Source organism: Vulpes vulpes, chromosome 1 (assembly GCF_048418805.1).
Source record: "Vulpes vulpes isolate BD-2025 chromosome 1, VulVul3, whole genome shotgun sequence".
Classification (NCBI taxonomy): domain Eukaryota; kingdom Metazoa; phylum Chordata; class Mammalia; order Carnivora; family Canidae; genus Vulpes; species Vulpes vulpes.
Genome location: NC_132780.1, coordinates 3172245 through 3316423, shown reverse-complemented (window position 1 = coordinate 3316423; position 144179 = coordinate 3172245). Strand labels below are relative to the sequence as shown.

At 44.2% G+C, this 144179-nt stretch overlaps 2 protein-coding genes and 1 long non-coding RNA gene across 11 annotated transcripts in view; 1 reads left to right on the top strand and 2 right to left on the bottom strand.

Annotated features, from left to right (window-relative positions):
- Window positions 1-52784: 52784 nt before the first annotated feature.
- Window positions 52785-121821, bottom strand: DPY19L3 (dpy-19 like C-mannosyltransferase 3). 3 transcript variants are annotated; one of them, XM_072749808.1, is made up of 19 exons: window positions 121655-121821; window positions 119986-120130; window positions 117039-117172; window positions 97363-97453; window positions 94302-94423; window positions 93430-93575; window positions 91306-91429; window positions 90628-90762; window positions 80107-80238; window positions 78620-78721; window positions 76322-76395; window positions 75991-76149; window positions 72986-73108; window positions 72486-72597; window positions 71631-71687; window positions 67658-67740; window positions 59411-59543; window positions 58171-58329; window positions 52785-56584 (listed from the first exon to the last, which is right to left on the bottom strand). In XM_072749808.1, exons 2-19 carry the CDS (start codon window positions 120089-120091, stop codon window positions 56423-56425), a joined length of 2154 nt encoding a protein of 717 aa, XP_072605909.1. In that variant the 5' UTR covers window positions 120092-120130; window positions 121655-121821; the 3' UTR covers window positions 52785-56422. The 3 variants fall into 3 exon arrangements, with proteins under 3 accessions (XP_072605909.1, XP_025865971.1, XP_072605915.1); XM_026010186.2 differs by lacking the exon at window positions 121655-121821 and adding an exon at window positions 120651-121455; XM_072749814.1 differs by lacking the exon at window positions 67658-67740.
- A 9383-nt stretch (window positions 121822-131204) lies between these two features.
- ZNF507 (zinc finger protein 507) overlaps window positions 131205-144179 on the bottom strand; it is a 43553-nt gene continuing 30578 nt past the window's right edge. For 4 of the 7 annotated variants that reach the window (XM_072750129.1, XM_072750146.1, XM_072750135.1 and 1 more), the window contains 4 exons: window positions 139695-139829; window positions 139283-139590; window positions 135551-135644; window positions 131205-134205 (listed from right to left, as the gene is read on the bottom strand). In XM_072750129.1, coding sequence (XP_072606230.1) covers window positions 134049-134205; window positions 135551-135644; window positions 139283-139590; window positions 139695-139829 — 694 coding nt within the window. In that variant the 3' untranslated portion in view covers window positions 131205-134048. Of the gene's footprint in view, window positions 134206-135550; window positions 135645-135696; window positions 139591-139694; window positions 139830-144179 lie in introns of those variants that run through there. The other 3 variants (XM_072750152.1, XM_072750159.1, XM_072750162.1) reach the window with 2 other exon arrangements.
- LOC140597965 (uncharacterized) lies at window positions 132423-134799 on the top strand. The gene is made up of 3 exons (XR_012000057.1): window positions 132423-132648; window positions 133925-134067; window positions 134467-134799. It is a non-coding gene; the product is annotated as an uncharacterized lncRNA (long non-coding RNA).

The following is a 144179-nucleotide window of genomic DNA, read 5'->3' as shown; positions in this document are numbered from 1 at the left end:
GATTCCTTTTCTTTCTCTGTCAACATGCCCATTCATTCACTCCTTCAAGAAACATTTTATTGAAAAGCCACCAAAGTGCTCGCTATAGTGCTGGGCGTTCTGGAAACAAAGGCAGATACAATGCAGTGCCTGCTCCAAGGAGCCCAGAGTCCCCCAGGCCCTCCACCCCAGGGCTGGCTGTGCTCACCTGGCCCCCAGGATCCCACCTTTGCCTCTAGGGCCTCCTCGGACGCTCCTGGCTGTTGACTGGTTTGTGTCCTCCAAAACTGCATAGGCTGAAGTCCCAACTTCCAGGAACTCAGAATGTGACTGTATTTGGAACTAGGGCCTTCAAAGAGATAACTAAGGTGAAATGGGGTCATTCCATGGACCCTAACCCAACATAAAAGGTGTCCTTGTAAGAAGAGATCAGGACACAGATACACACGGAGGAAATGCTGTGTGAGGACGCAGGGAGAGGATGGCCATCTACAAACCAAAGAGAGAGCAAACCAATCCCATGGACACCTTGATCTTAGACTTGTAGACTTCAGAACTGAGAGAAGCAAATTCCTGTTGTCGAAGCCACCCAGTCTATGGTGCTTTGTCCCCAGCTCCTCCCTCCATCTGGTAGGAGCTTCTGCTGCAGGGCAACCCCATTGTGCTCTTACCCACAACTTCTCCAGCCTCCTTCCTGCTCAGTCTGCTTTGTCCGGGTGTAGACAGACACATTAGTGGTGTCTAGGGGGGGAAGGAGGGGGTTGCAGGGGGTGGGGATAGGGTCAGGGCACCCTTTCCTCAGCAGCAGCCGTGATAGTTCTCTCTAGGGCATCCTGTTTGTTACTCCTTGGGGCAGAGGGCTTCACTCCATTGCACCTAAGGCTCCAGGAACTTTCTATTCTTACTTTCCTTGTGCTCAGGTCGTCTAAAGCTCTCAGGGTTTCCTGCCTTTTGCTGCCTCTTGACACTCTAAGCGTCTCTTCAGTTCACCTGCTCTGCTCTGAGTGTTTTCTGCCGCTCACCAGCTCGGCTCCTGGCCCACAAGAGCTACTCCAAAAACCCAGCAGGCTGGAGGATGTGTGGACAAAGGCTCTTCAAACAAACAAACCAAAGAAACCCTGATTTGTCTCCTTTGGCACTTTTTACGGTGTAAACGCACCCATCCAGGCCAAGTTCAGGCTTACCAATGTGAAGTCACTGCCCTGGGAGTTGAATTGGGAAGATGTCCACTAAGCACACCTATAATTTTATTATATTCCCACCAAGATCAAAGAGTCGTAAGTAACATCCAGAGGAAATAACTCCATAAAACGTAGTAAAATAACCAGGGGTGACGTCCAGGCTAGTTCTTCCCTTTGCATCTTGATGCAGTTTATTTGATTGTACTCTCATGTAATTTGATTTTTTAAAAATATTTTATTTATTTATTCCTGAGAAACTCAGAGAGACAGAGAGAGAGAGAGGCAGAGGGAGAAGCAGGCTCCATGCAGGGAGCCCGACGTGGGACTCGATCCCGGGTCTCCAGGATCACACCCTGGGCCAAAGGCAGCACTAAACCGCTGAGCCCCCCGGGCTGCCCTGTAATTTGATTTTTAACGATGTCTGTGTTTAACAACCAGCTCCCCAATTCCCCGAAAATCTAACAGTTGTGTCTTACAAGCCGGCAGGGGCTGGCTCCAGCCTACAGCTAGGGTAGCAGCCCCCTGGGCGGACTGGAGCGGGGTGTGGATGCGGCAGGAGGGCCTGGCGTGGTGAGCCAGTGACCCTGGTCTGTAAGACTGTGGGCTGCGAATAAACACACGGACCATCTGGAAGCCTCCCGTGGGAATGAGTAAGCAGACAGTGCCAGGGCCATGAGACAGTTGCTGTTTCTAATAAGCCCTGTGGCCACAGCCTCGTTCCTAGACGGCCCCAAGCCCTGTCGCCACGCCTTGGTGCTGTTCTCCCCGCGTGGCTCGGGGTGGACCCTCCAGATGCGCACCTCCGTCCAGGTAGCCAGGTGACAGCCCGGGCTTTCTCTGGGGCCTGAAGCCACTTTCCTGGCCCAGGGGACACACAGCATAATGCCCAGGACTGGTTCTGAACAACGAGGAGCAGCACACACTCTTTGCCCGGGGGGCCCACCTGTCTCTTGCGTGATGCTGTGTTGCAGGGCAACCTGCGGGCTGGGTTGTCCCCCAGAAGCCCCCCAACATCTGTTTCCTCCTGGGGTAGGGCTGAAATGCTTTACCCAGGAGCAACCTATCCCTTATTTCTTTTTTTAAAAAAATTAATTAATTTATTTATTCATGATAGAGAGAGGCAGAGACACAGGCAGAGGGAGAAGCAGGCTCCATGCAGGACGTGGGACTCGATCCCGGGACCCCGGGGTCACAACCTGGGCCGAAGGCAGATGCTCCACCGCTGAGCCACCCAGGGATCCCCCTATCCCTTATTTCTTACACAACAGTAGGTTTACTACGATCGGCTGTGGTTGTAAAATCACCGAATTCACAATTCTTTAAGATGCATTAAATCATCATTAATTAAACATGTGAAGACTCTCTTTGCCACAGGATCATTCACAGGGAAAATCCAACAGCCAGCTTGCAATTGAAATATATCCGACAAACAGCCCCGCCCAGTACGTGCCGATAGCAATAAAGCCACAATTTCAAGACACACACTTCTTCTGCTGGGTCTGGAGGAGAAATAGGATGGAAACAACAGGCTGGGATTACCCACGTCAATTAAAGAAACACAAAGCGATAAATGCTCATCTTTCCAGGAAGGCGTCATAAGCCCGTAGCCTGTACTCCGTAAATGCCTGCTGATTGATTCACTGATACTAAACATCGAGCCTCTCAGCTTGGGCTGCTGGAGACTAGACCAGGGGTAGGACTTTTTTTTTAAATATGATTTTTAAAAATATTTTATTTATTTATTCAGCAGAGACAGAGAGAGAGGCAGAGACACAGGCAGAGGAAGAAGCAGGCTCCATGCAGGGAGCCCGACGTGGGACTCGATCTCGGGTCTCCAGGATCAGGCCCTTGGCCGAAGGCAGGCGCCGAACCGCTGCGCCATCCAGGGATCCCCAGGGGTAGGATTTTTAATTCACAAAGAAAGTAGGCAAAGCCATTTGTCTTCTTCCTCAAGGAGCATTTATCTTGAGCTTGGGTGTACGATGTAGACCCTGGGTGTGCTCATGTGCGTGTGTCTGTGACATACGGGTCACACACACACACACACACGTGCACGCAGAACAGAGGGTTACGGGGGGCGAAACAGGTGCACGAAACAAGGAAAGCTTCAGTGGGCTGCCTGGCTCTACACAAGCAGCCTGGGAGTGTCTCGCTTCGTGAAGACGGAGCGTCTGGGTCTGTGCCCTTCTCCTTAGTTACCTTAACTTTCGGACTTGGCTCTCCTGTCTGTGCTCCGGGGTGACCTGGCTCACATTCCTTGTTCGCCCCCTGAAGCCAAGGGCTGCTCTGCGGGGGGGATGCAGAAGCACGTAGATAAAAGAGGCTTTGGAAAGCACAAAACACACATTTCCTTTAGCTGATAATTCCTGCAAAAGCCATTCATCTCAGGTATTATTATTATTTTTTGAGAGAGAGAGAGAGAGAGCACATGCGGGGAGGGAGGGCAGAGGGAGAGGGAGAGAGAATCTTAAGTAGGCTCCGCGCTCCCACACTGGGCTCCATCCCACCCCCCTGAGCCCGTGACCTGAGCTGAAATCAAGAGTTTGACTTTTAACGGAACCATCCGGGCGCCTCTCGGTATTATTTTTATGTTTATTTTTTATTTTTTTAAATTTTAAAAAAATTTTTATTTATTTATGATAGTCACACACACACAGAGAGGGGCAGAGACACAGGCAGAGGGAGAAGCAGGCTCCATGCACCAGGAGCCCAATGTGGGACTCGATCCCGGGTCTCCAGGATCTCGCCCTGGGCCGAAGGCAGGCGCCAAACCGCTGCGCCACCCAGGGATCCCTCGGTATTATTTTTAGTAGATGAGTGAGTTCCTGGATATTTCCAGAGGTTGAGGAAAGAGTGCACCGGCCTGGGACCGGCGCCCCCCACGGAGTCCCAGCCATGTATAGGCCTTGGAACCAGCAAGTGGTCAGAGGAGCAGTTTCGAAATTTGTTTTTTCTGAGCGTCAAAGAACAAACTGTGCGAAGCCCCCCAAGATGTTTTCTAGAGGACCAGCTACTGTGGAATTCGTTGAGATTCATTAGTTTACTAATTGCCCTCAATCTTATGTTGCTTTTTAAAAAACCACCCAGATGTCCCCAAATGAGTTATTTATGATCCACCTTTTAATTGGCATAATAAGCCTCCAGGCACGCCTGGGTGGCTCAGTGGTTGAGCATGTGCCTTTGGCTCAGGTGGTGACCCCAGGGTCCCGGGATCGAGTCCCACGTCAGGCTCCCTGCAGGGAGTCTGCTTCTCCCTCTGCCTGTGTCTCTGCCTCTCTTTGTGTCTCTCATGAATAGATAAAGAAAATCTTAAAAAAAAAACAAGCCTCCGAAGTTGTGTGGTTTGGAAATAGACACGAACTTGTTTCTGTTTTTACATATTTCATATTTTTTATTTAAAAAATCAAGGAATGTCGGCCTGGAAGGGATCTACTTATCCATCATGCCCAGGTGCTCAAGAACCTGGCCTGACCCTGCAATGGTGACATCAGGTCGTGGGTTGCCTGCCTGCCCCACTCTCCGGGGCCCAGAGGGAAGAGGCGGGTTGCAAGGCTGAAGGGGCTGGGGTGCGAGGGGTCACCACCGTCTGTGCCACAGCCTGCCTCTGCCTGCAGGCCCCGTCTTGCCTTCCCTTCGTACCTCCTACTCACCGAGGGCACAGAAGCAAGTGCTGGATGGGGGACAAAAGGTCTCAGATCCTTGGCTCTCCTGCTCTCTGACCACTGGACAGAAGAGCCCAGCACACGCCAGGCCAGAGACCCCACTGGGGATCAGCATTTCCCTTAGTGGTAAAGACCCTTCCAGCAGTCGGAGGGCCGGCATTGGGCAAGGGCTGTGCCTGGCGGTTCCTTGGACTCTGCCCAGTGCATATAGGCCTGTGGTCTAGGACCCTGGTGAGCCCTGGACGAGGGAAGGAGCCACAACTGTTGGCAGGTGTTGGAGGGTGTGGGGCCCCAGCTGAGGAGCTGGCACTGGGAGCAAGGGGACGCCCCCAGCTTTGCACGGTGATGTAAAGTGCCGGTGTCCCTTACCTGGAAAACGTGCTCAGCTCTTGTCTTTACCAGCCATTTACGGATTAATTTTGCATCAGAGGCATCGGCACAGTGGGGAGAAACCACGGTGGTTTTTACGCAGCCCCCAGCCATCTCCCGAGTCAGAAGAACATCGGCCCCGCTAGTTAACCCAGGCCCCAAAACGCACCGGGGTTAATGCGAGCTCTCTGGATGGTCCCCCACAATGTGAGTGGCTACGCTCCCTCCGCCCGCACCCACGGAGGCGGGGTCAGACGACTTCCCCAGGACCCCTCCTCGCAGCGGGGACCCCAGCTCACCAAGCAGAGGGGCCAGGCTCTCTGCGGGCGCCGCCTGATTCTGTCCTGCATGCAGCATCCAGGGTTCTTTGCAGGAATGGGCAGGAGGGCGAGAGGCCTTCATGCACAGAATCACCCGACGGTCTCTCTTTAACGCAGGGGCTAACCTTCTGGCCAAGCCCTTCTTTCTGGGTTGCCCTCGAGGTCACGGCTCCCGCCAGCCTTTCTCCTCCCTGGGCTTCTCCTGCTGTGGTGGGCAACAGAAGCTGGGCGGCAGAGTGGGGCCTGGGATGGCCCACTCAGGCCCCCGGGGCGCCTCCCACAGCCCTGCCCCAAGCACAGGGGTCTGGCATCTTCCTATCGTTGAGGGGCCCCAAGCATATGGGGTGCGAGCTCCTCTATAAGGAGACCCAGACAGGGAGGAGGCGGGAGGCCCGGCAGTATTATTTGGCCACTTCATAGCTGCGTAAACATACTTTTCAGAAGGAAAAAGAAAAGAAAAAGACAAAAGCATTTCCCCCCAGTAAATCCATAGTTTGGAGATAACAGGTGTCTCTCTAGAAATCACGTTAGCAGACATGGAGTGATGGCATCCGTCAAGTAGGCCCTGTGTCCCAGCCCCCAGAGGGGTAAAGGCAGGGACAAGTTGAAGAGGGCCTCTTGGTTTCCTGGAAATCCAACTAAGTGTTTTCCGGGGAATAGGATCAATGGAGACAATGTGAAAATTCATAGACCTAAACATCACTAAAATGGGGCAGGGAGGCTACCAGAGGAGGCTGGAAGGGGGAGCCTTATCGCTTAACATCAATTGCAGGAAGAATTGTCAACTAGAGACCCCAAAGAAGAATCCTCAATGGGAAAGATGATCAATTATAGGCCCCATCAGGGAAAGACGTACTTTGCATCTCCTACAAGCAAAGGATTACCTGGCAACTCAGCCAATGAGAAACCGTCATCGCCTTGGCTGGACCCAGGCTTTTCTCCAATGATCTTTTGTTCAAAACAACCACTCCCACCTTCCTCCTCCTTCCTTCTCCATAAACTAAGGTTCCTCCACTTTGTGTGCTGGACTCGCTTATGGTTTTACTATAGCTTGTTTGTCCCGGACTGAAACTCTGTTATTCCTGAATAAACCCATATTTTGTGGGTAAAAGAACTGTTCTTCTTAATTTTTATTCATTTTTTCTGACTATTTCACTTTTAAAGTTAACGACTTGATAGGTTGTGAGCTAAGAACTCTACCCCCAAACTCTGGGGGTTCCCAGGGCCTAGGCCTGAGGCGGCCTTAAGTTCTCCTGGCCACAGGGGCTCTTCTGGGGCCAAGGAGGAAAGGTTCTGGACCGGGGAGGGTTGGGCCTGGCACAGTCTTCTTGCTCTGAGGTGAAGCCAGGTGCCAGGAAGTGTCCAGAAAAGTTCTGGGATTCGCTGATTGGACGAACTTGGGTTATTGGCCAAAACAGCAGATGTTCACTATAATATATATGACTATATATATATATATAATATATATATATTCACTATAATTGCTTTATTTATGCTTAGTTGAAAACTCCATCCTTTATAATAAAAACAAAGTTCCCATTTGTTTAGCTATTGATGTAAAACAGATCACCCTGAAATTTATGGCTTAAAGTGTTGATGGTTTATTATGGCTTAGATTTTTTTTTAGGTTGGTTAGGCGGTACCTTTGCTGATTTCACCTGAGATCATCAGTGGGTTGTATTCAGCTGGGGAGCCAGGCATGCTGGGAGGTCGGCAGGTGTCCGGCATCCCTGCTGGCCACGTGGTTCTCCGCCAGTGGCCTCCTCCAGTGGCTCGGCTTCCTTAAGTGGCAGTGTTGAAGCTACATTCCAAGAGAGTAAATATTGAAACTGCTGTGCTCACGAGTCACACAACACACCACGTCCCTCCCACACATTGTTATCCCTAGTAAGTCGGAGGGTGGCCCAGGCTCAAGGCTGAGCAAACAGCTCTACCTCTTCATAGCTCCATAAAGGAAGGGGGTATACAATGCTGTGGCTTTGTTTTTAGTCCAGACAGCTATTTTCTCCAAGCATAGCCAAGTTCCCAAATTTTAACATATATTGCTCTTCCCGTCGTCTATTTATAGCTGGTGACTTTTGTTTATTTCCAGTTTGACCAGGAAATCAACTTTCAGTTTACAAGTTGGTTTAACCAATCATTTTGCTATTTTTTTTTTCATAGTGGTAAGAGTGTGTACCCTGTTACTTTGGGAATTAATTTAGGGTTTTTTTTTTTTTTTGTAGCTTAGTATATGATCTTATAGAAATCATTTGTATAAAAAATGCACCATGGACATTTGGAAAGATTGTGACTTCTTGTTGCTGAAAAGAAGTGGAAATTGATAGATTTATCACTTTATATTTTTGAAAGATCCCATATACACTCTATCCTAGATCTACTTGTCTAGGGTAGCCTGGTGCTTTCCTACAGGAATCTCGTCGCAGGAGGATGTGAGAGGCATTATGTTGAGTAGGTGAGGAGCCGAAATGAATCAAGAAATGGTTTTCATCCCAACCACAGTTGACCTGGGGTGGGGACGGAGGGAGAGCTCTGGAGTAGAGGGGAAGTGCGTGTGTTTCAGACTGTCAACAATGATCACAACCAGTGTAACAGGAGGGCTCCTTTCCAAAGAAGGTCACTAGCAGTACTGAAGACAATAGGATGCGCTTATTTGTTGGTGGATGGATCTGTATAATTGACTTGGGGAGACAGAGGTATCGTAGCAAAGCGTAAGGGACAACAGAGGAAATGGCAAAAAGTTATGAAGCAAGGAGAGTGACAGGTCAGACAGGTCAGACAAAGATCTGTGGGAAGGGAGTCAGAGGGGAGCCTCCAGCCTGGAGTGGGCTCTGAGCTTACAGAGCTGCCTTGAACCCTGAGCAAGGTTTCCTCTGGCCTGAGGCGGGTGGGGGGGAGGGGGTTGTGTCTTAGTTCTTCAAGCCCATTAGCAGTTAAGTCAGAGTCACTGTTAGGCTTCCTAGTGAACTAGAAGTTTCCCATTTTTTGGTGGAGCCATTTTGCTTTGAGTTTTTAGCGGTTGGTGATGTATGTCTTATGAGCTTTTTTTGTGTGTGTATTTTTTTAATTGGAGTTCGATTTGCCAACTTATAGTATAACACCCAGTGTTCATCCCGTCAAGTGCCCCCCTCAGTGCCCATCACCCAGTCACCCCCCGCCCCCCGCCTCCCCTTACACTACCCCTTGGGTTAGTTTCCCAGAGTTAGGAGTCTCTCATGTTTTGTCACCCTCTCTGATTTTTCCCACTCATTTTCTCTCCTGTTCCCTATAATCCCTTTCACTATTTTTTTGTAGAACAACAAAGCCTGATCTTGCATAAAGGTGTTGGGGGTGGCCAGAGTTTAGTTTTCTCAGGGGAAGGACCCTATGGCTTGTCCTTGGGCCTGTGGAACCATGTGCTGATTCCTGTGGTGTCCTCAGACTCTTCAGGAGTGAAGAACTTTTTATTAAAACACTGGAGTGCTGCTCCACTCCAGTGGCAAACAGTAATTCATTGTTTTTGTCTTGTGAAAATATTTGCTAGTTGATGGTTCAGTTTGACCTGTTTACTTGCCAAAGAGATGCAAATCTTAGGTCACTTAAGAATTCAAGAACTAATTCCCTGTGGGATGTCTTTCTATGGTCAAGGTAATGACCAGTTCAATAAAAGGCCAAGCATAATCATGATGTGGAATAAAATGCATTATGCAGGGTGGTCCAAACCCTGAGAAGGTCTTGAACTACTGTGCACATCTTGATTGCTAATTGGAAAAAGGTGTTTCAGCCCAGAAACCGCTGAAATATGTGAACCGAGAGACATTGGTTATGGAAATTAAAATCAAAGGCGTCAAGCTTTGCATTTCTGATTACATATTTAAACCACACGATTACAGTGTCTAAAAATCAATTTTTACTATAGTCATAAGTAGTAATTAGACCTAGACTTTTAAAATTCAAATCATATTTGTATTAGATGAAATTTCTCCACTTTTTTACCCCCAAGCAAAAGAAGAATTGAATGGGAAGCTACCGCCAGTGGCTGCTTATTTTACAGGTAGTCCTTAAAATAGTTCAGTTGCAACCCATTCATCTCGAGGGAGACGGACGCACTGGGGAAAAAAGTGAAGAAGTTGTCTCCCTTCAAATATTATACCATTTATGCTCGTGGCTGTTGGTTTTTAGAGCTTTTGAAATCTTGTCAAGGATTTGATGCCATAGAAAGAGGAAAAGAAAATGGGGGTGGGGTAGAGAAGAGAGCAAGAGGTAAAACAGCAAAGACCAGTTCCTCACCAGAGTGAGTAAGAAAGAAGGGCCTGGAAGCAATGAAAACCCCAGCACCCAGACTGTGGTCCCTAAATACCATTCCCTACCTGAAGGAAACAAGGCTGCTTGGAAAATATTGGATTCCAGGTCTGGAGCAGAAAATGTACAAATAAAAGCTGGAACGTCTTGTTCCCAAATGCAAGGACATGCTCCCAGGTTGATGGGAACTTGGCAGAAGGACAGAGGAACTAGCTTGGAGACATCCCCACTGGGCACATCTGGGACCATTTGAGCATAAAGAATGGGTTATAACATGTTGCATAATAATGTTGCTCCTCATGTCCCACCCCCATAAAAATGACAATAAATAAAAATATAGAAGAAATGGTTAAACTAGAAAATCACTTTTTTGCACCAAGTTTTGTTATAATTGATTCAGATGAAACTCCTTGGTGGATGCTAAACCACTGAGTGGTAGGTTGTTGGAACAGGATAGTCAGATAGTCTGAAAGTATCACCTCAAAAGACTTACCAGTTAAAGGAAGAAAGAGGATCAAGACAATGGAGGAATCTGGCGGTTGTCACCATAAGAAATGGTGAGACTTCACCGATAATGGGACCAGCTGACACCATGGGTCTTCCAATGAAGGGCACAGCTTCATCTGTAAGTATCCTTGCCCCGTAATGTTCATCCTGAGTCTAGTCATAAGGAATCACCTGGAAAATCCACATTTAGAGATTTTTGTGTGCAACAAGAGGCTTGGATTCTTTAAAAAATAGTGTTGGCTGCCTGCCTGGCTCAGTCAGAAAAGCATGCAGTTCTTGATGTTGGGGTCATGAGTTCAAGCACCATGGTGGGTGGAGAGATTACTTAAATAAATAAAGCTTAAAAAAAAAAAGTCAGGAGACACCTGGATGGCTCAGCATGTGACTCTTGATCTCAGCTCAGGTCTTGATCTCAAGACTGAGTTCAAGCCTTGCATTGGATTCCATGCTTGGCCTGGAACCGACTTAAAAATAAATAAAATAAAATAAATAAAACCACAACCAAACAAAACAAAAGTGTCAGTGTCAAGATGCAGGGAACCGTTCTGGATTAAAGAGAGTGAAGAGATATAACAACTAAACGCACTGTGTGATCATTGACTGGATCTTGGATTAAAAAAAAAAAAGGTATAAAGGGCACAAGTAGGACAATCTGGGAAATTTAAACATGGCCTATTTGTTAGTTGATAAATAATAAGGTTAAATTTCTTAATTGTAACAGCTTGCCTTTTTGTAGGGAATGTCTCTGCTAAGATTTTCAGACTGAACTAATCAGGAGTAAAGTGGTACGACGTCTGCAATTCATCTCGGATACATGAGCCTCCCCGAAAATGTGTGGGTGCATGTGTGCACGTGTGTATAAATACGGGGAGAGTGATAAGCATTAACAGGTGAATCTAGGTGGAAGGATGTGAGGCTGTTCATCATACTATTATTCCGACTTTTCTGCAGTTTTGAAGATGGTTAAAATGAAAGGTTGAGGGGGAAAAGCTGGTCAAATCAGGGTGACTCCATGTGAGAAGAGTTTTTTAATTCATTCTTTAAAAGGAATGAATTTAGGTGCAGTTACATTTTTAAACTAATGTCAATATGATTGCAATGAATTCTTGTTTTTCTTAAGTTACCTAATTAATTTTTAGGCAGGTTACATATTTGCATAGAAATATGTTCACCTGATTTACAAAAAGGTCTGCAGAGGAATTTCCTTCCATCCTGAGTCCCAACTGCTCTGTTTCTGCCTCAAATCCACCCCCCGCCGCCCTTAGTTTCTGATGTCCCCTTTTGGAGGTCGTGCGTACATAAATATAAAATATATATTTTGCTTTTCTTCCTTTGCGGCACAAGACAGCTGCTCATTCTACATGTGGTTCTGCATCTGGCCCTTCGCTTAACAAGATCTTCAATATCTTTCCACAAAGAGCTTTGTCATCTGCATCTTGTGCTAGAGCTGCCCAGTGTTCTGCTGCGTGCACTTATTTAACTTATCTAACCTTGAACGAACTTATTTAACCTTTGGCACACTTTATTTATTTTTTTTTTATTTTTTATTTATTTATGATAGTCACAGAGAGAGAGAGAGAGAGAGAGAGGCAGAGACACAGGCAGAGGGAGAAGCAGGCTCCATGCACCGGGAGCCCGACGTGGGATTCGATCCCGGGTCTTCAGTATCGCGCCCTGAGCCAAAGGCAGGCGCCAAACCGCTGCGCCACCCAGGATCCCTTTGGCACACTTTAGATCGCTCCTTGGCCTTTGCTCTTGCGAGCAGGACTACAGTGAACGCCCTTGAACGGGCACCTTCTCACACACATGTGCTGGTTTGAGTATCCGTAGGATGAAATAACCAGGTGGGATGGGTGAGTCGTCAAGGATCAAGGATATGCCTTTGTAATTTGGGGGCCTATTGCTCATGGAGACATGGCGCCCCTTCACGTCCATGTCCCTGCCAGGTGCAGGAACGCGCCTTCCCCAGAGCCCGGCCAACAGGTTGTGCTATCCACCCTATGGGGTGTCGCCAGTTGGATGGAGGAAACATGTATCACGGGGGAATGTTCGTTTGCCTTTGCTGTAATGAGTGAGGTTGAGCATCGTGTCATGTGTCGAAGAACCATCTGTAGTAGCTTTTCTGTGAGCTGTTTGTTCACATCTTTTGCCTCTTTATTATCTGATTCAATTTTGTGGGAACAAGGAGTTTACTAGAGCAATTAGAGCTTACACAGCTGTGGGAGGTTAAAGGCCCGGAACAGAGGTGTTGAAAGTCTGTACCGGTGACAGGAAGACACACTGGGCCAGCGGGGGGTCAGAGCCTGTGGGAAGGTGCCCCGAGCTGGGTGTGTGAAAGAGGAGGGCTGAGAGGGCCGTGCAGGTGGGGCCACTCTTGGCTGATGGTGCCTGAATCAGCCAGTGTCTCACCAACAACGCACCTTCCGAGAGTAATGGCGTCCGCTTCATTTCCATCCTTTCGAACGTCACACAGGTTCCTCCGTTGGCCGGTTTTAACCCAGGGCCGTGTAGGAGACTGGTTTCCCAGCCTTAGACCAGAATGGTGGTGTCAGTGTTGAGAATCCCCAGCGTGCCCCACCCCTTTGTCATCTTGGCAGCCATACCCTCTTCCTTGCCCTATGCTCAGACTCAGAGAGGAGCAGAATCACACTTTGACCCAACAGGAGGCAACTATCCCTCATTTACGCACCTTTAGGTGATGTTCGTCCCTCTTGTGACTGGGTCACCCACCTTTGGCGCCCTGGGATACAGGGGTCTCTACTCTTGCAGTCAGTTCTAGCTGCGCCCATGGGATACCACAGGTGGGGGTGCTTAAACAACACACATTCATTCCCACAATCAAGGCAGCGATGGATCGGATTCCTGCTGAGGCCCCTCCTCCTGGTGGCTGCCTTCATGCTGTGTCCTCAGGTGGTAGCAAGAAAGGGGCAGGAGAGCAGGAGGTGGAGGGAGGGGAAGGGGAAGGGAGGGCAGGGAGGAGGCCTGGAGAGCTTGGCGTCTCTTCTTACAAAATCCTGTTCTTGAGGCCTAACTAGCTCCCAAGGCCCCAGCTCCGAATGCAGTCACACTGGGGATGGAGTCTCAAGGTGGGAATGTTGGTGGGATCCCCTCTGGGAAGCTCGAGGGCTGGCTTTCTCTCAGGGGCCTACAGTTCGTGGACAGGTCGGTCCAGAGGCGATTTACCCACCAGAAGTCATTCTAACCATAGACAACGTTGCCTAGTAGCGTAGTTCCGGGCCATCTTCTCAGGCCTCCCCAGTGAATCCATTACAACGAACCACCCCCAAACACAGCAGCTTAGGACAACAGTCTTTTATTTGTTCAGGATTCTGTGGGTCAGCAACTTGGGCCGCCCTCACCCGGGTGGTTCTTCCGCAGGTCACCCAAGTGGCTGTACTTACCTGGTGTCCTACTGAGGCTGGATGCCTAAGATGACCTCACTTACGTAGCTGGTAGGTGTTTATTGCATTCTTACAGTTTTTCAATGAATTCTCTTGAATTTTCCAATTATATCATCCGCAGATTGTGATAGTATATATCTTCCTTTCTAACTTTTATACTTCGAGTTTCTTTTTTTTAAGATTTTATTTATTAGGGCAGCCCTGGTGGCGCAGTGGTTTAGTGCCGCCTGAAGCCCGGGGTGTGATCCTGGGGACCCCGGATTGAGTCCCACGTTGGGCTCCCCGCATGGAGCCTGCTTCTCCCTCTACCTGTGTCTCTGCCTCTTTCTCTCAATCTGTGTGTCTCTCATGAATAAATAAATAGAATCTTAAAAAAAAAAAAAAAGATTTTATTTATTAGAGAGTGCACAAGGAGGGTATGGGGTGTGAAGGAGAGGGAGAGGCAGATTCCCTGCTGAGCAGGGAGCCTGACTATAGGGCTCAGTCCAGGACCCCGAGATCATGACCTGAGCTGAAGGCAAATGCTTAACCCATTGAGCCACCAGGTGCCCCACTTTTAATTTCTTTTTTTTTTTTAAGATTTTATTTATTTATTCATGAGAGACACAGAGAGAGAAGGAGAGAGGCAGAGACACAGGTAGAGGGAGAAGCAGGCTCCATGCAGAAAGCCCGATGTGGGACTCGATCCTGGGACTCCAGGATCGCGCCCTGGGCCAAAGGCAGATGCTCAACCACTGAGCCACCCAGAGATCCCCCCACTTTAAATTTCTATTAACTAGGGATCCCTGGGTGGCGCAGCGGTTTGGCACCTGCCTTTGGCCCAGGGCACGATCCTGGAGACCCGGGATCAAATCCCACATCGGGCTCCCGGTGCATGGAGCCTGCTTCTCCCTCTGCCTGTGTCTCTGCCTCTCTCTCTCTCTCTCTCTCTCTCTGTGACTATAATAAATAAATAAAAAAAATTAAAAAAAAGAATCTATAAAAAAAAAATAAATTTCTATTAACTAATTGCATTGGCTAGGACTGGCAAGACGATGTTATGGAATATGGGTCATGGGGCATCCTTGGGTCCTTTGGAACTAGTGGGACTGCCCCTAGTGTATCCCCACTAGGTTGATGCTAGCTTTTGGGTTGAGGTTTTAAAAAATCACTTTGAGGGGCACGCGGCTGGCTCAGTTGGTAGAAGCTGTGACTCTTGATCTCGGGGTTGTAAGTTCAAGCCCCAGTTGGGAGTGGAGATTAAAATTAAATAATTAAATTAAATTAAATTAAATAAACTCCAAAAAAATCACATCAGACGTAAACGGGTATCTCTTTATTTCCGTGCCTTTAAGATTGGCATTCCTTGAATGTGTCTTTTAGCATTTATGAAACGATCATGATTTCTCCTTAGATTCAATGATAGGAAAACAAATCACATAGTCAGAAATCTACTCCCAGAATTCAAATCAATTTCCCATTTGATACTGGCCAAAGAGTTTCTTCCAGAGAGCTAAGTCCGGGATGTCCGGGATCAGGGTAATAATAAGAGAAATAGATGAACTTGACTGACATTTTGGAAATGGAAGCAATGATGGATGCAATGTGGCAATGTGGGATGTGAAGGATGAAGAGGAATTAAGGATGACTTCTGAGTTAGATCTTGAGAAATGGCTCTGAGGTCACCAATAATTCTTTTTTTAAAAAGATTTAATTATATTGAGAGAGAGAAAGTATAAGCAGAAGTAGGGGCAGAGGTAGAGGGAGAGGAGAGGAGAGAATCTCAAGTAGACTCTCCACTGAACCCCACACAGGGCTCGATGCCACAACCCTGAGATCATGACCTGAAATCAAGAGGGAGACGCTCGACTGACCAAGCCACCCAGGCGCCCCCCCAATAACTCCTGATGGCTAGATGCAGTGGGACTTTCCCACCTTAGCTAACACCTGAGGTCTGACTCTACCGACCACTCTCTCCACTTCCTGTTCTGCGACCGTAGGGCCCCGCCGTCACTGTTTCTTCCCAGTCTCTTGGTGGGCTCTCCGCCCCCTGCCTAGGACGCTGAGGCTAAAGCCCCCAGCCCGGCTCTGTTCTTTGCTGCCTTCTGTCCCTGCACAGTCTCCAGTAATCTCATCTCTGGCCAGGGGTCCCCCGTGATGTGCCACCTGTGATGCGGACGGCTCCCACACCTGTGTCTCTAGCCCTGTCTTGCTCCCCAGCTCCCAGCTGCAGACCCACGTCCCCGTGGGACTCCTCGCTACATAGATCACCTAGATCGTCTGCAGGCATCTCAAATCCTTCAAGCCTAAAACCACACTCCTTATCTGCTCTAATTCTTGCACCAATTCGGATGTGTTTTTGTCCACAGCATCGAGGAATTCTTGGACACCGACTGAGCATCCTAAAATTCAACTCCATTCTGACACTGTCTATTTGGACATGCATCAGACCCCACAGGTTAAGGGCTCGATCCCACAAGTCGGCCCCCTGCTCCCTTCAGACGCCAAGAGTTTGGGTTGTCACCTGTGCTTCTGACTGGCTGTGGATCGGAGGTCCCAAGACCCCCTCCTTGGGTGTGATTAGCTTGCTAGAGCGGCTCACGGCTCACAGAACGCAGAGAAGCATTTCACTTACTGGATTACCAGTGATTATAAAAGGATAGAATTAGAAATAGCCAGATGGGGGAGATGCATAGGGCCAGGTGCGGGGATGGGGTGTGGAGCTTCCCCACGCCCCCTCCAGGTGCACCATTCTCCCCAGAGCTCCGCTTGTGCGCCAACCCAGAAGCTTCCTGAACCCCATCCTTTTAGGGTTTTAACGGAGGCTTCACTACATAGGCAAGACTGATGAAGTCATTGGCCATCGACTACAACACCCAGCCCCACGGCCTCCCCTCGTCAGAGGTCAGGGGGTGGGTCGGGGAGTTCCAACCCTCCAGTCGCAGGTTGGTTCCCTTGGCAACCAGCTTCCAGCCTTTGGCGCTTCCCCAAACCACCTCATTAGCATAACAAAAGACCATTTTTCTCTTCTCCGGAAATTCCGAGGGTTTTAGGAGCTCTGTGGCTGGAATGGGAAGACCGAATACATACATTTATATATTCCTCCTTACAAATCAGTGTCACATCTCCCTTCTCCTGAGCGCGATGGGGTCGGGGTCGGTGTATCACAGGTCTCTTTCCCTCCTTCCTTTTTCCTGATCAGGAACTGGGACCTGAAAACTCTTGACATCTCAGGTCTGTTCCTTCCAGGCTCTTAGTCCCGGTCACCTGGGTTGGGACTGACCTGACAATCTCCTAAATGCTCTCTCCACCCCCTTCCTGCGTTCCTAACCTCTCTGTTAGCCTCGGGTGTCTTTAAAAAAAATCTGTTGAGGGAGATTTTGTGTTAAAAGAGACTCAGAAAGAATTTTTGCTGGAAGAACAATGAGAGAACAGAAGCTCTGTCCTCCTGGATCTTTATTCTGGGCAGGGAAGTGTGGGGTGCCCGGGTTCCTCAGCCCCGTGACTGGGACGTTGTAGAACTTCACATGTTTTAAGAAGAATTTCCTCGGCCAAGGGCATCACAGATCCGCCTGCAGAACACTCGCCCGACGGGCAAGGCCTCTGTGTCTCTGGGGTTGTGGGGAGGACGCCCTCCACCCGCCCAGGCCGACCTTGCAGCTCCACCAACTGCCATCCTAGTACCTTCGCTTGACTTTCAAGGTTCACCTTTAGAAAAAAAATCTTTACGATTTTATTTATTTATTGGAGAAAGAGGGAGAGAGAGCACCGAGGAGGGAGGAACAGAGGGAGGGGGAGAAGCAGCCTCCCCACTGAGCAGGGGGCCTCATGCCACAGGGCCTCAATCCCAGGGCCCCGGGGTTGTGACCCGAGCCCAAGGCAGACACTCAACCGAATGAGCCACCCAGGCGCCCCTTAGAAATTTTTTATGAGAAAATGTGATCCTGAAATAGTTTTGACTAATCACAGATACGGAGAGCCAGTCTGTTGCTGCTGGCATTTTGAGCGACAGAGGGACAGGCAAGGTCCTGGAGGGCCTTGGCGGTGGGGCGGGGAGGGCGTGGGGCTGCCCACCCACAGGGCTGTGGGGTGGCCTGGCAGGTGTAGGAGGGCTGGGCAGGTGAGGGTGCCGGAGGGACCCAGTTCAGAGGACCCAGCCTGGGCTTCAGGGTGGGCGCCCTGGGAGGGGAGGGAGCAGGGCCAGGGGAGCTGGGGAGGCCCAGGGAGGAGCAGGCCCCCCCCCCAGCTGCCAGGAGGGGGGTGACCTCAGTTTATGGGAGTGTCTGAAGAGAAGGGGTGAGGGACAGCGGGACAGACAGACACGGGCTGTGCCATCAAATGTGGCAAAAGCAGCAAGATTCAAGAACGCCCCCTGGGCGGATCATTTAGTGGCAGTGGAATCATTCTAGGGGGAAAAGAAAAAGCAAAGGAGGGGGTGGGGCTCGGGGCGGGGGGTGCTGGGGGCTCAGAGGTTTAGCGCCTCCTTCGGCCCAGGGCGTTGGGCTCCCCGCATGGAGCCTGCTTCTCCCTCTGCCTGTGTCTCTGCCTCTCTCTCTCTGTTCTTTCATGAATAAATAAATAAAATCTTAAAAAAAGAAAAGGAAAAAAACAGCATATACTATATATTGATAATATACGATACTATATTTATAGCTTTATGTAATATATCCACATGTCACACTGTATATACACTATTATTATATAATATATACTTTATTTTTTTTCTAAGATTTTATTTATTTGAGAGAAAGAGAGAGAGCATGCGCTGCGGGGGGAGGAACAGAGGGAGAAGCAGGCTCCCCGATGAGCAGGGAGCCTCATGTGGGGCTCGATCCCATGACTCCGGCGTCATGACCTGAGCCCAAGGCAGACGCTGAACCGCTAGGCCCCCGGGCACCCCGAGGCTTTACTGCTTTAGAATGATTCAATGCATAATTTTTTCTTAAATTTCATAAATTTTTCTTTTCCTATTTCTGAAGTCCCAGAAAATCACTAAGGTTTGTGGAAGACCCCATGGGCCAGGCGCCCACGGCCACATCTTTCTCTGCACCAGGGAGCCCCCAGTTCGGACACTGGACGTGGCATCACGGGAGAACGTTAGAGGCCTTCACGTCTAAGGGGCCAGGTTCGCACGGCTCTGTCCCGAGGGCACGAACACCTGAGCACAGGTGCCGCGGAACCTGGGGCGGCGGGGCCCCCACGGGCGGATGGGTTAGCTCCGGGGACAGCGAGCGCCCAGGACCCCAGCAGTCCCACACGCCCGGGGCAGCACAGTGGTGGCCCCGGGGGACCCTGCGGGCCCAAGGGTCCCCATACCATGCCCCGGACTGTGCTCCAGGTCCTGGGACAAAGGGCACATGGGACACCGAGATTTGGGAGGCTCTCAGGGCTGCACGGGGGCTGGAACGCTACATGCCTCCCAGCACACCTGCCCCCCCAGCACACCTGCCCCCCAGCACACCTGCCTCTCCACAGTACACCTACCTCCCCCCAGCACACCTTCCCCCAGCACACCTGCCTCCCCAGTACATCTGCCTCCCCCCAGCACACCTGCCCCCAGCACACCTGCCCCCCAGCACACCTGCCTCCCCCCAGCACACCTGCCTCTCCACAGTATACCTGCCTCCTCCCAGCACACCTGCCTCTCCACAGTACACCTGCCTCCCCAGTACATCTGCCTCCCCCCAGCACACCTTCCCCCAGCACACCTGCCTCCCCAGCACACCTGCCCCCCAGCACATCTGCCCCTCAGCACACCTGCCTCCCTAGCACACCTGCCTCCCCCAGCACACCTGCCTCCCCCAGCACACCTGCCTCCCCCAGTACACCTGCCTCCCCCAGCACACCTGCCTCCCCCAGCACACTTGCCTCCCCCCCAGCACACTTGCCTCTCCAGCACACCTGCCCTCCAGCATACCTGCCTGCCCTAGCACACATATCTCCACCAGCATATCTGCCTCCCCCCAGTACACCTGCCTCCCTAGCACACCTGCCTCCCCCAGCACACCTGCAGCACACCTGCCTCAACCCCAGCACACCTGCCTCCCCAGCACACCTGCCTCCCTGCTCCTCCCCGGGAGCTGACCTGTAGCTTCCATTTGAGTCTAAGGGGTGCAGCTTTCTAACAGGGCGTCAATAAAGCTTCAGGATCATTTAGTGCCTCGTTGAGTCTCTAAATTCAGCTGAAGCAGTTTATATGGAATCGGGCCATGTCTGCGATGCCTTTTTTTTTTTTTCCATTTATGTCTAAGAAGTCACACTCTTGACTTTTTCTTAATTCTTAAATTCCTTCGCTATGATTGCGGCCGCCTGGTGCATATGGATGACCTTGGGTAGTTTGCTGTGGCCACCGTGCAAGTCAACAAATAAATGCAGTAGAAAAATAATATGGAAAATCCCAAAAGGCGAACCACGGGGGTGAGAAATGAGTTTAAACAAGAACTCCAGAAATTCCTTTAAGGAAAATGCACTGAGACGAGCGCCAGTATATTTGGAATATTGATGCTCCTTCCTGCCAGAGAACCCTTGGCTTTTTGCTAGAAATGACGTCGGGTTTTATTATGGCTTTTGTTCCGCCGACCTCTTCTTTCACCTCTGGGAAGAAGTTACTGCCTTTCTTCAGTATCTGTGCTTTGGTTCCCAGCCTTCCTGGCAGACAGTTATTAAGTGCCTACTGTATGCACCGTTCCAGCTGACAGCCTGGTTCCTGCTCCAGTTCTTGCCGCCCCCCTTCATTCTTCTTCCCCTCCTCCCCCAGAGGGGCATCCTGGCTCTGCGGGCAGGCCAGCCACACAATAGGGCTGTACCCCAGGAAGGGGGGGTGTGGGGTCAGCAGGGGGGACTTGGGCTATTTCTGGAGCATCCTTGGAGCTTTGGTCTCTCTGTTCCACCCAAGAGCCAGGGTACTGCCAGTGAGGCCCACACTTGAAATCTTCAGTTCAGAAATTTATGTTCAAATCCCTTAGAAGGGGAGAATCTGACCCAGTTGGGGCTTATCTTGAAACTGCGCATCATATTTTTATTATTTTTTTAGCTTTTTTTTGGTATATTTTTTATTGGAGTTCGATTTGCCAACATATAGTATAACACCCAGTGCTCCATATTTTATTAAATATAGAATATTTTAATATATATCAAACATATAATAGATCATATATGTAATATATCATATACAATAATATAATGTATTTAATATTCTAATATGATAAAAAAATCAAATTAAATATAGAATGGTGGCGCCTGGGTGGCTCAGTTGGTTAAGTGTCAGAGTCTTGATTTTGGCTCAGGTCGTGATCTCCGGGTGGAGAGATGGACCCACACTTGGGGCTCCAGCTCAGCGGGGAGTCTGCTCCTCTCCCTCTCCCCCTCCCCCAGGGTGTGCTCTCTCTCAAATAAATAAATGAATCTTCAAAAAAAAAAAAAGTTAAGATGTGTCTGATGCTTAGCGTACCCATCCCGATCCTGGGTCTGTCTCTAACGTGGGAAATCTGACACGGACACACGAGGGGACAAGGTGGCACGAGCCCACATGTCAATAACCGTCAGCCTAGAGCCACTTTGGTCTCATCTGTGCCCTCTTCTCACTGGCTGTTTGGGAGCAACCCCAGACATCATGCAATTTGGTCTGTAGGTATTTCTGTATGTATTTCTAAAGAAGAAGGCCTCGCAGGAAAATTCAGAGCCGCTATGCCATTAATTCCCTTCTGCAGTTTCTTCAGATCAAACACCTAGTTAGCACATGTTCAGACGAGTCAAGGGCCTTTGTCGGTTCGTCTGTTGTCTGGGGTTCCGGATAAGGTCCACACGTGGGAGCTCACATTTGGGTACTTCTTTTTTTTTTTTTTTTTTAAGATTTTATTTATTTATTCATGAAAGATACACACACACAGAGAGAGAGAGAGAGGCAGAGACACAGGCAGAGGGAGAAGCAGGCTCCATGCAAGGAGCCTGATGTGGGACTCGATCCCAGGACTCCAGGATTGCATCCTGGGCTGCAGGCGGTGCTAAACCACTGAGCCACCCGGGCTGCCCACATTTGGCTACTTCCGATTTGCACAGTGCCCACCACTGGTTCCGAGTGTTTTCATGAGAATCCCATGTAATCCTTACTCCTGTGACTTTTGTGATGTTAGTGTCCACACGGTACAGAGGAGGACAGCGGGTGCGTAGCTGGTCCAGGCAGGATCCAAACCGCAGAAGCTGTGTGCTGAGCTTGGCAGCCTTGCCCTCAAGGCCACGGTTCCCGTGAGGACCCCTCACCTATAGCCCGGTTCTTGCAGGTTCCAGAAAGACCATTCCCTCCCCTGATGTCTTCAGGCCCCGGCCCCCAGGAGGCTGGGGGGGGGGGGGGGACGGGAACAGCTGGCTGGTGTTGCTGGTCCCCCATGCTCACACCACCCCCAGCTGCTCCTCATCACCCAGCCCCACCCCTCTAAAGAGTTCCTTAAACTGCTCGCCTTAGACCCCGGGAGCACCCAGCAGGGACCAAGTGGATGCCCTCACTTCTGGGAAGTGCCAGGGCTCCAAAGCAGCTTGCTTCTGGTAGGTTCTACGCACCTCTTACTCAGAAACGGAGTGAAGACCTAAGAAGACAGTAGTTGAGGGGATGCCCAGGTGGCTCAGTAGTTGAGCATCTGCCTTCAGCTCAGGTCGTGACCCCAGGTCCTGGGGTCCAGCCCCACATGGGGCTCCCTGCTCAGTGGGGAGCCTGCTTCTCCCTCTCCCTCTGCCCCACCCCCTGCTTGTGCTCTCTCTGTCAAAAAAGATAAATCTTAAAAAAAAAAAAAAAAAAGACAACAGTTGAGAAGCCATTGAAGATGAGGATGGAGAGAGTTTACATTGGCGTATTTTAACTTAGTATTGAATATCCCCATATTAAAAAAAAAAAAACCAAACTTGTTCTAATGTTGTGAGAATTATCACACTATCCATTTTGCTATTTTATCTGTTAACCACTTCATGTCCGTGTGCTAAAACTGTTGATCCAAGCAACTTCTCTTTTTCAAAAGGGGCCATGTAACCTTAAGTTCCTGTTGTACCACTTTTGAAGTGTTTGGAAAACCAGTGGGGCTCCCGGTGGCACACCCCGGGGGTTGCCAGCTTCAGCCTCCCCATTGGGTTTTAATTGTCATCGCAGAGAAGAATGGTTCCTCTCCAGAGTTTAGACAGCTGGTCCGTGGTGAGGACATTGTCTCTGAAAGAGTTACCATGACAACCTCCCTCTTCAAGGTAAGCATTTGAGTTTTATCAAAACAAAGGACTTGGCTTTGTATGAAATCGGTCCCCATGGCAGTGCTCATCACCGTGTGCATGCTGTATCAGCCGCCTCCGCTCCTGGGGTATTTTTACCCCGAGATCTGGGGGCTTGGCTCATGACTGGGTGGCCGCCTCCTCGCATGTTGGACTCAGACCAGAGGCCTGGTCTCTTCCATGAAACAAACTCCGTCCTCCCTACCCAAAGCAAGCTCTCTGTTGGCTGGAGATGGCTCATCATGTACTTGCCACTTCCTCTTGGAATGTGGGCTCTAAGATTTTGGAAAGAGAATGTAGTGCGCTGGAGCAGACACTTCTTCTTTGTCTCCCTCCAGCCTCCTTCCCTTCTCCCCCTTCTTCTCAGAAAAGTATTTCACTTCTTTTGGTGGACCGGGGCCATTGGCTTACTCAGCAGATGTTCCCAGCACGGGTGGTTAGCCATTTGGGGAGAAGTCACTTCTCTGCTTTTGTGCTATTCACGAAACTCTGGATGGATTAAAAATCTAAACATAGGGGCACCTGGGTGGCTCAGTTGGTTAAGGGTCTGACTCTTGCTTTCAGCTCAGGTCATGATCAGAGCCGTGAGACTGATCTGCAAGACAGGCTCTGCACTCAGCATGGAGTCTGCTTAAGGTTCTCTTCCTCTCTCTGCTACGCCGTCCCCACCCCATACGTGCATGTGTGTGCGTGTGCCCACATACACACACTCTCTAAAAAAAAAAAAAGAAAAATCTAAATGTAAAGGAACTAAAGTATCCAAAAAGATATAGAAGCATGTTTTCATAATCTGAGAGATGGAAAGAAAAGAAATTTAGAAGCAATAGAAGAAAAGAGGGGGAGGCACCTGGGTGGCTCACTCAGTTGAGCATCTGGACTCTTGATTTCTGCTCAGCTCATGATCTCGGGGTCCCAGGATGGAGCCCCACGTCTGGCTCCCCGCTCAGCAGGGAGTGTGTTTGTTTCTCTCCCTTTGCTCCTACCCCTGTTCTCTTTCTCTCTTAAATAAATAAATCTTAAAAAAAAAAAAAGAGGGGAATTCCAAATTTTAAAACTTATGTATACAACCACGTCATAAAGTCTAACAACAAATAACAAAATTGAAATCATACTTATGGTATCTGGCAAAGTGTTAATATCTACAGTGTGTGAAGGGCTCCTGAACATTAAGGCAAATAAAAGGTAAAAAGTACTCACGTCTATGAGTCCAACGTGAATAAACTAGCAAAACTACGACCGTCACCTCTTGGGTCAGCCTAAATGTAAAAATCTAGAGAATTCACAGTCCTTCGGGGATGGTAAATGTGGCCGTTGGTGTCCATTTAAAATGCCCATGACTGTCAACTCCCAAATTCCCTTTCTCTTTCTAATGATACAGGAATATTCTTACAGACTGAAGATGTGTGCAAGAATGTGTGAGTGTGGAAGCATGTGTGGGTGTGAGACAGAGAGAGGAATGTGAACCTAACGTCGCTGGTAAATTTACTCAGGCTCTGTCCTTCACCAGGAGCAGGGACGTGGTCGGTCCCATTCACCCCTCTGTCACCACGGCAGGTGCTCAACTAGTCGAGTGAATGACTCTCAAGCAGATGCAATGTAAAAAACGAGGATTATGTTCTTAATCTGTCATGTGGATTTGGGTCAATGTATGAATGGTACAGAGGGTCTGAGTCATGATGTTGTTCGTGCCGCTCCCACAGATGTAGTAAATTCCCGAAGTTGCAATACATAAAGCAAAAGTGGAAGAAACTCAAGGATAAATGATCATAAGGAGAATCAAAGTGAGGCCCTGGAACACCCCGTTCTCAATCTTTGAGATTGAGGTCGAATAGGAAAGACGGAAGAGTCAGAGCTCCGCAGTAGGCGGACTTAGCCACGGAACTTCGCGCCCTGTGCACAGATTCTTGCTCTGAGGCTCCCCAGTTCCGCACGGTGGGACCAGCGCAGGGCACATTTTCTCACAACCATGTAATAAAACTAGCAATCCATTGCAGAGAGATTCTTTTAAAAGTTCAGGGCCTGGAAGTTAAACAAATAAGGCTTCTGCCAAGGGTTAACCTCTGTCAACAGCCAGTTCTGGGCTCCTTAGAAGTTAAGAATGCGGAAAGCACGGAGCCCCCCAAACCCAGGAGACGGACAGCCAACCCTCTGCTCAGAGTAACAGGAGTGTTTTCATTATTAGGCAAGAAAGGATGAAAATAAATGAACCAACCGTTCAATAAAAAGCTGGAAAAACAAGAAAAGAAAGCCAAGAAGAACAACAAAGGGAATCACTGGGGACAAAATGCAAGGACACCAGAGTAGAGAAGAGAACTGGGGCAGAGTTTTCAGTCCAGGGAATGGTTCTCTGGGAAAGATAAAGAGGACTCGAATTTGGGCAGGGCCAAACAAGAAAAAGGAAGAGAAGACACGGGTGATTGGGGAAGGGGAGGATGAATGGCATGTCACCACAGTCTCTGTCCCTGTCCCTGTTCTGTCCACAGGCCGGGCTCGGGGGCGTCAGCAGGGAGAGAGAGCTTGGGGAGCCCCCGCTGCTCCCTGGGGAGCTCCACTCCTGTATTTTGTGATGCACCTGCAGAGACAGCCCCGTCTTTTCCTCCAGCCGAGGGGCAGAGGCTGGAGCGGAACTGGAGAGGCCACCGTCTCTCTCCTGCAGGTGGATTTAAGACTCTGGGACTCTGGTCAGCCTGTGCTCTTCCTGGGGACCAAGGACATGCAACCCCGAGAGCCGTGGATGGCCATTTTCTGTAAGGGCTTGGAGGGAGCCGTGCTGCCTCCAGGAGAATGCAGCAGGTGTGGGGACCATGGGGGGAGACAGACAGACACGACTGTGGTCCAGAGAGACCCCAGACAGTGGCTGCTCCTGGAGGCAGAGCGGTTCCTCCCACCCTTGGGTTCTCCGATACCCATTTTCACCTTAGGTTAGGATGTAATTCACGAAAGATCAAATAACGCAACGACAATAAAAAGAACAGTGTCCAAGATTTTCTTGGACTCTTCAATTAATGTGGAGACCAGGAAGATGCTAAATGTAGTTCGAAGTGGATATGAAGAACCTGCTATTTTAGGCATTTTTCATCAAGGAATCGGGGTAGGATTGCTGGTTTAGACAGTTAGCTGGTTGGTTTCCTCCTGGGCCATAACCATACCACCTGGGATGATTTTTTTTTTCCACCACCGGTCAGTAATTATTTGCATATCTAACTGAGAAAAATCTCTAAGTTCACATCTGCTCATGCAGAGCCGTAAAATGCCCGGTCAAGTTCAAATAGAAAGGCAGTCAGAGGTGTCAGCGCCGCTCCGCACCGCAAGAGCACCCAGCAAACCCCTTTCATCTCTTTCCAACCTTTGGGTAGCTTTTATGGTGCTTACAAATAGATCCCCCCTTTAATCTTATCTGAGAAGGGTTTTGCTGCTCAGAGCCTCCAGGTCTGGTGGGATAGAAGGGGACCCAGCAGCCAGGACAGCCAGGAACGCAGGACGTTGTGACCCAGGACCGGCCCCGGGGCCCCGGGCTGCCCTAGGAGCTCCGTAAGAGGGCATTCAGGCATCAGTGCCTTCTAGTCCATTATCAATTAACCAATGAAGCGATCAAGCAACTGGTGTATTTTAGAGTCGATGACAGCCGGGTGGGAAGTCCAGTTGACCCCTAAACAACACAGTGGTTAGGGGCTTGGACCCTCATGCAATTGAATATCCATGTATAACTAACTTGTGACTCCCCCAAAACGTAGCTGCTAATCGCCTACTGTTGACGGGAAGCCTCAGCGATGACAAATAGTCAACACACACTGTGTATATGTGTTATGTACTGTATTCTGGCAATAGAGTAAACTGCAGAAAAGCAAATGTTACTAGGAAAATCATAAGGAAGAGAAAATACATTTACAGCACTGTATTTGTTGAAAAAAGTCCGAGTCCGAGCGGACCCACGCAGTTCAAATCCGCATCATTCGTTGTTCGAGGGTGGTCAAGTGTGTACAGTGCGGAAGTGCTCTACGACCACTCTGCAAGACTTCATCAGTGTGAACAGACGCACTGAAATCAGTCCTGTCTCTATCACCATGTTAGTTTGTCTCTATGATCATAGACGTCATTGTAACTTAGGGGGAGCATAGGGATAGTATGTGAACTAGTAGCGATAATTAGTAGGGAAAAAAAATGAGAAAAAGGTGTGTTTGCGTTTTCAGAGATTTTTCTTGATAGTCACACCCGGTGTGGTGGTTTCTTTTTTTGTTTGTTTGTTTGTTTTTTTAGTGTGGTGGTTTCTTAAAGCACAGACACTCTCCCGGGACCCTGGGCATTTGGGGAACGATGTCAGTTATTCTTTTAAAAAGATATTATTTATGTATTCACAAAAGACACAGAGAGAAAGAGAGAGGCAGAGACACAGGCAGAGGGAGAAGCAGGGTCCCTGCAGGGAGCCCGACCTGGGACTCGATCCCGGGTCTCCAGGATCACACCCCGGGCCAAAGGTGGCGCCAAACCGCTGGGCCACCGGGGCTGCCCCAATGTCAGTTATTAAGGCTGCATAACAAGCCCCAAACGCAAAGCTTAAAAACAGCGGTGACATATTCATTCTCATAGTTCCAGGGGTTGGCTGGCTTCAGCTGGGGGATCCTTCTGTTGGTCTCACCTGCGGGTTCTCATGTGACTGCAGTTCTCTGGCAGCTGGAGGGTCCCAGGCAGCCTCCTCCGGCATCTGAGGCCTCTGTGTTGGCTGTCAGCTGGGTCCCAGGTCACTTGGGAGTCAGTGCAGTGTTGCTCACATGGCAGCAAGAGCCTCCCAAGAGTCAGAAGAGGAAGCTTCGAGGCGTCTCCCCACCAAACCTCAGATGTACTGCATTCCATTAGCCAAATTTGCAAAGCCAGCCTACATCTCTGTGGGGGGAAAGTAGGCCCCACCCATTGATGGGAGGAGCCACCAAGTCATATTGAAATCAGGCAAGCCCAATTCCCTGGATGGGGGCGGGGGTGGGGGGGGTCGTGCTCCCCTGTCTCATCCACCATAAAACCACAAGGTAGTTGCTGCTCATAAGGTTCAAAATGGAACAGGGATTAGGCGCTTATGCTACCTACTTAATCCCCATAGGGCCACACGTATGGGAGGATTTTAATAAACATTTACTGTACTGAACCAGATCGAGTGAATTTAGACCCAAAGTGAGTGTTTCTTTTTGTTTTATAACCTTCAGGACCTTACCTTGCGCTGACTCAATGGACCACAAGCCCTGGAAAAGGTATTTAAAGGAGTGGGTAAAGCCCTTTTCAGAATTTTTCATTCTACTTAATTTTAACAAATAGTATATATCTCAGCTAATGAATATTTCAGTCTTTCACATATGAACCAAAAATGTAATTATGGATTTGATTTTCCCAACGTTTGCTGCCTGCAGTAGTCAGTGATCACAAATCGCATTAAATGAAAGGTGAACTCCATTATAGTATCTGCAAAATGGAGCTTAATAAGTTTTGTAATTATGGGGCAAATCTATGCAAATTGCAATTTTTATTAGGCAATTTTCCATCTTCATCTAGGCTCTAATAGTCTATTAGACTGGTGGCAGTTCAGTGCTTTTATTAAGGAAGTTCTTTAACTTCCCTTCTGTTTGGTTCCTTATAATGAAGAAATTGCATTTTGGGGTAAAATGGTCACAGGCCTGATTTACTTATCTTTTTCCATCTTATTATAAATAGGAAACTGAATTCTATGTTAATTATTTAGCTAAAACTCATAAGCCAATTTCTGTCCATCTTATATACAAAGAACTTAAGAGAATTTTATGCCCCCCCCCCAAAAATCCAACAATCAAGGTCTTTTCCATTTATTGTTCCATGTTGGGATGTTAGCCGAAAAAAAAAAGAGTTAATTTTAAAACCTTACCTAAAATCAGTCTTTCATCCTAAAAGAGTTGTTTCACCCATTTGATGGTTATGAAGCTATAAATCCTTTTATAAAGTGGGAATTCAAACTTGACACATAAAATTAACCATCATGTTACCCTTTTCTGTACTACTCTATGTTGTGCTAGGGTTTTATGATACATCAGATCCAGTAATTCTATGTTTAGCAAATTATCAGCTTTTACTGTCATGTTTGAACAAATTTTGTCATATGTTTAAAAAATCATTGTCATATGTTTTTACATCGCGATTTGATAAGAAGCAAATGGCCCTGTGTCACTAAGTGATAGGAAAAAAACCTAAAAAAAAAAAAAAAAAGGAAAAAAACCTCGTGGAAGGTTTTTCAGGTATTTCTATTTGCAGAATGGGAGATGCTGAGGAAGGACAGGGTTGCTCCGTACTCAGTTCAAGATTTATAGGGTGAACCTGGACTAGAGGTTCATGGTTCAAATAAATAAACCAAATGGGGTTTGTTCCAGGTGTGCAAGGCTGGCTCAATGTTTGAATAGAGAGCATGGCAGGCGGTGGGCACGGTGGGTCACCCTAGTGCAGCAGGGCCCCCCTGACCGGGCACAGGTGTGTGTGTGCTCTGGGTTTGACTTGAACAAGGAGGTTTTATGCCGGGGCCCGTGTCTCTGTCGCACTTTAGGACTCCAGCCTAACTTGTTCAACAGACGACTTTGCAAGCTCCACATCTCGGCCTTGCAGAAGGTGCAAGCCACCTCCCCCTTGGTGGAGCGGGGGCTCCCGACAGAACGGTGATGCGGGATCCTTGGGATCCTTGGGATGGGTGAACCAAGAGATTATTTTATGAGATAATAATAATAAGAAGAAATTATTATATTCTTATTATATTTCTTATTATTATATAAGAAATATTATTATAAATAAATTATTATGATGATGATTATTAAATTCAGTATCTGTGTTGTTCCCTCTCACAAGCTACGAGCTTTTACTTCCTCCTTCATCTCCTGTCAAGGTCAGAGGGAACGTTCATTTGTTAATTGAGACTTAACTATGTATTAGTCTCTTTCTCCAGTAGTGTGTTCTCTAATTTTCAGGCGGGCTAAAATCTCACCAGCGAATTCGACCAAACGTTTAAAAAGAGATAATACCAATTTTCAACAGTCTCTTCCAGAATCTAGAAGCAGTGGGGAACACTTTGTAATTCGTTCCAGGAGGCCAACGTTAACTTAACGTCAAAGCCACTTGAGACTTGACCACACAGGAGAACTATAGGCTAATATCTCTCATGCTTATAGACACAGAAACCCATAACAAAATATTGGCAGATCAAATTCAGTGATAAATTTCTGTTAAAAAATCATACACCACAACCAAGTGGGGTTTGTTCCAGGTGTGCAAGGCTGGCTCAACGTTTGAAAGTCGATGTTATTTACCATATCGACAGTAAAGGGGGAAAAAATCATGCGATCAGATCCACTGGTGCAGAAAAAGCATTTGACAAAAATCTAACACCCATTCATGATCAAAATTCTCAGCAAACTAGGAATAGAGGGAGAACTTCCACGACTCGATGAAAGACACCTACAAAAGCACCTGCAGATAATATGACACCTGTGACGCTGGAGAGACCGGAACAAGGCAAGACGCCTTGCTCATCACTCCTCTTAAACAGCATATGGGAGGTCCTAGCTAGTGCAGTAAGACCAAACCCAAAAAACCAAAACAAAACAGAAAAAAAAAAAAATCCAACCCATATATAGATTGGAAAGGAAGATATAGGATCATCTTTATCCACAGATGATATGATTGTCTATGTAGAAAATCCTACAGAATTTACACAAAAACAAAAAACGAAACAAAGCAACGTAGACTCGCCATGCGATCCAGCAGTCGTGCTCCTAGGTGTTTACCCGACTGACTTGAAAACGTGTGTTCACACGCAGCCTTGCGTACTAGTATTTAGAGCAGTTGTAATCACGATCACCTAAATCTGGAAGCAAACCAAATGGAATACTTTCTTTTAAAAAATGTTTATTATTATTATTATTATTTTAATTTTTAAGGAGGCTCCCCGTGTGGGGCCCGAGCACGGGCCTGGGACTCACCACCCCGAGATCAGGGCCGGAGCCGAGCTCACGAGTGGGGTCCCAAGGCCCGCGCCTGGAGCCACACCAACTGCGGCTGAGTCTCCAAGGCTCGTCCAACCCAGGAGCCGGTCCCCGAGGTGCAGGCGCTAGGGGCCCAGCTACCCGACGTTCTGGAAAAGCAGGAGCTGGACCACTGTGAGGAGATGGGTGGTTGCCAGGGGTTTGAGCGGGACGTGGGGAGGTGAAGCACAGGAGATAGTTTCAGGTGTCGCAGTACCGCGTGCGGCAGGGCGGTGGGAAGGGGGACAGGCGACGCCCTGCAGGGACCAGAGCTGCCAGTGGTGTCTGCGCCCCGGAACCGTGAGAAGCCCAGGCTTACAGCGAGCTGCCGCTCAGAGCGCCCTGCTCCCCTTGGCGGCCCCGGGACGGGGGAGCGGCCTATGTGCCAGCTCCCACCTCCCTCTGTCTCCCCCCGTTTGGGTCACAGGCACATGGGAGACAGGGGCCCTTCCGTGGCTCCTCTACGAGCCAACCTGTGCCCCTCTAGAACAGGGTGATGCTGGTCGCCCGTAAGAAGTCCCCCGACTGGGCGCCCGGGGGGCTCACGGTTGGGCGTCTGCCTTGGGTCGTGGTCCTGGGGTCCCAGGATCGAGTCCCACATGGGGCTCCCGGCGTGGAGCCTGCTTCTTCCTCTACCCGGGTCTCTGTGTCTCTCTGTGTGTGTCTCATGAACAAATAAATAAAATAAAATAAAATACAAAAGAAGTCCAACTAGTCGGAGAGCATCGGACTGGGAGAAAGCCCAAGTCGGGCGTGTGGAGAGGCCACGCGGAGAGAGGGGGCCCCCAGCCCCCCGCTATTGCAGGCGTCCTGGCCCGCGACCTCGGCCTCCTGCCTGCAGCCGGAGGCCCCACGACCACGCAGCTGGGCTCCGTGGGCCCCAGACGGGATCGCGTGTCCCTGGGGTGTTCTTTGCAGTCAAGCCTGGGGCGACTGGCCCTGTGCCGGGGACTCCCGCCCCCCCAGAGGTGCTCCGCGCCCCCCAGGAGAGAAACGCCTGAAGGAGCAGAGGCCCGTCAGTCGGGGATCTGCGGGCAGCGTCCCCAGGCCAAGGCCGTCCCTGCACTGTCCCCGCTCCGGCCGCGCCCACTGTCTCCGAAGGAGCGGCAGCTGGGTCATTGTCCGCGGCCACCTCCCTTCCTTAGCGAAGGAGGAAGACGGTGCTCAGGTTCAAAGAATAAAAATGGAGAAAGGAAAGGGCGCTTGGGGTGTCGTCGGGCAAGACGTCCTGCTGTTCCCAGGTGGCGCAGAGAGAGCCACCTGCTGGGGACCAGGGAGGGGCCGGCCCTGGGCTAAGACACGATGGGGTTGGAGAAACAATTAGAGGGGGGCGCCCAGGAGGCTCCCCAGTTGAGCATCTTCCTTCAGCCCAGGGCGTGACCCCGGGTCCCGGGATCGAGACCCCAGGTCCCGGGATGGAGACCCGCATGGGGTTCCCCGCAGGGAGCCTGCTTCTCCCTCTGCCTGCATCTCGTGTCTCTCTCTCTCTCTCTGTGTGTGTGTCTCATGAATAAATAAATACAATCTGAAGAAAAGAAACTATTGGATAAAACTTCCCCAAACCCTCAAAGAAATTGAACGAGACACAGGTACCCCTGAAGCGCACCTGAGTTCAACCAAGAGAGGGGGGAAGTGTAAGAGCGTCACATGCAGCAAGAGGAAGAAAGTGGAGGCTGGAGGATGGGGGGGGTCCTGCACCTGCAACCCCCTGAGAGGCACGACGCAGTCAAATGCGTGAGGGGGCCACGGAGACATGGGCCAAACCTTCGGGAGCGAGGGGCTCTGGTGGGGGAAGCAGGTGGCCCCGGGGGGGGCTGATTTGATGACTCGACAGGCTGTGGGGTCCCCTGAACAGAACCAGACAGATGTCACCAGGCTGAACTTCCAGGCGGAGGGGAAGGGGGAGCTCTTGTCCACTATGAGGATTCTCTTGGTTCGTGAGACACGTAGGGGTGAAGCCCTTGGCCTGTACACACTCTGTCGGCAGCGGGCAGCAAGAGGTCAAGCTCAGGAGGGGACAGTCAGGTTGGCTTCAGCCTCTCCTCCAAGGTGCCAGGGCGGCGGGGGGGAGCCTTGAGCTTGGAACCCACAAGGCCTTCTTGACTTGATGGAATACGTATTAGGAGAAGAATCAAAATGAAGAACTCATGAATATGAGGGACGGAGCTTGGAGTCAGTCTCGGATAGAAATAGCCAAAATTATTAGGTTAAAACGACTGGCAGCCGTGGCCATAAGCCAGCATCTACTTATTAAAATGTTATTATTTTTACATTATGCAGCTTATTCAAGAAATCGAAGGGATCACAAAATTCCCAGCTGGTGCCAGCAGAAGTAATGGAAGGGGAGAGAATGGGAAAGAATCTTGGCTCCTTCACTTTTTCTATAAGGGGAATGTCTTCGTCTGTCAGGCTGCTGTAGCAAAGTACCACAGACGGGCAAGTTTATAAACAACAGACACTTTTTTTTTTTGGTCACAGTTCTGCAGCCTGGAAATGTGAGGTGAGGGAGCCAGCATGGTCGGGTGAAGGCTGTCTTCTCCCTGTCTCCCCACATGGTGGAAGGGGCTGGGGAGCTCTCCAGGGGTCTTTTTGAAAAGAATCCTAATCCTGGGGCACCTGAGTGGCTCAAGGCATGATCCTGGGGTCCGGGAATCGAGTCCTGAATTGGGCTCCCCGCAGAGAGCCTGCTTCTCCCTCTGCCTGGGCTTCTGCCTCCCTCTGTGTGTCTCTCATGAATCAATAAATGAAATCTTTTTTTTTTTTAATAAATGAAATCTTAAAAAAAATAAATGATATCTTATTATTTTAATATTTAAAATAATTATATTTTAATAAATGAAATCTTAAAAAAAAATAAAGAACCCTAATCCTACTCATCAGGGTTCCACCCTCCTGACCTAATCACCTCTGCAAAGTTCTCATCCACTAATACAGTGACATTCGGGGGCCAGGATTGCAACAGGTGAATCTGGGAAGATACGCGCAGGAAATCAAGAGGTGATAAGCTGAAAATTATGTTTTGACTTTTTCATACCAAGTCCTCATTTTAGATGATCACAAACTTTAAGAGATCCCATCCATGTGGGCATAAATAATATAACAAAACCACTCCTCTGTCTTCATGTGCGTTTCTGCACTTGGCCTGATGGGTTCTGAGAAGGGTCTGTTGCGCCCCTGCTGCTTGCTCCTCCCTGTCTCCTGTGCTGGCACACAGCCCAGTGCCATGTTACTTGGTGCATGGTGGTTCCCTTCACTGTGGACTAAATAACCTTTATTATTATAACATGATCCTCTGAATCACTGAATGCTTTTTGACTGTGAATTATATATTTGACGATCGCTTTTGCCACACTCATGCTTTTTTGGTTTGCACTGGCCCTGTATATTTTTATGAACCCTTTTGTTTTCAGCTCTGTGCTGCTCTTTTGTTTCGAGGGTGCATAGAGCTGGATGTAGTTGTTAGACCCAGTTTTGGATCTGTTTCACCCGCTAGACTGTCTTATTCCATTTTCATTTACCATAAGGATCAGCAAGACCAGATGGACAAATGACGTAGAGCAGAAAGTTCTGAACCAATGAGTGGGTTGACTTTTCTCATCTGAAAATGGGATTTGTAACAGTGACTTTGTCATTGGGTTGTAGTGGCGATCAAATCAATCAATACGTATGTAGGTCGCGCTTAGAGGGATTCCTGGCAGAGAAGTGATGCCATGTGAATGGCAATGCAGCAAATACAACGGAGAAGGGGAAATGGGGTTAGTACCCGAGTGCCCTCTGTTTGTCCCTGGCTGGAGGGTTGTGGTTGTGGTTTGTCCGTGACTGTTTTATCTTTATATACAGGGAGCAATGCAGTAACTCTGGAGGTCGGACAGAGAGCCTGGTGTATGTTTAGTGCCTAATTCCCTGGATGGAGAGACAGTGCCTCCTTGGACCCCTTTGAGAAATTCCCGTGTGTCGGGAATTCCCGTGCATCAGTTCTGAACTTGAAGCCTGATGATGCCATGATTGGATGGAGCTTTTGGATTCTTCCCGTTGGGGGCAGTCGTGGAGGTATATATTGCTTGTTGGCTCCTGGTGGTGGCTGGATGGGGCCATGTGACTCTTCTGGCCAAGGAGTTGTGAGCAGAAGAAACATGTGGTGCTTCTAGGCCAGAGCCTGGGTCATGACTGGTGCAAGACCCCCCCAAAGCCATCTCTCCTTCAGCCAAAGCCACCAGGCACATCCATACAGGGTCCGTTCCATCGGCTGGTTTGGGGGGAGGACAGCATGATGGAAAGCCCTGGTCGCCTGCTGGATGTGTAGCAAGTATGGGAACTAACCATTAGTGGCTTTCAGTCCTTGAGATTGTAGGGTTGTTTGTTCCTGCAGCAGAGTCGACCCTATCCTGCAGACATAGAAATAGTGAAGGGAACATTTCCCTTGTATAAAACTACTTTGCTCTCTCCCTATTCTGGGGCCAAAACCCTTGCGGGAGTGGAATCGGCACGGTGCTGAACCCACCGTGGGTACCAGCCGGTGGTCTACGATGGATTGGTGGACGCCATGTTATTTACGCTAGAGATTTGCTTCCATTGGACCTGCAAGGGCTCCGCTCAGCTGTTGTTAGAACACACACTGGAACGGATGGCTTTGTGGTGACAGGAATCTAAAACGTTGGTAAGTTAGAGGCGCTTCATTTCAAAGCCATTTGGACCGCTCCCATTCAGGTCTCAGAGCGGAGCGTACAAGACGAGGCGGGGAATGGGGGGATGCAGACGTGGTGACTTTGAAATGCTGCTGGCATCACCCGAGGGGACCCCAGGCATCTCAGTATTCTCTGCATGGGGAGTGTCGAAGGGGGCAGGTGCTCTTCAGCACGTCAGTGTCCAGCGATGGGCTCTCTTACAGACTAGAGAAGGAGCCGAGGACAGTCATGGTGTAGTCACCTGTTGGGTGTAGAGCAGGCCAAGTTCAAAGTCATCAGTTTTCATCATGAGTCCCCTTAGTCGCTCTACAAAACGTTTCTTAGCCTGCTGTGGGCCACCTTCCGAAAGTCTTCATGCTGTGAATTGATGCTCTTACCTCATGTTGGTTTTTTTTTTTTTTTATGTTGGTTTTTAATAAAGACTATGCTCCTCAGAGCAGTGAAAGGTGGGAGAAGCCAGAGGGGCGGCAGTGATCAGATTCACATCGAGAAACGCCTCCGCGGTGTGGACAGGAGCTGCTGGAGGACTCTGGAGGACAGGGGTGGTAGCTTGCATCACTAGGTTGTGGCCAAGAGGGAGAGGCGGACAGACACCGGAGATGCAGAGGAAGGAGGGGTATGGATGCGTCGGATCCTGGGAACGAGGGGAGTCATGAGGTTTCTGGCTCGACCCACGGGGTGGAAGGAGGTGCCATTCGCGGGGCCGGATGTGGTGGTTGCAGGCGACCTGTGAATGTGACCTAATTTTGTCTTCGCGGGTGCAATTAAGTTGGGATTTTGAGATGAGGTCCTCCTGGATTTTTCCAAGCCCTTCTAGGAGAAAGGCAGAGGGTGTAAGGAGAAGTGCGGAAAGCCGCGTGACCATGGAAGCTCTGCAGCGACGAGCCAAGGACACCTGGAGTCAGGTGCAGCGGGAAGAGGATGGTGCCCCAGATCTAGCCTGCGGAGGGGGGCGTGATGTCAGACTTCTGCTCTCTGGAGCTGTGAGGGAATAAGCCACGTTCGTGGCCATTTGTGAGTCTCTGCCTCTCTCTGTCTCTCATGAATGAATAAATAAAATCTTAAAAAAAAAAAATAAAGGGATGAGTAGTAGAAACACACCTGCACAGGAGCTAGCGGAGGGGGGGCCAGGGGAGCAAGCAGAACCAGGGCAGCATCGTCTCACAACGTCGGGGAACAGGGTGTTTCTGGAAGGATGGAGCAGTACCAGTGTTTCAAGTAAGGAGAATACGAGGATCAAACGTGTCCACTAGAGCTCAGGAAGTCATTGGTGACCGAGCAAAAGCTCTGCTCGTCAAGTCATCCTGCCATCTCCAAGTGGAGTGGAAGTGACAACAGGAGGGAGGACCTTTGGACCAGTACGTAAAGGAGTGAACTAGGAATGTGTTGGAGACAGGGGATACGTGAGGGTTTAGATTGGTTTGTGTTTTTTAAAGAAGGATCAAAATGGGAACCAAACCACAGGTGGAAGAAGGGCAGCCCTGGCTGCAGGAGGACAGAGGAGGTGGGTGCAGGTGAGTGAACAGAAGAGGACGCTCTTAGGTCGCGGCTTCTATTTTCTGAGATTGGACGTGGAGTGGAGGAGGCAGCCTCTAGGACGGTCCCCCGTGACCCCATGGACCCCAACGGCTTGGCTGAAACCTGATGTGATCTTGAGCCAGGGGCATCCAGCTAATCCAGGTCTGGATTCCTTGAACAGAAGCTATGAGATGATGCTTTTTTATGCGTTAGCCACGGAGTTTGGGGGTAATTTGTTACACAGCAAGAAATAACTAATACATAGTTTTATTTCCCGAGAGTGTAGGATGGGGAGGGGGATTGAGGTTTAAAGAGAGCAGATTTGGGGGCACCTGTGGGGCTCAGTGGTTGAGGGAGTGACCCCGGGGTCCTGGGATCGAGTCCCACATTGGGCTCCCTGCACGGAGCCTGCTTCTCCCTCTGCCTGTGTCTCTGCCTCTCTCTGTGTCTCTCATGAATAAATAAAATCTTTTTTTTTTTTTTTTTAAAGAGGGGAGAGGGATCCCTGGGTGGCGCAGCGGTTTGGCGCCTGTCTTTGGCCCAGGGCGCGATCCTGGAGACCCGGGATCGAATCCCACATCAGGCTCCCGGCGCATGGAGCCTGCTTCTCCCTCTGCCTGTGTCTCTGCCTCTCTCTCTTTCTCTCTGTATGACTATCATAAATAAATAAAATAAAAAATAAAAAAATAAAACTTTAAAAAAAAAAAAATAAAGAGGGGAGATTTTGAGAGGCACCTGGCTGGCTCAGTTAGTAGAGCTGGTGACTCTTGATCTCAGGGTTGTGGGTTTGAGCCCCACGTTGGGGGTCGAGTTCACTTTATATTTTTAAAAGAGAGGGGACATTTGAAATGGTCATGGTGCAAAGCAAGACAGAGTAACACGATAGGATTTCCGGGCTATAACGAGAGCCCATCTGAGCTTAGCAACCATGGCTTTAGGGTAGAACCAGCTTGCCGTATGTCAGCTATAATGGGTTATTATTAAGTTTTTTTGAATGGAAACTTTTCTCATGGTTTGGTGAGTCACAGGACATATGCCCCCCCCCCCCCCCATCCTTCCATGACATCTTCAGGGATGTTTATTCATCCAACACGTTTGCCGAGGACCTATTAGGTGCCAGGCTCTCTTTATTCGTTAACAAGTTTTATTGAGTGTCTAACTGGTGCCAGGCATTCTAGACACCATTCTAGCGTGGGGCATGGCAAACAGGTAAGTCAGCGACATGGTCATGCGTACCAAAAATAAAAGCAAAGGATGGGGCACCTGGGTGTCAGCGGTTGAGCATCTGCCTTCAGCTCAGGGCGTGATCCCAGGGTCCTGGGATCGAGTCCCACATTGGGCTCCCTGCAGGGAGCTTGCTTTTCCCTCTGCCTGTGTCTCTGCCTCTCCCTCTGTGTTTCTCATGAATAAATACATAAAATCTTAAAAAGAAGAAAAGGTTAACAAGGGAACGGAGTGAAGGGGTGCTCCCGTGTATGGGGGGGCCAGCGCAGCCTACAGTGGGACAAGTGGAGGAAGCCCGTAGAACAGTGAACAGGCTAAAGTCCTTGCCCTGCTGCAACTTACCTTCTGGAGGAGGAAGCAGAAAATGGAGCAAGAAAATGGACTTGCAGGTGCTGACCCATGGCAGGAGGCTGCCGTAGGGTGAGTGGCGCAGGCCTCTCCCAGAATGCAGGGCCGGGGCAGCGTTGAGTGCAAGGAGGGAGGGGGGTCGTGCAGGTGAGGGCAAAGAGAATCACAGGTTGAGGGCCTGGCTCGTGGAAATGCTCTCAGATGGGACCGTGCTTGGAATGTTCCAGAAGTGGCCGGTGCTCTGCAAAGTCAGATTTGCTTTGTGCTGATGGCACAAAGTGCTTCGAAGTGGTCTCGGGGGCAGGTGAGGGGGCGGGGTTGGGTGGGGGGTGTCTTTTAGTAGATGGCTCGGCCACATCGGGGGCAAACATTGTATAGCACGGCGTAAAAAGAATAATCACACAAGCCAAACTCCCTTTTAAAGAAGTGTCAAAATTGCGTTAATAACAGCAATAAATATTTATTAGGTGCTTTAGTCCGTGCCTGGCACAGTTCTAAGGGCTTTAAATTATTAACTAATTTAATCCTTTCAAAAACCTTATGGGATGAGACTATTGATTTAATCTATTTACAGTTCAGGAAACTGAGACACAGATAGCGTGCCCAAGGTCACGCTGCTGGCAGGAGACGCCGCCGCGTGGAATCTTTCACTGCTGCGTGCTGCCTTCCTCCAAATCTCTTGGAATAATATTAGAAAATATTAGCAAATAATGTGCATTATGACTTAAGTTTAATGGAGTGCATTATATATGTGAAGGGAAAATTAATTTCAAATATCATAACATAACAAGTACCGTTGGATTCTTGGCAGTCAGAAAGCAGCTCAGATTTTACAGACGACTCACTGCTTGTTTTGGGTTAGATTTCTTAAAATATCACACGTTGCGTTTGCATATTAACCTAAAATATTAGGTTATTAATAGGCTAAGGATTTACGTTGAAACCTCAGCTGCTAATATGCCAAGTCCTTTAAAATATTACCAATCTGGAAAGACTCAAACCGAGCCTGGGTGGTAGTAATTCTTTGTGTTTTATGGTTTTTGCCGTTACATATCAGGTTCAAATATTCTGCATCTTATTCTCTTTGTTAGTTTGGAGCTCAGTCTGTTCGTGACTGATTTTCATTTAATTAACCTTTAAAAAAACAGACTTTACGTTTTAGAGCAGTTTCAGGCTCACAGTGAAATTGCACAGAAAGTCGAGAGTTCCCATATGCCCCCCTCGGCCCCCGGCCCCCGCCCTAGCCTCCTCCTCTGTCAACGTCGCCCCGGCACAGACGGACATGTGTTACGACTGGTGAGTCTGCACTGACACGTCGTCATCACCCCAAGTCCATCGTCTGTGTTAGGGTGCGGTCCTGGTGACAAACGTGTAACGACAAGCATCCACCACTCCAGTAGCACACCGAAGTCTCACTGCCCTACAAATTCTCTGCCTTGTGCCTATTTCCCCTTCCTCTCCACCTACTTTCTGGCAAACGCTGACCCTTGTACTGTGTCCACAGCTTCACCTTTTCCAGAATATCATATAGTTGGATTGATATAGGACGTGGCCTTTCCACGCTGGCTTCTTTCCCTTAGTCCTATGCATTAAGGTTCCTCCATGTCGTCTTCTTCTTCTTCTTCTTTTTTTTTAAGATTTTGTTTATTTATCCATGAAAAGACACAGAGAGAGGCAGAGACACAGGCAGAAGGAGAAGCGGGCTCCCTGTGGGGAGCCTGAAGCTAGACTCGATCCCAGGACCCCAGAATCACACCCTGAGCCAATCACTGAGCCACCCATGCATTCCTCCTCCACGTCTTCCTAAGGCTTGATAGCACACTTCTTTTTAGCGCTGAATAATATTCCATTATCTGGATGAACCATGTTTTATTTTGGTTGCTCCCAGGTTTGGGCAATCATGAATAAAGCTGCTGTAGACACCCACAGGCAGGGTTTTGCATGGACATAAATTGTTGGCACATTTGCGCAACACCCCCCCTCCCGGGGTGAGCACATTCGCTGGGTCATATGGACTATGAGGCAGGGAGAGTGGCCTACTTACGAGTGACACCCCTGCTGTGGGAGCAGGACACTGGTCTTCCCACTCTGCTTTCCCTGGGATGGGACCTCTGTCCTATAGGCGGGGCCTGACGTGTTTTGTGTGCCACCCCAAAGAGAGCACCCTCACCACCCCCCAAGGCCACACCTGCCTGGAACTCAGCCTCTACAACATGTCACTGGGGCTGGAGGCTGAGACAGGCTGTGAGCTGCCCCTCCTGGAAGGACATGGTGGCAGCTGCAAGGAGCAGGGTGGGACAGGGCCACGTGTCTGTGGGAGCACCTGCCCGGGGTGGCTTCAATCACGCTGAATTGAAAGGGGAGGAGCGGGGGGCAGGCTGTGGCTCAAATGCCAAGCTGTAATAGATTTTCTCCAATAAATGTTTCCTTGTATTCTGTATGCCCTTAAGATAATTTTCCTTAAGATAAAGATCAGAGTTCACATGGTTGGTTTTTAAAAATAATTTTCCCAGTGATGCTTGTTTCACTAAGGTGCAGGTCTGTAGAATTCTTCATGCTGTTGCTGTGGGAGCAGAACTCTCTGGAGAGGTTTTTAATAAAAAATTTCAATTTTATTAAGATACTAATTGTTGGGGCATGTAGGGGGCTCAATAAGTTAAGCATCGGCCTTCGGCTCAGGTCATGATCTCAAGGTCTTGGGATTGAGCCCTGCATCAGGCTCCCTGCTCAGTGGAGAGTCTGCTTCTCCCTCTCCCTCTGCTCCTGATGTGTGTGTGTGACTCAATCTTGCTCTCTCAAATAAACAAAATCTTTTAAAAAAAAACTACTAAGTCTTTTAAAAAAGTTTTTATTTATTTATTCATGAGAGACACACAGAGAGAGGCAGAGACCCAAGGCAGAGGGAAAAGCAGGCTCCCTTTGGGGAGCCCGATGTGGGACTCAATCCCAAGACCCCTAAGGTCACACCCTGACCCAGGCGTCCCAAAACTAATCCTTAAAGTATGGTAAATAACCATCTCTGCATCCTTCCATCTATCAATTATCTATCTATTGAGAGGGGGAGAGAGATCGCTTTAAGGTTTACAATACGAATCTTTATTCCTGCAAATCATACTATACCACTTCAGGGGAATTAATAAGAACCTTACAACGGGAGGAGACATGGGTGGAGAAAGAGCAGTAAACAGAATATGTTCTGACAACGTAGAAAGATGACAAGTAAACATGACAGGAGGAAGAAAGGAAAAAGTCAAATAGGATCGCCGATTGTTGGCTGGATGACAAGTGAGAATCAACATCGATCTTTAAAACTGAGGCATCAGATAGCAAAAGTTCAATGAGTTTTTCTCATTTATGTCTAATAAAGAGCATCAAAGGTACACATATGAGGGAGACCAGTGGAACCAAACATGGGTTTTCCTAAATACAAAAAAATAATTTTAGAGAGAGGTTGGCACATCACATAACAAAATGCAGTAAATATGATACATCAATTATAACACAATAATAGGAGAGACAAAATATGTCAATCAATAAATGTTAATGAACTTAGCTTGAGTAAACAGGCATTAAAAAAAGGATGAGTAAAATCTCTCTGAGAAGATGGGGAATGATTTCTGGGCTATACTGGTAAGCAAAAAGGGTAAAGTGTGAAAGAATATATATTCATTTTGTGTAAGGAAAAATGAAAAATAAGAAAACATACATGCATCTGCTTATTTTTGCAAAAGAAACAAAGAAAGGGTAAACCAGAAACTAATAAAATGGATGACATGCAAGGGGTGGTAGAGTGGGATGGAAGGGATATTGGAGGCACCGACACTTTTGTGAGTACACCGTCTTGATTGTTTTGACTTTTGCAATAATATTAATGTTCTAAATATTATTATTATTTTTAAAGATTTTATTTATTGATTTATTTAAGACAGACACACAGAGAGAGGCAGAGACACAGGCAGAAGGAGAAGCAGGTTCCATGCAGGGAACCCGACATGAGACTCGATCCCGGGTCTCCAGGATCATGCGTGGGCCGAAGGTGGCACTAAACCGCTGGGCCATCAGGGCTGCCCTGTTCTAAATATTAAATAATTAGAATAACAACCACAATGACGTGGTGGGAGAAGAATTAATTCAAGTGGCATTTAAACACAGTACTTTGGCTATATACCCTCACACCAAAAAGTAAATAAATAAATAACAAAAGAAATGCTAACAAATATTGAACTCTTTTGAGTAGGTTTGATTCTCATAGTGATTTATAAGTATAATAATTCTGAAACTATTTGTGTTATTTTGTCTTAAAAGGTTTTTTTTTTTTAAAGATTTTATTTATTTATTCATGAGAAACACACACACACACACAGAGAGAGAGAGAGGCAGGCAGAGAGAGAAACAGGCTCCATGCAGGGAGTCTGATGTGGGACTTGATCCCGGGTCTCCAGGATCACGCCCTGAACATTGAAAGGCAGATGCTAAACTGCTTAGCCACCCAGGGAACCCCAAAGGATTTTTTAAAAATAATCTCTACACCCAATGTGGGGCTCGACCTCACGACCCCAAGATCAAGAGTTGTAGGCTGTCCCGACCCAGTTGGCCAGGTGCCTCTATTTTGTGTGATTTGAATTGATAGTGTTGGGAGATAGAGTTCTCAATATGGAAATAGGGAGGTATAAATACGGATTTTTTTAGAGAAGGCAAAGAAGCGCCTTGCAGAGTTGCATTGGAATTGGCTGTATCAGCACAAACTTATGTGTGTGCATATGCATTCATGTACATGCCTGTAAGTAGCCGTGTAGACACATATATGTATATGGATTTTCTTGTGCTTGCACACGTGTGCATGTGTGTGTGTGAATTTCCCCACGTAGTCCCCCCAAAAAGCCTAGAAGCTCATGACACTAGCAATGGGCACATCTGGCATTCAGATTTTGGTTTCTAACTAGCATTTCCTGCTAAAATGACCAGGGCTCCTTGGAGAAATGGTTGATTACAGGGCTAGGGCAGGGAATATACAAAATAAGCACGGAGGGTCTTATTGTACCAGAGAGAGAGGAAAGGCTAGGAGAAATGACAGGGCTTGTAAAAAAAGACACAAGAGGCAGCTTGAAGGACTCCCCTTGTTCAAATCTGAAAGAACGTGAACATTGAAATAAAACGATCAGCGATGGGTGGTAGATCTAGTAGGGGGGAGCAGGGATTGACAAAGAACAGGGTTTTTGATCTCAAAATATCTCTCCACACACCAGTTACTACTGATCCTTTTGTAATTAATAGATACACAGTAAGTAATTGGGCAGTACCTTAATTAAGTGATCAAAATCCGTATCACTGAAAAGGGAAAGATGGACCTCAGACACCTCCAGACGTGAGAGATAACCTGAGAAGGACATAACATCACCACGTAGCAGCAAAGTATCTACCCCAATGTATCTGATTACATTAAAATCCAAACGGACTAAACACTACTATTAAAAGGGAAAAAAAATAGAATGGAGAGCCCCTTGAACTCTACGTTTATAAGAGACACATCACAAATATATGAATACAGAAAAGTTCCAAGAAGAGGGATAGAAATATATATATTTCCATAGAGACTCATAGAGACCACTGGTATGGCTCTGCTGATACGGGACAAAGTAGGCTAAGGCAATAAGCACTACGTAGACATTAAGTGGGGGCATTTCACATGGGAAAGTGATTCATCCACCATTAAGTTACAGCAATTCTAGATCTTAATGTATCCAATAGCCTGGCTTCAAGACGTATAAAGCAAATTAATGGGACTAAACCGAGAACTATACGAATCCACAATCACAATGGGAGATTCTAACCTTTGTGTCAACAGCTGATAAGAAGTAATAAAGAAATAGGTAATTATCCTTATCGAAAATCTTAACAACAAAATTAAATTTGGCTTCATTGGTAAATAGTGGAGCGGTGCTCCCGATAATGACGTAGTAGATATCCTACCGAAGTGGATTTATACCCTGTTACCAGCAGCTGTTTTTATTTCTTTTCTGTTAACTTGAATGCCAGGGCAATTTTGGAGTAGTTTTCAAAGTCAGACATTTCCTCTTGGAATCAGTTGGATTTCAAGAGGATCAGTTTCTGCAGTCGGTAGCAGGAGGGGAAAGTCAGCTCGCCAGGCGTCACGGTCCATGGGCCCACTCTGCTTCTCTCTCTGCGAGAAGTCGACTGGCAGTAGCTCGCTGAATCGCATTTTATCAGAGGAACCTGCTCTCAACTGCAGACTCCAGTGCAACCAGCCTTTGCTCCATCCACACTCACTCTGTCCGCTGGGAACTTGAAGATGAAAAAGAAGTAGCCCCTCCCCTCGGGAAGTTCAGAGTACAGTGAGGAGAGTGGAGATGTATGTGATTACCTAGAATTTGGGGTGACAAGTGCCATGTGAACTGTGTGGAAAGGGGGTTGTGAGAATAAAGAATATTTTTAAAAAAATGTCTGCCTCAAGAAAACTAGACTCATGAGAACCCTCTGCCTTCAGTAGAGTGTGTTCATCAGGGATCATTTGGTTTTAGAGACTGGACCCTCACGCTAGCTCGTCAGAGAAGTAATTTATTGGAAAGGGAACGGGGGTGCTTCGTGGAACCCAAGGCTCGGTGAGTGAGGCCGGCCTCCAGAGAGGCTGGGAATCTGCAACCTTGGAGTTACCACTCCTGCCTCCCCGGGGAAGAACACCCGGTGTCTTCTGGCGACTTCTCCCATTCACAGAAGCGGACCCAAACTTCGGCATGCACATAGCGGCTCCGGTCCTGCAACTCTGCAATTCACGTTGCCCCTGGAGACTGATCATGGCCCCCCAAGCTTTATTCCAAATACCAAGAGAAGAATTGGATCGGCCACTCTGGGGGAGACAGCTGTGGGCAGGAGTCACGAGTGTGCCTCCCACCTGGTGGGCAGCGGCTACGGGGGCAAAGTCTCCGAGAAGCGGATGTGGGCCCTGCAGGTAACCCACCTGCTACCAGTGGGTAGAGACCCTGGGTGTTACAGTCGTGACGCTGGGGCAAAAGATGTTACTTATTCTCACAGCTTCTACGGGAAGAGTTGGTGGAGATAAACCTGTGGGCCAGTAAAGGTTCAAAGGTCACATACATGACATCTCTGTCCCTCGTAGCTGCGATGACCAGCGCTCATGTGGATTCGACGAAGGACGGGATTGCCAGTAGGATGATACATGCAAAGTACCAAGGGTGGTGTCCGATCTGTCACAGGAACTTGAAAATGGGGGACCTGCAACCCCAGCATCGATCCCACCTTCTCTCTTCCCAACAATACTCCGGTTTTCCTAGCTGCGCGCCTGGCGTGGGGCTGCTTCTCACGTTCCACGCCGGAGGGAGAAACAGCCTAAATGGTGAGCCCAACCCGCCCCGTGGTCTTAGTGACTGGTTGTAAGACAGGCCCACGAACGAGCATCTACACACCTGGAGAGCGGTCGGCTGCTGTTCTAGAAATAGGAACGGGTCTGTGAGAACGGAGGTGGCGAGTGACTAGGATTGAAGTAGAACAGTGACGTGGGCAGAGCTGCACCCGCCCTTCCTGGACGCACCACTGGTCACGCGGCTCAGGTTCACCACGGCCGCCCCCTACCACTTCATCCTGTTCCTGGCAAAGGCCTGCTCCTCCCCAGGGGGTTAGCTCAGGATAAGCGATGTTGTGGCGCAACAGCAAACAGCCCTGCATCTCAGTGACTTAAAACAACAGTTAATTACGTTTTTAAAATTTATTTATTCATGAGAGACACACACAGAGAGAGGTAGAGACACAGGCAGAGGGAGAAGCAGGCTCCTTGCAGGGAGCCCGATGCAGGACTCGATCCCAGGACTCCGGGGTCATGACCTGGGCCGAAGGCAGGCACTCAACCGCTGAGTCACCTGGGCGTCCCTCAGCACATCATTTTAATTCTCTTAAAACATCTGGCATTTTCCCACGTGTTTCCTTTCTGTTGCCTGTATCCTCTGCTCAATGGAAGTTCCAGGAGACTAGGGACCTGGTCAGCCTCATACACTGATGAGTTCTGGTGTCTCTGCACCTCAAGAGATGTCGAGTGCACGCCTTCAGTCAGTGGGACAGTAGAGTAAGCCTTACCCAGAGGCCTAAAAAAGGTGGTGAAGTGTGCTAACGGATCCTTTTATGAGTTCAACCACTTTGAATTCGGTGTTCCGTAGCTCCCAACGTGAACATTCCCAACTGGCACATCTTTGCTTTCTCTTACAGCAGGTTTTAGGACTCTGTCATAATGTTTTTATTCAATGTAATGACAGAAATTTTTAAAATCTGTGCTGACATCCAGGACCTGTCCTATCCCTGGGTCACCCCCTGGCTGCAGAGGACATGCTCCGGAAGTTCTCAGGAATCTCTGAGCCAAATGATGACACAGGGAAGGCTGTGTTCATGATGCTTTTAATCCACCAGGCTCTTACAGATACATTCTTTTTTTTTTTTCCTTTTTTTTAATATTTACTTATTGGATGGGGGAGGGGCAGAGGGCAAAGCAGAGAGAGAATCTCAAGCTGATTCCGATGCAGGGCTTGATCTCACCACCGAGATCGTGGCCTGAGCCAAAACCAAGAGTTGGATGCCTAACGGAATGAGTCACCCAGGTGCCCCCAGGTACTCAGATTCTGAAGCATATTGTATTAAGGAAACAAAAATGCTGCCTGCAAAGGCGGAGTAAAATAATTGGGCAGGAGGGCCCCTAAAAATGGCTTGATGCACTTGTACTACACCATTAATTATTAATAATCCCAAACTACTTCTCTAGCCAGAGAGAATCTAGTGTGAGATCAGGTCTTGTAAAAAAAATTAATTAATGGCAGTGAGTGGTAAATGAACACAACTTATGTACATAATCTTTTTTTTTTTGTACATAATCTTAATAGCAGTAAGTGAGATAATTATTTACAGATGTCACTTCCAGGGGAAGAAAATCCACCTTTTCTCACAGGAGGAAATGCTAAGTTTCATTAAATGTATGAGCCCTAATTTGCACACTGCTGCTCTAAGTACGTGCTAGTTCCAAAATCACGTTGTTTTCTTTTTTTTTTTTTTCCTTTTTCCTCTCTTAAGCAGAGCCATACACAGTTTGACAGTTCTTTCTTTGTATGTGCATCTTGGCAGGGCTTTGACATTTATCATCAAGATAATGTCAACGATAATTGTCTTCCAAAAAGATGCACCAGCAGCCCTAGTCTTTGTCCACGGCTCTGTTTTCCCTCTCCCACAGAGACGTGCACAGAGACACAGACACACCTCTCTTGTGATGGAAATATGTACCTGAAAGATTACTAAGAAGTTGGTTTCCTTACAAACTGCTCTTGTTAAGCTCTTCCTAAACCTGTAAAGTGTTATATTTATTTTTTAAAGATCTTTTCTACAAGAACAGTTTACATAAAATTACTAAGGGCTCTTTAGTATCTGACTCATAATATAACTGGTCTTCAGACTTTTCTCCTCGACATTCTAATTTTGATGGTAATGATGAGGATGATGATATTATCCTGTGGCTTCCACCTACTGTCTTTATCATTCGCAAAGTGTTGGGCCTAGTGTTTTAAATGTTGCCTCACTTAATCCATTCAATGACCCTATAGGTAGATTATTATTGCACTTCCATTAAAAAAAATGAATAAAAATAAAAAACAAAAAACTGAAGCTAAGAGCTTGCCCAAAGTCATATAGTCCATCATCTTTCCTTCCCTTGTGGGACTTCAGTTATGCTTCCAGGATAAAGTGACATGTTCTAACAAACATCTCATGCTTTTTCCTTTTTCGTGTCCCACCTCTCCAACCCCCCACAGGTTTTAGTCTGGCTATTTTCTTCTAACTTATTGTCCAGTTGACCAATTCTCTCTTCGGCTGTGTCGAATTTGCTATTTAACCCATTACTGAGTACTCGATTCACTACACTTTTCAGTTCTAGTATTTCCATTTTGTTCTTTTTCATAGAGTTTTTTTTTTCTTTTTTTCTTTTTAAATTTTTTTTTTTAACTTTTATTTATTTATTTATTTATGATAGTCACACAGAGAGAGAGAGAGGCAGAGACACAGGCAGGGGAGAAGCAGGCACCATGCACCGGGAGCCCGACGTGGGATTCGATCCCGGGTCTCCAGGATCGCGCCCTGGGCCAAAGGCAGGCGCCAAACCTCTGCGCCACCCAGGGATCCCTAGAGTTTTCAGTTCACCCAAATTCTCCACTTTGTCATTTAATTTCTTAAATATAATAAGCATAGTTATTTAAGTCTATGCTTTAAACTCCAGTATCTGATTAGGCCGTGGATGTTTCTATTTCAATTGTTTCAGTCTTGCTTTTTATTATTCTGATTATTTTTTACTGAATGCTATACATTACATATTTGGAAATGTGGAGATAATTTGAGGCCATGGATTAAGTTATCGTCCTTCATAACAGATTTACATTTGTTATTGACAGGCAGTTAAGGTAACAGCTTCCACTCCTAGGATAAAGTATAGCCTTTCTGGTGTCTCGGTTCAGCGGCCAGGGAGGTTCATCATAATCTCTCCATGCTTGTTGGACCACAATTCCAATGTGTCCTCAGCACCGCATAACCTCTAAAATCTGTTTGGCTGCCATTTACCAGATGTTGTTTGGCAAGCTACACACATGTGCAGGTTAGGAATTAGCCAGGGACCCATAGGAAACCTCTCAGGTTTCTTTTTCTGCAACACCTTCCTCTCTGGTGCCCTGACCCTCCAACTCCTACAAAATCCCAGCTACGTTAGCAATGAACTCTGTTTCTTTCAGTAAGACTGCCACTGCTTGAGCTCCATCTCCCTGTGCCATGGTTTAGAAGACTCCAAGGAAGAAAGCCTGGGTGAGATTGGAAGTCCCCTTGTGTGCTTCCCTTCTCTTAGTTTATGGTCCCAGGTTAGGTGCTGCCAGATAGTTGGTTTTGGTCAGATTCTGGTTCTCTTTGTAACCTACCTGTGGTAGGCACATTCCTGCATTGGCCCCTAATATTGCCACCCCCTGGTGAACATGCTCTGTATAATCAATCCTCTCCCCTGAGTAGGAGCAGGCCCTGTGCATGTGATGGACATCACTCCCATTATTATGTTACACCGTATGGCAAAGGCAAAGGGACTTCGCTGATGATGTAATTCAGGTCCTAGTTGAGCTAATAAAAATGGAGAAATGGAGAATACTTGCTCAAGTGAAAGGCCTTAAAAAAGGAACTGGAGCTTCCTGGAGAGATGCTCTCCTGCTACCTTTGCAGAGGCCAAGAGCCATGTTGTAAAGTGTGAGTGAGGAGGAGTGGCCTCATGTATTTTTGCTTAGATTTACCAGGTGTTTATTTCATTAGTCTCTCAAAAAGAATTAGTGTTAAACATCAGCTCTTTTAGGGATTTGTCCTATTTCCCTAGTTGATGGACTCCAGTCTTAAATTTTAATCTTACTAGTTTCCTGATTTGTTGATTGTAATTTCTCCTTTCTCATGATGAAAAATTCCAAACCAGCTTAAACTATAGCAACTCAGTCTTGTTTCACCCATATGCCCTCACAAAACCATTTGGATGTAAACCATCATTATAATTCCATCTGCAAGTCTTTGAGTACAGGCATACCTCGTTTAATTGCGCTTGCTGTATTGTGCTTTGCAGATATCACCTTTAAAAACACAAAACTGAAGGTTTGTAGCAACCCTGCAATGAGCAATTCTATTGGCACCATTTTTCTAACAGTATTTGTGCACTTTGTGTTTCTATGTCACATTTTGATAATCTTGCAATATTTATAATCTTTCATGGGATGCCTGGGTGGCTCAGCGGTTGAACATCTGTCTTTGGCTCAGGGTGTGATCCTGGAGTCCTGGGATCCAATCCCACATCAGGCTCCCTGCACGGAGCCTGCTTTTCCTTCTGCTTATGGCCTCTGCCTCTCTCTCTCTGTCTCTCATGAATAAATGAGTAAAGTCTTTAATAAAAATAAATAATAAAACCTTTCATTATTGTATTTCTTTAAAATTTTATTTATTTGGGCAGTCCTGGTGGCTCAGTGGTTTAGTGGTTTTCAGCCCAGGACGTGATTCTGTAGACACGGGATCTAGTCCCAAATTGGGCTCCCTGCTTCTCCCTCTGCCTGTGTCTCTACCTCTCTGTGTCTCTCATGAATAAATAAATAAAAATAAAATAAAATTTCATTTATTTGAGAGAGAGACAAAGAGAGAATGGGGGGGGAGGGGAGGAGAAGCAGGGAGTTTCTGAGCAGGGAGCCAGCTGCCAGGCTGGATCCTAGGACCCTGGGATCATGACCTGAGCTGAAGGCAGATGCCTAACTGACTGAGCCACCCAGGTGCCCCTCTTTTATATTTATGATGATCTGTGATCAGTGACAAAGACTTGCTGAAAGCTCAGATGTACATTGCTTTTTAAAGACATAATGCTGTTACACACTTATAGACTAGTTTGACGTAAACTTGACATTTATATGTGTTAGGAAACCAAATGTATTTAACTTGCTTTATTGCAATGTTCACTTTATTGCAGTGGTCTGGAGCCCAACCCACAGTATCTCCAAGATATGGCTGTATAAATCCTAAAAGAGAAGGACTTTAAAAAGTAACAATGGCTATACCAACACCTAAAAATCTGTACTAATGGGCCGCCTGGGTGGCTCAGTGGTTTAGTGCCGCCTTCAGCCCGGGGCATGATCCTGGAGACCCAGGATTGAGTCCCACGTCAGGCTCCCTGCATGGAGCCTGCTTCTCCCTCTGCCTATGTCTCTGCCCCTCTCTCTGTGCATCTCATGAATAAATAAATAAAATCTTAAAAAAAAAAAAACTGTACTAATTCTTCAATATCATCATTTAAAGGGTTTTACTAGAGTACAATGGAGGGACAAGGACAGAGCCAAGGTCAAGATGCCATCCACGCAGGAACTCCCTGCTGTAAGGGTGTGGCTTTCAAACACCCAGAAATACATTGTATAAGGCACCTCAGTTCAATAACGCCCACCTGTGGAACAAACAACTACTTCCCAAAATACTTACATTTCCATCTGGGCTGTCCCCTTCTCTTCTTTCTCTTTTTCTCTCAATCTTCTAATGCTGATTGTAACCCACTAAGATTGATTTCACATTTCACTATGATTCTATTATCTGCATTTTGAAATCCCACAAAGCAAACTTTAAAAAAATACATATTTTATTTATTTATTCGAGAGAGAGAGAGAGAGAGAGCACAAGGGGGAGCAGCTGAGGGACAGGGAGAAGTAAGCTCCTGGCTGAGCCAGGAGACAGATGAGGGGTTTGATCCCAGGGACAAGGGCCATAGACAGATGCTTAAGCAACTGAGCCACAGAGGTGCCCCCTCAAGCTTCTAACTATTATTAGCTGAAAAGGTTTGGGATGAGTTACAGATACCACTTTTGAAAGAAGGGGCAGAAACAGCTTTTCATCTACTGGGTGCCTGGTGTCAGATGCCAACCCGTTCCACGTTCAGTGCACTGCTGTCTGGAATCTCTCACTCATCTGTAACGCTTCCTGTGCTGAAGACCATTCTGGCAGAGGGTAATCAACAGCTTAAGAGCTTTCTAAGAGTCAGCACAAAATATCTGAGCCCCCACTGCCAGTTTCTTCTATCTGGAAGTGAACTAGTCTATTTCTGCTCAGAATTTCAGTATCTGCTTTGAATAACGTTAATGGTCAAGCACATTTATCCATGAATTCTTACCCAAATATGGACTACCACCCATCTTCCTGAATCACTGAAGACTAATAATTTAATTGACAAGTAGAAACAATTCCGAAGGTGCAAACAGCTTTTACCTCTTTGAGGATAAATTCTGCTGACATCAGCCTTCTCTTTAGAAATACAAACTATAACCCTGAGGTTCAAGTGAAACAAGTAAGCAGCTATCAAATTCCATGAAAAAACAAACTCCTTCGACATTAAGCAAGTCCAGCTGAGACCTTGGAACATCCATCTCTAGGGACCAGAATTTATGTAGCACGTATTTAATAACTTCAGTAGCTGGTTCCTTGGTTTCTGACCTTCAAAGAAAGGAAAAACACTCATCTTGTGTACTTTAAAAGAGCTTTATTTAGTATATAATCTCCGTACAATTCAGTACAACAAATTATAAAAGCTCTTCGTAAGATTTTACCCATAGGATGTTAAATACAGAAAATCAATTGCCAATTGCCACAAGAAAGCAAGCCACTCTCATCTTAAAAGCTTTTTCCATCAACAGATAAGCACTCTCTTCTAGGCCAAAAAGGTTGTCATATATAAAGCATTTGGGAGCATATTAACCAAGATACATGATCTGGGAACATTTTGTATCTTCCTATTTAATTCCAAGGTTTCAACTGAATTTTAAAAATGGGAGTATTTCTATGTTAACTCAGGTAAGTTTTGGCCAAAGATAAGCTAAAATTGGTACATCTTAGACAAAGTTCACATGGAATGAGAGTAAACATTTTTAGTTAACTGTGAAGTAAAGATGCAGACCAGATGAAATATCTACATAAGTCCTAGCCCTCCGGCAGCACCGACCCAACACACGCACACACGCACATGTGCACACACACGCGCACCCCTAGCTGACCTCACAAAGAAAGAAAATCGTCTGTAAGTGGACAACAGATGGCCTACTTAACACCTAATTATGCTCCTGGCTAATATATCTGAAACGAATCCCTATTTCTTCGGACTGTAATAAAAGTGACTGGAACCTTTCAACTATACTAGAATCTCTAATAGCCACTGTGATCAGTATCAGTCATTTAATGAAGCCATTTAATGAAGTAAGTAGATCTAAGGAGGGAATCGTAACTTTAAATGTGTAATAGTCCATTCACTTGCTAATCTTCTGCTGTGAAGCCAGGGTCTTTCCTTTGCAATAAGGGTTCAATGATTCCAGTTCTATTCTTGCATAAATTGTACCAGGAATGTGGTTTGGGTATGTTCTAATACCTCTGGTCAGTAGAGATGTTTTTAAAGGTGCAACAGGTACTTAAATCTATAAAGCAATCTGAGCTCTGAAATTTTCTTGAATTTCATGTTCCCAATATTTTATAATTTTCCCAACCACAGGTAATTTACTCAAAAGCAGTTTTTATTAGCGACTCAACCTTATCAAGCCTTACCAAAGCAGTCAAATTAATTTTCACAGAAATAACCCTTTTTACCCCATTTCCTATGCTTGTGTTGAAGTGTGTACTTACTATAAGAAGGGGGAACTCGCACAGGGCAGTTTGGTACGAGTACAGAACTCACAGGAGGGAGCTCGGGAATGAGAGGACACTGGGGAGCAGCCTGGTTCGTCAGCTCACAAGACGGGTGGAGACAGTCAGGGAATCTGGGGAGTCACGTAAGTAGAGGATCATTAAGAGCACTTATTGCACTGAGAGGTTCTTCTAGCTAGCTAGCTCTGAAGCAACATCAAGGGGTTATCCTCCCCGTAAAAAAACAGCCACGTTTGAGGCCACGACCAAACATTAACACAGCTGCTGAGATCTGTGCGGTGGGAGCGACGGCCCCCGGTGCCATGCTCTGGCCTGGTACAGAGCCAGGCGTCAGCCACTCTTCCCCTTTCCTCCTGCGGACTCCAACAAGAAGATCATACAAGAGAATACTGATGAACACTAAGAACGTTTAATGGGATTTGTTGACAGACTTGTTCATCAGCAAAGAAAAATGTCTATTACACATGGTCACAGTGTCTTGGAAAGAGTGTATGTATGGACTCTGTCTTGCAAGATTTTTTTTTTTTTTTGGCACTTTATATTTTTCGCTGAAGACTAAACACTAAATATCTTGGCAACAATGGCACCTACACTAGGAGAAAAAGATTCCTGCGTGCCATCAAGATGGTGATAAGCATACACATTTAAGGACGTGTTTCTTATGCTGAGACTCCACGTACACAAACGCTTAGATTAGTGCATATAGAAATATTTAAAATAAAACTGGAATATATCTGGAAGGTGATCGAGGACTTTAAAAACAAACTACGTAGTCTAACATGTACCTTACGTGTGCTTCGTTTCAATGAAAAGTAAGGCACTCGCCGAAGGATGTGCTGACCCATGCTGTCAGCCACACCAGGCATGCATCATTCCTGGCTTAAAGTTCTCCTACTGATTAAAGTGTTTTGTTACTGTGTTACCCTAAACTGCAGTGGTCTCCAACCTTCTTACAGAATACACGAGAGACATAATTCAGGAGTTTCAGCTGCATCATTTAGTAACCCAGCCAATTTTTTTTTTATTTAAATAAGTTTGGATAAAAAAGCCGAGTATCCTGGAGTCCAACATGACAGTCTAAAATTTCTTTTTTTGAACACTGTTTAATAAGTAGTAACTGAATGTGAAATAACTTGAACGTGTGATCTGTCTAGCTTGATGCCTAGGGTACTTCAGTACAAGTGCAAGGAGAGACCTTTCCATCATTTCCAATTGGCAAGAACAGGGGAGAAAGTTAATTTCATTAGCCACCTTGATTTAGTTAAATGTGCAATATGCTTTTATCAGCAACTTTTACATGTCCCCCTCATTAGAAATTAATTAGAAAAGCAATTATCAAAAAATGTTTGAACAGGTATACATAATCCTCTTTGTTGTTTACAAATAAGCATGACTTAGAGGCACTTAGTTACCTTTTAGTAAGAAAAAGAATAACATTACCCGGGCCCTCACAGTTAAGATTGGAGACCACAAATCAAATTTGGTATGAAAATGCTCTCTGCCAAAAATATTGTATTCGTGAATTAGTTAAGATAGAACATTTTAAAAATATTCAGACTTTGCAAGGTTCTAGGCTGTAAAAAATACAAAGGCTAAAAACAAAAAGTTTAGAAAATTTTGCAAACCCAGTAAATTTAAATGAGTAAGAAATGAAGAAAAATTTTCTTACTTGCAGGATAGGCTAAATAGTATCAATAGGTTTTAAAATAACACTAAACAGTAACAAATTCTGCTCGGCTACATAACATTTCCGCTCCTTTCACGACTTACAATAAGGAATTTGTCACACTTTTCTGCATCCCACATTAAAACATGCACCTGCATGCATGCGCGCTCGCCCACACACACACACACACACACACACACACACACTGAAGTGCTAAACTTTACATTTCAGACAGGGCACAACGAAAAGTTTTAGATATATATACAAAGACCTAACATGATTTTTTTTAAAAAAAATATTAAAAGCATGACGATTGGAAAACATTATAAAATGTTTAGGTGAAACAGGACGATAAAGAGCTTTTAAAAAGCTCCCCGTTGGTCTTCACTAGTGAAACGATACCGAAGAATTTAACTATGCGTCCCCTTAATTCGACTCAACCATAGCTGTCTGAAGTCAGTTGAAAGTATTTCAAATCCCGAACAGCCTCTGGATTTCCTGAATGACGTGTGGCTGTTCAGGCTACCTGTGGCACACTTACGTTTCTCCCCAACAACAATATCTGAGACCACTCCTAGAAAGGTGAGAACCTTTAGGCTAAAGAACATTAATGAAACGAGATAAAAAAGAGAAGCTTGTGTTAAGATACTTCTGAGGACGGTAACGCTTGTGTAAACATCTCTACAACTTCCTCCTATCACAGCTTTGTGGTACAGGCTACCTAAAGACATATGAAATGTTACTGTTGAGTTGCATTAGGATGGAATTTCAATATCAAAAATAGAGGTTGCACAGAGAGCTTGGTTACTTGTTTCTAGATAGCTTGTAAACATGGAACGTCTTGTTCTGGAACACTCTAGTGAAGTATGCTGTGTAGGGTGGCAGGTTTCTCTTTATCTCTTCGCAGAAGCGAGGGTGGCCTGCAAGTTTCAAGTCGGGATCGTTCTCTCCTGGGCCATCCATCATCTAAAGCCAAAACAAAACCAAACACGGTTTGGGAAACAAAATCGTATTGACAGGAGATGAGAGAAGTAGGAACAGGTGTTGGGTTTCTTTGAGAGTCATGTGTTACGGCTACGTAAGTTGTATTATTTCAATGTCGGCGGCTACTTCAAGATTATCTGGTCTACCTCTTCCCCGTCGCAAGTTTAAACCAAGGCGGAGAAGGGGAGCTGACGGTCGCACAATGACCACCTTTAACTGCAAGGCGAGAAGTAGAACTTGGATCTCCTTGTTCTTCGGGACGTACTACACTGTCACTCTCACAAAAATGAGATGCAGAGTGCTCGCTTTGGCAGCACGTATACTTAAAAAAAAAAAAAAGTGAAATGCAGAGAAGAATTACTATGACCAGAGGAAATCCTCCAACTCATCAGATGGTCTAGTTAGAGAAAGTTACACACAAATCAAAATTTAAATGCAAGTCTTGGGTCTGTTATCTCCTCTGAATTCAAGATAGTTATAGACAGTTACTTTCCTTGGGCAAAAATTTGAATCTCATGTTCTGTTTCCCCCGGATTTACTGAGGCGTAACTGACTAAACTGCATACAGTTAAGGGCTACAACCCGATAACCTGATACACACATACATGGTGGTGATTACCACAATCAAGCTAATTAATACTTCCACGTCGGTCAAAGGGACAAACCTGCAGTAATAAGGTGAATTAGGTCTGAGGCTCTGACCGCACAGCATGGTGACCACAGTTCATGGTCCTACCCACATGCCTGACATATGCTAAGAGAGGGACGCCCGGGGGGCTCAGCGGTTGAGCGACTGCCTTCAGCTCAGGGCGTGATCCCGGGGGCCGGGGATCGAGTCCCGTTTTGGGCTCCTTGCAGGGAGCTTGCGTCTCCCTCTGCCTGTGTCTCTGCCCTCTCTGTGTGTCTCTCATAAATAAATAAAATCTTAAAAAAAAATATGCTAAGAGAGTAGATCCTAAGCGTTCTGAGTCTCTAATTCTGTATGGTCAAGTTTTCTTTTTTGAGAATTTATTATTTCCAAATGGCTTATCATTTCTCCCCCCTCATTTTCAGCACACACGGCCTCTTGGTGCAACTCCTCTGCTGTGCTCTCATCTGAGGCCTGGCGGGGTTCCGAGGCCAAGTTCCTCCGGAGGGAGGGGGGGTACAGCCTGCTGCTCGGGGACACAGGCTCGGCCACAGGAAGCCGTGTCTGAGGGCAGTGCCAGGAGCAGCGTGGGTGCGGCCCTGCCGTCCCAGCCACACTCATGTGCCGGCCCAGACGATGCTCCGGAGCTCAGGTCTTTGGAGGCTGAGCTCTTGTTTTTAACGGCAAAGCCTTTAGAGATGAATTTTATGCAAAGCCCCAGGACGCAGATCAGCTGAAGGCAGAGCTGCTCTGCGGGACGTGAAGTTAGGGCCCGACACCCCCTTACCCGCCCCACCTGCAGGCCCCAGCCATGACCCAAGCGCAGGGCCGCGAGTCCCACAGGATGCAGCAAGGCGGGGGACGTGGCTGGGGACATCCTTCTAGGAGGTACAGACACCCGGGTGGCCCCCCGCACGAAGCGAGGGGACGACGTGCTTACGTGCCCATTGGCGACGTCCAGCAGGTCCCGCAGCCGGCAGCCCCGCTGGTGCCTGCGCTCGTAGCAGATGCTGTCCTCCAGGATGACGTAGTCGGCGCCGAAGGACCTCAGCAGGGCGTGCACGTCCTCCGGGGACCTCTTGGCGTATATCTGATACACCTGCAACGGGAGAGCGACGTGGCAGGGGCGGCAGTGGCCCTCGCTGCCGGGAGTGAGCAGCGCGGGGGGACGGGGGTCCCAAGAGGCGGCTGTCATCACGGAGCCCGGGCGGGGGGGGGGGGCGCAGCCACCCGCAGACACGGACTCAGGTGTCCCCGGGGTCCTGCGGCACGAGAGGCCAAGTGCAGGTGGCGCAGGTAGGACAGCGCTGCGCCTTTAGAGAGACAGTGGGGGGACGGGGCGCCTTAGGCATCCCGGGGGAGCGTGCGGCGCCCTCACCGCGAGGAGCCCAGCCTGTGGCCTGGCGGTCGCGCAGGAAGAACGCCGCGGGCCTCAGTGCTAGGTGCCCGCTGCGTGGTCCGGGGAGCCCACCCCGCTCTCTCGACCCTCCCGCTCGCTGCCAGCGTGGCATGCCGGGCGAGCACCCATGAGGTGAGCACCCCCCCTTCTGGGACTCGGCACTGGGAGGACGTTCCGCGTGTGCACGTGTGCAGGGGGCTGGGGGGGTGACAGGGAGGGGCGTCCGCCGCTTTCCTGCACGCGGATGTCCACGGACGCGCCAGCCTGCAGGTGTGTGTGTGGGGGGCAGAGGGGGGCCTCAGCCCTGCGGCTGGAGGCCGTGGGCCATCCTCACGCCCGAGGCGGCCCCAGGACTTGAGGGCACCAGTACCTTGAGGGCGTCGGTTTTGTGAGTCCCCAGACGCGGGCTCCCAAGGCCCAGCCCCACGGGCCCAGTCCCACGGCCCCCTCGCGCCCTAACTCTGGGGCTGAGCCAGGCACCCTCGCTGCCTCCTCGGCTGACTTGGGGCCAGGATGCGCCCCTCGTCCTCTGCCTTCCCTCCCCGACGGGTTTGTTCTCAAACGCCCCCTGTCTACACTGCAGGCTGGGGCTCTCGTTACCCTTCTGAGCCGGAGGAGGTCTCCGGGCGCCTGTAGGGGCCGTGGGCAGGGCAAGGCCTTGACTCAGGAGATGCCAGGGGCTTCAGGCCCGCCTCGGCCACCGAGCTACCCGGGGCAGGGACCCCCGCGGCCCACCCACGCCACCCCACGGCCCGGCCAGGAGGCCAGGGCCCGCCCTCACCGCTTTGGTCCGCTCCCTCAGGCTGTTGTCCTCGTAGTGGGGGTGGTTGGTTAAGGTCCTGCCCGTGCACAGCTTGACCCCGGCCAGCAGCTGCATGCTCCCAGCGAACACGGCCTTCCTTGGCGTGTTGGAGCTGAAAGGTCACGAGAGCCTGGTTAACCCCACGGCTGCGATTTCCTCACAGAAGACAAACAAGACAACCTCATGCTGCCGGACTCAGCCGGCTGCGTCAGGAAGGCCTGAGACCTGGGGGGAGACGCAGCACCTGGCTGCCTGACACTTGCACCCAAACTGTTTTATGAAACTTCCCCTGGTTTTGGCAGCGGGCGGGAAGCTTCTCCTTGACGCTTTGCTGGGCTTCCTTACGCTGGACGGCCTTCGGGCCTGGGCATCTCCCGGCCCTCGGGCCTTCCAGGCCGAGTCCCCCGGTCCCCTCCTGGTCTCGCCCCAGACGGGCAGACCCCGACCGCACAGACCTCCGCAGACGGTCATCGCCTTCTGTACGAGACTTAACTAAGAGGCTGCCTACAGTCAGACGGATGACAAAGCCAGACACTGCCGCGATCACGGGTTCCTCCCAACTCGGTTTTGTTCCAAACAAGAAAATGGACCACAGATACGTGATAAATTACTTTCCAGAGAAAGAGAATTAGTAACAACAAAAGGACACAGAAGATTCTGGAAAGCAGGGAATGTACTACTCCGTTTGGGGATGTCCACCATTTGTGATGTGGCAACGCAAGGATCTCCTACGTTCCTTGCCTTAGTCCTGAGGATGAAAGTCCAAGGGCTGTGGGGGAACACGGGGCACTCCTGCTGTTAAATCATGACCCTCTGGCTCCCGAGGGCCACCGAGCTGCGATTCTCTGCCTCCGCGTGGGGCGAGAGGGACAAGGATGGTGGGTCAAGGAAGGACTCCCTGATGACAGTGAAGGCATTTTTCCTTCCCGCCCCCCGGAAAGAAAGAATCTTAGTAGTGGATTTTAATTCCCTTCCATTTTTTTGGGACATGGGAGTCTCTTGCAAATCAACGAGGTGCCGGTTTACTGTGAACACGAGCGCCCTTCTACGACTCTCCGCTGGAGCCCACGGGGGGCACCGCAGCCCACACGGGCCCTTCCCGGGCTAAGGAAGAGGAGCCCCGGCCTGCCAGGGGGAGTTAAAAGACGGAGACAGTTTTGAGAAGGAGTCTAAGTGCAATCATTAAAACTCAGCATACTCTGTAGAAAGAACCAGAGCAGGCTGCTCTCAGCGAACCTGGGGATCAGGGCAGAAACCCCAGCGCTAGGTTTCTGGGAGAGGCTGCCATCGATCCCCATGTGGCACGAGCAGGTGCACGTGCGTCAGCGCAAGGCTCAGACCGCGGTGCGAGTGCCACCCAACGGAGGCCTCGGGATGCCTGGAAGACGTCCCACGGTCCAAGCTGCAATGCTTACAAATAATTTCCTTGAAGAACTCGGGGTTTTCTAACCATGACCCCCTCGTTCACTTGGATTTCAAGGAGCTGTCTCACACGACGGAACGTGGGTCCAAGCGCAGTGGGCACCCGGGGAGGACACACAGCCTGCACCCCTCCCTACCCTGCACCCCAGAGCGCGGCGCGTGGACTGCCACGGAAGAGCGTTTTCCGAGAGTGGCTGCGCTCGATGGATGGTCAGTGTTCTGACAGGCAGGCCCAGGGGCCCGAGAACAAGCAGATGTTTGCTCTGTCCCCTCGAAGTGGCAACTTACAGGGAACTCTTGACATCGGCCCCATGTGGTCAGGGGACAGGAGGGCTTCAGGGACCACACGTGGAGGCGGAGTGGGCGCTCCTCAGCAGGAGACTTAGCTTGATGCAACTGACCCTTATTAAGCAGCTCATCGGGCCACCCCCATCCCCGCGTGCTGGAATTGCCAGACGGTGAGCACCGACAAACACTGATTACCGAGAATGGCAAGGTTTCCCCAAGCCCTCCTTCGTTCCTTTCGTACACTCCGGACTGGCTTAAGCCATTCCACTGCAATAAATAATGCAGTTAATGCCACGTATTAGATGGATGCCAAAAAGTGGCTCTTTGGGACCACTGAACCGAACAGACTGAGGACGCAGGAAGAAATGAAGTCTGGTCTCCCCATCTGGCAGAGCAGGGGTAGAGCAAGAGCGAGCGGTGGGGGGGCAACCCCGGCCTCTCCAGTCCTACTGCCCAGAGGGTGCCCAACTGGCCTTTCTACCCAAATGACAAAGCCCGTGGCTGAGCTGAGAAGATCCATGCAAATCTTCAGACTCAGCATCACTATTCTGAATTCCAACGGGGGGCAGCAGCGGGGAGACGCAGAGCTGTTTCTAGTGTCTATTTTGTAACTGTGGCACATACCGATGACTGGCCTGTTCTCTATTCGTGGCTCACGACCAAGGTTTCGTCTCCCTTCCTGGGCTATGATCCCACCACTTGGAGGAACTTCACAGTTCACAGAGGTCTGAGATGTCAAAAGGCCTGAACTGCTTGCCGGAGAGCTACAGGCTCATTCTCTGTCCAGACAGTGCTGAGGGCCTACTAGGTGCCAGGCCGCAGCATGCTAGCTAGTCAGCCACCAGAGCCAGCCTCGGCTCCCTCTACAGGCAGACCCTTCTGAACAAATGAGTCGGTGCGGCGCGTGTTTGCCAGTGCTTTCTGTGGGCCTTCAGCTATGCTGGGAAACAAAACACACAGACAAGGTCCCATCGTGGCCAATCTTGCCTCTCTCCTCCGGGGGTCCGAGCGCACTGGAGTGTCCCCTTGCCCACAGTGGGTGCAGCGCCCTGGAGGGCAGGGGGGTAGGTCACATGACTGCTTAGAGGCGCTGAGGGAAAAATGAAATAAACTGCACTCATCTGTCACGTGTTTTAGTGTGTGGCCCCCCATTAGTAAAGAGTCAAAGTTTAATGTCATCTGTTTCAACTGTTGGTGTAACAATCTTCTGGATTGTTAACAGTCTTTCACCAAGATCCTTGGTTTTACTTTATTTTTTTTAAAGATTTTATTTATTTATTCAGGAGAGACAGAGAGAGAGAGAGAGAGAGAGAGAGAGAGGCAGAGACACAGGCAGAGGGAGATGCAGTCCCCATGTAGGGAGCCCGACGTGGGACTCGATCCCGGGACTCCAGGATCAGGCCCTGGGCCGAAGGCAGGCGCTAAACCACTGAGCCACCCAGGGATCCCCCTTTAGTTTTACTTTAAAGTAGCAAAATACAAGTATCCTAATGCCTATAAAATGGACTAGAAATAATACTTCTTTGAAAACTACTGACTTCCAAGCATGGCAGAGATGAGGTTTATTCGCTTTCTCCTACGGACTCGGTTTGATATGCCAGCCCCATGGTCAATCTGGGGTACTTCACTGCTACTTTAAATACTTCAGTTTACTCATAAAGCAAAGGCAAAGGAAAACAAGCAAAGGGAAACAAAAAACAAGGACACACTTTCTGAACTTTAAAAGCCTAGATCCACCGTGTTTTCTATTTTCTGTGGTGAACTTAGCAGGCAAAGCGGAAAGGCGTTCTTTGTCCTTCAGATATGCAGCACGGCAGGTGTGACGCTGGCTACTCCTCCTTCAGAGATACTTCTGCTGACACAGTCTGTGGTCTGTGTCTAAAATAGCTAATGTGCTTTTAACCACTGAATGACACTTCTCTATTATAGGAAAACAAAGCAATTTTTACCAATGTTTGAACAAATGATGTATAAAATGAAAGGATAATTTGTTTTTATAGCTCTCTGCCAAGCTCTGTAGCAGGCTGCCCAACCTGCAAACAATTTATTCTGTAAGAAATGTCACTAAATAATGACAAGGACTCACAGGTCAAACGGATTTACATTACATAATTTAAATGTCATTCCAGGAAGACCTGATGGCATTTTGAACAAATAATCTCATTTATTTTTGAAGCTCTAAGCTTCAACAAGTTAATTACTGTTGAACTAATGGGTAAACTGAGCATTATAATATAATGTGTGAACATTTGCTTTATCTACACTTCAAAAATTTATAGAATTATGCAAATACCACAAAATGATTCATTAAATATAAAAGAGGCTTATAGGCATTTAAGGTCTGAACTTAACCTTCATCATTTTCAAAATATCCAGTAATTCTTTCTGCTTTGATAAAATGCTAAGGAAGTTTGGGCAATTTTCTTAGTTCCATTGAGAAAATATGGCACATGCAGGCTTCATCACTGAAGAGAGCCTACTGCCAGTGGGAAATCTTCTAAAGCCCCATAGTTAAAATGTCACATCTCAAAATCTTCAAATCTATAGGAGTGTCTTAATTGCACCACGTCCAAGAAGAATTTCAGGAACCAAGAATGAAACCACTCGGGGTCACAAAGGAATGAGGTACGAAGCACTGCTGTTGTGGCATTTGGCCTCATGGAAGGAAATGTGCTTCCCAGACACACATAAAGCCCAACGAGCACCCCCTGAGTCCGGCTCAAAGTGATACCAGACCATTAAAAAAATTGACACCCCAAAACCAAAAGGCCAACATATCAGGTTTTTAATCTTTGTATTTGGGAAACATTATTGGCAAAAGAGTTAATATGAACACGGGCAAAATCAGCTGGGGAGCAAGGCCTATGGCACGTCCGCGTCATGCGGGATGCAGGTCACCAGGTGAGCATGCCGCCAGGCGCCTTGCAAGGGAAGGACTGAGTGGCCTCTCTGTCCTCCCAGGGAAGATTCTGGGGCTGATGTCAACTAAATGTCCTCGTTGATTAATGAGAAATTGAATCTCAAAGTGTTCTTAATTTTATACTTAAAACTTAAGTCTCCAAGGAACTGAAGCTAGGAAATTTCTATCACTAAAAATTAGAACTATAAAAAAATTTCTCTTGAAACCTGGTAAGCCTCTAAAAATCTTTAAATGGAGTCAACAATAAGAATACAGAAGAAAAAAAAGAATGGAGACAATATAGGGCTGACATGAGGCTCAAGTTTTGCTTCAGTGAAGAGAGAGTTAAAGTGGATGGAGGGCACCCGGATGGCTCAGCTAGTTGAGCAGCTGACTCTTGAATTTGGCTCAGGTCATGCATGATCTCAGGGTTGCGAGGTGGAGCCCGACTTAAGATTCTCTCTCTCCCTCTCCCGCCATTCCCCCACCTCTCTCGCTCTCTCTTGCTCTCAAAAAAAGAAAGAAGGGACAGCCACCCCATTTATAAACACTCATCATCATGTCCCGTGCTCCATAAACAGCTGTTGAATTGTATTCCTAAGTATACAAGTTCTGATATAACTTCATGTTGGGTGCCTGGGTGGCCCAGTCGATTATGCATCTGCCTTCAGCTCAGGTCACGATCTCAGGGTGCTGGGATCAAGCCCCGCATCGGGCTCCCTGCTCCATGGGGAGTCTGCCTCTCTCTCCTGCCTCCCGCTCTCCCTGCTTGTGCACACTCTCTCTGTCCAACAGATAAATAAAATAAAATCTAAAAAAAAAAAAAAAAGATATGACTTCACGTATTAATGCTTTAAACATTTTCATAGAAATCTAATCCCTCCACTACAGCTCCTGTCATATTAATAAGTGGTATCCCCATATAATGCCCTTTACCTTCCCTGGAGGATGGCTGGTTAGCCAATAAAAGGTCATAACTGAGCCCCTCCAAACAAAAGAGCAGAACCTACTCCTGCTGAGGTGATGGGATCTTTTTCCCATTTACCCGCCAAGCCCGAGAAGCCCAAGTGGATCCTCGGCAAGACCTAACCTGCAAATGGAAGCTCAGCGTCCCTGGAGCATGAGCGTGATGCCTAAGGCAGGTGTGTGGTCTGCTCCGGCATCAAGTACAGGAACCAGAGACCAGGACATGGCAGGTAAGCTTCTTCTCAACACTTCACAGGGGAAGTGCCCTGAGCCATCATGGAGGGTCACTTGAAGTGTCCCCTCAGGTTTCTCCAGGTCACTGTTTCTCATCCTGACCCATCAAGGGCAGCCACCCTGTATCAGAAGGTACATCCCCACCCCGGTAGAAGCTGTCGTGACCACTTGATGGAGGACAGATGTGTTGTCACCACGGTGGCTGTCTGACAACAGCAGCAGACAAAGCAGAGAGGAGGAGGCATTCCTCGCTGACAGGGTTGGGTCCCCACCGGAGGCTGGTGGCTGCCTTCAGACAATTACAGACAGACTTTCAGATACAGGCCATGTATCCTTAGGCCACGGCCTATCCCCAGCACAGCTCAGACCTACTAATGTCGTGGGCACATGTGACTAACCAAAGTACTAAAATGAAAGCTGAAGGTCATATTTTATGTTTCAAAAACAGAAGAAATCAAGGCGAGTTAAAAGAATATTAAGTACATTCCTTTGTGTTTGGAATTGAAGGCGACAGACCAGAGCCAATTTAAATGTTGATTTAAACAAATACATTTTGTGTCTAAATAGACCCTATTTTGGCATATATTCATCATCACTTAAGCTTATTTCACAAACATGCCCAGCAGCTATTTTTGCAAAAACAATAATTTGGATTTGAAGAATTTCAAGGGAAAACAAGCAGGATTAGATCACAATGGAACCAATATTTTGGAAGAATACAAAGCTTTCCAGTTGCTGAGGATTTTTTAGAGAGTAAAAAAGAGGATGGTCTACATACGGGGAGAGAACCAGGTTAATGAGAGGAGAAAAGTAAAGAGCAAAGATTGCTTTCCCAAATGAGAGAACTAACAGACTAACAGACTGCCTTCTTTACACCCGGAATATAATCTCTCATCCACAATTTTTCAGAACCAGAAATGTTACTTTAAATAATTTTCTGCGAGGACAAGCACGAGAATAGAGGCTCTACAGTAAGTATGCCCAGCCCGACAGTGCCAAACACAACCCCGGCTCTGCTCGAGTACATCTTTATCACTGACGCTACCGTTCGTTCCTGTAGGACTGGCCAGTGGAGGTGGGATGTTTACAACACGATGTAGGTAGATGCACCAGGCCCCCCGGCCTCAGGAGTATACCCGACAGCGGGTGCCCTGCACCATTCGCAGCAAGAGTGCAATTTTAAAAACAGCAAATATCAGCCTCACCTTCAGATGTACGTGTCATAAATTTCTAGTTGACTACAGTTAATGCAAAGGTAATTAGCTTTTCTTTACATGAATAACCCCCCCCACACACACACACAATAAATACTGAAGGAATTATTTACTCTATAATTGTCTGCCATGATTTAAAGTTAAATAAATAAATAAAGACAAAGCCCTGCTTTGTAATCTCAGCACTGGAAATATATGAAAAATTATACTCACCACATCTAGTCAGAGCCAGTCCGACATTGGGACCAAAGCCACATATATATATTTTAGGCATAAATCTCTATAAAACCCATGTATTACACTCAGGAGACCTAAGCTATCAAACATTTACCATCTCTTAATACACAAGCGGTGCTAAACTGTACTGGTTAGTAAACATTCGTCATGAGCAAGTGCCAATACGGCTACTAAAATTCTAAGTGATGGAGACGACACAGCCGATGCCTTTGGAGTACGTCACACAAGATTGGTGACATCTATTTACATGTGAATAATTACACCGCTGCTTTTTGGTTATAAAGCAGGGAAATACAGCAGTACAGGGCCCAGGAACAGTGCTCTGGGTAGAAAAGTTCATCCGTGCTGGTGGGAGGCAGGTTTCACTAACAAAGCTGTGAAGCACACGAAGTTCATCCTGATGCAAGTGCTGAGGCAAAGCAACAAAACGGGGGCAACAATAAAAACCAATGTAATGCTGCACACGACCGTGTTCAAGAGAGAAAAGACTTTGCGTTTTCGGTTTCCTTAGGCCTGGGCTTGGGAAATGTGCTTAGCTGAAATGTGCTTGGAGCTAGTAGGACTCTATGGTTTACAGTGTAATTTTTAAATGATCAACAAGGAAAAAGAATAGTCTCAAGTGTCAGCCGTCACAGAAAGTCTGAATGGTGTTAAAATGAAAGAAATGAGAAAGGTGGAATTGGTGGAGAGTGTAAAGGTTTCTTTCCATGGCTGTCAGCGGCCTGGAGTATGGCCTCCAGCTCTGTTTCCCTCTCCTTGTGGGTTTTTTTCCCTTCATGAGATCGTGGTTAGAGAGACTATTTCTTAAATGGAAAGAAACTGTTGCCAAACAGGGAGTTTTAAAGAAAAACTTGAAAATGAATATATCTTCACAATTAGATTCAGAAAGAAGAAAACACCAAGTGAGGTCTATAGTGACTCTTAAAAGGCACTTTACAGTTTAAAGGTTAAAAAAAATCCTCTTACTTAATCCAGTTCATCAGCTCCACTGTATCTGGATCATAGAATTCTCTCAACTCGGAGAGTTCATCCATCATTCCTGGCCAGAACTGAAATTAAAAACAAAACAAAAACAAAAACAAAATCCACCCCCACACCCACAACTATCACTAAGGTTAAAATGAAAGAGGAGAAACTGCATGACTGGTGGACTAGACAACAGGGCAGCTGCAGCGCGGGATCGACCTCACCTCCACAGTCCGCCCTCCTAGCGCCAACGAGCCAAAGTCGGAGACCAGCTCGCCAAACTACCTTGAGCCAAAGCTAGTAAGGCCTAGAGGGGTGGTCAACTTTTAAAACAAGAGCTTTCATTTTCTCTAGTAAAAATGCTGCCATAGGTGGGGTTAGTATCTAGGAAAACGTTAATTTGGATGTGACAGCAATGGCAACTGCGAGGAAGCTCAGCAGGTACTGGAAACTGTGACTTCCACTGTGCCATCTACCCTTCAAGACAGAAAGTGCCCTTACAGGACAGCACTGCTTTAGAGCTGCAGACATGCGCTGGAACACAGAATCTCGTTTCATCCCCGCAGCTACCCCGGGAGAAGGTGGACACAGAAGGCGTCCTCCCTACTGCTATTTCACTAGTCTGCGGACAGTGGCTCAGACAGATGACTTAGCCAGGTCACAAAGTGGCAGAGCTACCGCCTGCAGCCTGACTCCAAATCCATCCCCCCTTCACTGTGATTACATACACGGTTCCTGCTAGAAATCTGGGCAAATGCCTTGTTGTATTTTAATATAATTACAGGTACAATGGGAGAGAGGAGTATTTCAAAGTAGGACTCTCCAGGAAAATCTGGTGCATTTGAATATTCTATTTATGCCACTGGTGCCTCCTACTCAACTTGAGAGAGTTAGGGTGATGCAGAGAGAGTGTAAATATCCCACTCTGAGCCCACGGCTTTTCTAACATAATTGCCTGTTTAATTCAACAATTAATTATATGTTCACTGCTGTATCAAATGACAATTGGCTAAGAAGCCTTGATCATCTATATACATCCTAGAGTGAACAGCAGAATTCCTATGTTGGAAGAAGGCCACTGACGATGGGTCTGTGCTTCACTAAAGTGGAAAATGTAATAATTTTATTTAAGAACCAGGAACTGGAACCAGAGTGGCACCCGACCGGTTGGTGGCTGTATTTTAGCCCTGTCACTTTCCCTTCTTCTCATCTCATCTTTGGCCATTTTTAATGCTCATTCTCATCTTGTTTCCTGGGTGCATGAACCAGGAAAGACGCTGGTGATGGAAAATCACTGCTGGCTCCAAGTTTTAGAAGAGATGTAATCAGAGTGATTCAATGATACCTGTGTAATATTCCAATTATTCCTATAAATTGGGATAATCAACAGAATGTCGATTTTTTAATGACACATCCTCATTCTTTTGGTATAAAATATATTTCAAAATCTGTGAATCCAATGGATGTAAGATATTTTTCTAGCGTGGGAGTCGCTGTTGTTAATTCTGAAAATGTTCAAATCTAGTAATATCACCTGTAAACTTCTTAAACAATGTGAATATAAGTGTTAGATTAACTAACTGCTGTTTCCAAATGATAGGAGATTTCAGCAACACTAGTAAGTTAATCAACATGAGGGTAGTAATTTCACTAAACTCCCGACTTTTGAGTGAAGTGCATGCTTTTCCCTTCTAAACAGTATTGTCCTAAAGAGACATAAAGCAAAATTGCTACCATTAACAAGGAAATCTGAAATCCTTATTATAATCACTCTGTAAAACTCAAAATCAGGCTTTGAAATATAGGAGTTCATTTTACTTAAAGGTAGTTCTGTTCAAGAGTTGGAAAACAGCTTCAGTTTCAGGGTACTTCTTAATATACATAACATCTTTATCGTCTTTGTGATTTTAAATTTTGAGAGGCTGGAATATCTAAACCATTTGAACAGTGAAAGCTGGATGCATCAGTGTCTCTCCTGAAGTCCAGTACTAAGAAGGGCTATGTGGATCAGGCCAATCTTTGGACGGAGTCTTCCAAGTTCCTGACTCTCTTACTCATAGAATGTCTACATAGATTTCCTGGAAATAACAGCTTTTTTGGTGCTATCATTTTTTTTTTTTTATATAGTAATGGTTTTCAAGAGGGGTGGGTGGAGGAAAAGATTTTGCCCCACCCCTAAGGGGATGTTTCCCAATGTCTGGAGACTTTTGACTGTCACGATTGGAGGGAGGTACTACTGGCACTTAGGGGTAGAAAATAGGGATGTTGACACCCAGGACAGCCCCCTAGAACAAAGATTTATCTAGCCAGAATGTCAGTAGCGCCACTGCCAAGAAGCCCCATTCTATGCATTAGCCCCCACCCAGAGGGCCATGGAAAACACATTTCTAGACTCCCAACATTTTTGATTCAGTAGGACTGGTCTGGAGTGAGCCACAAACCTCTGTATTTCTAACAAGTTCCTAAGTGATGCTAATGCTGCTTGACTGGGGACCATCCTCTGAGAACCAGTACTGTATAGTGTAATTTATTCTATACTGTCCTTCCTCAATTTCACCAAGAACAAGAGATTTAAGTCCCCAAATAGCTGTAAAAATAAAAAATCAATAAAATTCCAAATACATGGCTGAGACCTAAGAAGTCAGTCTACGCACACAGAGACTCAGGAAAAAAGATTGTGATTGTGTGCGTATATCTTTAGTGCGAGACAAGAAACATGATGAGCTCAATCTTTCCTGCGAGGAGGGCGTTTTATCACTCAGAACCAATGTGAAGAGGTCAAGTTACCTCATTCGTTACTAAACATATATTCTATTTAATCTTTAGTTGTTGCCTTCCAGAGGTTTTAAGGAAGTTTCATTTATTTACATTTAGGGTAATAAAATTCCCAGGGGCAGGGTGGAAGAAATAACCTATTTCTATGTTTTCTAGTATCTGAGTTAGCACAGTGCTCTACCTGCAACAGTAAATGTTTTGATAAATAGGAACATGATAAATCATACTTTTTGGAAGTATTTACAATAGAATCATCCCATATTACCAAACATGATTTTTAGCTTAAAACCTTGGCTTCAGATAAAATCTTACGTGAAGGGCTAAGCAAATAAAACCAGAAGCTGAGCACAGCTCTAGCTGGGCCTCTCCATGGGGGACCCTCTCCTCCTTGTGGCCTCCGCCCAAATGAGGGGCTGGACACAGTAGAGTATGAAAGTAAAAAAACCCTAAACTTAGAAAAATATGTCAGATTCTTTAAAAAGAGTGGGTGAAAGCTCAGTTCTATAGCAAAGTCTGGGCTCCCTGCCCAGGTACAGATTCGAGCCTCTAAATCTCAAAGACATGACAAAAGGGTCACCAAACAGTCAGCCTGACTGGCGACTCCCTGTCTCTTACAGAAGATTCTCAGAACTGAAGCACACAGTTAAAGCTATTTCAGAAAGCAGTCAACTGAGACTATGAAGAATTTCACAATTTCCTATTGAAACTGAAGGACAGCTAATAAGGAAGGCTAAGAGGCTAATCTGGGACTGTACATATTTACATACGCCCAGGCTCTTACAAAGATGATCGTAAGCATCTAATGAAACATGCAGGTTAAAGTAAGATGCATTTCGGTATCTCTTACTCTATAAAACAGGTAACGGGGGTAAATTATTTTTCTACTTTATTCATTTCAATAGAGGTCAGAAAATACCTTTATTTTCAAAATTTGCATTAGCTGAATAGTAAGTCAAAACCAAAATTAATTAGAAAAATTAAACTGTGGTTGTTTTTGCTATAATGTTTTTACTTGTTAAATTCTATTTGGGAAACAGATCGGCTTTCCTGTCAGTGCCAAATGCCTTCATGAGAAGCAAAGGAGATGTCTGTGACCTCAGCAAACCATTCTATTTGCCAATAACACACAGAATACAATGAATCAAAGCAATTATTCTGCTAAATTAATGATGGCAAGAATGAGGAAAATCAGTCTTACCTTATAGCACAGATACAGCAGTATTAATATCGGTACTGAATATCGCATTATACATATCTATATAAGAAAGACATTATTTAGATCACAGGTATTTTTGCCTTACAGTGTTGCTTTGTAAACATATGACTTTTTTTTTTTTTTTTTAAAACAACAGAAATGTACTTTAATAGAGCCCGATTCTCCAATTTGCCCACCATCTAAGTCAATGTAAGGGTCGGGTCCCAATCACTCATGAGATACAGCTTCTATCATGTTGCCACCTTGTGAAATTACACGGGAGAACAACTCAAAACTGCATTTACAGCCTATTAATCATAACCATGCACTTATTAATATTTGTTCTAGGTATAACTTATAATAGTGATAAGTCTGGATAACTGTGGGGTTATTGGTGATTCTTAATTTTTCCTGGTGTGCTTTACAGTATTTCTAAATTCAGTATAATGAGCATATCTAACTTATGGTCTGGTTAAAAATAAAGGATTTAAAAAATAAAATTAATAATAAAATTATTTTAAAAATAACTCCTTATAAAATCATGTGTCAGGGCACTTGATTTTGGCTCAGGTCATGATTCAGGGTTCTGAGACCGAGCCCCACCTCTAGCTCTGTTGCTGGCCATGGAGCCTGTTTGAGTTTCTCTCTCTCCCTCTCCCTCTGCACCTCCCCCTCCCCCTGCTCACGATCACTGTTCAAAATTAAAAAAAAAAATCATAATGTGTCAGTTATCTATTTTCAGCTTCAAACTTTAGTTTCTGTTTCATCAGGCAACTACTGAAAACAACAAGAATTGGTATGAAAGAAATCCTAAAACTCTTAGCAATAAAAGTGAAATGGCAAAGGGACAGCACTGACCCTCTTTGGGTTATACAGATGGATTGACTTCAGAAGTAATTCCCATATTTCAGGGCTGCATAAACCAAACGACGCGAAGACACACATGTGCGACGTCCAGAGGTACTTCATTCTGTAAGAACAGAGACAGGCGAAGTTCGACAAGTGCCAGCTGCGGACAGACTGCAGTGTGACATGCGACACAGCTGTACCGTCTGTGATAGGAAAATCTGACTAAAGCTGTGCAGGAACCATCTGCCAAAGGGTTAGTTATGAATGTTATTGCCTTTCGAGAAAATCATATAAGTAAAAAGAGAGGAATGTTGGTAATTAGGGGAAAAAAACTCGTTATTAATAATATTTTGTACTGGAGAAGATGCTAAATAAGGACATTTTTATGGGAAGCATAATTATCAATGAAGAAGAGTGTTAGTTTCCAAACCGCATTGCAAAAATATGTCAGGTAAAGAAAGGGTGGTCGAATAAAAGACTTAATCAAGCAAACAGATAAAGCAAAATACCTCATTGTACTCAATGCCAGGAATCCAAACAGAATGGTATGTATTAGGTTGTAGGCAGTTTCTGGTTTCAGGATGATCGTGCACTTTCCCGACTGACCCGTGGATTGCTGGCTTTTGGAGTCACTGGATAAAATAGGACACATACAAAATTAGAGCTGGATACATAACTTTAAGTTAGTTAAATCTTTTTTAGAGATACCAGAAACTTACGCCTTCGTGATTTAGAAATGTGTTATTGCTCTAAGATAAAATGAATCAGCATCACTCAATTCTGAATTCGTGAGGATAAAACTGTTATAACTTAATGCATTAATAACTAAACTTCAACCAATTTCATTTTAAGTAAAAATTTAGAATGTTCAACCCTTTAAGTTACAGGAAAATAGAAAAAACTCTTTTGGAGTCACTTAAACTGCAAGGTATCTTTAAAGATACTTCATGAGTTACTAGCATCTTACAAGTTTTTACAAATAAGAAAAAATAAAAATGAATCCATAAATGTGGAATTCACTTCCTTTATGAACAAATGATCACATTTTAACCAACCAATACCTCATTAAAGATGTCTAACACGATTTTTTAAATCAAACGTGGCTATATTAAAATTAGACCCATAAAATAAACAATTCCTTATCACTTAACACCCAATTCTTGCTCTATTTTCCGTTGCCATTGTTTTTTTTTTTTTTTCAGGGTTTCTTTGAATTAGGACCCACAGCTTTCACGCTGCATTACATCAACATCTCTTTAAATTATTTTCAATCAATAAAAGTATCCTCCACTTGGAGGCCGGTTATTGGCTGAAGGAAACATATCATTTGTCCTGTAACTACTCCCACCTTCTGGATTTGGCTGATTGTCTCCCTGTGGCGGTGTTTAATACATTTCTCTATTCCCATGCTCCTTATAAACTTGTAATTAGATCTAGAGGTTAATTATTAGAGTCAAGTTCATTTATTCTGGCAAGAACACTGTATGGGGGATATGCTATACTCTAAATTGCATCACACTGGGGAAGTGCATACTGTCCTATCTGGTTGTCTGAACTTTAGAGATGCTAAAATGGGCAAGTGGGTTCGGATGTTGCACCATTTGTTGTCAAGGGAGTGAGGAGAGAGCAAGAAGGGCTGTCAATTTAAGATAAAAACAATACCTTTTACAGAGGCCTCACTTACCCTTCATAAAATCCCATAGACTTGGAATATGTATGATGGTTCCATGCAACTAGAGAACTCTTCTTTCCTAGAAATTCTTTCATCACCCTAGATTCACATGAAAATTAAACTGATATTCTAGGGTAATTTTCACCACTGGTAATAATCTTTACTTAGATGTTATATATTACAACCCAAACTCTGGCTTCTATGCCGCTACTAAAAGATTGCTCTAGACAAAGAGAACATATGTTCTCATCTTCCCTTGATACCTAAGAGAATTTTGCAACACCTCTCCCCATCTCCCCGACCAAGCTGGAAAGCTCTGATTAATCCCACAAATACAAAGCCCATGAGTTAATCCCCTTGCAATCCTATTCTTTACACTAATGCAGATGTGTTGCATAAACATAATAGTATCATCCTTCCTAGTACTAAAGTGGTAGAAATACTTCAAGTACTTGGCACTGATAAAATATCCTTCAAATTATTTAAAAGCTAATTAAAAATAAGATACTATAATTCTTAAATTACTTTAATTAATGTAATGCTTTTCTTCTAATAAGGTTCTAATACCCCTACCTGGTAGATGAGGATGCTCTAAAATCTTTACCTACAATCATACACCAAGTCAGCTTGCAGAGACGGCTCATAGATTCACATTGAGCATGGCAGACATTTTCACAAAATACTGCAGGCCAACTGAACTTCCTGCTTTGCATGCAGTCTAGAGTCCTGTCGACACTTGGCGTGTCTGGAATAATATTAAATTACACTGTCTAGAATAATTTCCATCTATTTTCACAGGGCTAAATTTTATCTTGGGCTAGATATCGGGCTAAGAACACTTCTGAAAGATACTAAAATAGTTTATAGTCAATGAAATATTTTCATGGTTCAATGTGGCTTCACTCTTAATAATCATAAAACATCTCAACTGATCTGGACTCATTTTAATGCCCTTTCCCAGCACAGCTCTCTGGTGGCTGCGAATCACAGCTCACCAGCACCTTAATTGGCAAGATAACTACAGAGAAAAGGGCTTCCTTCTGAGCTTCATTAAGTTTTCACAAATGACAGTAGCTTCAATTTCTTACACTTAATTTTCTTTCAATTTAACATGGATAGTAAATGCAGAAACCTCCATCGGCTTTGTAGGTAGGTATTCTACAAGCTTTAAAAAAAGTCTTTATACTTCTGTGCTCTTTCTTTTAGCAGATTAGTAGACATGTGAGGTTTTTTTAGACATAGTCAATTATTACTGAAGACTTTGGTGCATGCTAATAGTTATGGTCCACTCCAACTTTATAAGCCCCTTAACGAGACACAACAAAACAAACAATAGTTAACTCTCAATATTTCACGAGCAATAAAAAAAAGGCAGCTAGATGAAAAGGAGAAAAAGAATGGGAAACTAATACTGAGAACAAAATGGAGACTATGAGTCAGTAATAATACCAGTTAATGACAACTAAAATCTACAAAATATTCTAGAAGTGAGGTACCATTCTAAGTACTATTGTTTGAACTTTCGTACTTCTCACAAAACCCCATAGAGGAAGTCCTCTGAGTATCCTCATTCCATAATAAGCATAAGGCGGAACTGGCTCGAAGAGGACAGAGTTCCCAGACCTGTTTTCCCAGCATTGCCTGCTGTCTGCTGTCCCTTAGCTGGTCGATCCTTAACTACTGAGCATGTAGTCCACTCTAATCTGGTTACAATCCCCTCCCCTTGAGCTGAACAATACTACCCTGTTTGTGTGTGATATTTTGAATTTCAACCTTGTAGTTTTTCTGCAACACAGACCAAGTTCATTAAAGCATGGGATAGGTTTCTGGAACATGCCGTACCTGAGGTTATGGAAGGCAACCGCTAAGGCTGCCATCACTGTGATGGATAGAACAAATATGTAAGCATAAAAAAGGAGAGTATCTGAAAGCCTTCCGAATGTATTAAAAGGTAAGAGGCCAAATGCTTCTTCACACAGATACAGATTTGCATCAAAATCTCTAGGGAACAAATGAAAACAAAGCCAAGTATTAAATTCAGTACAAGATAAGTAAACCACAAATTTTTCCTCAAAATCAGCTTGGAATTAATAGTTGAAGGCATAATGACAACTTAAGTTTTAAAGTCCCTGTTGAATTAATATAAAAAAGCAAATTTTAAATTCGGTCATACCTTGTTGCTCCAAACCCAAATTTTGCCTTCAGAAATTTAAATATGTGTTCGTCTGACTTCAGATTAAGAATTTTCTATCAGGGAGGAAGAAAATGAAAATTGTTATTAGTGCCTTATGCATGGTTTCCTGATAATTTCCCACTGAATACATGTATTTAGTGTCTAGTATCACTGAACTGTGTGTGCATATGTTTATGAAATCAGCAAATATTCTCAATAGTTGTTAGAACTGAGGAATTCTAACACAGGGACTTTCAAGCTCTCTCCGCTCCTTTTTTCTTTTTTTTAAGCAGAATCATTTTTTAAAATATCTTACATGTTGAACTTAACATGTAAAATAGATAAAAGGTGAGCTTCTTTGGTCTCAGAGAGAAGGAGAGAGCTGAACCCCAGTAGAGTACAAATTTTTTGATCAGAAAACCAATAATATGATGATCTGAAACCTCAAACAGATACAGAGCCCACAGGGCCTGTCTGGCTTTGGGGTTTCTGTCTGCAGGCACAACTGATAGAAGATTCATCCACACAAAGACAACTAAAGGCCCCATGGTAGCCCTCAGGGTGAACTGACAAATGCCAGTACGTATCATTAGTGATTATAATTTTAATTCATATAATTTTATTTTTAATATATAGCTTATAAGAATCCATATAACATAAATGGGTGAAGAAATCCTGTCAGAAGGAAAATGAAGATAGAAAAGAAAAGAAGATGAATGCGGAAGTAAGGTTAGTACATAAAATACATTCACTAGAGATGATCCACAAATTTGGGCTTAAAACATTCAACTAGTAAATGCAGACAGAGATAAAAGCGTAAGTTCTAAGATTAAAACAAACCAGTTGTTCAAAAGAGATGCTAGCCCTCCTAGAACTGAGACTCAAGAGAAATTTTCCCCATGGGTACAGTAAAAACAGCAGGAGTCTCAGAGAAGGTTTTTTTAATTCCTCTCATTGTATGTAGTTGGCAAGACATCAAGTACAATTCAATAGATGTTATTCTTTGGGAAGTCAAGAATCAATGGTCCAGGCAGGCAGCTCTCTTGGCTTAATCCAGGCACAGATCACTGAATATCTAGAGCAGGGGAATGGATGAACTGCATATCTTTCAGCCAATCCTTCAGAAATGCTGATCGCTCAGCTCAAATAAGCTTTTGATAAGTACTGAACTGTATGGGGCTTAAGAACATAGTGGCAAGGACCCGGAGTGGAAGTGTTTAATGTGGCTGGATGAGTGAGAGCCTTTGATAGTCAACAGACAGGAAGAGGGACTGCCATTCTCTTATGGAAGAGAAGGAGTCTGTCTTGTACATGCAGATGTCTCCTGTTCTGAAACCAGCCTTCTAGAAGGGGCAAAATCATCTTAATAAATCACTGTGGTTCTGTAAAATCAGTTTATTATCTCTCTCTTTTTTTAAAGTAATCTCCACGTCCAACATGAAGCTCCAAAGGGCCATACCGAGACCAAAAGTCGCATGCTCCACCAACTGAGCCAGCCAGATGCCCTGCCACCTTATTTACCTTAACTCAATAAAAAAAAAGTAATTTTTTTTGTACCAGAGTGCAAGAAAATGCTCTCTAAAAAGCAGAATTTTTAAATTTAGAGAAACACTTGTTTAATGCTTTTAAAGTTGAGCTTTTAAAAAGTTTAATAACTCACAAAGTGAGTTCAAGTTAGAACATATTAAAGAGTATGTTCTCATTTATTTGGAGAATGTAAATAATAGTGAAAGAGAATAGAAGAGAAGGGAGAAGAAATGGGTAGGAAATATCAGAAAGGGAGACAGAACATAAAGACTCCTAACTCTGGGAAATGAACTAGGGGTGGTGGAAGGGGAGGAGGGCGGGGGGTGGGGGTGAATGGGTGACAGGCACTGAGGGGGGCACTTGACGGGATGAGCACTGGGTGTTATTCTGTATGTTGGCAAATTGAACACCAATAAAAAATAAATTTATTATTAAAAAAAAAAAAAGAGTGAACGGGGCGCCTGGGTGGCTCAATCAGTTAATCTGCCTTTAGCTCAGGTCATGATCTCACGGTCATGGGATTGAGCCCCATGTCAGGCTCCATACTCAGCAGGTAGTCTGCTTCTCCCTCTCCTTCTGCTCCAACCCCCACCCTGCTCATGCTCTCTCTCTCTCAAATAAATGGGTAAAAATCCTTTAAAAAAGAGTGAACAGAAATCCATGATTAAAATCAAGAAAACTGTTATTGAGACAAAGTTAAAGCAGAGCTTGTTACAAGTAAAACTGGTCATTCTGTAGTAATGTAAATTAAGGGTTGTTTTATTAACCTACCTTAATAATGCTGTTGAGAAAAAGTGTCAAACACAAAACTGCAAATAAATGTAACAATAGTTTCCCAAGCCTATTAAGGAAGCTTCCAGTCTTCAGATTTTTCTAGAAATTAAAACAGTTGAGTTTTAATTCTTAGATTATTTTGTAAGCACTTAAAATGAGATTAGTTAAGGATTTAAAATATCAGATCATGCAACATACAGAGAAAATATGTGGAAAATATAACCTAATTTTTATGAGGTTACAGTGTCTTAATATTTGTAAATTTCTAATATAATAGTAAATGAATTCCTTAATATGCTTCATAAGACCAGAGAACTGTCCTAGTCTTCCTTTTTTTAAAAGACCTTTGCAACCAGAGCATGGCGTCTGCCAGAAGGTACTCAGGATACATGGACTGAACAAATCTTGTGATCATTGATCCAGTAATTCAAATAGCACAGACACAGCCATAACCCAATTAAATAAAAGAGCTGTCAGTATAAAAGAAGGTAAATTGTGCTCTTTGATACATAATAGTTTTCTCATAATCCTTAGATAACTTTACAGATTATCAAATATCATCTAAGGAGTTAAATATGCATGATTTTTATTTATAATTGAAGTTAGAAGGATGAATGAGAACTACTGTTTTAGATAATCAACTAAAGCCTGTTTTTAAAAATCTTTGTGACAGCTTGTCCATGACAGCCTCCCTGCAAAGAAAAAGGATTTATTCTTCCCAAAGCAGAAAGTAAAACAGCTTCTTGATATAAAAGTGTTTATGAGAAATGTTTCTCATATGCTTATGAGAAAGAAAACAGGCTCTGTGACATTATATGAAGAAAAACAATGGACTCTTAATTAAATCTCATGTAACTTTAAGAAATTTGAATTATTTAATAAAGCCAAAAGATCGGGTCAATGTTTTCAAATGTGACACTCTATGAAGTGTCCCCTTATTTATAAATGTATGCATTTGGATTCTCAAAATTCTCAGAGTTAATTTTAAGTCACTTAAAAATCAGTACCATGGTATGGAACGATGGGGTAAAGAGCAGTGCTCAGTGCTGTGATATCAGTAATAAGGTGTCCACCAACTTGAAGGACACTGTGATGAACATATTTCCCCAAGCAATGGGTCCTTTTTACTCTTGGATCCACACGCAAAGGTTAAAGATTTTTGCTCTTTTACCTTTATATCAATGGCTTTCAAATAAGCATTTTTGGTTAATCCCTGAACTGAGATTCCTATTCTCTAAGAAAAGATGTCAAAACAAAGGGATGGCCCATCAGAAAGCTTGAAAACAGAAATGCTAGACCATGCGTGTAAAAAACAAACAAACAAACAAACAAACAACCCACATAACACCTAAATAATGTCCTCAGTGCTTTTTAGTAGGAATTTGGTCATAAATCTTCCTATCTGTGCTGTATAAAAATAAGGCCCAACCAACCACACAATTAAAAAAGAAAAGTTTGCTTTAAGGACCAAAAAAAAGTCCTACCTGAAGTTTTCTTGCAATTAATACTGAAAGATTAAAACTGATAAGCAATGATCCAAGAATCATAGAATTAAAAAACTGAAGAATGCAGACCAGGAGCAAACCTGTCATCTGGATGCCATACAGCCAGGTTGCCTGCAACAAGCAAAGATTAGAAGGTGAAATGGATTTTACTAAGAGACTACCACATGCTGATATGTTCTGGCCACTAGCTGGATACATTTCAAATTACAAATAAAGCAGGAAACACACCTAGCTTCACATAATTCAGTAAAAAAAAAAAATCCCCAAAACTAAATCATTTACATACTGTTTATTTCCCTTTTAATTACACAGCACTTTAAACTTTGTAACTTTAATTATGGAGGAAACAAACAGATAATATGAGGTATAAGAAGCAAACAATGGCATAAATATATTCTGGAAATGGGCAAAGGAGTCTGTAGCATTCAATTTTCTTCTGAATTCTTTTACAGTTACTGTGTACGGTATTTTCTCATATTTTGTTATTTCTGATTTTTCCAACATTTCAGGACTGTGCCAAATACTGCTTTATTTTCTGTGTGTGCTTAATTCTATTAGACTGACAACTCTTCCCAGAGCAAGGCCTTTGACTTTCCACCTCATGGATCTAGAGCAGGTGGCAAAGAGCAGCGGTCAAGAACACAAGCCCTGATGTGAACGGCACCTGTGCTAGAGGGCTGACTCTGACATAAACCAGCTGTGGGTCCTTCATGTGCTAGGACACGTTCATCTGTAAGAGAGGGATGATTACACCTTCTTCGGAGCTGCCACAAGGGCCTGGCATAAGGACTGGATGTGGTAATGTTTTAAAATGCCTAGCACATAATGAGCACTCACTAAAGACTGCTCTTGGTGTAGAACTGTTGACAGGCTGATACGGAGAGAAGCAAAGCTCCTAAAATTTGTATGGAACCAGAAAAGACCCCAAATAGCCCAAGGAATGTTGAAAAAGAAAACCACAGCCGGAGGCATCACAACTCCAGACTTCAGCTCTTCTGTAAAGCTATAATCACCAAGACAGCATGGTACTGGCACAAAAACAGCCAAAGATGAATGGAACAGAATAGAGAACTCAGAAATGGACCCTCAACTCTATGGCCAACTAATCTTCAACAAAGCAGGAAAGAACATCCAATGGAAAAAAAGTCTCTTCAACAAGTGGTGGACAATGGATAGCAACATGCAGAAGAATGAAATTGGACTCCTTTCTTACACCATACACAAAAATAAACTTAAAATGGATGAAAGACTTAAATGTGAGACAAAAATCCATCAGAATCCTAGAGGAGAACACAGCCAGCAGCCTCTTTGATGTTGGCTGCAGCAACTTCTTGCTAGATACATCTATGAAGGCAAGGGAAACAAAAGCAAAAATGAACTATTGGAACTTCATCAAGATAAAAAGCTTTTGCACAGCAAAGCAAACAGTCAACAAAACCAAAAGACAACCTACAGAATAGGAGAAGATATTTGCAAATGGCATATCAGATAAAGGGCTAGTATCCAATATCTATAAAGAACTTATCACAACACCCAAAGAAGAAATAATCCAGTCAAGAAATGGGTAGAAGATAAGAACAGACATTTCTCCAAAGAAGATATACAAATGGCCAACAGACACATGAAAAAATGCTCAACATCACTTGGCATCAGGGAAACACACATCAAAACCACAATGAGCTATCACCTCACACCAGTCAGAATGGTGAAAATTCACAAGTCAGGAAACAACAGATGTTGGTGAGATGCAGAGAAAGGGGGGCCCTCTTACACTGCTGGTGGGAATGTAAGCTGGTGCAACCACTCTGGAAAACAGTATGGAGGTTCCTCAAAAGAGTTAAGAATAACACTACCCTGCTATCCAGCAATTGCACTACTAGATATTTACCCAAAGATATAAATGTAGTGATCTGAAGGGGCACCTGCACCCTAATGGTTACGGCAGCAATGTCCACAATGGCCAAACGATGGAAAGAGCCCAGATGTCCTTCAACAGATGAATAAGTAAAGATGTGGTATAAATATACACAATGGACTACTACTCAGCCATCAAAAAAAATGAAATCTTGCCATTTGCAATGACGTGGATGGAACTAAAGAGTATTATGCTAAGTGAAATAAGTCAATCAGAGAAAGATAATTATCATATGATCTCACTGATATAAGGAATTTAAAAAACAAAACAGGATCACAGGGGAAGGGAGGAAAAAAATAAAACAAGAAAAAATCAGAGAGGGAGACAAACCGTAAGAGACTCTTAATTATAGGAAACAAACTAAGGGTTGCTGGAGGGGAGGGGAGGGGAAGAGAGGGATGGGGTAACTGAGTAATGAAAGGAGCACTGAGTATTATATTAAGACTGAAGAATCACTGAACTTCACCTCTGAAAATAATACAATATATGTTAATTAAGTGAATTTGAATTTTTTAAAAAAGAAGCAAAACTCAACCAACTTATACACAGAACACATGGCACAAAGAAAAAGTGACAGCACCTAATAAAGAGCTGACACTTTCACAAAAAAGATTTAGTTATTTACTTGAGAGAGAATGCACGTGAGAGCATGTGAGTGAAGGGAAGGGCAGAGGGGGAGAGAGAATCTTTAAGCAGACTCCCCGGTAAGCATGGAGCTCGAGGCAGGGCTTGATCCCAGGACCCTGAAGTCATGACCTGAGCCAAAATCAAGGGTTGGACGCTTAATGGACTGAGCCACCCAGGTGCCCCAAGAATTGATACTTCCTTTCCTCTCTGAAATTGGACAACTCCATATTTTACTGGAATATGAAAAATTCTGCTTTTATTTAGCAGCAAATTAGATCTCCCTCACAGTCTTGTTTTCTTAACCTCGAAGGAAACAAACCTATTATCAAGCATCTAAGGGCACAGTCTGCAATGGTTCAGTGCTTTTGCTTGGTGTTAACAGACACTCGGATGTTAAGATTATAAAGACACAATATTTTATTGTAAGAGATTTAGAAGATCTAGGAAAACATAAGAAAGAAACAATAATGGATAGAAAGGTGGGCTCTAAAATCGAAGTCCACCACCATTACCTACAGAAATAATATTGATTTCAGAGTGGGGTATGATATTTCATGTAGCATTTTACTTATTTCACATTATATTGTATCCTTTTCTCACATCAATGACTATTCTGTGAAAACTTAATTTTAAATGGCTACATAACATTCTACCATATGCCATAATTTGTCTGCCAGTGGACCATTTGTTTCCAGCTTTTTATTACTGTCTAAATTAATGTTATGAACATCCCTTAAAAAACAAATCCTCAGATCATGGTATCTGATTACACTCATCCACCCTTATCTGCCATGGAGATGTTCCAAGACCCCCAGGGGATGACAGTACTGAATCCTGTACATGGTACGTTTCCCCCTGTACGTACATACCTGTGATAAAGCTCAACTTATTCGGCACAGTAAGAGATTAACAACAATAATCAATAATAAAAGAGAACAATCATAACCAAATATGGTACAAAATTTATGTGAATGTCGTCTCTCTCAAAATCTCTACTTATGCTGTACTCCCTCTTCTTGTGATGTCACGTGGTAAAATATCTAGGTGATAAGATGAAGGGAAGTGAGTGATGCAGGTGTGGTGACACAGCATTAGGCTACTACTGGCCATTTATCAGAAGGTGGATTATCTGCTTCTCTCCGTGGCTGACTGCACATAGGAAACCGTGGATAAGGTGGGGGGTGTGACTTCTGTAGCTACTTAACTTGCTCACTGTTGTATACTTAGTGCCTAAAACACCCACTAGATCAGTGTGGCTCAATACATAAGGAATGAATGAGTGAATGAATGAATGCATTTCCTTAGGATGGATTCCTAAAAGTGTAATTACTGGTTAGTGAAGAAATAGCTTTTCCTTTTTAATAGCTTTATTGACATAATTCATATACCACAAAATTCACCTATTTAATGTGTAAAATTCATGACTTTTAGTATTAATAGAGTGGTGCAAATATGACCAGAATCTAATTTTAAGAGATCCTCGTCGTCTCCCCAACACCCCCCACCACCACCACCAAATTCCATAGTCCTCCCTCCTTACTCTCTTCCCCTCATTCCTGGCCAACACTTACCTACTTTCTGCCTCTAAGGATTCGCATATTCTAGACATTTCATATAAATAGAACCCCACAATATTTGTTTTTTCTGTGCCAGGCTTCTTAGCACTACGTTTTCAAGGTTCATTCATCATGCAGTAGCATGTATCACTACTTCATTCTTTTTTACTATTGAACGATATTTCATTGTACCACATTTTGCTTCCCCATTTATCAAGTGTTGGGCATTTGGGTGGGTTCCACTTTCTGGCCATTTACAGTCATGCTTCTATAAACATCCATGTACAAATTTTTAAGTGGATGTGTTTCCATTTCTCATGGGTATGTACGTGGCAGTAGAATTGCTGGATCACATGGTAACTCTATGTCTAACACGTGAGGAGATGCTAAATTGTTTTCCAAAATGGCTGCACCATTCTGTAATCCCGCCAGCAATGTATGAGAGTTCCAACATCTTCACAACCTTGCCAACATTTGTTATCATCTGTCGTCGTCGTTGTTGTTTTTAGATTTTAGCCATCTGAGTAGGGGGGAAATGGTATCTTACTTTGGTTTTGATTTGTGTTTCCCTAATGAGTAATGAGGCTGAGCATCTTTTCATGTGCTTGTTGGACATTTACATATCTTCTCTGGAGATATGCCTATCCAATCTTTTGCCCATATTTTATTGTTGAAAGAGTTCTTTATATATTCTGGAAGTGCCTTATCAGATACAGGATTTGCAAATATCCTCTCCCATTTTGTGAGTTGTCTTTTCATTTTAATGGTATGTCTTGAAGCACAAAAGTTTTCAATTTTGATGAAGTCCAATTCATCTATTTTATCTTTAGTCACTTGTGCTTTTGATGCTGGATCCTAATAAAAAGGCTTGGCTTGCTCCGAGGTCAGGAAAAATTATTTCTGTCTTCTAAATGTTTTATAGTTAAAAAAAAATAAATGTTTTATATAAAGTTTTAGCTCTTACAACCGGGCCTATGATCTATTTTGAGTTAATTATTGTGTATGGTGAGAGAGAGGAGTCCAACTTCATTCTTCCGCATGTAGATATCTAGTTATCCCAGCACCATTTGTTGAAAAGATTCTTCTTTCTCCATAATTATCTTGGCACTCTTGTTGAAAATCAAATTGACTGTTTATTTCTGGTGAAGATTTATTTCTGGTCTCTCAATTTCATTCCATTGATTGATGTCCATCCTTCTACTAGGATCACACTGTGTTGATTACTATAGCTTCAAAGTAAGTTCTGAAATTGGAAAGTGTGAGTCTTCCAACTTTATTCCTCTTTTTCATGATTGTTCCAGCTATTCTGAGTCCCCTGAGTTTCCACATGAATTTTAAGATCAGCTTGTCAATTTCTGCAAAAAATTAACCTGAGATTCTGAGAAGAATCAGGTTGAGTCTGTACAACAATCTAGGGAGTACTGCCATCTTAACAATAGTGAGTGTTCCAATCCATGAACATGGGGTATCTTTCCAATTTATATAGGTCTTTAAAATTCTCAATGTTTTACACTTTCCAGAGCATAAGCATAAGCACTTCTTTTGTTCAATTTATGCCTAAGTATTTTATTCTTCTTGATGTTTTTCCTTCTAGGAAATACTGGTATTTTTTGCTCCATTTCCTATTGGGGTATAAATATTTTTATTGACTTGTAGGACTTCTTTAAGGATAACAAATCACTCATGAATACATTTAAAAAAATAAATATTTTTCCTGCCTTTTTTGAGTTATGGTGTTTATTGGTGCTGTCAGTTTTTTATATCAAATAGGCATAATTCTAGAAAAAGGAACAGTTTATGTTGCAACAAGATTGCACAGTTTTATAAATGTAATGATAGCCTAGGTTCATAAGAACATTGTTGGTGAGCAGACAATGTAAAATTGAGCAGTACTGTATATTAGAAAGTTCTAGATTATGAGCAGTAGACCTGATGTTTGACATCAGTTCACTTCTCAATTCTCTAAGTTTCTATCCTTTGCAAAATCTGGGAAAGTTTCATTCTTTCGAAAAGTACTTTTTAAAATATTTTTTTTTCAGCCTCATGTTCTCTTTCTCCTTTGGGGATTCTGATTATAAGAACATTAGAGTTTTTGTTAGAGCCCCACAGGTCTCTGAGGCTTTTTTTTTTTTTTTCTAGTCTGTTTTCTCTTGTTCAAGTTAGGTAATTTCTGAATTGTTCTATCTTCAAGCTCACTGGTTCTTTTTTCTGACCACTCCATTCCTCTGCTGAGCCCATCTATTGAGTTTTTAATTGTCATTATCAGAGTTTTTCAGCTCTAGAATTTCCATTTGCTCCTTATTTTTAGCTTCTGTATGTTTGTTGAGAACTTGTTTTTCATTTGTTTCAGGTGTGTTTGTAATTGCTTGGTGAAAATTTTTTTTAAAATGGCTGCTTTCAATTCCTCATCAGATAATCCAACTTCTGTGTGTTGGTGTTGGCATCTGTTGATTGTCTTTCACTCAACAGAGATTTTCCTGGTTCTTAGTAGAAGAAGTAATCTTCAATTGCACTGTATTATGTTATGGGACTCTGGATCTTTTTAAAATTTCTGTCAGTAGGCCTCCTCTGATACCATACCAGCGCTACGACAGTGGGGGAAGAAGGATGCTGCTCCATTATTTCCAGATGGGGTTAGATGTCTGGGTTTTCCACTTGGCCCCCACTGACTTTTGGGAGACCAGGGAGAGGAATGCCTCATTGCCAGGAGATGGTGAAAGTTTAGGTGCTCTACAAGGTTTCTGCTGATACCATCCTGGCTGAGAAGGGAAGGGATGCCACATTACTGCTCTTTGCATGGACTCTGTTGACACAGTGTGGGGTAGGGAGGGTGAAGGGAGAGAGGGAGGCTCTTGTTACTTCTGAATGGTGGTTAGAACCTCAGCTTCCCTGTTGGTTTTTTTTTTTCTTTCTTTCTTTTCTTTCCCTTCCTTGCTTCTCTCTCTCTCTCTCTCTCTCTCTCTTTCAAAGATTTTATTTATTCATGAGAGACACAGAGACACAGAGACACAGGAAGAGGGAGAAGCAGGCTCCTTAAAGGGAGCCTGGTGTGGGACTCGATCTCAGACTCTAGGCCCACACCCTAAGCCAAAGGCAGACGCTCAACCACTGAGTCCCCCAGCTGTCCCTGTTGGTCTTTTCTGACACCATCCTGTCAGGCAGGGGAAGGGATATCTTATTACCCCTGGATGAGGGCTGAAGGTTCTCCACGTGACCTTCACTGATGCTTCTGGGAGATGGTGAAAGTGCTGCCTCCCTAGCCAACTCCTTCTGACAGAGCCCTGGCAGAAGGTGAGCACCTTGTTACAGGTGGGTGAGAGTAGGAGTCTAGCTCCCCACTGACCTCCTGCTGATGGAGGTGGGAGTGAAGCTGCAGTTTTTTCTGTGCTGTTTGCCTGAAGTACTGCAGTTAACGTCCAAATGTTTTCTATCTTGCTAGAGACGCCCTGCCTCCCTTTTCCCAGTCCTTTTGTTTTCCTTAGGCCTTCTGATGGAGTCCATTGGTGTTTCCTGGTTGCTGACTTTTCCAGCACCTTCTCTGGGATATGTGAGGCTAAAAGAAAACCCAAGCGCCTCACTGCCGTGTTCTTCCTCTGGGCATGAGGGCTCTAAGCAGCCTGCTTTCGTTTCTTCACCACTCAAAATCTTCTTATGTGTGTTTTATATATACTGTCCAGGGCTTTTAGCTGCACTAAGTGGGAGGAACAGGGAACAGTACATTCACTCCATCTTGTCTGTAACCATATGGAGTACTTTAAAATTTCCTCTTACATAGTGATCATTAACGTGTCTTGCAGTTTTCACAATGGGTTAATAAAACTTCATTAGCTTCCATATTCTTAGTCTTTAATGGAGCAAAAGTATATGCTTTATAATACCATCTACTGTTCTGCTCTGTATTTAAAAAGCCTATACACATTTCTAAGTGAAACTTGAGCTTTTGATGGTAAGAGATTTTCCATCACCCGTGAAGAGATAAAATGTACTAAAGAGGATACTACTTCTTGTCACATCAGACTCTGAATTTGCATTACCTTTTTCTATACCAACAATTCTGACTCTCCCATTTGACATGATTAGAGGTCAGTGATTCCAATTTATGAAGAAACTAAGGCTCCAAGAAGGTAAACACTTCAAAGAGCTGGTTATTTCCATATCCAATAGTAGCAACTTGGTTTTACAATTTAGGATTCTTTCATTATACTGATCCTCTCAAATTTTTGCTACTTATAACTACTACCACTAATATTAACATAGTTTCAACTAGGAAAGTTCAACAAAATGTAGAAGTGAATAGGACAGAAATTACCTGTATCATTCGTTAGTTTTGTGTGTTTTGTATGTGCCCAAACAGTATCTTTTATTGTTTTCTATTTTAAAAGAAAACAAAAGAAGTAATATGTGTTCATTAAAGAAAAATTCAAAAGGTTTAAAGGACAAAAGGAATTTAAGAACATGAATCACATCAATCACAGTCAGCTGACTGCTAATACTTGGTTGTATATCTTTCCAGAAACTTTTCTCACTTTTCCTATTTGTGTTTTATTTTTATTTTTTCTAGTTTTATGGTTTTTAAAATATTTTATTTATTTGAGAGAGAGAGAGAGAGAGCAAGAAAGAGTGAGCAAGCAGGGGGAGGAGCAGAGGGAGAAGGACAAGTAGACTCCATGCTGAGGGCAGAGCCCAAGGTGGGGCTCGACCCCACGACCCTGAGATCATGACCTGAGCTGAAATTAAGAGTCCCACACTTAACTGACTGGGCCACCCACCTGCCCCATATGTGTTTTACTTTAAAAAAAAAGAGAGAGAGGTAAAAGAATACTGTTACACTAATAAACCATATTTATTTAACAATACCCTATTGCTATTGACTTAGGTGGTTTCCAGCTAGCTTTTTCTTATTACAGTACAACTAAAACAAACATGTTTGATTATTTCCTTAGGCTAAATCTCTAGAGATGAAAGTGTCAGTGAGAAGGAAAACACATTTCCAGGCTTTTCTGTGAAATTATGCTGCAGAAAAATGTTACATATTTGTTTTCAAAATGGCTCAACGTATTTATTTTTTTATGTGAAAATGTACAGAACTCTTTTGAAAGTACTTGGTAGAAAGGGAGGAAACGTGCTATTACATACAAAGAGAGAAAGGGAGACCAAGCGGCTCAGGAGTGCATGCCATGGAGAAATACAAAGGCATCTAGGCTCCCCGTCCCCATGACCAAGCTACGAAGAGATTCCAAAACAGGAAAAGCAAATCTAAACAGACATCGCTTCATTTGTCCACAAGGCTTTCTGAGGCACCTGGAGCTCTCCTACCATCATTTAGTTTCCTATATATGCACTTCACACACACCCACACACGACACACACATTAGTTTGCTCTAACTACTAACTACTTGCTTTCCTTCATTTTACCTTCATATCTTCCCCACAACACTCCATCCAAATTCCACTCTTCTTATTTGTGGCCCAGCTGGAGCCTCCCACTTTCTAGCCTAAAAAGAACCTTCTTGGACTTCTAGCGCTTATTATTACTAGGAATTAGACATCTAATTGGTCTAGTGGTCCACATCCTTATTTCCCATGCTGGAGCACACACACGACGTCTCACACAGGTGCCACTGCTCTGTCGTGCCTCCCCACTGCCCAGCAGATGGACAGTGTCCACTCGCTGGTGGACTTCAATGTTTCCTAATTCAGATTCAGTCACTCTCTCTAAAGACCGTTGTATCTCTTTTGACATGGAATAAATGAATGCGACTCTTTTGCACTCAACTGTCTTGCTGCCTCAGAGAGAATATTTTATTATACTGGGAAATACGTTACGGTTACTTAAGAATAGTTACAATGAACAATTTTTAAAACATACACAATACATTAAAACAGTTGCTGCACATGAAAAATACTTTGCCATGAAATGACAGCAGCACACACAGCTGTCACACACTGTGAGACAAACAACGGCTCCCTGTGTGGCCTTTGGTCAGGCAAGAGGAATTCCCATCTCACACTTGATAAATGTCACTATGAAGATTTTATACAGTACCACAGAAAGGTGCTATGTACCCACTGATTTCCTTGGGGGACCAAGGCAATACATTGTAAGACATTTTATAAGAGCCATCTTACACTTTAAAATCTAAATCATCTCTGTAAAGGACAACTGATCTAGACATTTGTGCTCCAGATAAATCCATCTTTTAATGTAAAATAAACAGAATAAAAGTTAAGGTGGTCAAAGAGGCTGCACAGATTACTCAACTTCAATTGACCACAGCATATTTACATTATGGCTAAGAAGCTGCTTCGACTTTATTGTTCACGTGTGCACATTTTGAACTCATTCTGTGATATAAAACACTAAACAACGACTATCTTGAACGAGCAGAAAGCAAAGCTTACCTTCACTGCTGGCAGCATGTCCAAGGAGTCCAGTGTGAAGAGCACTAATGCTTGCATCAGCATCATAAATTGATTAAATTGCCATGTCAGACTAAAGAGAAAAGTTGATATGAAAATGGCAAGAAGTGTCAGCCTCTGTAAAAAGAAAACCTTTGTATAATTTCCACGTCTCTAGTAATAAAGAGCCCTGCAGACAAGTTCTCTCAAGAGCAGCCAATATCTCTATAAACCAAATAGAAAAACCATAAACTGTTGCTCTGAAAACCCTTCCATTTGTTATTTAAGCTCTAAATATCCTAAAGTGACACTGGGCATATAAATATTCACATAAGGTATGTGTACTCCACAGTATTATGGAGGCGATAATGCACCAAATCACATCTCAAGGGCAATGGCTTAAGGATTCTGACAGTTCCGCAGAAATTGTGTGTGGGTTTGCTGCAACTATTTGAGGGCACATTATGTAGAGTACATTTTTAACATCAAAAATGAAAACATTTTCTTTGCAAAGTAGGAAAGGGCTCAGAAAGGGAAAACTTAATTTAACTCAAGTTAAAAAGTCGGTCACGGAATAATAACTATTCACATGTGCTGAGACACCATGCACATCACATTTTCTGAAGCTTCTTCAACAAAACTGGAGAATTAAAAAATATACGAAGTATCGCAAAAACTTACTTCAGAAAGAGGCTGTAAGTTTGGTCGCAGGAAATATGTAATTGCTGCTATCTGAATTGCAAAGAACGGTAGAGCCCAATTCTCCCTCAGTGGGATGGTAAACTCAACTCTTGTAGTATCTATTCTGCACAGAGAAAACACAAATGGCCAAAGGAGTAATTTTTGCTACCATTACCTGAAAAGATTTCCTAAGATGAAAGATACAGGACATTAAATATGCTTAGATTCCGGTTATCAGTTCTCAACAATAAGGATTTCTCCTTACCGTTATCATTCCTGTAACATCAAATTGCACTGAGAAAATTTAAGGAAACTGTTCACAGGTACACGGCTAGCTAAGGAGTAGGCCTGGGCTCCAAGCCATGGTAGGGTGACTCCAAGACCCAGGAATACGCACTCATGCCTAGCTGCCTCGAACTCTTTTTTTCAAGTTCATTAGTGCAAACTGGCAGCCTGTCACGTTCTCCCTCTCTCTAGTTCTTTGGTGCTTAAATCTGAATATTAAATTTGTCACTGGGAATAATTTGTAAAAGCTTCTTGTCCGTCTGGAATGTGAACCAACAAGATGGTCAAGTAGAGCTAAGTTTTCACCTTTGTCCACTCAGTACCAAGAAGCATCCCCACACAGATGAGGTATTCAATAAACAGATGTCTTCTACTTCCTCCTAACAGAACAACAAATTTGGCTTTCATGTACTCTTAGCAATAATAATATGCAAAAATGTTAAGAGGCAGCATAATGGTGTTTTCATACTCTGTGTTTGATTTCTGACTGAGACTTAGCTGGGTGAGTGTGTGTGTGTGAACGTATGTATATAAAACTTAACTTTTTAAGCTTTAATTTCATCATCACTCTGGAGTGCCTGGGTGGCTCGGTCAGTTACACATCCGTCTTTGGCTCAGGGTCCTGGGATGGAGCCCTGCACTGGGCTCCTGGCTCAGCAGAGAGTCTGCTTCTCCCCCTGCCCTCCTGCTGTTCACACTCTCTCTCTCAAATAAATAAATAAAATATTCTATTAAAAAATTACTCATCTCTACAGCGGTTATAATATCTATCCTATAGGATTGTTAAAAGAATATATAAAAAAACATTTTGGATTGGGACAGCCCCGGTGGCTCAGCAGTTTAGCGCCACCTTCAACCCAGGGCGTGGTCCTGGGGACCCAGGATCAAGTCCTGTGTTGGGCTCCCTGCATGGAGCCTGCTTCTCCCTCTGCCTGTGTTTCTGCCTCTCTCTCTCTCTGTCTCATGAATAAATAAATAAAATCTTTTAAAAAAACAAAAACAAAAACAAACAAAAAAACCCAAAAAACATTTTGGAAAGTGGTTAGCAGTAAGCACTCAATTAGGTCATAATAAAAAGTAGTTTGCTTAGGATTATAAAATAAAATCAATTTAGAACTTAGTGCTGAAGTTTTAAGACTCCTACTCAATGTTTGTGTTGCTCCTGTGCGTGGGTCAATAATTCAACGTATCCTACATTTAAAAAAAACAAACCACTATTTTGGGCCACCTGGGTGGCTCAATCTGTTAAATGTTTGCCTTTGGCTCAGGTCATGATCCCAGGTTCTGGCCCCATGTTGAGCTCCCAGCTCAGCAGGGGGCCTGCTTCTCTTTCTCCCTCTGCTCCTTCCCCCTCCCAGGCTCTCACTCTCTCAAATAAATCAATAGAATCTTTTAAAAAATGCTATTTCATGCTTTAGTATTTAGAATCATAGATATTACCTAAGTAATAGAAGAACTTCCTTGCATTTGTATAGTGCTTTATGCTTTGTTAACTACGAGCCCCACACAACCCTATCAAGACCGATAGTAAAGATACCATGTGGAGCTAGGTGGCCGGAGACATAATGATCACACGTCAAATTGGTAACAGGAATGGAATTATTACGATGATTGTCTTGACTTGTAATTCAATGTTCTGTTCCTCAGCTGGAAATAAAGATACAAGTAGGACTATCTACATTGCTAAATAAGACAAATAAACACGGCTGGGGAAACCAGAGAGAGAACACTCTCATACAGACAAATGTGGCAGAACCGCTTCCTCTGAACTGGAAATAAAACATCTTCACTGTAACTTACATCTTAGAAAGGGAAGAGGGAATACGGATTCCAACTCACCTATTTGTGACATACCAGAAAGCTGCTAGGAGCCCTGACAGCCACGTACCGCTGAGGAGCCAGCTGGTTACGTAAAGGGCTGTGACATAGATCGCCTGCAGTCCAAACAAGGTGTAAATATAAAAATAAACTGGCTCTAAATATTTCTGTAAAAAGGAACAATAAAAAAACATTTGTTACGGAACCCTTAATTATCTTTTCATTGTCACTTAAAAAGTATGACAGTGGAGGGGCGCCTGGCTGGCTCAGTTGCTAAGATCACGTGACTCTTAATCTCAGGGTCGAGAGTTCAAGCCCCATCTTGTGTGTGGAGTCTACTTTTAAAAAAATTTTAAAAATAGGACAGTGGAAATTTAATATTTAGGAACTGGGTGTTAATTACCAGCAATAAGCCTACATCAGTCCTTTCTATGCAAAAGTGTGCCAGCAGACTTTCTTCCTACTATGACAGTAGAAGAGGGAAGGAAGCCCTTGAAGACTCTGGCTTCATTCTTTAGACAAGGCTTACATTTAACTTTGTCCAGTACTGGCTTATTTATGTGAAGTGGTCATTGTGATTTGCTAATTTCCAATTTTTTAATTTCAAAGATAAGGGAGGCATGATTACACGTTTCTAAATGAAAATACCTATCGGTCTCTAGACTGCACGCACGTATTATTGGCTAGGAGGCATCTATAGACACAAAAAAATCTTATAAAAACATAAATAAAAAACAAAGTTCACAACACATCTGGAGAAAATTAGGATTTTGTTGCTTTTCTACCAAGCCAGTTCAAGACCAGAATAACATACGTGAAGGTTTCAACTTTATAATAGCACATTTTGACTTTCATGTGATATTAACAATTCAGTGTCACAGAATACAACATACCTGTATGGGCAGAACTCTATATAAAATACTGAGAAAAACTTCTTGGTAAATATTCATTCGCTGAAGAAGGTTAATTGTCCTCATAGACTCAGTTTTGTTATCATATATTAAGCCATGAAAACCTAAGGTTGAAAGGTTGATATTTGAAAAATCAGGAAAAAATAATTATAAATTACTCGTTCATTTAAAACTATTAACAGATTCTTTAGTGTGTGCCAGAGAATGAGCTATGCACTGGGGATAGAATGGTGAGCAAAAAAACACGGTTCCACCCTCAAGGAGCTTACTGTATACTAGATGGGCATTTACATGTTTATACAAACATAAGTGAATTGCAGCTTGAGTATGTACGATATAAAAAACACCCATGTGCTCTTCTACAGAAATTTAGGTCAAGAGGATTTTATATCCCCACTCTGCCCTCTTGCCATGAGACCTATAACTATCCCTTTTGGGGCTATAAGTAGCCTATGGGTTTGGCCATTTGACTTGTCTGACCAATGGCACGTGAGAGGATGTGACATCTTTTACCAAAACATAATGCCTGTTTCCACCCTTCAGCGTGGCCCTTTCCCTCTGTCATGACAACAGCAGGTTCCAAATAGGGGCTGGATAATAAAAGCAAGAAATAAACCTGTTTTTATAGAATTCCGTTGCTACACTGAGGTCATGTGCCTCTGTAACCAAGCTAAACTAATTAGTAGAAGGTTTGAAGAGACAGTTCATAGAAGAAAATATACGTACAGTCCTTATACATATGAAAAGATACTCAACTTCGCTCCTACTGGAAGTGCAAATTAAAACTACATTGATACCATTTCTCACCTCTCAGCTTGGAAAGGAAATTAAGAAATCTGACAACATCCTCTTTTTTATAGTCCTTATGAAATTAACAGATTTAGGTAATGATCACCAATGGTGCTAACCCATCAGGTGAAAGGCTAATTGAGAACTTATTAATGGATCAGTCTCAACCCTAAAAGAGATAGTACACATCATGTGCCCCCAGTGTGGAAGTGTACATCACCATGCAGGAAGGACTCTTGCTAAAACAGAACCTAGACATGAGCAAGCCTCTAGATCTAATTACCAATTAATAGGAGATGCAGGCAACAGAGAATCATGAAATGACACCATGGTGCTCCAGCAATATCCAGAAAGTGAAAAACTATCAGACAAATAAATCTGTGTTTTCAACAAAAAATTAAAAGAAAAAATATGGAAAGAAATCTATAGATTAAAAGAAACAGCAAGGGGGGGGGGCTGGCTGGCTTGGTTGACAGAACATGCAACTCTTGATTTTGAAGGTGTGAGTTCTGGCCTCATGGGGGGGGGGTGTAGAGATTTAAAAATAAAACCTTGAAACAAAGAAAGAGAGAGAGAGAGAGAGAGAGAGAGAAAGAAAAGAATAAAGGGGGAAAGCAAGCAAACAATTGCATTGCGTGGACTTTATCTGGATCTCAAAAACATTTTTATATGTAAAAACTATATTAAAACAAGTTTGACTCGTTGCTCTCAGTAGTTATGTTCCATAAAGTTGAAGTGAACACTGAATTAGCAATACTGAGCCATGTAGGAAATACAGGGTTTTGTTCTTATGCACCTCTGGTCATGGATTTTCATCAACTGATCAACACAAGACCTTGAGTTACGTGTTTCTGTTTAAAGGCACCTTCTTTAATACGTATTAGTGATTCATTAGTGCCGAACACATGGCCAACAGCACTCTAACTCGTGCCTGGACAAAGCTTATCTAACACATGTTTTCTCTGAATGCCCTCTTCACAGCCTGCGTGCACTTGGGAACTCCACACAGCACTTCAGCGCTATGCTGGGAGCCATCTGAGGCTGCCAGATCACCAACCAAAAGCACAAAAATGCACAAACCATGGCCTTAGGTAGAGTGGGAAAAGGACACTGCAGAATGAGAGCTCAAACGAGACGGCAGTGCATCACCTTGTCCCACCTCAGCTGGGAACATGCAAGTCAGGTGCCTACCAGTTTCGCTGCTCTGCACAAGCCCGGGAAGGACCGCAAGAGCACCGCAAACACGGGTTCTGGGGTTATAAGCAGATTTTAGCGAGTAAGTCAATTTGCAAATATGGACTCCGTGAATAATGAGGATCAACTGTCTGGGGAAAGAAAATCAACATCTATCCTGTCTTTGTTGTATAAATCGTTCCTCAGGGTCATCACACAATTGAGGAGAAAAAGGTTTCTTAAATAACAGAGTTCCAGCTGACAAATACAAGAGGGAGGCAGAAGGTCACTTTTGTAACTACTGATATAAGGGACAGAGGCAATAAGCATCAAGGGCTGCTAAGACCATTAAGTGACAGGCTGAGGGGTAATTAACCTTATTACGGGGGAGCCTGGCTATCTACACAGGAACCAACTAATACTTCTGGTGCAAAAAGAAAGATAACCAACATTTCATGTCTCCCACTGTGATAGAATTAGAAGTGCAAAACATCACCCATGACGGATTCTTGCCAAAAACGTATCTGAATCCAAGCAAAACCTAGCAAATGTCTCTGTCATGTGTGCTCGTGTGGAGCACAGCAAGCACACAGGAAGTAGGAGAGATCCTTTCTGGGGCTTCTATCAGCAGACTCAAGGTAAAGGTGACGTATGGACTCTAAACCACTCACAAGCAGTGAAAATGTGGGAAAGTGGCAACTGCCAAATAAAGGACCGGATGGGGACACCGAGAACAACTGTAATTTTGGTTTGACCAAAGTGCCTCCTGTTTTCAGACAATACTCCTTTCCCTTGCGAAGACCTCTTCCAAACGACCGTGAAAAAAATCAGCAGCAAAACCAAGAAATTGCCAACAGATGAGTTTGGGGATGGAGTTGCCTGGAGGGGAGTTACGGGAGGTCTTGGAGAACTTCTTCCAGAGCAAAACGCTGGTTATGTTAGCAGGAAACACTACACGAGTTTAAAGACAAAGTACACAAGTTCTATAAAGCATTTGAGATGCTTTAGTGCACAAGTAGGCTTGGCGGAAATAACTGAGAAGGACGAAGCAGGTCCCTGCAAAGCTCTTTGCTGTAATTACCTTGCATGAGCGTTGGAGCCTGCAGCATTTGCTTGTAGTAGGAGTAATACAGTCCACATTCTGTTCTGAATGAGATTTCTCGCTCCACTTCCTGAAATAAAGTTAGGTCTACTGGGTTTACATGACCTCGTTTTGTGTTTTGTTTTGTTTTTTTTTTTTTTTGTTTAAAACATCTATTGTCACAGCAGAAACAGGATCCAGAACTACAACTTCAAAGGAAAAAAAAAACCCCAAAACCTCTCAAAACATAGTCTTACAAAATCTTGGCCATCCAAAACAATAGGAGGCTGGTCATCGTTGAAGCTGGATGGGATTTACAGGAGTTTATATTATGTGACTCTCTCTACTTATGTGGATGTTTAAGATTTTTCCATAACAAACCGTTTTTACAAAATGGAGACAACTAGTTCCATTTAGGCTGATGTTTCACAGTTAACGATCTTCTTTTATTTCACACAAATTAAAACTTAAAAAAAAAATGCCACCAGTCTTATGTAATACTAGTGAGAATCAAAATAGGGACAGTATAAAAAAAAACTTCCAAATGAAAAGAACTATAATTGCATTAGACACCTACCTAAAAGCTAATGGTATTATATAAGATTAATAATTTGGTTTATTCTAAGACTGTAGGTATTCTTAGTGAAATGGGGCAGACCTTTTACATGTGAATTTTATATTGACAAGAGTCATCTCGCGGAAAGGTGCTCCTGTAGGCAAATGGATACAAGAAATATTAAACTACTTTTAAGTAAGTATTCAATTTTAGAAGAACTGAAAATTTAAAGTGACAGCCACTAGTCAATTTGGCTGTTAAGATGCTTTTATGAAATTTAAAAGTTAAATCATTAACTAAATCTGGAGGCAACTGGTGGTGAGGATGGGGAAGACATTCTGGAATAATCATATTAATATTCTTAGATTCTGTATTTCATATATTTATAAAACAGTATAAATGAATGAAAATGATCATTTCTGTCATTACAGATTCTTTTACACCAGTGTTCAAAAAGCCAGGCTCTAGAATCTGGCACGCACTGTCTAATGTGTATTTCCATCTCTGTTTTTCCTACCATAGCAGATCCCGCTTCCATAAACCCAACCTTACTGGGGGAAGATGATAAAACACGAAATACAGTATGTTCTATGGGATAGGCTTCTTTTAACATACCTTTGTTATTTTTCCTACCTCCAACTATTTTTCAAACTGTAATAAACATTTCATGAAAAGAACCACTCATGCTATTTACCTTCAGGCCTGAAATTATTTCATGTATTGCTTTTTTTTTTTTCCATGTACTGCTTCTACTGTTTAAATATTTCTCCTATCCTTTAAAAAGAAGTGAGTTGACTCATGAATGAAGCACTGAAGAAGTACTCGGTTATTTGAGTATAAATACCCAATTATTGACCTTGAGAAACAAACTTATGTTTTATCATTGTGAACTCTTTTAAAAAAAAAAAAACAAAAAAAAACCCGGAGGGAGGAGCAGAGTGGCAAACCTTACATAATGAGCTGCCTTCCATGGGGAGCAGGCTTATCTTGGGGAAATCAAACATGGAAGAAAGGCCCAGCCAGGTTCTGAGGTTTACTTTCATTAGCACGCTTGCTAATAAAAAGGACAACATACAGCAACAGGGCTCTTTTAGTTTTTGCATTTGCTACTGTTTTGTGCTGTATCTTTCACAGTGGTAAAGGCAATTCTTAACAGTCATGTTAATCCATTCATCTTTAATTTTTGAGAAAAACTGCTCTCATGCTTTTCATAACATAAAACTAAACTGGTATCACTTGCTTCTACAGTGTTCCCACTCCTACTTGGTCAAGTAGCCACAGAGGCTGTGAATAGACGTTAACTGAGCAAATGTTAGCTTTTGTTCATGCAAATAAGGAAAAAAAAACCCCATTAAGTCTAATTACATTCCTTTTCTTCTCTCCAGCTGCCTTAAAGTGTTCAAAGTACGGCTGTCTTCAATGGAATATTCTAATGTCAAACCCGTATCCCCAAATCAAACTAGAGAGCCAGATCAATCATTCACATGAAGGGGGGCTTCATATCCAACGCAGTTCTAAGGATAAAAGAAGAATGACCACATAAAGATGGGGAATAAAAGGTACAAAGGTAGAAAGCTTTGGTGCTCCACCCCTCTCTTTAATATACCCGGAATGTGTAAAGAACAGAGGGGGTCCTAATTAGTAAAAAAGCATTCAAACATGATTAATTGGTAATCTTGGCACCAGCTGTATGGAACCAAATGCTATACTTTATTAGACAGACACTTGCAAGTTTTACATCTGCTTCATGCTAAGAGAACATCTGCTTTACTCATTCAAACACTTTTCCAGTTTTACAGCAATTTATACTTTGCCTGGTGGATTGTGCCAGTGAAAATGTACACCAATAGAAGTTACCCTCTAAAGAATGCAAAATGAACAAATACTTCATATTTTAATTTGCATCGGTTCCACAGGGAAAGCAATGTTGGGAGAATGAAAACATCTTTTCTGAAGATAATGACAGAAAGAAATAGATGGAAGCATTGTGTCTTTACGGAACCGTACAGCTAAAAAGTAAGTAGTCATATTTAAGTAGTAGTTTATATAGTGCATTAACAGAAGTACTAAAAGGAAAAAGCGTTATAAAGAAATGACTGCTCACAATTAATAATTTGCATCCCCTAGAAACACACAAAACATAACAACCCCTTGTAGACATATGACATCAAAACCGCCAAAGGAAACCTCTCATTACCTTTTTTTTAAATCTCATGTAAGTAACTTCTGTTTACAAAAGCTTCACCCAAAATAACTAGGCTGCTGGTGGCGGGGAAGCCATGGAAAGATTAACTTTATACATGTAATCCGTCTCAGAATTAGGTAACAAATCATCTCACCAAGGAACAGTAGCTCACGATAAGACAGCTGTTCTTGAAGCTTTGTGCTGGGAATCATGCCCTTAGCAAACACATTTATGGCGCGTACGTGGTTTATGGTCTGGTTAGATTCCTGTCCATCTGTTGGAATGGAATGATTCTTGCCCTAGAGTTGATTAATGCCTTGATGGGTGAGAGCTGCCAAGCAGCGTGTGGGGGGTTAGACGGCTGCTGAAGAGACCGTGCACCCACTGGGCTCGCACAGAAGCCACCGCCAGTCCTGGTACCACCACAGTCCCCGCTTCACGGGTTCACCCTCTTTATTCTAAAGAGTCTTTGCTTACTTAGCAAGAGCATTCAGTGAGAAGATATGCAAAGTCTGCGATACCAAGTAAATGTGACAATAACAGAGAAAATACTACCGTAAATTGTACAAGATTGGTAAAAACTGAGTGACAGGAGTGCTTTTTTAGCCAAATGAGAATGATCTTTCCTTATCACTCAACATTTATTTGCTGGGGAATCAAAGGTGTGAAACTTCGGTCTTTGATCCCAAGGGGATCAAAAGGGGTTTATGTTTCAATGAGAAGGAATAATGCATTTTTTAAAAAGGAAAATGACAATTCAAGGAAAGGTATCAATTAGAAGGAAGGAAGAGCCTTTTGCCTGAACTATTAACCCAGCCCCAGTGGATTCTGTGCTTCTCATTGGTCTGTTTCCTCTATCTTCCCATTCATTCATTCATTCATTCATTCATTCATTCATTCATTCATTCAACAGACAGATGACCAAAAAGTGACAAGCATTCTCCTGCTAGGAGACCCAGCAGGGAACAAAAGAGACACAAATCTCTGTCTTCACCGAATTTATAATGTAGAAGAGAGGGATGAATTTGCTTGTTTAGCAAACAAGCAGAATATGAGAAGGCAGAGAAGGGGGTGGCGAGGGATGGGTGGTGCTGTGATCTTGCAGGTGAGGGGGTAAGGCTGGATCAACGCAGGGACAACTGAACAGAGATCTGAGGAGGCGAGGCAGTGAGCCACCTGCAGAAGAGCCTGCTCACCAGACAGGGCAGCCAACACACACCCTGGAGAACCATGAGGAAGGCAGTGTGGTCCGAGCTGGAGGGAGCAAGGAGGGTCAGGGCGCCAGAGGGCTGGATAGTCTGAGAGGTGACGTGGGCTCAGACACTGGGCGCTGGCAGGTGACAAGGACTGCAGGCTTGTACTCTGAGCTAGGTGTGTGTGCAGGAGTGGAGGGGGAGGTCAGAGTGTGGCTTCAGACACGCAGAGGCGGGCTGTGAAGGATCCGGAGCAGGAGAGAGCTGCCGTAATAAGCCAGGTGGGGATTAGGATGCGAGAGGCCATCACGTTCTAGATACCGTGACCTGAGGTTATAAGGTGGGCCTTGGGGACCAGGACCGTGCGAGGGCAGAAACCCCGAGCCACTGGAGGATGAAGCTGCAAGTCACAGAGATGGAGCCACACAGAGGAGCACCGGAGGGCAGGGCCGGTCAGGTGTCTGGGGTGGGGGGTGTTAAGTGCCCACCGGCCACCCGAACTCAGGCGGCCGAGGAGGCGTGGGGTATGCAAGTCTGGAGTTCAGGGGAGCGGTCCGGGCAGGGGAGAGACATCTGGGTGCCATCAGCACAGAGACGGTATTTAAAGATTGCTCTCAACGCAGACAGAAGAACAGAGCCAAGTCCTGGGTCCTCTGCCAACGAGAAGTCAGAAGGCTGAGGAGGAGCCTGCAAAGGAGCCAAAGAATCAGCTGCGGAGGTAGGAGTGAATCCAGAACACGTGTCCCGGGGGCAGGGAAAGCCGCGGAGCCCGAGGAAGACGAGGACCGGGCAAGGACCACTAAATCCAGCAACCTGGAGGGCATCGTGACATTAGCCAGAACTTTGTGCCGAAGCCTGACCGGGGTGGGCTCAAGACAGGGCGCGGGAAGGGGGGACAGAGGCTCCCGGCCCACAAACTCTAGGCATCTGCGTGGGAAGGGGACAACAACGGGACAGTGGCTGAAAGGGAAAGTGGGACTCCAACAGCCCCCCCCACCTGCCACGGGAGAAGGCAATACAGACCCAACTGCTGGAGTGATGTAATTTGGGAGAAGGCAGGGGAGAGGGTCCACACCCGCGGGGACCAAGTCGGCACACGTCCACGCAGACGGGGGGTGGGTGCACGAGGAAGGTCTCTTCAGCTTGCTTCCCCTCCTCAGGTGACAGGGCTCAGGATCTGCTACCTCCTAATATGGCATGTTGGCATTGTGGATGTTTGAAGCTGAAGGGATTCGAGAAGTGGCAGGTGCAGGAAGGACCCTCTGACCTCTCCCCTGAAGCAGGTCCTAAGACTCTTGTGAAAGCTGTACTCCCCACACCAGGAGGAAAAGACCATCCTTATCTCCGGAGATGGAGGGGCAGGGGACAGGAGTCTGAACAAACAGGCCTTGCTAATAAGCTCACCCCGCTGGCCCACCCCTAGCTCATACCTTTTGGTCCTATTATATTATCCAGCTTCCTACTCTTGGTCAAATCTAGTATAAAAACACGCGGGTTTAACCACTTCTGCAGGTCTCCATTTCCTTCTGAAGGTTCTAGTGTCACGTAGAACTAGTATTACATTTGTCTGCTTCTCTCTTAATCTGTCTTTTGTCAGCTCAACGAACAGGACCCCACCAGAGGACCTAGGAGGGCAGCGGGTTCCCCTCTACAGTGAAACGGGAAGCAACGTGCAGCTGACAGTCAACACTGGGGACGGTCTGGCGGGGAGAAAAGAGGGAAGAAAGGGTTAATCACCCCGGGAGAGCTGGGGGGTAAACAGACAAAGGAAGTGGACTGGGACTGCCAGAGAGCACTTTTTAAAAAGCACATTTGAGGTCTTCCTTCCCTATTAGTTTCACTTTGACACATTTTAAAAATAAAATATTTAGGGGTCTGTGTATTTAATTTTGGATTCAGTCTCTGCTACTTTCTGAGTTTTCCTACTACTTGTAATAATTTTTTTCAGATTATTCTTACGGTTTCCAGGTATGTAACGACGTGATCTGCATATAATGTGACCTCCTCCTTTCCAATTGTTCTTTTTACTTCTCATGTTTACGTTGCCGGTACCTCCAAAGCCATGTTAAACAGCGCTAACAGGCAGCTTTGGTTTGGGATATGCTTCTAATGCCATGATGCCTCTAGCCATGTGTGCCAACGACTTACTTAAAATGAAAAACGTAGTTTCTCAGTTCCTGAACACATTTAGCTAATGGCTAGAGCATGAATATAGCACGACGAACTTTTCATCCTCATAGAAAGTTCTACTAGATAGCACTGCTCTAGTGTTTCCCTAATGGGTAAGGTCTTAGCATTTGGTCTGAAATGTATGCATGCTATATTTAAGAAAAGGATGTATCTATTTTTTTTTAAGTTTTACTGAGACAGAATTCACATACTATACAATTCACCCATTTAAAGTATACGTCATTGGCTTTTACTATATTCAGAAAGTTATGCGTGCATCACTAGAATCAATTTTAGACTATTCCCCCTAAAAAGGAACACCACACCTCTGAGTTGTCACCCTGGAAATCCCTCATGCTTTCTAGCCCTGGGCAATCACTAATTTACTTTCTATCTCTTTAGATTGACTCTCCCAGGCATTTAGTATTAATGAAATGATACAATACGTGGTCCTTTGTACCTCTTTCTTTCCCTTAGCATGTTTTCAAGGCTCCTCTAACGTAGCACGTATCATCAATTCTCTGCAAAACTGCCAAATAATAGTCCATTCTATGAGTATGCCACATTTTACTCATCCATTCAGCCATTATTTGACATTAGGGTTGTTTCCCCTTTTTGGCTATTATGAAAAATGCTGTTATGAATATTCATGTGCAAGTTTTTGTGTGGGTGTTTTCTCATTTTCCTTGCGTATTTCCTTAGGAGAATTGCTAAGATCATACGATAACTATGTTTCAGTGTCTGAGGGCCTGCTAGACCATTCCCCAAAGTGTTTGCACCATTCTACATTCCCATGAGCAGTGTAGAAGGGTTCCAATTTCTCCACACCCTTGTCAACACTTGTTATTACATTTCTTTTTATTACAGCCTTGCCAGTGGATGTGAAGTGTTATTTCATCTTGGTTTTGATTAGAATTTCCCTGACAGGCTAAAGATGCTGAGCATCTTTTCATCGGCTTTTTGCCCATCTGTAGTTCATCTCTGGAAAAATATCTATCCAAGGCCTTTGTTCATTAAAAAAAAAATTGAGCTGTATTATTATTATTGAGTTATGGTTCTTTGTAGATTCTAGATTCAAATCCCTTACATGGCATATGATTTATAAATATTTTCTCCCATTCTAAGTGATGCCTTTTCGTTTTCTTGATTGTATGCTTCAGAGCACAAAACTTTCTAATTTTGAGGAAGTCCAATTTAACTATTTTTCTTTAATCACTTGTGCTTTTGGTGTTGTATCTAGGATGGCTTAGCCTAACCCAAAGCCATAATGATTTATTCATGTTTTATTCTAGAAGCTTCATAGTTACATTTAGGTCTCTGATCCACTTTGAGTTAATCTGTGTGTGTATACATGAGAAAAGGATCCAATTTCCTTCTTTTGCTCATGAATATCCAGTTATCCCCAGATCCTTTGTTGTAGACTATTCTTTCTTCATTTAATTGTCTTGTTATCTTTGTTGAAAAATCAACTGCACATAAATGTAAGGGTTTATTTCTGGACTCTCAATTCTACTTCATCTACCCTCATGTCAGTACTCACTGTCTTGATTACTGTATCCTTATAGTGAATTTTGAAATCAGGAAGTGTGAGTCTTCCAACTTTGTTCTTCTTTTTCAAAACTGCATTGGCTATTCTGGGTCCTTTCAGTTTCCATATTAATTTTAAGGTCAGCTTGTCAATTTCTGCAAAAACATCCCTGGGATTTTGGGAGGGATCACGTTGAATCTGAACACCAACTTGCCATTTTAATACTGTCTTCCAATTCACGAACATGGTTTAAGTTTTGACTTCTTTTGCTCAAAGTATCCTATGCTTTTGTTGCTACCGTAAATGACTCTATTTTAATTTCATTTTTGGTTTGCTCATTGCTACTATATACAAATATCGTAATTAGTTTTTGTATATTGATCTTGTATCCTGAAGTCTTGACAAACCCATTTATTAATTCTAATAGTTTTTTTTAGTGGATTCTATATAGAAGATCATGTTATCACAGAGACAGTTTTACTTCTTCCTCGCCAATTTGGAGCCTTCTGTTTCATTTTCTTGCCTAATTACCCTGACTAGGACCTCTAGTAGAATGTTGAATAGAAGTGGCTAGAACAGACATCCTTGTCTTGTTCCTAATCTGAGGGGGAAAGCTTTCAATTTATCACCATTAAATATGATGTTAGCTGTGGGATTTGGGGCAGATGCCCTTTAGGAGGCTCAAGTTCTCTACTTCTAGTCTGTTGAGTGTTTTTTATTGTGAAGAGTTGCTGAATTTGGCCAACTGCTTTTTTTATTTTTTAAAGATTTTATTTACTCATGAGAGACACAGAGAGAAAGGCAGAGGGAGAAGCAGGCTCCACGCAGGGAGCCCGATGTGGGACTCGATCCTGTGACTCCAGGATCACACCCTGGGCCGAAGGCAGGCGCCAAACCACCGAGCAACCCAGGGATCCCCCTGCCAACTGCTTTTTCTGTGTCTTCTGAGATAATCACATGTTTTTTGTCTTTTATTCCAGTGATGTAATGGGATCATCTGGTCTATTCTTAATTTTAAGTTACATATGTTACAAGGAAATGATGTTAGAGTTTTTTTCAAATACCTTTTTTTGCATCTTCTGAAGTACTGACATAGCAAACAAGTATATCACTAGATTTCCCAACAACTTCCTTTAGTTTCCTGGCATAAAAATGACTTTTTCATGGTACATTATACTTTTGATATGCAACTAGATTCTCTTTATTAGTATTAACTAGAATCTTTGGTTCAATATATATGTATGTGGGATTAGTCTCTGAGCTTTGTTTTTTTTTTAATATTATCTAGATTATATACAATTGATTCTCATTATTCAGATTTCTGGTTTGCAAATCTGCTTACTAGCTAAAATCTGTAACAACAAAATTGACAAAATTAATACTTGCTGTGCTTTTGCAGCCATGTGCAGAGCAGTGAAAATTTCCGTTCCCTAATGTGCACAGTTCCCAGCTGTGCTCTGCCTCTTGTTCCAGCACTCACACAGAAATGATCAGAAGGTGACTACAGTAAGGGGCAGTGCAACACACCGAGTGAAGCCCCAGCTCTGGGACCAGATGGATGGGGTCTGAATTCAACTCTGGTACCTCTTAGTGGCGTAGCCTTAGGCAAGTCACTTAACAATCCTGAACCTCATTTTGTAAAATAAAGAAAATAGAAACTACCAGGAAGAGTTTTTAGAATTTAAGATCTATGTGATACACACACACACAACCGTTCTACCCCAGGAGTAATGGTTCAGTATTCTCTAATTCAGTGTTCTCAGTGGCTTGTAGAATAGAACTGCTGAGAATTAAGGAAAATTGACTGTAGTTACATTCTGATCCTTAGTTTTGGTATGTTATACCTGATTATAAAAATAAGTTAGAAGTTTTTTCTTTGGTGTTCTAGAATGGCTGAATTAGAACTGGAATATTTTGGCTAAGAGTTTGGTAAAATTCCTCCATAAAATCAATGGGGTCTGCTCTTAAGGGGGTGTAGGATGGATAGCTCTTTAGCAAGTTTTCTCTAAAACATCTGCAGAAATAATTATATTTTCTGGGGCCAGTTCTGATAATTTATATTCTAGAAAATCATGTTTCATCCCTTTATCCAACTTGCACTGGATCAAACAAAATAGACTTGTGTGGCTCTTTCCTATTTTATGGTCTCTGTAGTTATTTCTTTGCTAGGACATTTCATGATCTCTGTATTTCTCTGTTACTTTTTATTTTGGTTATTTGTATTTCCTACCTCATCGTTACCCCTATTTTTCACTCCCCAAATAACCATTCATTTATTAATTATTTTCCTGCTTTCTGGTTGATCAATGTCTCCTTTTACCTTTTATCCTTCTTTCTGCCCCTAGATTTTTACTTTCCAACTTTGTAAGTGGAATTCATTTGTTTATTCATTCATATTTCCTAATATAACAGTTAAGACTATAAATTCTTCTGAATATTGCTCTAAGTTGTATTTCCTAGTCCTGAAATATGGTTTTCATAATTTTCTAGATTTCATTTATAATTTCTATAAATTCAGTTTTAATTTCCCGTGACCAAAAAGTTATGAAATATTTTTAGATTTCTAGAAAGTGACCTTTTTTAAAAGTTATCTTTAGTTTGTATTTAAATGAATGAATAAATTAAAAGTATAATGAGAGTCTGTGACCATTATCCCCAAAGTCAGGATCAAGCCAAGTTGTGATAAAGATATACTGTATTTTTGGATACAGTCTGTATTTCTGGATCTGAGATTTTCCCAATGTTTTAATATATCAATGTCTTCGTTAATTTTCTATGGATATTTGAAAAGAACATTCTGTCTTTAGATATTTATAGATTAGATCTCTTATTCATTATTTTTCTTAGGTTGTCTATATTTTTATTTTTGACCATTTGCTTTTTTTTTAGAAAGAATTAAAACCCAGTATTAATATGTTTCTGTTTCTTCTTTTATTTCCTGTGGCTTTTGCTTTATAAATATTGGCAAGTTATCTGACACACAGGTAGTCCTGTGGTCAGCATGTTTATCGCTGAAAAATTGCCCTTCTTTGCTTCATTTAACACTTTCTGAGACTTCCCTCTCACCCCTTTTAGGGAAATACTTCAGCAAGTCCTTATCCACCTCTGGTCTAAAGTCCTTCTAAGGAACTTTGTTCTAGAAGTACCTTATGAATATAGTATGTGATTTGCATTTTTCTTTGTGATAGAGTTTTTATCAAGTGAGTAAAGCAGACAATTACACAAAAATATTTTGACATATTTGTGTTAATACATTTTGTATCATATTTTTGTCACTTTTTAGAACAAATCCTTTATTATATGATCTGTGTGTCTTTTAATTTGGAAGGTTTATGTTTTTTGTTCTACGAGTTACTTTTATAACTTTGAAGGATAATTTAATTCTCTACTTTTTTGGAGAGTATCTACTGAGTTTCTAAAATAATGACGATCTCATGAAATTTATAGTTCTCCGCTACCCAATTTGAACTTGATAATTATTTTTGGAATTTTCTTTTATATACACTATATATGTTTCTTGAGTATTTGATTGATTCACTTTTAAGTAGGCTCCACCCCCAGCATGGAGTCCCAGGTGGGGCTGGAACTCATAACTCTGAGATCAAGTCCAGAGCTGAGATTAGATGTTTAACGTCTAAGCCACCCAGGTGCCCGTTGACTTCAGTTTGAAACGAAACTTGGCTTCTATCTATAAAAATAAATAGGTTCCTCCACCATCTTCTACCTTCTTTTCTTTCCTCTCTAACTTATTATTACACTGTTATTCTGTTACTACTTCATAGTAATAACACTGCTAGGTGTTACTACAATGTTTACATCATATATACTTTGTTCTGTAACTATTTGGTGCTAGTTCTACAGTTAAATATGTTTGCACCTCATGGATAGTCTTTCTGCCACTGTTTTGCCTTTTCTTTTTCAGCTGGATAAAGTTTTCCCTCTACGAATCTCTTCAGGTGTTCTTAAAAAATATGTATTTCTCAGAATCAAAACAATTTGTATGGTGCTTTTTATACATGATGGAACGACTGGAGTAAAATACATAAACCACATTCTCTTATGTGAGTCTTCCGCAGGCATCATTCCAGGTCTTTAAGCATTAAATGTTACCATGGAAAAGTTGGATGCCAGACTGATTCTCTCATAGTAAGATCTTCTGTTTGGATGTCCAGGGGTTTCTTACTGTTGAAGCCCAGCAATTTCAGAACTATACCCAGCTAATGAGGTATAGGCCAAGTTTTCCTGGAGCCACTGTGCCCTGTTCAGATTCAAGTCATCTTTCCTTTTTCTTTTTAAGATTTTATTTATTTATTCATGAGAGACACACACAAGAGAGAGAGGCAGAGACATAGGCAGAGGGAGAAGCAGGCTCCATTGCAGGGAGTTTTCTTGAATTATATCTTTGAACATGATTTTCCCTGGTTTCTTTGTTTTGGTTCTCTTCTTTTGGGACAAATTATGCATGTTTGCTGTTGTCTTCATCAGCTGTCAGTTTCTCTCGACTATTTTAACTGTACTAATTTCATTTTATTTTGTTTACTTTTATCAGTCCAATATTTCTCATTCTGTGCCTTCTGCAGATTCTAATCTTCTGCGTGTTGCTTCTGACATTGTCATGATTTCTGTTATGTCATATCTTTTAATTCTATTTATTGTCTAAGTTCTGCCAATGCCTGTTTCATTTCCTTCGTTACCTTCCTGTGTGTCCTTGAAGATGGTATAAATACACCTTCTTACACTCCTGCTTTGAATTCATCTTCTATGGTGGCAAATGCTTATTATGTTTGTTTTTTAATGTGACATGTTTGGTCATAATCTTCATGTCTCTGCAATAAATGGTTTCTGGTGACTATTCTTCATCTGTAATTTGTTCTTGTTTTCCTCTCCCTTTTTTTTCTCGCAGTTCCGTTGTACAGATCCTGTGCTGGTTCCTTCCTGATTGTGAGCCATTTCTGAATGTGAGTTCTTACCAAACCAGCTAATTGAAGGAAGTTTATGTGGGCGAGAGGCCAGGGCAACCAGTCAGGCCAGCAAGAATTCTTGTGATACAGCGTGGTTTGCAAGACTGAGCTCTTTAGTCTTTTCCTCATCTTAGGCAACCAAGATCTGCAGCCTCAGAGTTGTTCAACACACAAGTTTTCTCCCTTTATCCTGGTCTTCTTAAATGCCACTTTTACAAAAATGGCTTGTCTCTGTGATTACTCCCTTCAGCCTCCCTAGCTGACTTCTCTTTCATACTAGCATGTCTCCAGGAAAGCTTCCGTTATTACTGCACACATTTGGTCCCTTGGGGACTTCAGTCTCACCCCTCAGGGTATGCCAGCAATCTTAGAGAAGCAGACTCTGGTGACTTCCTCTAAAACTCTGTAGCCCTAAGACTCCTGTTGTGGTACCTTTCCACACTCCTTTGACTTTTAGTGGGTTTGGCGGCCCTCCCTCATATACTGTGGTTCCAGACCATAGACCTTTCTTAGTTTCATCAAGGATGGAAAATGACTACCTGTTTTTCATTTTCCTTAATTGCTTTGAGGTAATTCTAAAAAAATGAAGGAAATGACATCTCTACACTGCCACTTTGAAATAGGAAGTAATAAGTAATTTGAACAGTTTAACCACACAATTAGGAACAATCTACTCAAAACTGGGGAGCATAGACATAGTGAAATAACTAAGTATATAAATTATATAAACAATCATTTACATACAATTGTGAAAGTTTGTATAAATATGTAACTATATATGGGAAAAGCATATGATGCAACATCAAATACATGTGATTATAAAAAAGTATATTAAGTGTGAGTGAGTGGCTCAATCAATCCATTAAGCATCCGATTCTTATTTCAGCTCAGGTCCTGATCTCAGGGTCATGAGTCATAAATAAAGTAAAATATATACACATACAGGATGAAGAATGGAGGAGAAAAATGAAAACTGGTTTTTGTTAAGGGTAAATGAATACTGAGTAATGTTTTTTTATTTAAAGTTTTTTGTTGTTGTCACGGTATAGTTTGTGCAGTAACAAAACACGTGTTCAAAAAATAAAAAGAATCATGCTATATATATTTTTTACTCTTGCATCTACTAAACACAAATCACTAAAAATGCACTGACTGGCTCCCTACTTGCCAGTACTAACTATATCCTCTCCCTGAAGGCAAGCTCCCAAAGCTGCATCCCTCTGCTCTAGTTCTAGCCCAGATCTTCCACAGCAGCCGTTGTTTCTGTCTCCCTTCTCCCCTGCCTATACTGCCTCACGCACCTGTAGAGGTTAACGTGACTCCAAACAGACCACTGTTACTCAGCACTGATGATGCACCGGGTCCCATAAGGGTAGCACGGCAAGTAAGAGCATTGGCTTTGAATCCTTTTAGTGTGTTTTGTTTATAACAAAGGGCAGCAAAAAAGCAGGTAGCATTTAAAGGACAATTCAGAGTTTAAATGTTGGGGTTTTGGAGACAGCCAGATAAAATATGTTTAGAATGCACCTACAACATTGCTAAGCACACAGAAGACATTCCATCAGGAGAAAGGGGAACCCTCTTACACTGTTGATGGGAAAGCAAACTGGTGCAGCCACTCTGGAAAACAGTATGGAGGTATAGCACTACCCTGCTATCCAGCAATTACACTACTAGGTATTTACCCATAGAACGCAAAAAACACTTATTCAAAGGGATAGATGCACCCTGATATTTATAGCAGCACTAGCTACATAGCCCAATTATGGAAACAGCCCAAATATCCAGAGACTGATGAATGGATACAGAAGATGTGGTGTGTATATCCACTGGAATATTACTCAGCCATAAAAAGAACAAAATCTTGCCATTTGCAGTGACATGGATAGAGCTAGAGAATATAATAATAATTGAAGTAAGTCAGAAAAGGTCAAATATCATATGATTTTAGAGATATGTGGAATTTAAGAAACAAAACAAATGATTGTAGGAGGAAAAAGAGAGGGAAACCAAGAAACCGACTCTTAACTGTAGAGAACAAACTGATGATTATCAGAGGGGAGGTGGTGGTGGGGATGGGTGAAGTAGGTGAGAGGGGACCAAGGAGGGCGTTTATTGTGATGAGCACTGGGTGATGTATGGAAGTGAGGAATCACTAAATTGTACACCTGAAACTAATACTTCCCCATATGTTAACTGGAATTTAAATAAAAAACTAAAACTAAACAATATGCTAAGACAGGACAGTATATACACATTTTCTATGACCACTTAAAACCAACGTCTACTTCAACGTCAAGTTGCTCTTTGGTCCAGAGTTTCCCACATTCAAATACTAACACTGTTATGATTAGCAACTAACATTAAAAATATCATTCTAAAGGCATGAACTCAATGTGTGATTTGTCTATTTTAGAAGCAATGTTTTTACTTTCTGAATACTTACAACTAATTCAAAGTATCCGGAGAAGATTAAAGTTATTTTCATAAAAAAACAGCCTAGTAATTTTGGTTAAGTATAACCCACAAGTACAAAAGGAAAACAGAGTTACACTTCCCAAACATTCCCATAATCGCCCAAAATGAAAATGGTATAAATTATAGGAGTAGACTTCTAAAGGTGCATAAATTCTGAAAATGAGCTTTCCCCAATGTCTCTGATCACTAAGGGCTGGAATTTTCATTGGTTTATTCAAAGAAAATGTACACACATTTTAAAATTAAATAAAATATAAAATTTAGTTCCTCAGTTGCAATATAGCCACATCTCAAGTATTTATAACAGCTACATCTAGCTAGTGGCTATGGTACTGAACAGTGCAGAAGTAGATCATTTCCTTCATGGCAGAGAGTTCCATTGGATAGCACTGGGTTTACATAATCCAAGATGAAAAATAAACCAAATGCCTATGCAGAGGTATCATCAGGTTTGAGAAATGGCTGAAACATCTGAGGATTCCTCTTGTGATACAGAGGGGGGAAAAAAAAAGATCTGTGCTACAAGCTACTGCTTGAATAAAGAGAAAAAAACTGCAGTAAGATTGAGCTCGATTGTACGTTTCAGGGGACGGGGGTGTTGGTGGAAAGAAACCTGTTAGATTCGAGGATGTTCCTGTTTTATAGCTTCTCCCAGATGGTATCTGAGGCACAGACAGAAACTAGCCTAGGGTCTCTTTCTCACTCTGCACACTCTTCAAACATTCTTGCCCACACATCTACAAGCTGGTAATATGAAAATGTCCATTTCCAACACAGATGGAACTCCTGCCTCCAGATCCATGAATCCAGCTCCCTTTACTCCATCTCTCTCTTCTTGGACTGTTTCAAAAGTGACTCATAACGTATCCAAACAAGGATGTATCATTTGCTGTCACGCTGTCCCCAGTAAAGAATTTGGCTGGCCTCTGTCACCGGTTCCTGGGAGGTAGCCAGTAAATCCTCGAATTTCCCAAGCGAGAATAGTGTCTTTGTTGTTCAGGGTGGGTTCATCAGGACCACATCTGACAGTCTGTTTTAAGGAGATGACTCAGGGTGGGGGCTGATGAAGCCAGAAAGACTAGCCATGTGATTAGAGAGCTGGGGCTTGGAGCCAGCTGATATTGGCCCAACCTCCGGGGAGGAAAGGGGGACTGGAGAGTGAATTCAATGTTGTGGCCAGTGATTCGATCAACCATACCTACATAAACTCCAGTAAAAACCCTGGACACCAGAGCTCGCTCGGGTGAGCTTTGTTCGTTGGCATACTCAACACAGTGTCACATATCAATGTGCCAAGAGGACAATGTGTCCTAACTCCACAGGGAAAGGATCGTGGAAAGCCTGAGTTTGGGACCCTCCTGGACTCCCAATGAGTCTCTGCCTTTGGCTGGTTCTGGTTTATATCCTTTTGTCAGAAGAAAACTGGCGATCCTAAGGGTTCTGTGAAGCATGCTAGCGAATTAGTGACCCTGAGGAGATAGTGGGTGTCCCAAAATTTGTGGTGGTCAGAAGTGAGGGTAGCCTGAGGACCCCCTCACACTTGTAACTTGTGTCTAAAGTGAGGCCGTTTTGTGGCACACTGTGCCCTTAACCTGTCAAGTCCCGCTTACCTCTGGGTAGGAGGTGTCAGATCTGTTGCTCTCCAGATCTGTTCCTCCCACAGGGCTCATTACCACAGTGAATGGCATATGGGGCCATCCATTCAGCTGCTAATGGAAAGAAAGCTGAGGACTCTTCCTTCTCAATCACCATCCACACAAAGAGGAATCCCTGTATCTTTCCAGGTCTATCTTCTAATAAGCTTTGCCTCTGTTCATTTCTCTCCAACACCTGGTCTTTTCTTCTCCGGTTCCATTCTCCTCTTTGCTCATAAAGCCCCATGTGCCTTCTCTCTGATACTCAGCTTGACAGGTTTTGTCCTACGTAAGGGCCTTTGTACTGGTTCCCTCTGCTTAAGAGGTTTTCCACGGACCTTAGCTTAACTGGTTGCTTCCCAGGATTTAAGTGTTGACATAGGGCTATCTTTAAAATGGTCTGCTTTCCCACCCGATTGTAAGTGTCCTCCCAATAACTATACCCTGTGTGGCTTCCAAAGTAGTACTTATTTTTTGTTAGTCTGTTTTCTCCCTCCTCATCAGAATCAAGTTCCATATGGTATTCAAAGGCTGTATGCTCCAGGCCTAGATTTGTGTCTGGCACACAGGAGACATGCATTTGCTGACATTCAGATATTACTGAGTCTACTGAATTGGATTTTCTTGGTGGTTTCCTCTCACTTTAGTGCTATTCCTCCTCAAGTCCACTCTCCACACTGTAGCCAGAGCCATCTTTATAAAACAATAAGATGATGACACTTGTTCCTTCATGACCTGGCCTCTCTGTTTACCATCCCAGTAGATTCTCTCCTCATCTCCTCTCTAGCCAGACTGAATTACTTCCAACACCTTGAACGCTCTCGATGCTCTTGCCTCTCAAAGCTTCCGTGCACATCCCTTCCCTAGAACATTCACCTTTCTTCCCCAATTTGTCTGGTTAACCCTTCTCATCCTTCAGGTCTCCTTAACCAGTACTTCCTCTAGAAAACCTTCCCTGATCTTCCAAAGTTGGGTTGGGCTACCCCTGTTCTGTGCTCCCACCATACCCTATCCTACCCCCTGACGGTACTGACGTTGGATGGACTGTCATTATCTGCCTACTTGCCTGTACCCTCAAGAGTGTAAACTCCCTGAAGGCAGGGGCCTGGTTTTAGTCGGCTCTATTGCTATGACTGAGCACAGTACCCGCTGGCATGCTACCAGTGCTCAGTATATATTTACGGAATTAATGTATGATACCGGAAAATCTGCTGGCAAATGTATTAGTCTTTGTTACTCTTTCCACGTTCCGCATGGTAACACTGCCACAGAAAAGGAGCTCGATGAATACTCGGTAAAAGTACAATGCCTACTGTAACCTGGCAAGACTTAAGAGAAAAATCAAGGGCACTCAGGTTTCTTGATGATGGGGTGTATTTATTTAAGGTTACTAGCAAGGCCACTTAAAAATTTAAGGAGCTAAAATTACTATTTGAAATTAAGTTCTGTGATCTCTTTCACTATCTTCTCCTTACTACACAGTTACTAGTATTTAATTTCAGCTAAATATCCACATGGGGGTATTTCAGTCTCTAGTCAAAACACTTGGGTGGATAGAAAAAGTAATACATTTTAGTGCAAGGAAATCTGTTTATAAGCACTCCACTTTCAAGAAAAAAGATAAAATTTTTCTTGACAAAGAAAACTACCCACTGTCCCTGAAGGATAAGAATTATCCTTTTACCATGATAATGTGTATGAAGGTATATGCACACATACATACTATACCTATAGAGTAATATGACAGGTTTTTAAAATAAGCATATTAGAAGTTATTCCTCTAAATTAAATTTGTCATTCAAAGTAATCTCCCTTGGAGATTCAATCCAATAATGGAACCAAAGCTCAAAAAATTTTGGAAAGCTCTTTGAGGACTGTTTTAGACTTTTTTGAATGTTCACATAGATGATAAATATCTGACCTCTGAAAGTGACTTTTACATTTATCAGCAACTAATCGTTAGAAACCATAGTAAATAAAATAAAAGATCATGACATTTTGGATCAAAACTAAATATCTTTAGATGAAAAACACCAGTGATGTGTTAAGTTTCCTTGCATAAGTGATATGCTTGTCCTGAAAACTATAGCAAGTTAAAAGATACCTAGAAATGTTTAAGAGAGAAAAGGGGATAAGGAAATTGGTGTTTAAGAAGTCATGAACCCCAAAAAGGGCAGCCCTGGTGGTGCAGCGGTTTAGTGCTGCCTGCAGCCCAGGGCCTGATCCTGGAGACCCAGGATCGAGTCCCATGTCAGGCTCTCTGCATGGAGCCTGCTTTTCCCTCTGCCTGTGTCTCTGCCTCTCTCTCTCTCTGAATAAAAAAAAAGAAAAAGGAAGTCACGAACCCAAAAAAAAAAAAAAAAAAGTCACGGACCCTCCTGACAACGTGATGAAAATTATGGCTCCTTTCCTCAGAAAAATAGTGGCTTCCCCACCCTCTCACCACTGCATATACGATTAGAAAGGTATAACACACTGAGGTCATCTATGGAGACAGATTAAGACTTCATGGTTTAGAGCACTGGATTTTGGTTTCTTTTCTTTTTTACTGTACCCAACAGAAAAAAAAATATCATACTGTGACCCAGTTTGCACATACATACATATATTGTTACACAAATAATTCTCAACCCTAGTGTATGTGATAATAATCTCTGGCATCTTATTTTAACTAACAAAATTGTTACTCATGATTTACTGCATCAATTTCACAACGTATAAGTTGAAAAATACTAGTTTAGGGTAACTGCCGCATAACTGGAGCAAGTTAACGAAAATGAAAAAAAATTCACTGATTACAAAAATTCTCATGTTATTTTAAACTAAAAAAGTCTTTTTATGCTATGTCCAAACCTTTTAAGACATTAGATTCTTTATATGGCAAAACTGCATTATCTTGGTCATTCATCTATATGGTGAACTACTGGAGATACTGATGAGCAAATCACACAACGGTCAGAGGAACCCCATACCTTAATATTAGAAAACCATAAATCGTTTTCATGTAAAGTAGCCAAGTAGACCGATGTTAGAAGTCCAATGCAAAGGGCAACGGTTCCACCAACTGTAAATGACAGAAGTTTCCATAACCTTCTACTCGCACAACCTTTTAGAAAAATAAAACAAATAGCTAAGTCAGTAGAGAATGTGGAATTTACTAGTTCTACTTCAGATTATCAGGTATGCTAAGTTCCAGCTGCCTGTCACTGCTGAAGCTTCCCCTAGTCCCAGCAGACAAGTAGGGACTCTTTTCTGTGATTCTGGAGACTTGCTTTCATACTTTATTACAGTTTTACCTGACTAATTGTTCACTTGTCCAGTTTGCCAAAGAGCATGAGCTTTCCGAGAAAAAGTACATTATCTTATTCATCTTAATATCTAGGGTCTGTATTTGGCATAGTTTAATACCTGTACCTATTGAGTTCATTAAATGGAAGAGTAAATGGGTTGCATGTCTAGGATATAAAAAGTCTTTTCGATGGTCGACATATAATTTGTGGTGTGTTCACTAAAAGCTACCAAAAAGCTTGACTACTTAAAATTCAAAAACACACAGGGGGAGAAAAATCCATCACAACTCAAGTTAAAGGACACATAAGCTAGGAAAAATTATTTATAGCACATATAAGAAAGTTTAATATCCTTAATATAGAGTGAACACTTTCAGGATTAAAGAAATGAATATTTCAGTTGGAAACAGATTTAACACATGAGTAGGCAATACACAAAAGAAAAAAATGGCCAATAAACTTAATAGACAAAAATATTCACATTCATTGGTATTAAAGAAATGCAAATCGGGGTGCCTGAGTGGCTCAGTTGGTTGAACATCTGACTCTTGATTTCTCTGGCTCAGGTTATAATCTCAGGGATATGAGACTGAGCCCTGCACTGGGCCCTGTGCTGGCCAGTGAGCTTGCTCGGGATTTTCTCTCTTCCTCTCCCCCTCCTTCCCCGCTTGCTCTCTCTTTCTCTCTCTCTCAAAAAAAAGAAATGCGTGGGGGATCCCTGAGTGGCTCAGCGGTTCAGCGCCTGCCTTTGGCCCAGGGCGTGATCCTGGAGTCCCGGGATCGAGTCCCGCATCAGGCTCCCGGCATGGGGGCTGCTTCTCCCTCTGCCTGTATTTCTGCCTCTCTCTCTCTCTATCATGAATAAATAAATAAAATCTTTAAAAAAAAGAAAAAGAAAAGAAATGCGAATCAAAACAATGAACTATAACTTTTTAGATGTTGGCCAATTTAATGGCTAAAAAATGCTAACAGTGTTTTAAATAAGGGTACAAAATAGGATTATTTTTCAAACACTGATGGTGGAAGAATAACTTGGAAACTCTCTGGAATGCAACATGGCAGTAAGTAGTAAAAAGCTACCAAAATGAGCATACCACTTGACCAATAATTCTAAATCTAGGCATAATAAAAGAAATAAAGTTTTAAACATCTGGCCACAAGGATTTTTATCATAGTTGTGTTAATATAGGTAAAGGGTTAAAAACCATCTAAATATTCAGCAAGGAATTAGGTAAATAAATTAGGCTATCATCACACAATGACTACAATGGTAACATTTTTAAAATACATTGACTGACTTACTGTATGTTCATTACGTAACAAGAGGGATGTAGCAAGTTACAAAACAGTTAGGACCTCAATTTTGTAAAACCACAGATGAATGCTTCCAGTTATACCCGGGCAGAGACATTTAGATGCAAGATCAAGTTTCAGGAGTGGCAGTCTCAGGGTGGTTTGTGGGAACATTTTTTTTTTCTTTTCTTTTCTTTACTTTACAGGGTTTTTTTTCCCCAGACATAATACTACTTCAGTAAAATGAAGAATCCTCAAAATTATGTTTTAATTGAAAAAAAAAAAAAAAAACAAATTTGAAGTTACATTGTTTAAGTCTTCAGAAAGTACTCTCTCCCGTCCCAAACTGCTAATAGTGGAGCTGGATGGCATGACCTCTCAATACAGATTAATTTTATTTTATAAAACTGTTCTCCCAGGGACACCTGGGTGGCTCCGCGGTTGAGCGTCTGCATTTGGCTCAGGGCGTGATCCTGGGGTCCCGGGATCGAGTCCCGCATCGGGCTCCCTGAGGAGCCTGCTTCTCCCTCTGCCTGTGTCTCTGCCTCTCTCTCTGTGTCTCTCATGAATAAATAAACAAAATCTTTAAAAAAATAAAATAAAAGTAAAATAAACTGTTCTCCCACATTACTAGTTCGAGCTGATAAGAATTAACATAGCTGCCATTAATGTAAATTCTATCAATCAAAAATGGTTGATAGACATGGAATTTTTCATGCTTATCTTTAAAAACCTTGACCACGCTTAGTTCAGAAAGCGACTCTGGAGTCAGGAAGTTGGTAATTAAAATCATTTGATATACAGCTTTCCAAGAATCTTCAGCCTTATATAAGCAACTTACCAAATTCTGATCATTCTCCCTTCCCAAACCAAAGGAGAAAATGTCAGGAATTCAAAAAAGGAATAAAAAAGTTTGATTCATTTTTCGATACCTTAATGAAATGAGAAAGTCTCCCGAGGTAAGGCTGTCTAGAGTGAGCGGCATATACAAACCAGAAAAACTAGAAACAGACTAAAATCTGAACTGCGGGGGGGGGGGGGGGGGCATTATTCTAGAAAGTCAAAGATTGGCAAAACCGGAACCTACAGAACAGACAGCTGAGAAACAAGGGGTTCTTCTAATGGGAGCTCTTTCGTCTTTTATTCTGATCATAACTATAAAAACAGTATTCTCAAATTACCATCAGATCAATTGTTGAACCAAACATCAGGGCATTAGAACAAGTTTCGTCAAGCGTTAGGTCTCACCAAATTTTTACTCTATTGGAGAGTGATATTTTAATACGCAGAAATAAAAGCCATCCAAAGTGGGCTGCTTTTAATTTGAATCACCTACCATCAGATGGCAACTTATTTTCCAACTTCACGTTGGCTTCTCGGGCCGCATTATCCTCAGGAACTTCTGTGGTTTTCACTCCTTTTCTTTGCCTGATGGATATCATGGTGTCAGAGACTTACACGCATTGTTCTTCCAACCACTCCTGCAAACGACAGAAAAGTGAAGCTGCGTGTCCATATGCCAGTCCCCGTCTCCCCGACACACCCTGTGCTCATCTGTGCTTAGGTGACACGATGCCTTGTCCCTCCCCGGGGCTTAGCATGCCTCCTGCTTCCCCATCGAATCTTAACCGGCCTCCAAAGTTACCGTCAAGATGCAACACACGGATTTACTTAATACATACTATCAAGAGGTAAGAATAGGGATGGGCATCCCTGGGTGGCGCAGCGGTTTAGCGCCTGCCTTTGACCCAGGGTGCGATCCTAGAGACCCGGGATCGAATCCCACGTCGGGCTCCCGGTGCATGGGGCCTGCTTCTCCCTCTGCCTATGTCTCTGCCTCTCTCTCTCTCTCACTGTGTGCCTATCTTAAAAAAAAAAAAAAGAATAGGGATGGGCATCCCAGACAAGCCGGTGGTGGTGACCTTCTTCCGAGAAGCCCTCCTGTCTTTGGCCGTACCAGCTACTGATGTTTCTCCTTCCTGAGCCCCTGCAGTTAGTTACCATGCATCTGACCCCATAATCGATGGGTCGTGCAGCTTTGGGTCACGGTGCACAGTTTCCTAGCACAGGGAGAGGGGAGCTCAGTAGTAAATCCGTGGCCGGCCTGACTTTGAAGGAGTGGGAAAGACTTGTTTTGCCTCAGGTGCTTGCATTCTAACACCGATGTCCTTTAAAAACAATGCACACGCCCCAGAGTGTGATGGCAGCGGGGGTGCGCCAAGCGGGGCAGCTGCTGTCCCAGGGAGCAAAAGTGGGAGTGAAGGCGGGTGCAGGCGCCTGGTTTGGAAGCGGCGAGTGGGAGGCGAGGGAGCGGTGGCGGTGAGTAAGCTGCTGCAGGCCCCGGAACATCTTGCTTCGCTCCTCTGCGTGATGAACAGCGTTTCCCTAATTACTATTAAATACGACCAGTCTCCGGGCACCGTGGCTGGGGCAGGTGGGGGGGGGGGGGCAGATTAATTCCCAAACGCAAACAACTTGCTTTAGGAAAAGAACCGACCGACCGGCCGGCCGGCACTACACGGTGTATTCGTTCGTTCATTCATGCAAAGGGTGGGAAAAAAGAAAAAAAAAAGAGAAAAAAGTGAGATGCGAACACGCGGCTGGGTGCGAGCAGGGCGAGTGCGAGAGCTGGAGCGGCGCGGGGCGAGGCAGGACGCGCCCGGCCCCGCTCGACCTCGGCCCGGCCGGAGCTGGGGGGCCGCAAAGTCGCGGCAAGTCAGGCCCGAGGGCGGCGGATGCCAGACGCCGGCTCCGGCCCCGGGCGGCCGCGCACCCAAGTTTCCGCATCAGATGGGGGCGTCGCCCCAACGTCCGGGGGCTGGAGGGCGCCGCTGCCCCCCGCCCCGGGGCGCGCACCTGCTCGGCCTCCCGCCGCCCCCGCCGCCCTGGGGCTGCCCCGGAGCCGCCGCGCGACCTCGCGGACTTGGCCCCGCCCCCCCGCCCGCGCCCCGGTCCCCCCCCCCCCCCCGGCCCGGTCCTCGCGGCGATGCCCCCGCAGCACAGACCTGCGGCCTCGGCCGTCCTGGCGCGCGGCTCCGGGCGGGGAGGGAGGCCGGGCGGCCGCGGGGCGCCGAGGGCCGCGGGGAGCAGGCGGCGGCCACGGGGCAGCGGCGGAGCTCGGCGCCGCACCCGACTACTGGGCGGCCGGGGGGCGTCCGCGGCCCCGAGGAAGGGGCGCGCCGGGGAGGCCGGGCCGCCAGGGCCGCGCCCATAGGCCCCGGGAGCCGTCCGTCAGCGCGAGACCCCGCCCCCTCCCGCGGAGCCCCGCCCCGTCTCGTGCGGCGCCGGCCGGAAGGAAGCGGCGCACTTCCGCTCGCCGCGCCGGCCCCGGCCCCGCCCCCGCCCCGCCCCCGCCCCCGCGGCCCGCCCCGGCGGCCCCTGGGCGCTCGGCCCCCGGCCCGCGCGGTGCCGACCCGGACCCTCCAGGCCGCCGCCCGCCGCGCACGCGCCCGCCCCAGGCCCGGGGGGGCGGCTCCGAGGGGGGCGGCTCGGGACCCACCCCCGCCCGAGCTGCCGGAGGGGCGCGCTGAGGGCCCGGCGGGCGACGGACGCCGCGGGGACGCTCGGGCCTCGCCCCGCCCCCGCCCCCGCCCCCGCCCCCGGGGTCACGCCCCCCCCAAGCTCCTCTCTCCCGCGGGGTCACGCCCCCTACCCCCCCCCCGTCACGTCCCCCCACCCCGGGTCATGCCCTCCACCTTCCTCCGCCCCCTCCCCCCGTCTCTGAACCCCAACCTTCACCCCAGGGGCTCGGCCCCCCACCTCTCTCCCCGCCCCCCATCCCGGCCCCCCTCCACCTCCCCCCACCTGGTCTCATCCCCCCACCTTACCCCCCCAGGCTCAGCCGCCCCCAGCTTCACACACCCCCTCCCCGAGGGCCACCCCCCTCCTCCCCCCGGGGCCGGTGCCCGCAGGCACGTGCTGGGCGGTGTTTGCTGACCACGTGCTGGACGGTGTTTGCTGACCACGGTGTCAGCTCCCCGAGATTGCGTCCCGGGGCGCCCCCCGGTGTCGGGGCGGGGCGGCGCGCTCGCTCCCCCTGCGGCCTCCGGGCCTGTGGCCTTGCCCTGGGACCTAGAGCGGAAGCCTCGGAGGGCAGGGCCTGAGCTTGGCCTGGGCGCGTGCACCCGGGAAGCCGCCGGCGGGTGGGCCAGCCCTGTGTAGGTGACTTTCGTCAGGGACCGATCTGGCCGCCGGGGTGGGCCCTCCGCCTGCGCACACCGCCCACCGGCTCGTCCCAACACGGAAGCCCTTCCCGGCCACCCCAGTGGGGGATTTTCTCCTCCTTCCTGCGTCTGTTGCTATGAATAACGCGCACACACATTCTGGGCGAGCGGGCTGTGGACGCTGCTGGGTGGCTTTTTTTTTTTTTTAAGATCTTTTTTTTTTTTTAATTTTTATTTATGATAGTCACAGAGAGAGAGAGAGGGGCAGAGACACAGGCAGAGGGAGAAGCAGGCTCCATGCACCGGGAGCCCGACGTAGGATTCGATCCCGGGTCTCCAGGATCGCGCCCTGGGCCAAAGGCAGGCGCCAAACCGCTGTGCAACCCAGGGATCCCCCTGGGTGGCTTTAATAAAAATAAGTGTCAGCTGCCTTTCAGGTGGCATTTGTCATGTTTTAACTCCAGTGTTGGTGTCTTTGATGCTCCGGGTTTGAGAGCGGGGATTATTTGTAATCCGCCCCTTTCATGTCCAGATGCCTTACGTAAAACCCATTTGGGCGCTTAATAAATACATATGCGGGTTGATGCCTCCTTAAATAGAACTTTTCCCTTTGTGCCTATAGGGTGTCGTCTAAGATTGTGTCACTCCGGGGGAAGAATGTGTGTCTGTGGTGCAATGCGCATCCCCCGAGGAAAGGAAGTAGCAGTAGTGCTCATTAGCAGCTGCTTGTTTTAATAGGAAATGGCTTTGCCAGCGAGATAAAGCTTTGAGGCGTAGACAAAGTAGGCAACTGCGGAGAGTGAGGCTCCAGAATGACTGCGTCAGTCCTCAGGGCGCCCGGGAACATCTACCTGCTCTCGGGCGTGACCCCGGGGTCCTGGGATGAGTCCCAAGTCGAGTGGGGCTCCCCGCAGGGAACCTGCTTCCCCTCTGCCTCCCTCTCTGGGTGTCTCTTGAATAAATAAATAAAATCTTTAAAAAATCAAATCAAACGATCCTGACAAGGGTTGGTAACTTGGATTAGGCAATAGAAGGGGAGAAGAGTCGGTCAAGTTCTGAGATACTTAGGGCCAGGCCCACCGGGACTCAGTGTTTAGATACACGGATTACACATGATGGCGGGGGGGGGAGCACGTCTGGCTCCTACGGTTTTCACCTTGAGCAATTAGCTGATTGGGTACGGGGGATGGAAAGCAAGTTTGGGAATAAGAAAAAGTTTATTTAAAAAAAAAAAAGAAAAAGTTTATTTTGTGATGAGTTGGAGATGCTTGCACACGTGGAAGTGTCAACTAGGCGGTGGCCACATGGAGCCATCAGGATGTGGTCAGTGGAAAGCGGGAGCCGAGGAGCCAGGTAATCGTTGCTTTGGAAAGGAAGAGTTTGCAAGAGACCCGAGAGGAACGCTGGAAATGTAGGTGGGAGAGGATGGAGCCCGGAGAGCCCACTGTCGCAGAGGGTGGGGACCATCAAGAGCCCCGCGGTCGAGGCCTGAACGAACGTCATACGTCAGCTAGGAAGCAGACCGTCCAGACGGACAGCTCCCTGCCTCAGTCCCACGCCAGAGGCCCTCGGGGGGAAGGATGTGGTCAGCACCCGTGACCGGGTGACGTGCTTCTCAAAGTGCCATTACCTACAAACACCCCGGGGGACTATGTGCAAAGGCAGATTGTGGCTCAGTAGGATTTGGGGAGGGCCTGGGATCCCGTGTCTCCGAAGGAAGTCCCAGGTGACGCCGATCCTCGGAGCCCAGGGACACGTGGAACAGCAAGGCTCTGCCGTGGCTCTCAACGTTTACTGAGCACAGACTCACACGGACAATGTCCTCAAACAGATTACTGGGCCCCTCCCCTACAGACCAGGATTCCGTAGGTCTGGGGCAGGATCCGATAATTTGCATTTCTAACAACCTCCCTGGCGGTGGTGACGGTGATGCCACAGGTCCCCAAGACCATAGTGTGAACTGCACCATTCTGGAGGACCACGGCCCAGCTGCCGCTGGCCGCAACAGAAAGATCCATTTGGGTTTCAGAACATAATGCAAAGAAGTGTTCCTGTACACCACTGCAGTCCCTCGGTGACCTGAGCTCGGAGGGCGGGCCCGCTCCTCGCACCCATCACCCTGAGCCCCCCAAGTGCCCCTTATTAGGACCATTTAGTGGCCTGACCTCCATCCCTGCCGCCTGCCCCTGTCCGTCCTCCAAGTGATAACCAGAGTGATCCTACTACCGCAGCACCCTGCTGGTGGCTTGGTGGCTTTATATGAAAGTCAAGCTCCTTAACACAGCTTGGAACCATTGCCAGCAGCCTGCCTCCATTGACCTCTCCAGCCTCACCTCTACTTCCGGTTCGTAGATTTCTTTCAAGGTCTTTGCAAGCGGGTCCTCGCACTCTTCATCGGACTTATCTGCTATTCCGCCTTTACGTGTCAAATCTTTTTTTAAAAACGTTTATTCATGAGAGACACAGAGAGAGAGAGAGAGGCAGAGACCCAGGCAGGGGGAGAGGCAGGCTCCACGCAGGGAGCCCGACGTGGGACTCGATCCCTTGACCCCGGGATCACGCCCTGGGCCGAAGGCAGGTGCTCAACCGCTGAGCCACCCGGGCGTCCCTTTACGGTGTTCTTTAGGACAGATGTCAGGAAACAGTTGCTAGGACTCATATTTTAGACGGTGATAGACACCGGCAAGTACGTTCCAGAAAGGTTAACGTTTCTCTTACTCTGCACTTCCACCGACGTATGTTTCGGTGCTTCTCTCTTCCCGCCCTTGCCAGCCGTGGCTGTTGTTGATCTTTGCCAATCTTAGGTGACAAGTGAGAGAGCCGTTTAAATGCTACTTGTGAGGTGAAGACCGTTTGTGGGATGTTTGTGTTCCTTTTGCTAGGATTTGTCCTTTTGTGTTCCGTGACCAGTCATCGATTTAATGTTGATATGAAGGGATTTTTCAGATTATGGATTTTGGCCTGTCGTCGTACACACACCCTGCAGGCTTTTCCTCACTCTCGTATGCCTCGTCAGGTGATTCGTCAGCAGTTTTCCATTTTTATATTGTCAAATCTATCACCTTTCCTTTATAGCTTCTGGGTTTTCCCATCATGCTTAGGAAAGCCTTTCCCATTGCAAATTGTAAAACTTCAAAAATGCTTTCTTCTAGTTTTTAATATGGGGTGAGATGGGGATGGGACATAATTTCCTTCCAGCTGGTTGCTCAAGCGGCTTCACCATTGTTCTTAACCTACTGCTTTGATATACTTGTATCACATCCTAAACCCTCTATGTATATCCTATTTGTTAACTCACTACTATGTTTAAATGACTCAAAAAAGGAACTCTATGTAACAATTTTACATATTTATAAATACCGTTTCTTTATAGAAAGCTTTGATACTGGCAAGAGCAAGTGCCCCTTTGTTATATGTCTTTTAAGCACATCTTGTTTGTTTGCTTGTTTTTTAAGGATTTTTTATTTACTTATTCATGAGAGACAGACACACAGAGAGGCAGAGACACAGGCAGAGGGAGAAGCAGGATCCACGGAAGGAGTCCAAGGCGGGACTCGATCCCGGGACCCCAGGATCACGCCCTGGGCTGAAGGGAGGTGCCCAACCGCTGAGCCACCCAGGTGTCCCACACCCTGTTAAGTTTTGCACGTTTACATGCTCAGATTAACTTTATTATCATTTACTAGTTTTTTTCTTTCTTTTTCCTCCCCCCCCCTTTTTTTTCCCAAATTGTTATTTAAATTCTAGTAAACCTATAGTGTGATATTGGTTTCAGGAGAACTGAGTGATTCGTCACTTATATACAATACCCAGTGCTCATCACAAGTGCCCTCCTTAATGCCCCTCACCTCCTTAGTCCGTCCCCCACCCACCTCCCCTCCAACAACCCTCAGTTTGTTCTCCACAGTTAAAAGTTTTCTGGTTTCTCTCTTTCCTTCTATCCTCTATGTTAATCTGTTTTACTTTTTAAAATCCACGCGTGAGTGAAATGATGGTATTTGTCTTTCTCTGACTTATTTCACTTAGCGTAATACCGTCTAGCTTCATTCACGTTGTTACAGTGGCAAGATTTCTTTTTTTTGATGGCTGAATAATATTCCATTGTGTATATTCCACATCTTTTTTATCCATTCATCTGTCGAGGGACACTCGGGCCCTTTCCATAGTTTGGCTATCGTTGATAATGCTGCTATAAACATCAAGGTACATGTACCTCTGTGAATCTGTATTTTTGTATTCTTTGGGTAAATACTTAGAGGTGCAATGGCTGGATCACAGGGTGGCTCTATTCTTAACTTTTTGAGGAACCTCCACACTGTTTTCCAGAGTGGTTGCACCAGCTTGCATTCCCATCAACATGTAAGAGGGTCCCCCCTTCTCTGCCTCCTCACCCATATCTGTTGTTTCCTGTGTTGTCAATTTTAACCATTCTGACAGGTGACAGGTGGTCTCTCGTCTTGGTTTTGATTTGTATTTCCCTGTTGATGAGTGATGTTGGGCATCTTTTCACGTGTCTGTGAGCCATCTGGATGTCTTCTTTAGAAAAATGTTCATGATGTCTTCTGACTGTTTCTTAAGTGGATTATTTGGTTTTTGAGTGTTGAGTTTGAGAAGTTCTTCATAGATTTTGGGAGTATCCAAATCAGATACCAGAAGTACCTTTATCAGACATGTCATTAGCAAATGTTTCTCCCATTCCGTAGGCTGCCTTTTAGTTGTTTCCTTTGTTGTACAGTTTCTCTCTCTTTTTTTTTTTTAGGATTTTATTTATTTATTCATGAGAGACTCAGAGACAGAGAGAGAGAGAGGCAGAGACACAGGCAGAGGGAGAAGCAGGCTCCATGCAGGGAGCCTGACAGGGGACTCGATCCCGGGACTCCAGGATCATGCCCTGGGCCAAAGCAGGTGCTCACCCAGGCGTCCCCAGAAGCTTTTTATCTTGATGAAGTCCCAATAGTTCATTTTTGCTCTTGCTTCACTTGCCTCCCGCAACATGTCTAAGAAGTTAACTATGGCTGAGGTCAAAGAGGTTGCTGCGCTCTCCTCTAGGATTTTGATGGTTTACTGTGTCACATTTACATCTTTCACCCATTCTGAATTTATTTGTGTGTGCTGTAAGAAAGTGGTCCAGTCTTCATTCTTCTGCATGTTACCGTCCAGTTTTCCCAACACCATTTGTTGAAGAGACTGTTTTTTTTCCCCCCAATGGATAGTCTCTCTTTCTTTGTCAAAGATTAGTTGACTGTATTGTTGTGGGTCCGTTATTCTGTTCCATTGATCTATGTGTTTTTGTGCCCGTATGATGCTGTCTTGATGATCACAGCTTTGTAGTACAGCTTGAAGTCCAGAATTGTGCTGCCACTGGCTTTACTTTTCTAATTCAGGATTACTTTGGCTATTTGGGGTATTTTGTGGTTCCATACACATTTTAGGCTCATTTGTTCTAGCTCTGTGAAAAATGTGGTATTTTGATAAGGATTGCATTAAATGCGTAGACTGCTTTGGGTAGTATAGACATTTTCACAATGTTTGTTTTTTCCGATCCACGAACGTGTTTTTCCATTTCTTTGTGTCCTCTTCAATTTCCTTCACAAGTGTTCTATAATTTTCTGAGTAAAGATCTTTCACCTCTTTGGTTGGGTTTATTCCCAGGTATCTTATTATTTTTGGTGCAATTACAAACGGGATCGATCCCTTAATCTCTTTTTTCTGCTGCTTCATTATTGATTATTTACCAGTTTTCAACAAAGAATCCACGGAAGTTTTTACTAGAATTGTACAAAATGTGTAGAAACGTTTGGCTGAAGCGAGATCTTTCTAACACTGTGTATTCTTTTATAGGAACATGTACTTAGTTAAAGACAGTTTGGCCAACCACATATGTTTTTTTAAACAGTGCTTTCATCCGATTCGTATTTTTCCATCTTGTCCACCAGGGTTGACTTTTCAAGTGTCTTGGTAAAAAAGCAGACTTTTTGCTCTCCTACCTTTATTGAATAAAAATTGTTGACCTCTCCATGAATGTGTATACTTAATATGTATTTAGCTGAAGTAAATACACAGGGAATCCTAGTGTGCTGTGCCTGCATCCCCTGGATGATTTTATACAACAACAGTCCTTGGGTAAGACCCACACCAGACACCACAGAGGCAGGCGGTGCCCGCAGTACTCGTCTAGCCTGGCTGCATCTTAGGGAGCCTGTACCGAGTCCCAGGGTCTGCATCCTCAGTGCTCATGGATCGTTATGGAGTTGCACAGGAGTGGTTGACATTACACTGGAGTCCTTACCTCCTTTAAGATATTTGTCCATATAGGGGCGCCTCGGTGGCTCAGTTAAGGTTAAGCCTCCAACTCTTAATGGGATCAAGCCCCAGGGCAGGCTCCGCTCTGGGTGTGGAGCCTGCTTAAGATTCTCTCTTTCCTCTTCCTTTGCCTCCTCCTCCTAACCCCCCAACCCCGCTTGTGCGTGCATAGTGCACTCTCTTTCTCTCTCTAAAAAAAAAAAAAAAGGGATCCCTGGGTGGCGCAGCAGTTTGGCGCCTGCCTTTGGCCCAGGGCGCGATCCTGGAGACCCGGGATCGAATCCCACGTCGGGCTCCCTGCATGGAGCCTGCTTCTCCCTCTGCCTGTGTCTCTGCCTCTCTCTCTCTCTCTCTGTGACTATCATAAATAAATAAAAATTTATTTAAAAAAAAAATAAAAATAAAAATAAAGGAAAAAAAGATATTTGTCACTATATGGTTCCTTCCCTATGAGATTCTTTAGAAAGGCATTATGAAATATTGTTAGTATTGATTTTTTCTCTTCCTTTGATCAACTTTAACTAGATTTGTAGTGGTTCCAACAGTGAAATTCAGGGGTGCCCGGCTGGCTCAGTTGGTAGAGCATGGGACTCTTGGTCTCTGGGTTGTGAGTTCAAACCCCACCTTGGGTGTAGTGCCTACTTAAAATAAAAAATAAAATAGTGAAATTCATAGACAGATTAGCACAGCTGCATAATTATCTGCCTCTTAAAGTGAACAGTACTTGAGCATTAACCAATTTTGTTTCGTTCTCCTTCTTAATACCTGCTACTCCTACCTCTACTTGTCTGTTGTTCCCACCTCCACTTTCTTTTTTTTTCATTTCCATGGTTAGAATAACTGTTGCACTTATGTATTTCGAATGAGGACATGAATAGTCAAGTTATTCAATTAAAACAGATGGCGATGCTTTATCACATAAGCTTTTTGCCAAATGTGATGATTCCTAGATGTTGGCTGTTCTAGTCCGCAAACCGGTGGCCTTGGCTGGTCTTCTCGGTTTGTTTCTTTGGACCGCTCTAATGTCATTCCCTGCAACAGCATAACACAACAGGTGTCTAAACTCCTAGAAGTACACATTTCCTACCAACGGGTGCCAAAGCGTATTGTCTGGCTTGGGAGTTTTGGGTTTTTCTGTAGGAAGAAGTAGGACTTTGAGCCAGAAATGTATATGTTTCTAACACTCTCAAACGAAGTTATTTTATCCTGCCTTAAATTATGGCTAATGTAGCACTGGGCTGGATTGTCACTAAGTGTTCCCTCTGCAACCCCCCTGAGCCCACCCATGAATGTCAGTAAGTCAGCCTGAAGGGCTCCCTACGTGGAAGAACTCACAGGTGTGGTGGCGGCTGTCCAGGCCTCGCCAGCCAGGACTTGCACCCCCGGCCCCCTGCCAGCTGTGTACACTGTACTGGGTGAATTCAGTACTTCCATGATCCCTACATGCTGGACCAGCAGATGCAGCCACCTCGGAGAGGTTTTTAATCAAAATCTCTGGGTGATCTTTGGAATTTTAAATTCTGGGTACCAGAAAATGGTTTGTAGTAGTATCATAGTCTCTGACGACCATCATCAACCAGGTCATTTATATAAAAGTGTGCCTTGTCCATGGTAATATCCCCCCGACGGGGAGGAGACTGGCCATGGGGGTTGAAAAAAATCTTAACTCTTTTTATGTATCAAGCACAAGATACACAGCATATGTAAGGTATTCAAATTTCAGGGATTGGGGCACTGATTACAGAAAAAAATATCTAAGAAGGGTTCTTTATGGGGGGTGATAATGAGAAAAAAAAGTTTGAGACACTGGAATGGGTTAAGTTTTGGTAGTGGGAGCTCTGTCCACACCCTGGAGGTAGGCTTTTCCCTTTAATGGATTTTCTCTACACCTAGATGGGGGGCGGGGAATGGGGGGCCAGGAATGAGGGCCCCCCCCCCCCAAGCGCAGCCCGCTCTCCTGGGGCCCGGGGGGGTGGCATCCGCTCCTGCAGGGCAAAGGTCGCTCTCGGGGCCTTGGCGGCAGCTTACCAAGGTCAGCGGGGTCTATGAACCCAACGTCCTGGAGACAGTCATGTTCTAACGCTTTCTCTCGGATTGTTACCTTTTTATTTTTTGGCGGGGAGCAAATACTCTTTATTTTTTAAGACAAGTACACCCCAAAGACTCCCACGGTGCGGCCAGCGCCGGATGCCATCCTGGGCCGCCGTCTGCGCTCCTTTGTGGCTGGTCCCGACTGCAGCATCCTTCGTTTCACCCTCATCACCGAGACCCTCACGTTATCCTCTAAAGAGGGCGACACGCCATCCTTTCTCCGGAGTGACCTTCACCATCCCTAGTTACCCGCGCCGGATGTGCCCTCCTTCCGAGCTGGCGTGCCCTCTTCACTGTGGCCATCACGTCACCCCGACCCGCAGCAGGAGTCCGTTCAGTGGTCCCTTGGCCCCTGTCGCAAGGCCCACAGAGACATGTTGGGCTCCTGTGCTGTCCGCACAGCCGGTCACGGCTCCTTCCAGCAGAGCCGGGAAACTGGAATTCTGCGCCAGGGGACCCAACCACGTCCTCACTTTGCCATCTTGAATCCTGGGATGACTATTACCTTTTTAGATGAGATGTGAATTGTCCGCAATATTCTAGGTACTGAGAAACAGGTTTGCCTTGTGTGGGGTATATTTTAAGGGACAGGTCTTGAGTAGCCTTCCTCAAATCACAAGCCAGCCTGGTTCCTAGGTTCCCTTCCAGGGCTGCCCTAAGGACCTTCGCTACCACGTTTATAGGGGCCTTCTAATCTCCAACCCCTCGCAGTCACCACGCCAGCTGAAGGCGCCGCTGTCCAGCTCCTGGGCGGCCAGGCCCCCTATGCACACACGTGGCTACTCATCTTCACAACCACCCAACGAGGTTGCAGTATCACCATCTGTCCTACTGATGAAGAGACAGGGGCTCAAGAAAGGCACAATGTCTTACTCAAGGTCACGTGGCTTGGAGCCAAGTTCTGTCCACAACTGCGTCACGACTTGACTATGTTACAGACGATCTCATCTGAGCCACTTAACTCCCCGAGGCAGCTATTACACCGGCAGCTTTACGTCTCAGAAAACAGAAATAACTGAACCTGTAAGACATTAAAGAGGGTAAAGCCAGGCTGTGTCCCAAAGCGGCGGAGGCAGCAGTGCCCAGTGCACGTGCGGCTCTGGCGGGCTGGCGCCCAGACATTCCTCCCCGGCTTTCGGATGGGACGTGGTGACTGCCTGCCTGCCTGCCCGCGACGCAGAGTCACACTTATTTTTTTCCCCTATTACAAAGTTTCGTTTCGGAGACTGTCAGGCAGTGCGCTGGAGCTGCTTTATCAGCATTTGCGTACTGAGCACAAGGTGGCTCCAGCTGGGCACAGATTTCTGAAGAGCCTTAATTTAGATTTTTTGACCTATACGGTGATGCTCTGCATGGACTCCAAGATCAGCATTCTAGAAAGACACTATCTCACCAACTGTGTTCTCATGCTTCGCACCAGAGAAGGGCTGAAAACAATGAAGGTAACCTTGAAACCACTGGTTTATTTAATTATTCTGGCATGACTGTTTTTTTTTTTTTTTTTTGTACAATGGTAGCTGTAGAAGAAGATCAGAAATAAATACAGCTTAAGATTTGAACCACGTCCTGCTGTACTTTTTCTCGAGCCTGAAATAGAATTTTCTAACACCTTTTGTGGTTGGAAATACTGAATTTAAATAGGACTGCAGATATAAACAAAAAGAGCAAGATGTGGATTGATGTGCCTATTCTGGTAAAATGCAGCCACACTATTTCTGAAATACAGATACAAAAATTGATAAAATGACAAGTAGAAAATAGGAAAATCTGGTGATGTGTGCTGCAGTGATAATAGGTCTTTAAATAACGCTATTAGGTACTAATAAAAGACCTGAAAAATGAATAGCTTATGTTGTTGAGGGTCTCTTCAGGTCACAATTTTTAAGATTAATAATTAAAAAACCTATTTCATTATCACTGATATCTGTGGGAATGACATGGGTAAGTATTCGTTTTTCTTTTTGACAAGGGATAAAGCTGAAAAATCAGCAAGATGAACTAAGTAGGGGAGTCTGAGCTCATGGGCAAGGATTCATTTTCCTCTGATCTGTGTTAAGTCCCAACTCCATCTACCTAACACGCACTGTCCTTTCCAAGCAAAGGACCCAGGTACCTCAGTAATATGGTGGAAGTCCCCAACTTACAGTTTTGCAAACTGTTATGCAATGGTGCCTTTACTGTCTGGATTAAGTGGCAATCGGTGTAAATGTGGTTGAGTTAGGAAGCAAAAAGAGAGCAACATTTGAAAATTTTGGTAGGTAATGGTAAGAATTCATACTAGACACCTAAAATTAAACTCTTTAATTTGAAGGAAGATCTATGATCATCTACTATTGTAAGCAAACCAGACACAGGGAGGGATTACCCATTATTGGCAAAAAAAAGTAGACAAAAAACCAAGTATGTTATAATCTTACAAACACTTATGGTTCAAACTGGAAAATGTCCCACCAGAAAATGAGGTCTAGTCTCCAACACAATATACAAACTGGGTTTTGCTGCACAGTTGGACTCTGGAAATGGGTCAACCACGTTACTTCTAGTCATTTGGATTTGGAGATCTAAGCCAACCCACACTACCTCAGTAAGCCTGTCATGTGCCGCCAATTAAAAACTTTTCTAAGAACTTACAAGGCTGAAAATGTTCATTTTACATCTTTGCTGACTGATTTAGAAGAAATCTAGTAAGGAAAGTACTGTGAGACTTTTCTCTGCCAGGTTAGTGAACAGATCTACACTAAGGCCAACTACAACCTCCTTGAATTTGGCTTTAGACTCAGACCAACGATTGTCTACCACAAAGAAGTGCGTCAAAGTATCTTTTCTCTATATCCTGGATTGTTCAATCACTTGTCCCCAGGGTGAGTGGATTAGCTCCCACGGTTACCAGGTTACCCGGTGCACCAGTCAGGCATGCAGGAGGTCCTGCCCCACCAGCAGCCGAAGTGCCCACAGCATCGAAGGGGTGGAGTAGGAAGGGTACTGGCAACACTGTAAGGCTGTCAGGACGAAAACAAGATAATACTTTTTATAGCAGCATTATTTAATCGTGCACTGTTATTTTAAACAAATTGTGCGTGGCTTTAAATAGCAGAGATGATGAAATAGGTTAAAGTCATTAATTATGGATAAGGGCTGTGGAAGAAAAGGAAGACTTTATAAAAATTAGAGGGAGAAATAATACGATTTAGCTAGAAAACAGTGCTATAAAAAGCTTTCTCTATAAAAAGCTTTTTTCTTTTTCTTTTTTTTTCTGGTAGCTCTAAAGCATGGATCAGACCATTGTTCCAGCTCAGAAGTCAGCCAACTTTTTCTCTGGAACTATTTACTACAAACAAAGAGTAAGCACTTTGGGTTTTGTGGGCCATACGGTCTCTGTCACGACTCGACGCTGCTGTACCTTGAAAATAGCCACGTGCCATATGGAAACCAATGGATACGGCTTTATTTACAAAACCAAGTGGCAGGACAGTATTGAAGCAAGGGCTGTAGTTTGGTCTAGACCAGCACTGTCCAACCCAAAAATTACATTAGCCACATGTGTAATCTAAAATTTACTAGTAGCTACACTAGAAAAATAACAGGTAAAATTATTTTAATAGTGTATCTTATTTAACCCCAAATATCATTTCAACATATAAAAACTATTAATAATACACTTTACCTTTTTTGTATTATGTTTTCATAACTGTTGTGTGTTGTACATTCCTAGCATAATAGTCAGATTTCAGGTGCTCAACAGTCACATGGGGCTAGTGGCTACCAAGGTGCAGCATCTCTTCTAGAACCTCCATGCTGGGATGTCCACAACGAATCTGGTTTAGTGACAAAGTACTGGCATTTGCTTCTTAAAAGGGGATGAAATTATGTTGCCGCTAGGGAGCTAGGACAAGGGATTACAGCTACTGGGGAGAAGTATCTCGCCTCAGACATGCTAGGTTGAGGTGGCCCAGGACTGCTGGGGCACAAGTGGGTACAGGTGAATGATGTTCAGGTTCACTTGTCAATGCAACAAACAAGTCTAATCCAAAAAATATCTGCTATAGACCACAAAATGACCCAGGTTGTGAACACATCATTGTAATTTCTGGCCCTCAACACAGAATGCTAGTAATTGTCATTATCACAGCTCTGGTCTTCAGGAACGGTCATTGTATCAGAACTGGAAGTGTATAAAAAAGGTGATCGGGAACATAAAATGAAGAACCGTGTAGCAAGGGGAAAGGAGAAAACACTTCAAAATTAGATTGGATTTTTAAAATGATTAAAACGATCTAAGCGCTTTTCCAATTATTTTTGTGTAATAGGGTTTAATGCTAGTTGGCAATAATTTAAACAAGTTACCGAAGGGTAATCCTAAGGCATGATTGTAAATTCAGGCCTTGGGAAGTTCGTCGGTATTTAAACCTAACTTTCCAGGTGATCAAAATCAGCATTCCTAAGAAAAAAACACAGACAGAACCTTTGGTAATAAAACATAGAGGCCAATGTTTTTAACAAAAAATTTATTACCAAAATACAATATTAAAGTCAATACATGACAAACTCCTGTAAAGCAAAATAAATTATTCTAACATTGTACAGTATTTCCAAAGGTAGTTAAAGAAGCACTATAGACCTTGCTTCACTGTTTGTTGAACAGATAAACTGTTCTACCATGAACACAATCCTAGAGTTTTAGGCTTTAAGGCATGCAGCTTGATGTGCAGGATAATTTTACAAAATGCAAATCATCCTATTTTAATAAGATACAGTGTCAGAATTAACTGTAGTCTTTACATGTCAGTGTTCCAGAAATTTTTAGACTTTGGCTATAGAAGCAATGCCATAGTGTTACACAATACTCATTTCTTAAAAAAATACATGTATTCATGTCCATGAATATCAAACTCAAATTTCTATTAAATATATTTTATAGAATATTACTTAGAGCACCTTGCTGTACAATAAAAAAAGATTAAATAAGTGTCTATGAAAACTAAAAATATAATAAGTCTCAATAGAGAAGCCTGTTGTCTTTGTCAAGCCAAGTACATTGTGGGAAGATACAATGTAAACATGGGTGCCCACCATCTGCTTTGTGAGAAAAGATGGAGAAAATAACAAAGCCACCAACAGCTACCTTGAATAGTATGAGAGATCTAGAACAAGGCTTCTGTCAGTGTCCCCACACTGCACTGGCTGGACACAGAACTGAAGTCCGCACGCAGCCACCATGAGAACGCTGGGGCCACCAACCATGTTCTAGGCTATCAGAGGAGGAGAGAAAATGTTGGCCCCCTGGAAAGTATCACTTGTGACGATCAGAATGCGTCGTCTTGCCCCCTCCCCACCTTGGCCTCACATCCAGTATGTTTCTTTTAAAAACTATTTTTACTATCAAATCTTAGAACCATAAAGTGTTTGAGTAGAAAGCAAATACTATGAGCTTTACAGGGCAAAAGATCTACTACCAGTAAGTAAAACGTTATGCCTATCAAGAGAATTCCTGCTGATTATTGTAATACCTATCTCTTCTACAACTAAACTTGCATACTTAGCCTTCATTATTACTTTTAGAAATGTTCAATTGTTCTTGGTAGAGACACTGTTCACTTAAGGCTTGCCACAAAATGGCAACCAGAAGGTACAGAAGGTCCATGGTATATGGTTCCTCCTATAGCCGTAGAGGAGTTTAGGGATATTCTAGGGTAGAATCAGACGAACACTGAAAGGTTCTGAACTTCTGGGTTAATATTTTCCTCATGAGTTAGGTAAATTTTAAGTCCATGATTCTAAATGGAAAATTTTAGAATCAAAAGAAGTCGTTTAGGGAACTGAAGGTAATTTAAAAATTCACTATTAATGTTTTTGGGATTTTTTTGGTTATTAGTATTTTCTAAATGATTACATGCAATTAAAACCAAGGAAATTTTATAAAACAAAATCCTGCTACTAAAGGTTGTTAATTTTCAGAGTGAGTGATAAAAATGGAACTATTTATTTATTTAAATTTGAAATGAAATATAATTGTGTTTTAATTCTGAAAACAAGAAAACATATAAATCCACATGCAGTGAATCCGGATAATATAATTTAGTATATAAATTCGTTTTATCTTTTTAAAGACCATTTATCAGAAACAGAGTAACTCTCATAAATAAATTAAAGCTACCTAAATCAAAGAGCTGCAAAGTTACGGTCAATTCTGTCTGCTTAAATATCATCATCAAAATGAGATTTAAAAAAAAATTAAACAATTTCAAGTTTCAAGATGGCCTGGCCCCACCTAAGGAGTTCCTGATGCTATCTTAAAAGTATTATTAATTTATTCAATCCACACCTGGGCTTCGGGAAGGGAATTCCTTCCTAAAATGTGTCTGTAGAGTATTCCATTCAAAAAATTCTGTTTTCAATGTCTTCTGAGTTTATCAGAGTCTACAGCCTCAGCACTGGAAGGTGTTAGACATCAGGTTTGGAAAGAGCACCGTGAAGATGGTGCACTGCGTGGCGCACGGGCCTTTAGACTCGTACGCAGCATTTACTTTGACAGAATGATGCAAAAATAAATGATCAGTACTACAAAAGCCAAAACAAAAATAAAAACATCCCTGCTCTCTTCACTTTGAAATACATTTATAATGCAGAATGCGGAATTAATGAGAAGATGACATCTATTTGATGGCGAGTTTTAATGCGGAAGCACTGGTAGTTAACTCTCCGTACGTCCCACCGCGCACTAACAGGATGGAATACTCTACACGGGAGAAACCCTGCAGCCTTGCCAAATGTTGTTGGTTATCAAAAGCTTTATAAACAACCTGAATTTTTACTATAATTTAGCCACATCTGATTATACCTCTTATGCTAAGTACAACTAGATTGATAAACTCCAGGAAGTAAAATCTCAACAGCAGTACTCATTTTAAGGGGCTTTTGAATTTCTCCCCTCTTCCCTCAAATGATTTTTATTTAAGAGAGCCAAGTATTTCCAAGGTCTGATGATCAAGTGCAAATTTTCATACTGTGTTGGTTGAATAGACCTTTGCGGTAATATGCTTGGTCTAGTGTAGGAGACAGGATTATGAAGCCTGTGTAGCTGTGGAGAAAATTGCAGTGTTCTGTCAAACACTTGCAAAGAGCCTCTGGGAAATGTGCTGTGCCAAAGGAGTCCCCATCCTCACGAACCTTCCGATTTGGTTTGAGGCTGGTGGGAATTCAACTATTTTCTCCTTTGCCCACAAGAAATTCACTGTAAACTTAACACACTAATTTACTTCCTAAATGCCTATTTACAATCTGGATTTGGATTCAGAGGTCTCTTTTTTTAAGAAGTAATGTATCTTAGATTGAGTATATGATTAATTCCTACTGATCTGGAGAAAGGTTTATTAGGTAGATCATTTCAATGCCCTCTGGTGATCTTTTCCTTGTTGACTCTGTTGGTGATCGTGAAAACCCCTCAGAGAGTGGCCTCTCAGCCCACACAAGGGGCCCGTCTCTCTAGAGTTGGCATGTCCAAGCTCAGAGTGATGGAGAAAACTAAGCTTTGCTTAAGACTGTGACACTTTTGTAACAAGAAGGTTTAGAATAGTTCTGGAAAAGCTCTTTCTTAATTCTTTTGCTTGCACTTCTACACTATGATAAGCTTTGAATAATAAATACACTCAACACTAAGAAGAGGTAACAGGGCGAACACAGGGTTACATCTTTGCTTCCTCCTCAACCCACTTCCTTCACTCAGAATATTTAAATATCATTCCCGAGTAAACATTAGGAATTTTTTTTATTACACTGCAAATTTGGTTCCAAAGTCACATGCGTCTCTTCCTCAAAAAAAAAAAAACAACAAAAACAAAAAACAAAACAAAACAAAAACAAAAAAACAAAACAAAAAACAAAACAAAACAAAAAACCCCAAACCCAAAACCCAAACACCACACCAACTATTTTTTCTGTGCCTAGCAAGTTATTTGATAGCGCAAAGGTGAAACCGTGCTTTAAAGGATTTCTCTTCTACCATGTTCAAGTATTCAATCTAATTTGTGTTTAAAGCAGTGTTGTGGTCTTTGTTTAGGATGATGTTTACAATCTCACCTTCATGCTCTTTCATATGATCCAGGAGATTTTCCTTGCTGGTAGATTCGAAGCCACAAATACAACAACAGAAGAGTAAAACACAATACTCCATACTGGGAGGGGCCAGACTGGAGTTTTTTTCTAAACTGTACGAGGTATTACTTGTAGGGCTCAGTTTCTCATTGTCGTTGGAACCTACAACTTCGCCAGGAGCCTGGGAAATCAGCTCTGAGGAGGATATCAAATTTTCCGAACTTCCAGTGACAGGATCAGCTCTTTCCTCACTGCTGTTTAAGAGCGTCTTTGCAGGGGACCTCCCCAGAACTCTTAAAAATAAAACAAAACACACCAAATCCTGAATTGGTTATAAGACTAGCAGGTTTAACCCTAACTTTCGTTTACATATAAGGGAAGGGGTAGCATCAGGTACCTGCCACTCTGTGAAATGGCATCATTGATTGCCTTGTTCACTTGTTCATAGTTGTAATTTTGGTCACTCGCATGCTTCCACATGTGAGACTTCAAAGAAGGAGGATGGCTGCATACATACCCACACAGAGAGCACCTGAAAGACACATGTGAGAGTTAGAATGGTCCTGTAACATCACTTAAAGAATTATAGGGTTTCTGCAACAATTATGAAATTCCTTCCCTGGAAGCCTTATGAGACATCCTGTTTCACTGTATCTAAGATGTTAGTGATTGTAAGAGACATATTGATTTCAGAGGCTAAAGTGTCCTAGAAGAGGTATCCTAGGATCAATAAAATTAAGTATTTTCTATTATGGAAAATTTATTAGAATCATGACAAACATCCTAGATTACTTTGGCTATTACAGTATTTGGAAAGATTTTTAATATAGTAATATACAAAATCTTTGCTCTAAATTTAACCATACACAGAAAAAAATGCACAAAATCAATATGCTATACTGTTCTATTTCTTAAGGCAAAAAGGAGAGTGCCTGGGTGGTTCAGCTGCTTAAGCATCTGCCTTTGGCTCAGGTCATGATCCCAGGGTACTGGGATGGAGCCCCACATAGGGCTCCTTGCTCAGCAGGGAGTCTGCTTCTCCTAAACCCTCAACCCCTCCCTCCACTTGTGCGCGCTCTCTCTCTCTCGCAAATAAAATCTTAAAAGAAAGCAAAAAAGAAACTAAATAATTTTAACATGAACTTATTCCTGTTATTTACACATCCACAGAAAAGGGAAGTAGTCCTGAAAAGCATCCACAATTTAGATTTCATAAATAAAATGGTTAATTAATAATCTTTAAAAAGTTTCAAACATTTGTTTCACATAATTGGTTACACTCGGTAAAACCTGAATTGAATGAAATATTTTTAAAAACGAATAGACTTTTTTTGAAGAGACACTTAGAGCGCACTTTTAGGTTTATCCCCTTGCCCCTGCACCCAGTTCCCCCTTAGTGTCACATCTTAGTCATCATCTCCCCCTCCCAGTTCCCACATCTTGTCCCAGTGTGGAAGATCTGTAACACAAATGTGAACCAAAATGGATACATCATTATGAAGTTGACAGTTTACACTAGGGATCACTGTTCTTGTTACACAATTCTGTGTGTTCTGACAATGCATAATGTCATGCATCCCCCATGACAAATCATAAAGGATAATTTCCTCGCCTGAAATACCCTCCGTGCTCTATGTATTCACCCCCCGCATTAATCCCCGGCAACCAGTGATTCTTTTACTGTCTCCACAGTTTTGCCTTTTCCAGAATGTCACATAGTTGAAATCATAGTACATAGCCTTTTACGGCTGGTTTCTTTCATTTAGCCATATGCATTTAAAAGTTCCTTCACGTCTTTTCATGGTTTGGTAACTCTTTTCTTATCACCAAATAATATTCCATTGTCTAGATGTACCACAATTTGTTTATCCATTCACCAACTGAAGGATATCTTGGCTGTTTCCATATTTTTTGACTATTATAAATAAAGTTGCTATAAACACATGTGTGCAGCTTTTTGTATACATAGGAGTTTTCATCTTTTGGGTAAATACCTAGGAGCACAACTGCTGGATGTCTGGTAAAATTATGTTTATCTTTTAACTTAATTTTTATTTTTAAGATTTTTAATTAATCTCTATACTCCACATGGGCTTGAACTCACAACCCAGAGACCAAGAGTTGCATGCTCTACCAAATGAGCCAGCCAGGTGCCCTGTAAATGTACTTTGTGAAAGAAATTTTTGTTAAATATTTAAGTAGAAGCCTAACAAATCAGGGAACTTATCTGAACTCTTCACAACAATAGGAGACATGGAATAATGAAGCACAAAAGAAAGTAAAAAGGCATAAGTAAATATGACAAACAGGCCAGGTCTAACTCACTAACTCATCTTCAACTTTATGATGGGTGCAACAGTATTAGCTTTTATTACATGTCCTGAGGCATCAGATCCAAGGCCAGTGAAGGGCCTTTTACCTCAAGAAACATCAGGCCAGGGCAGCCCCGGTGGCGCAGCGGTTTAACGCCGCCTGCAGCCCAGGGCGTGATCCTGGAGACCCTGGATCGAGTCCCACGTCAGGCTCTCTGCATGGAGCCTGCTTCTCCCTTTGCCTGTGTCTCTGCCTCTCTCTCTCTCTCTCTCTGTGTCTCTATGAATAAATAAAATTAAAACAAACAAACAAACAAACACCAGGCCATTTAAAGGCAATAAATGTGCAATTCTTGAATTCCCATAAATTCAAACAAAAATTATCCAGAAGATGTACAATTTTCATTAATAAGCAGAAAAATGCATCACACTCACAAGCCTGACAAAGATAAGTCCGATAATGCCATTTCTGTATAGATGTGCAGAAATGGAAATGAACAAATTGAATGTATTTAAGTACAAACACTCTGAAGAGTAATTCTGTTAAGAATGAAGAACCACACATCTGTGACCTTGTATTCTAGTTCTAGGGGGCTACCCTAAAGATACTCTCATACGTGTTCACCAGGGCACACCTAAAAGAATCATCACTGCAGCCATGAACAGTTAAAAAAAAAAAAAAAGACGCAACTCACAACCACTGTTGGAATGGAAATGGAAATATGGAATATGGAAATTAAATGGTTTATTTTCATATAAGGGAACATTATACTGTGCCTAAAATGAAAGAACGAGATGTATACTTATCACCATGAACCAATGTCAATAATGATCAGTGAAAAGAAAAAGCAACAGAAAGATTTGTTTGGTATATCATTTAAATAAATTGTGAAAATACCAAAACAGGTATGTGTTGTTTATACACACACACACACACACACAGTAAAGGCTTGAAAAAATGCTAGGAAATGATACATATTAGTATCAGGACAATGGGAAAGAAAAGAAGTTTTACCTGTTCCTGTTTTATTTCTTCCAAGTGTGGTAAGACATTTGAAAGGTTTTATCACTTAAAATATTTTAAAGCTATTATCCCATTCTCTTTAAGACTTTATAGCTTGCATAATAGTTTTATCACTGGCCACACAAGAAAACCTTAAATCATCTTGTTTTGCCCATTTACATCTGAGATGTAGTGCTTTTTTTTTTTTTTTCTAAGCAAGCTCCACACCCAGTGGACTCATGACCCTAAGATCAAGACCTGAGTTGGACGCATGACTGAGCCACCACGAGATGCAGCATTTCTTTTGACATATATCAGTAACATTTCACTAACATCTAAAAAGGGCTGGCAGTTGGTGATCACTCCCATCTCCATGCCATTCTCAGTGTCCATATCTGACTATACTCGTTACACTGTGAGGGGAGTGTGCTGTGGGTACGGTCCTTGGCTCCAGTGTTTCTGGACTGATTCCTTGGAAGGAGAGACTGCCCTGCACCACTTCGGCCTGGTGTCCAGGTCTACAATGAGCAAGTGGGAGTCAAACAGCCAAGGCCAAGAGATGACCACTTGTTCCCACCTACTACTTTCACCAACACAATGCCTTAATACATGTCAAATACCTACACGGCAATTTATAATATACACATATTTATGATTATATGAGAAAAGGAAATATACATAAATTCATGACTCTTCAGATTACTTGTCTCCTTATATATATTAAGACTCCTACCCTGAAATCTCACCGGAAAATTCTGTACCCAGAATGAACCACAGGATGCTGCACATCAAAGGGTCCTCTGAATGAAAAGTCAGTCTTTATTATGCAAGGAGTTTCATACTTTGAGAAAAATGGGTCAAAAAATAAAAGTCAGAAATTGCAAACTTATCCCACGGAACATATCCAATGTTACTCAAAACTTTTAAAAAATAAGAGTGGTGAATTATTCAATTATTTTTTTTAAAGCAAATTAACTTTAGAATAGTTTGAGTTTTAAAAAAATGTTTCTCCTACTGTTAACATCTTTTATTGCTGTCATAAATATGGAGCCAAAGCTGATATGTTATTATTAACTGAAGTTCATACTTATTTCCTTAGTTTTATCCTTTTTCTATTCCAGAATCTTCTTTTTTTTTTTTTTTAATTTTTTATTTATTTATGATAGTCACAGAGAGAGAGAGAGAGGCAGAGACACAGGCGGAGGGAGAAGCAGGCTCCATGCACCGGGAGCCTGATGTGGGATTCGATCCCGGGTCTCCAGGATCGCGCCCTGGGCCAAAGGCAGGCGCCAAACCGCTGCGCCACCCAGGGATCCCCAGAATCTTCTTTAGGATACCACATTTGGTGATCATATCCTTTGGATCTTCAGGGAGGAAGATTTCATTTTACATTTTACATTTCAACAGTTCCTCAGACTTTCCTTGTTTCTAATGACCTTGACAGACTTAAAGAATGCTGGTCATGTATTCTGTAGACTATCCCTCAATTTGGCATGTCTAATGTCTTTCTCATGCTTAGCCTATGGTAATGGGCTCTTGGGAGGAAGACCAAGGGGTACAGTGCCAT

What these genes read in the sequence shown, in the direction of transcription:
- DPY19L3 (XM_072749808.1), bottom strand. Translation starts at nt 120,091, where the DNA reads ATGATATCCATCAGGCAAAGAAAAGGAGTGAAAACCACAGAAGTTCCT. An exon ending in TTCTCAACAGCATTATTAAG is followed by an intron (nt 76,396 to 78,619) that starts GTAGGTTAATAA and finishes CCTCCCTGATAG; the next exon opens with AAAATTCTTAATCTGAAGTC. An exon ending in GTTGCCTTCCATAACCTCAG is followed by an intron (nt 73,109 to 75,990) that starts GTACGGCATGTT and finishes TATTTTATCCAG; the next exon opens with TGACTCCAAAAGCCAGCAAT.